General features: G+C 31.8%; 13 protein-coding genes and 1 pseudogene across 13 annotated transcripts; 7 read left to right on the top strand and 7 right to left on the bottom strand.

Moving 5' to 3' along the window:
- Positions 1-13,043: 13,043 nt before the first annotated feature.
- Positions 13,044-13,826, bottom strand: LOC126669289 (calcium-binding protein KRP1-like). Its single transcript, XM_050362729.2, has one exon. The coding sequence runs from the start codon at positions 13,548-13,550 to the stop codon at positions 13,212-13,214; it is 339 nt and encodes a 112-aa protein (XP_050218686.1). The 5' UTR covers positions 13,551-13,826; the 3' UTR covers positions 13,044-13,211.
- A 9,467-nt stretch (positions 13,827-23,293) lies between these two features.
- On the top strand, positions 23,294-24,003 carry LOC126669699 (calcium-binding protein KRP1-like). The gene has a single exon (XM_050363236.2). The coding sequence runs from the start codon at positions 23,546-23,548 to the stop codon at positions 23,882-23,884; it is 339 nt and encodes a 112-aa protein (XP_050219193.1). The 5' UTR covers positions 23,294-23,545; the 3' UTR covers positions 23,885-24,003.
- A 16,006-nt stretch (positions 24,004-40,009) lies between these two features.
- LOC126668170 (uncharacterized) lies at positions 40,010-43,444 on the top strand. Its single transcript, XM_050361382.1, has 6 exons — positions 40,010-40,029; positions 40,114-41,341; positions 41,434-41,665; positions 41,759-42,813; positions 42,889-43,352; positions 43,420-43,444. Exons 1-6 carry the CDS (start codon positions 40,010-40,012, stop codon positions 43,442-43,444), a joined length of 3,024 nt encoding a protein of 1,007 aa, XP_050217339.1.
- Positions 43,445-71,476: 28,032 nt separating this feature from the next.
- LOC126668057 (G-type lectin S-receptor-like serine/threonine-protein kinase At4g27290) lies at positions 71,477-75,492 on the top strand. Its single transcript, XM_050361273.2, has 7 exons — positions 71,477-73,051; positions 73,145-73,279; positions 73,389-73,546; positions 73,699-73,909; positions 73,998-74,235; positions 74,503-74,653; positions 75,010-75,492. The coding sequence occupies exons 1-7, from the start codon at positions 71,761-71,763 to the stop codon at positions 75,316-75,318; spliced, it is 2,493 nt and encodes an 830-aa protein (XP_050217230.1). The 5' UTR covers positions 71,477-71,760; the 3' UTR covers positions 75,319-75,492.
- A 280-nt stretch (positions 75,493-75,772) lies between these two features.
- LOC126668062 (NAC transcription factor 32-like) lies at positions 75,773-77,375 on the bottom strand. Its single transcript, XM_050361278.2, has 3 exons — positions 77,063-77,375; positions 76,291-76,574; positions 75,773-76,198 (listed from the first exon to the last, which is right to left on the bottom strand). The coding sequence occupies exons 1-3, from the start codon at positions 77,310-77,312 to the stop codon at positions 75,941-75,943; spliced, it is 792 nt and encodes a 263-aa protein (XP_050217235.1). The 5' UTR covers positions 77,313-77,375; the 3' UTR covers positions 75,773-75,940.
- Positions 77,376-85,520: 8,145 nt separating this feature from the next.
- LOC126668063 (G-type lectin S-receptor-like serine/threonine-protein kinase SD1-1) lies at positions 85,521-86,870 on the top strand. The gene is given in 5 exon segments (XM_050361279.2): positions 85,521-85,709; positions 85,783-85,993; positions 86,072-86,163; positions 86,165-86,310; positions 86,556-86,870. Coding segments are annotated over 5 exon segments (738 nt in total). The 5' UTR covers positions 85,521-85,607; the 3' UTR covers positions 86,743-86,870.
- A 124-nt stretch (positions 86,871-86,994) lies between these two features.
- On the top strand, positions 86,995-88,790 carry LOC126668059 (putative F-box/FBD/LRR-repeat protein At5g22670). The gene is made up of 3 exons (XM_050361274.2): positions 86,995-88,101; positions 88,179-88,328; positions 88,409-88,790. The coding sequence occupies exons 1-3, from the start codon at positions 87,163-87,165 to the stop codon at positions 88,691-88,693; spliced, it is 1,374 nt and encodes a 457-aa protein (XP_050217231.1). The 5' UTR covers positions 86,995-87,162; the 3' UTR covers positions 88,694-88,790.
- Positions 88,791-89,070: 280 nt separating this feature from the next.
- On the bottom strand, positions 89,071-91,190 carry LOC126668061 (uncharacterized). Its single transcript, XM_050361276.2, has 6 exons — positions 90,974-91,190; positions 90,361-90,447; positions 90,172-90,279; positions 89,907-90,099; positions 89,705-89,832; positions 89,071-89,625 (listed from the first exon to the last, which is right to left on the bottom strand). The coding sequence occupies exons 1-6, from the start codon at positions 91,103-91,105 to the stop codon at positions 89,266-89,268; spliced, it is 1,008 nt and encodes a 335-aa protein (XP_050217233.1). The 5' UTR covers positions 91,106-91,190; the 3' UTR covers positions 89,071-89,265.
- Positions 91,191-93,221: 2,031 nt separating this feature from the next.
- On the top strand, positions 93,222-94,933 carry LOC126668060 (uncharacterized). Its single transcript, XM_050361275.2, has 2 exons — positions 93,222-94,475; positions 94,787-94,933. The coding sequence occupies exons 1-2, from the start codon at positions 93,323-93,325 to the stop codon at positions 94,822-94,824; spliced, it is 1,191 nt and encodes a 396-aa protein (XP_050217232.1). The 5' UTR covers positions 93,222-93,322; the 3' UTR covers positions 94,825-94,933.
- A 3,277-nt stretch (positions 94,934-98,210) lies between these two features.
- Positions 98,211-100,411, top strand: LOC126669285 (uncharacterized). Its single transcript, XM_050362720.2, has 6 exons — positions 98,211-98,422; positions 99,016-99,102; positions 99,184-99,291; positions 99,364-99,556; positions 99,620-99,747; positions 99,827-100,411. The coding sequence occupies exons 1-6, from the start codon at positions 98,291-98,293 to the stop codon at positions 100,307-100,309; spliced, it is 1,131 nt and encodes a 376-aa protein (XP_050218677.1). The 5' UTR covers positions 98,211-98,290; the 3' UTR covers positions 100,310-100,411.
- A 3,380-nt stretch (positions 100,412-103,791) lies between these two features.
- Positions 103,792-107,011, bottom strand: LOC126669281 (G-type lectin S-receptor-like serine/threonine-protein kinase At4g27290). Its single transcript, XM_050362716.2, has 7 exons — positions 105,743-107,011; positions 105,461-105,589; positions 105,257-105,375; positions 104,913-105,123; positions 104,517-104,754; positions 104,284-104,434; positions 103,792-104,156 (listed from the first exon to the last, which is right to left on the bottom strand). The coding sequence occupies exons 1-7, from the start codon at positions 107,001-107,003 to the stop codon at positions 103,872-103,874; spliced, it is 2,394 nt and encodes a 797-aa protein (XP_050218673.1). The 5' UTR covers positions 107,004-107,011; the 3' UTR covers positions 103,792-103,871.
- A 2,452-nt stretch (positions 107,012-109,463) lies between these two features.
- On the bottom strand, positions 109,464-112,232 carry LOC126668169 (uncharacterized). Its single transcript, XM_050361381.2, has 2 exons — positions 112,199-112,232; positions 109,464-111,958 (listed from the first exon to the last, which is right to left on the bottom strand). The coding sequence occupies exons 1-2, from the start codon at positions 112,230-112,232 to the stop codon at positions 109,560-109,562; spliced, it is 2,433 nt and encodes an 810-aa protein (XP_050217338.1). The 3' UTR covers positions 109,464-109,559.
- Positions 112,233-119,259: 7,027 nt separating this feature from the next.
- LOC126669280 (G-type lectin S-receptor-like serine/threonine-protein kinase At4g27290) lies at positions 119,260-123,492 on the bottom strand. Its single transcript, XM_056104624.1, has 8 exons — positions 122,094-123,492; positions 121,806-121,880; positions 121,293-121,361; positions 121,048-121,214; positions 120,762-120,972; positions 120,340-120,577; positions 120,013-120,163; positions 119,260-119,757 (listed from the first exon to the last, which is right to left on the bottom strand). The coding sequence occupies exons 1-8, from the start codon at positions 123,352-123,354 to the stop codon at positions 119,452-119,454; spliced, it is 2,478 nt and encodes an 825-aa protein (XP_055960599.1). The 5' UTR covers positions 123,355-123,492; the 3' UTR covers positions 119,260-119,451.
- A 6,743-nt stretch (positions 123,493-130,235) lies between these two features.
- Positions 130,236-141,322, bottom strand: LOC126669234 (uncharacterized; annotated as a pseudogene).
- Between the last annotated feature and the right edge of the window lie 2,857 nt (positions 141,323-144,179).

Below are 144,179 nucleotides of genomic sequence, written 5' to 3'. Positions count from 1 at the left end.
TTTAACACCTTTATCAAAAACGCGATCGCAATTCAAGATCATATATCACATATGATCTGTTTTCAGAAAGTATCGTTAAAACCTTTCTCTTGTTTAATGTAAACACATTTCTGAAAACTGAGTCTTAAGACCCTGATTGTATTTAAAGAAATCAGAGCGCAAACATCAATCTCAGTTGACGCACCTGCTCTATTTCCAATACAATCTTAAAATGCTAAACACATGAAACCAGTGTGTCACTCAAACACCTGGTCCTAGCATTTTAGAAAACACGCAGCTTTTCAATCATATACATATACAGTAGTTCAAATCAGAGTATATTAAAATAAGTTTGAACTGCTGTAAATAAAAAGACAGACTTCCCAGTACCCGACTACTTGCAGCTCTAGAGGTATGACTGACGACTTCCAAAATTATTGTGGAAGTCCGACCTCGTACTTGATTACCTGAAAGATGAATATTGGGGAGGGTCAGAAATATAAATATTTCTGAGTGAGTCTACAATTTACAATTGAATATTGGGTTAATTACATATAAAATCACCACCTTTACACGAAATTGCAAAAATAACTCGACCTTTAAAACATAGCAATTCAGGGCACCACCTTTCATTTTTTTTCAAAAATAACATGAACACATTTTTAGTGGCGTTTTTGCTGACGTGGCATGACACGTGGCACTCCCATTGGGTGTCCAAGTCAGCAAAATTTTATCTAAAAACATGCTCATGTTGTTTTTGAAAATAAATGAAAGGTGGTGCCCTGAATTGACACGTTTTAAAGGTCGTGTTATTTTTGAAAATTCGTGTAAAGGTGGTGATTTTATATGTAATTAACCCTTGAATATTTAAATCGCAAATACATAAAACATTTGTGTATGTAAAATATTACCAATTAGTCGATCCAGATGAAACCCTACAAGATAGACTATTGTATGGGTCTCAACCTACACAATATAGACCTTAGACCGTGAACTGAATCACTGCCGTCTAAGCCGGGTGTCTGGACCGTAACCGTGAAACTGCCATCACAGTACTGCCTGTGACCGTAACCGTTACTGCCGCCTCAGACTGTTAAGTCAGGGTCGCTAGCACTTCCAACGCCCAATGACATTAACCGACCTCTATGTCAGACACAGGCTCGTATCTAGCGTACTACTGGTGATCACACAGTCCTATTGAAAACCAATAGGAAGTTTGTTCCAATGGATCTTTCATGGTTAATTATACTAGTGCGATTTGTTATTTAAAAACAGTTTAAATATAAATATTCAAAAGTAAAAACCACAAAGTAAAACTCACAGTACTGTCGTCCCCATTTTTTTTTTAAAACGTAAGCTCCAAGCAAGCTTGTCAGTCAAACACGTTGGTGTTTGGCTCACTAGATCGACCACTCGTCGGATCTAATTAAAATTCAAATGTCAAAACACATTAGACATTGAATTTTAACTCTAGTCCTATCGTATAAACGATAGACTCAATTAACAAATTCTGACACTATAAATATCGCATATAAACTAATCTCAATATTGAACTTCTCGTTCAATATATAATACCACTCTTGGCATGGACTTATGATCCTTTTAATATTAATCACTTTGATTAATGTAAAGCCTAGTTAAAACGTCGTATCGTTTTAACGTATAGACTTATATCATTTTAAAATGTTCACCTTTAAACATTTATTGACTGACGGTAAACACACCGTCCTACTAGGCGAAGTCCCCTCAGATTCGCCGCCTGAAAAGACCCCTTCGGAGTTGGACTACGCGTCCGTGTAGGGCATGTACACGTTTGTGCACTGCCTGTGCACGTTCGTGCACAACCCTTGGCCAATGCACGTTCGTGCACATGGTACACGTTCGTGCACCTTGTGCACGTTCGTGCACTTTTGTGTACGTTCGTGTACACCGTCAGGCCACCCTCGGAACTTCGTTCCCGGGCCGATTCCCGACGTGCTTCCTACGTTTATAATATTTTAATTTATTTTCTATTTAATCGATTATTACCTCGTACTACCGGACTACCGAAGAAATCGAAGTCGGAATCGCGAAATCGGATCACGCCGCGCCGGCACCGTCTCACCTCTGCTTGCTAAGCCTAGCAAGCAGGTCCCTCCTTCCCTGCGCAAGGAAGTGAGGCTGCCCCTCTTCTCTATTTATAGAGAAATGATTTGGCTAAAGTACCATTAGGTACTAGCTCAATCATGCACTTTAACTCTGATTTTAATTAGTCGTCCGTAGCCCAAACGGAGACTAATTTCAAATTTTACGAAACTTTACCCAAAAATCCAATAAAATATAAAACGAATAAAAATATAATTTTTATTCGCATCCGACTTATATTTTATTTTTAATAAATCTCCAAAGATTTATTAGGTCCAAATCAGTCCCACTTAAATAAAATTACTACGTCCAAATTTAATAAAAATTGGACCGTAGCTTCTTCGAATTATTTCGCGAGTAATGACACCAAAATTATTCGCTCGGGACTTATATATGATTTTATATTTAATTTAGACCAACTAATAACATTTAATTAGTTTATAACTGAAACTAATTAAAGTTAAAAGTTCAGGGATCAAAGTGGACATTTTTCCAACTTGGCGCCCACTTCTCCACCGCCTCATTCTTTTTATTTTCTTTTTCTTTTATTTTTTTAATATATATATTTATATATATATCTTAATTTATATTCGTCCATAACTCGTCAAGCTTTCCGAGTTTCGACATTCTAATTTCGGGGTTTTGTCCGAAATCTTAAACTCTCCATTTAGAGTGGTACATTGATATTTTAATTATCAATATATCAATTTATACGACACTAAAAAGTATTTTCAAATTTATTACTCCCGTTCACACTCGTTTATTAAAATTTAAATTCCCAATTTAAATTTTAAACTCATATTATTACGATACTCTTTTACGGATTCGTATAAATTAAATTTACGTTTAAATTTAATTTACGTATTCCGAATCTATTAAATCACTTCCCGTGATTTAATAATCTTAAATAATCAAACCTACTATTATCTTTTGACTATTAAATTTAGTCTTTCCGAATATTTTTCTTAATATTCGAACCCACAAAATATTATTTTTAATATTTTGATTACTCCAATTTGACCTCGTGGCATATTCTAATTACTTAAAATTACGGGGCATTACACACCATTTTTCTATACCGGAGTGGTTTCCAAAGCCAGCTCGAAACTCATCTATTACAAAATCCTCATTATCATACATGGTTAAGCGTTAAGCTCAACTATAGCTCTACAACTCCAAACTCTTTTGCCTCAAACAAAACAATAACATTGCAATATAGTTGATAAAATCTATCATTCCTAAACCCTTACTTCCTTTTACTTATAGCATCTCTACTTCAAAATGACCGATAACAAAACCCAATAATTTCAGAAAATATTTCGGTTCCAAAACAAACATGATAATAATCATCTAATCCTAACGATTGGTACCAGCTCGATAATACTATTAACTTGTGAATCCACAACACAAAAACTCGTAACGCAATTCAAAGAAAAGCGAACATCTCTCATGAATACAAAAAAAATTTCTATATCAATTATAAACAATATCCATCATAATGATTCTTCCAATCACTCAGAAACATAACGCCATGACTACTCTGCACATTGACTGCATCTGACAACATAAAATTTGTCACCCTTACCAAGGGTTCAACAAATGACCCAACGATATTCATTATTACGATAATACCCTCTATAACAAAATCAATCAACCTATTTTAGTTGTCGAAACCTATTAACCGCGATTTCGATTTTTAAATCAACTACCTCATATAACAAAATCGAATTCAAATCCTCAAAATTATTCAATCAATTGACTACAGCCTCGTATACAACGAGAGATCAATACGATCAGATTGTTAGTTATGCTCAAAACCAACTCCTGTGGGTATAAAATCTTTTAATATCAAATATTTTATACACAAAAAGAAGTTCCACTTTGATTAAAAGACTCTACGTCTTACACCTCCTTTTCGTTCGAAATCAAAATACCCTTACCGTTGAAAAACCATCGGTTTTGCAAACCCTTGAAAAATTTCAAGACCTCCACATTTAAATCCGAAATTTCCTCTTACTTTCCAATACATTTGCAAATCTATAAAACAGTTCAATTGACAAAAATTTATGTTTTTTTTTTTTTTATTTCAAACTTGCTAATACACTTTTTAATAATTTATACTAAAAAAAAACCACGGTGGCCGAATTTTCCGTATTCAAAATACACATTGATGTTTCAAGCATCCCAAAATTTTTAAGTCGCTTCAAATTTTTTTTTTTTTTTTTTCAAACAAAAACAAAATTGAAAAAATCGCTCAAGCGAAAAAATTTATTATCCCTTTTGAATCAATTTTGACAAAATTTCTCCCTCTCATCAGAAAGGTAAAATCAGCAATGTAAATCTCCGGTTTATAAACATACCTTATATCGATACAAAATTATTTGGACTAATTACATTTTGAAAAGATAAGGTCTCTTTTTTTTTAAAAAAAAAAGAAATACAGTGTATACATACACATGAGCATAACCAACATCCTTAATCCACAAATCTCTAAAATCACAAATCAAAAGTTATCACGAACACTTTCTAATCTGAATCTAACCATATTCCGCACTTGGTGCAACTATACCTCGAGCGCAACCTCAAAATCATTCTTTCTTATAACTACAAGATTCTGATTCTACAGACCAATCGCTCACAACGTAAACGTCCAATAATCATCACTATCATCACAGAGTATTTGTCTAGCTACCTTTCGGTATCGGTTTTAAAATCATTTGAAATTCCACAACTTTATAAATATATTTACCCCAAAGGGACTCGCGAGATTATTTCAAAACATTTTTTTTTTCCAAATCACTTTATTGATAAAATCCATTTTACATAATTGTGCGCCAGGGTGATGACATCTCTCATCCCCAAAGAGTTGCATCCAACCCTAATCATTTCTATGCACGTGATGCATGTACTATTATGCATGTATTAATTATTAATTTATCTTTATTTAGTGAACATACTTTATGCTCAATGCAATCCTATTCGTGACATTTAAAATGCATGTTCATGATATGTCTGGGCACAATTACGTGTTGAAAATATTTCAAATATTTTAACGAATCAACCTTTGAAATCCATTTCCCAATAAATCATGTGCTAGACGTTACACTCTGTGAGGTGTGCACTCGAATCCTCAAAAATATTCCTCAAATTTCGTACTTGCAATCTATCATCATTCAATGTTATATAACAATTTAACTTGATAACTTGCTAAAACTTAACACATTAAGTGTCCAACCAACCTCAACCCTACTGAAACTTATTTCCAAAGAAAAAGCACATCAAATATGTCCCTATAAAATTTACCGCCAGCTCCCGCATCGCATCATCAGACTTGATGGAAACACCAGTGTATTAATACATCGATCTATCTTTTCGGTTCAGAGTTTGCAATACCCATCCTAGGATAATCAGAAATCATCAACCAATCCAAAGGAAGTACCTCCCTTGTATTCCTCGTTATCGAAACCCAAGGGTTTCGATCCACAAAACAGAAATAGTAAAGCCCCGCGCAACCCAAAACCGAAACAAAAGGGAAACAAGATTTAAAAGAAGATCTAACTCAAAGGTCAAAACTATACATCAAGGTAAGCCAACCATAACCACATGATTAGATCATCTCACGTGCTACACCGCACGAAGAGACAAAACTAAAACATTCAACTTAGTCCAACAGACAAGCGAGTTATAAAAACACAAATTCTGATCACAAGATAACAAATCTGTAAATCGCAAACCACGTAACCATGCCATTGAACACAATTAACTCAAGCATACTTAAAACAAATCAGGATATGCCACAACATTTCCTTGAAATCTCTTTACAAATTTACCATGTAATTATATCGTCCTTTAATAGTACGCTTTAAAATTCGTTTTAAAATTAAAATTAAATACGAAAATTTTCAAATTTTGCTGAGCCCCAAGGTTATAACAAAATCACAGTTCGTAAAAATCTCTTCTTATTAATCAGTTGTTTTAGAACGTATACTCAAGTATCTCAGACAATAAAATTATCGAGCTAACCGAGTCATTACAACTACCAAGCTCAACTCCTAAATTTTTTTGGTGACCCAAGTCGAACCCAAAACAATCGTTTATAAAACGTATTTAAAATATTTGTAAATCCGGAAAAGTATTTTAAATAAATTTCCACCCTTTCAATTTTTTTTTTTTTTTTTTTTGGAGCTCAATTTAAACCAACTGCTAAACGGTAATTTAAACTCAATTGAGAAATCTTTAATTTCAAACATCTATTCTGTAAATCTCAAAAATTAAAATGCTGGCATACTACAACATGATAAAATAACTTCAACGTTGAATTCTTAAAACAATGACTTATCTCATAAAACATCATTTGAAACCATCGCTTGTTAACACCAGACCAAACATAATATTTCAAAATATTTACTGGCAACTCAACCAAAAACCATCTTTTTAAGAATTTAAAAATTAAACTTCTCTTATAACTCTATGTCGAAATACAAATCGGATAAAACAATATTCTCGATAAGAATCTCTAAATCAACATGTGGTCAAACAATGCATGACCATCAAACACGTTTTAAGGTTTAACCCAAAATCTCTTTAATTGAAAAATAAGGCTAGCGTCCAACATACGATCACATTTAACATCAACAATTGAGGCCAAAGCCAAGATGTACTTTATTAACAAGGCAAAAGCAGTTCAACGCATCACGTAAAATAACTGTAACATTACCATATATTCTAAATCGTTTTAGGCATAAACGACAAGTTTTGTCAAACATCATACCCAAGTATGAGTCTTTAGGGAAAATTTACCAACCAATGATTTCCCGAGAAATCAAAAGCAATAATACTCACCCTAGTGAAATAATCTCAACATGGTAAAACACAGCAATTAACATCCAAGTGAAATAAATTGTCAATCAAAGCATCAATACCAAATAAGGACTGACAGACATCACCTATAGAATGTAGGCTGAAGGTTTGAAAACAAATGATGACGTTTAAAAGACAAGACACGAATCCTAATTCCGCAGTAGTTCCTAAGACACAACGATACTTAACAGAGTAAACACATAGCAAGCAATGGCCTTGGTTTGGAACCAAAGCTCTGATACCAAGTTTGTCACGACCCATTTTCATGAATCGTGACCGGCGCTAGGGCATGGGTAATGTAGTACCAACACCCGTAGCTAGCCTTACTTATAACATACAAATTAATTAAACCTGCAGAAAACCAATGCTCGGGGGCAACCGAGACTTCAGCATAAATCTAGTAGTTATAATATTCATTAATTAACATAACATGCTTATCCAATTCTGAGTCTAAAAATAGGCATAACATAAATAATCTGAATAAATCATATAATATGTCAGAGCAATATAACTAGTCAGACCAATCCGACAAACAACTGTAATAATAATAAAGACGTCTAGTCAACTACTGCAGTCTAAGAATAAAATAGTTTGATAGTTCTACTAAAATAAATGGAACCTCCGAGGAAAAGTAAATGCGGAGATCACCAGACTCTCTCAGATCATAACCCTGGGAAAAATTGGGAAAAGCAACGGGGTCAGATATACTGAGATGAGTTTATACCACTATCTACATTTATTACGTGGAAAACCTTTAAAATCGTTTAAAACACTTCACAACGATATTACGAATAATAGTTGGAACCCTGATCCACAATTCTAAATAATAAACATAATCTAACAGGTCTGGTCCCGAGAGCTGAGCTACACCGAGTTACCACTGACCACACTTATACCAGAGTCCCGAGAGCTGAGCTACACCGAGTTACTCTACTTGGTCCCGAGAGCTATGCTCACACCGAGTTACCATATTACCATAATTACCTTTCCCAGATCATTACCGGTGCGCACGCAGTCCTAATGACGCCCATTAGGTAGCATGTTCCAACTAGAAGCCATAATATAAAAACAGTTCGAAATATACGTACAGTATATATATTTAATATCAAAATAACAATTTACTTAATAAAGCGGTAAATAGTAAGTACAAACTCACTGCTTGCTAATCCACGTGAAATACCGGCAAGCAACTAACTCTGATTCGCCTCTGAAGCACGAACAGTAGACGAGTCTAGACAATAAAATAATTATTAAAATCAGACCCTAACTCTAGAGAGTACTAGACACCACATAAGACTGGCACAATTAACACGTAGTAATAAACAATCCAAAGTAACACAAATATATCAAAAAGGTAATAAAGACCAATTAATATAAGTCTATTGAGTTCTCGCTTAAAATCCAATTTATAAATATTATTTAATAACTTTAAATAATAAATAATTTACAAATAGTGGGTTTGCCGAGTTACCAATAACTACCAAGCTAACCTCACTTGTCGGATGACCCAAGTCTAATCCGACTCAAAACGTTTATCAAATATAAACCCGAGTTTATATTTATAAAACAATTTAACAAAATATTAATCCATTTTAAAAGCGGAACTCAATAACTTCAATTCTAGGTAACCCAAGTTACAATCAAAAACTTAATCAGACAAATTTTAAAAACGTTTAAGAGCTAAATTATAATTTAGCCAAAATGACATACCAAAAAGATATTTAAAATCAAATATAATTACCCCAGTAATTATATTAATTTAAATTATAAAATAATCGTCGATTTCAATTTGTCAAATTTTATATAACGAAATCCAAAGTTTAAAAATATAAACTCAATCACATTGGCACGCTAAGCCCGAAATCTCTAATTAACCATTAAATAATAATTAATAATAATTGTTAATTGAATTTTTAATAACTCAAATATTATTTTGTAGATTTAAAAATAATATTACCAAACTGTCAACTTATTAATTTAACATGAATTCCCCAAATTAAAATCAAAATCAATTAATCAGTAGATAAAATTTAACTTAAAAATTTTATTGATTTAAACCAAAAAAACCTAAATACCACTTTAGTCACTTACCCATCTCTTTCATTTAACAAACAGATTCAACTCCCTATTGAATATAGTCCAAATAAATAATTTAATTAAAAATTATTTAAATTATAATAAGATTAATATTAATTCTAGAATTAAAATAATGGTACCCAAAGTAATTTAAAATCATAATTAACAATTAAATCGTCGAAGTAATAGTCGAAACTAAATTTGTAACTTAAATTAAAAATCAATTATAAAACAGTTAATAAATAAGAAAAGGAATCAATATGTTAAAAGCAAAATAAATCAATGACCTAAAAAAACCTTTAACCAAAAAAAAAAAATCAAAGCAGCCAATAAGCCAAAGACACCTCGTCATCTTCAACATAAGAGCAAACCTAACATTAACAATACAGTAAACAAAAGCCGCAACCAAGATTTCAAAAGATAAAAATGATGGAATTTACCAAATTAATAAATAATATAATAATGATTAATTCTTCAAAAAAAAAGCATAAGAAATAGATTATTTTTCCATTAACCCATGGCATCACAAAAAGACGAAACAATGATGGACAAGAATTATACAAATGGAAAAGTTACGTTGATGACATGGACTAATACATGGGTGGTGAAATTTTTTCCTAACAAATGTATTAGAATAAAATAATGAAAAATAATAGATTACCTCTTTTCAAATTGCAGAGGAAGGAAATAATAATCGCATAAAGACAATGCCACTTTCCGCCGAAAAATAAAAAGGAGGAGTCTGAGTTTTGTTATTGAATTAGGGCAATGAGATGAATGGTAAAACACGTGTGTGTGTATTTATATATAAGTAAATTGGAGTTAAAATATTTTAAATGCACTCAAAAAAATATTCATCTATAAAATTTTATCCAAAAATTCAAATTTAAAATATAATACGTCATAAAATTTAAATTAAATAAAATAAGATAATAAAAAAAATATGGGATATTAAATTAATCCCTAAAATTTATATTTTTTAATAAAAAAAATTACAATTTTTTACAAATTAAATCAGACCCATGGGTCAAAAAATTGACCCATGGGTCTTGAAGAACAGACCTGAGTCTGTTCTTGCCGTCTGTTCTCTCAAGAACAGACTTCCGGCGAGGAGGAAGTCCTCCTCGCCGGAAAGTAAAAAAAAATTAAATTTTTTTTGGATAAAAGTTCAAAAAGGCCCCTAGATTTATTAGAGTTTAATTGTTATTAATTAGTGTTTGAGTGTGATTAATTAGAGTAAATTAGGTTTAATTAGAAATCCACTCTCCAATTAAGTGCCACGCCAGCATAAGGGGTGTTTTTGTATCGGTTTTAACAAGTTCAAGGTAAAAGTGATCCGGTTTTCTCAATTTGGACGTTTTTAATACTTTGTGCCAAAATGAGGGGGTAAAGTGATCCTTTGTTCAAAAACAAATTAACCTAACAGGACTCACATTAATTTGGGAAATTGCCCACAACAAAGTAAGAAAATAATATCTATATATATATAATAGTTAACTTATTGTTATTTCTAATACAACTTTTACTTAAAAAAATTAGGGTAAATATCAAAAAAAAAAAATCACGAACTTTCACGTTTTTTCATTTTAATTACGAAGTTTAATTTTTTCATTTTCATGTACGAACTACCACTTTTTCTAAAATTCATGCACGGTGCTGAGGTGGCATTCATCCATTGGTGTAAAATGACCTCCACCTCAGCGAATTACACTAATGGATCCGTGACAAGTTAACACCGTGCATGAATTTGAAAAAAATGGTAGTTCGTGCATGAAAATAGCTTCGTGATTAAAATGAAAAAACGTGTAAACTTGGTGAACTTTTATGATATTGATCCAAAAATTATCATCTATTAATCTATACTTAACTTTCATTTAAGAAAAAAATATTTTTATATATCTGCATATGTGGTCCATTTGTTTAATTGTGCCAGTTAACATAAAATAAATTGTATTTTGATTAGTAATTTAATTTTTTAATTTAATTTTTAATTAAACGTTTGTTATGATGTATGATATTATGAGCCACATAATTATTAATATAATTAATCAATATACAATTAAATTTATTAAAAAAAGAATCATATTATTTTAGCTTATAAGATATTTTATAATCTATAAAAACTCGAAATTTACATTTTGTTTATAATAAATTTAGTTAATATATAGATTGACGAGTCATATTACGAGCTACGTGCGTAGCACGTACTGTAAAACTAGTTAATTTTAAAGTTATATAATTTACTTATGTAATTATTATACTAATTTTTAATTCTAATTCAAAGTTATTATTGTTAAAATATACTACTATTATATGAGGGTATTACTCAAAGTATACTAGAAGTATACAAACGGTATATTAAGAAAGCAACAGCAGCTGTAGCAGCAGAAAACAGCAGCAGGAGCAGGGAAAAACAACAACAAAGCTGAAAACAACAACATCAACAGAAAATAAAAACAACAGCAACATCCCAATAAAAATCAAAAAAGAGAAACCTACTATATTCAGAATATAGAATGAGATTATAAGAGGAGATCCGAACTTGTCTATATCCCACTTTGATTAAAATTTATGTAAATTGTCTGTGTTTTAATTTAGATTTCAAGCTGAAATCGATTTTAATTGATTTCAAACTAAAATCGACTTGGATCAAAACTGAAGACTAGAAGAAAAATATGAACTCACTGTTGATTTGAAGCTCAGATTTGGTTTCTTATGAATTGAGAAGAAGACGCCGCCTTCTTCGTTTGGCAGAGACGAGAATTTTGAAAAATCACAATTCATGTGTTTGATGTAAAGGATTTTTTAATCACGTAATGAAACAATTCTTAATTTTTTGAAAGTATTGATCCCAAAAAACTGGAAGTGTCCGTATCTTTGGTATTATTTTATGCAAATTGCATAGTTCTTAACATAACCCATAATTAATTCCTTAAAAGTTTTTTTTTTCAATATAAACTGTTTATCATATAAACAAGTGTAAGGCATTCAACTAAATTTTATTTTCATCAATTAAATTTTTCATTGTTTATTTCATGCTCGGATATAATCGACACAAATTATAAAACTATTGTATCAAATATTCAATTTTGTTTCTTAAGAGATTCATCAATTTTGAATATATAAATTCATTTTTTCTATTTAAACATGCATCAATTATCTAACAATTGTATATAGATTTGGTTTAACTAACTTTTTTAATTTCATTTGTGTTGGATTTGGAATCAAATACTATGATATGATTAATATTGTATAAGCATGATATTCTAATGCAAAAAGTAGAATTATATATATTCATGCAACTTTTTATTAATGATGATTTTAAAGAGATCTTCATCGTTTTTTTTTTTTTTGGTAAGCCCATCCGGTTTCCAAGGCTTCGCCCTGACTAATCCGGATTCGACCCGTGTCGCGCACCTGGCATGGTGGGTGAGTCTTCCAGTGGGAATTTTCTGCATTCACAAGGACTCGAACCCGAGACCTTGCTTAAGCGATATCAAGCCGCTTACCGCTTACCTATTATGAAAGAAAAAGAAAACAAAATTTCCTTAAATTGTTAAAATACATCATTAAAGCTAGAGCTACAATGAATGAGCTATATTTGTTTATTATTTTTTTCTAAATTCGGAGAATCAATGATGGAGGGAGGGGAGGTATGGGTGTGTCAAGGCCCCCTCCAAATTTTTAAAATTGTTAAAATTAGCATCAATTTTTTTAAATTTTTACAATTTAACCCCCCTAATTATTAAGATTGTCTACTATATATATATTATATATTACAATTTGGCCCTTTTTATGTTGAAATCCTAGCTCCTCCACTGCTGAGAATTCATATGAAGTGATTTTGTACCCACCAAAACTGTACTAAGGTGGTTACCGTAGTTTCCCAGAACCTGCATATCCTAACATATCTACCAGACACATGCAAACACAAAATAAACAAAATACAAAATAAGCTCATGGGTGTATTATTGAGGCACAGTCACATAAAATAACAAAAACACTGAAATTGCAAATGATTGATGATTCATTTTAGGTAATTTCATAAATACATTATAAGTTGGTTTATTACTGAAACAAGATAAAAGACAACATGAAATTACAAGAAGATGATAATCATAATTAGTAAGCATTACAATTAATTTAACATGAGCTAGTAATAGAACTTCAATTCAACATCCATAATCCATCCATTGTTTTGGAGCGATCATCAAACCAGAACTAAGTCTAATCATGAGAATACAAAATTCCATCTGATTAATAGCACCATCTCCATCCAAATCACCTTCCATTAACATGCAAACAAGTTCATCATCTCTCATATTTTGCAGACCCAACAAACTACTGTTTCTTTTCAAGCTTTCAAAAGTAATCAAACCTTTTTCGCCATCCATCAGCATTCGAAACCCGTTGCATAACTCCATAATGAATCCCTCAGCTCCCATTCGCTCCATCATGGACGGAAAGTGGTCGTCGAATTCGACCCCCGCATGTTGCTCTAGCGCCGCCATGTCGGATGATTCGGGTCGAGAAACTTAAAATATAACGAAAAGACGAGGAAGAAGAAGAAGAAGAATTAATTAAGTTGGTTGGAATGGGAGAAATGAAGAGAGAATTATTATATAAGAAAATGGAATCAGATTAAGACAGAAACAGTTGTTCGAGGAAAGAGTGAGCATTGAAGGTATGCCATAACTAGGGAACAAAATATATAATGGGATGAGTTTCCTGTAGATTTCTTGATTATACGTGAAACTCCCCTTCTTCCTGGAAGTTGCATGAGATTTCTCAAGAACTTTGTGAGTGTGGCTAGGTTTTAAATCTAAGTTTTTAGTTTGTTAGTGTTAGAAAACATTATCATTTTATTTAATTAACTAATGTTCTTTGTCTTTTGAAGAAAATGACTAGATTCCAATTCAACATATTCTTTAATTATCAGGAGGATCAACTATGAGATTCTGAATTTGAACCTCTTGTTAATTTGAACCTCTTGTTAATTAGACATGATTACTGAAAAAATGTATTTAAGAAGTTTATAATATAGGCAAAATGCTTTTTTATATCTATAGTTTTGATAGTTTTGTTTAATAAATCTCTAAAATATAATTTGAATATTCTGGTCCGTCAATTTTACGAATTGAGACAAATATATTAAACCCTCGATCTAAATCTATTTTTAGGCACAAAATTTCCAGTTTAAATCCAAATAATCCTTTTTCGAGAATTCTAATATGAAATTATGATCAGTTGTTTAAAATAGTCATTTATGGAATCAAAAATATATAAAAATAAATTATAAAAATAGATATAATTTGAGAGTTGGATATGCTCATCCCAATTTGCAAAATTAACGGATCAGAAAATTCAAATTAGATGTTAGAGATATATTGACAAAATGATGAAAGTTATGGTATAAAAATTCATTTCGTCTTAATATAAGGTGTATCAGCTTATAATCATGTTGCTCAGCTGATTATTCATCCTGATATTAGGTTGATATTTTTTCTCCCTAAAGTTTAAAAATTTTATTGTTTTTCTATTTAGTTAAAGAGAAATAAAATGATAGGAAAAAATGCAAAATAAATTTATCTAACCACAATTATAACTTCTTTTACTAAGTACATTATAATTTTTGAATTTTATTAATTTAGTCTGTCATTTATTTGATATTTGCTAAATATACCCAAGGCTTATTTGAATTTTGCCAAATATATCCAATACACCCAAGCTTTGGGTATTTATGACAAAGATCGAATAAATGACGAACCAAATTGGCAAAGTTCAAAAATCCTGACATATTTGGCAAACAAACTACAGTTATAAATAGATAAGTTCATTTTACGTAAAAAATGATTAAAAGATACCTCATTTTTTGGCTTTTTTGTTTATAGTCTCGTCTTTTAAAATCTTTAATTTTTTTTCCATTTTTTATTTTTCAGTTGCAATTATAGTCATTTGTTTAAATTGGAGTGAAAAACAATTCAAATATACTCTTCATATTATTTTATATTTAAAATGTTTTATGATAAAAATGAAAATTGGAATTATATGAAGTAATATAAAAAGAATATTTAATTTTTTTCATTTCAATTTTAATAAATGGCTATAATTAATTGAAAACTAAAAAAATAGACTTAAATTGCAAATTTTTAAAGATAAGACCATAAATAAAAAAATCAAAAAAGATAAGAGTATTTTGTATTAAAAAAATATACTATATGGTTTCAAATTCAAGAGAAAAATAGTAGTTTAACTAATCACCAACAATCATTTAAGGGAAGAATAAAATAAAAAGCTGCAATAGCTATAAGCTATATATATAGGACTCTCGCAGCTAGATAGTTAGTGCCAAAAACACATGTGAAAAACTAATTTCAAGTTAATATAAATGAAATTATCAGATTTCTCTATTGAAAACATTGACATGAAAGAACTAAATCATTTCTTATATGTGGCCAATGATAATTTACCAAAATCTTATCTTTACACAAAATGTACCACTTTTTTAAAGCGAAAGGCTGCAGTTGAGAAATCAAATTTCTCGCAGCCAAATATTATTAAAAAACAAAAATATAAAAATCTGAGTATAAAAATTAAACAATCTAACAATAAATAAAAATAAAGAAAATCTCAACATCAGATCATCTTATTTGAAAATTGCTTATTCTCGCTCTTCACAAATTTACCATTATTGATTTTTTGAAATTGTTTATAGAAAGATTTACCTGATTTTTTTTGATGCGTCTGATTTTACTTTTGAACTATAGTCCATTATTCTTCTTTTTGCATATTATTTGACAAACTCTAAAAATCAACTATTTTAAAACCTTTGTCAATATTTGCATTTATGTTACCTGAAGTATCTTTTGAAGAATCTGATCAACCACAATGGGGAGTTCTTAAAGCTCAATAACCTATTGGTATTAAACACTTCCCATTGTGAGAGTTCAATATTTATTGAATGGTTGATATGCACCAACTACTCAATAAGGGACTCACTCTTCTCTTTTATTTTTTGTTGTCTTTTAAATTGTATTCAATGTAATAAATAAAAATGTGGGACCCTTATTAGTTTAATTTTTAAAGTCTAACTATTGTGGAGATTGTATAATAAATATGGGTTTTATGAAAAGATGTCGTGGCATGGCTATCAGACTCAAAAACAGTCTAACGACTGTGGATGCTCTAAGGAACCAATGCAACAGTTCCTGCATTAAACTTATTTATATCGGTATCCAATAAATGTATTTGGTTCTCATCCATACCTTTATTTTGAGCAATATTACTGTTTGCTTCTCCTTCATTTTTATCTCCCAAAGCAACTCTAACCGAATCCACATTATTGGATTCATTGTAATTGTATGAAGATCATGATTTTGATTGATATCCTTCCCAATACTTTTAAAGATATGCTTAACTGGACCTCAGATACTGATGTTTTCCTTCTCCAAACTCGACAGTTGAGAGACCTCCATCGAGATTTATAGCGCGTGCCTGTTTGATCTTCAGCAAAATCATCCGCCTTATTCTTCTGCTTTTCCACAAACTCATTTGCATTATCATGTTTATTTCTTCGACAATTTACTGCCGAATGACAAATCGCACCACAAGTTGAACATAAATCCGGTAGATTTTATTAGTCCAAGTTTGCCCAAATTTTTAAGTCATCTGTATCCACAAACATAAACAAAATCTTCTTTTTTAGATCAATATCAACCAAAACTCGAGAAAAATGCCTAAATTTTCCATCAATAGTATTCTTGTCAATTCGTAAAGGCACTACTATACCCCTTGGAATGTCAGAAAAAATTTGAATATCCTAAAATTCCCAAGGGAGATTATAAATATGCACCCAAACTTGCACCGTAGATAATTTGTGTGTTGTTGCATCGAATCCGAGAGTCAAAGCCATCAACCGAATAACCCCCTGGATTAAGATTAAAAAAACCTTTACTCTAAATCCTATTCAAGTCTTCAATTATTTTCTAGATGATATGATAAAATCCTTTACCTATTGAAATCAATTTCCAATTCATAGAAAATTCTCAGATAACTTTTAATTTTTGCTTTAGGTCATTATGTCTCCAAGGAGTCTCACTTTTATTCAAGGAGATATGCGCCGCCATGTCGGATAATTCTTACATATTTCTAATCTTATGTTAAAAGCTTGATGTGGAACTTTTACAGTAAAAAAACCACCAACATCTGTTATTATCGAAGGAGGTGAGGACATAATCTTTGAGAGTTGATTAACCATATTGGCATATGTCTGTTTCGGTTTATCATCAATCTCTACAGCGTAATGATTGTTAATAGCAATTACTCTATTTTTGTCAATGTTATTAGAGTTTATATGTGCTACTTTGAGCCTGGAAAGAATTCTATTTTTAGCGCTATTGTGGACCGTTGCACTTGTCTTTGTAAAATTTGCAATTGTTGTTTTGGTTATTGTGGTAGAGACAACTTTTGGGCATCAAACAAAACCATGGCTGAAGTGACAAGCCACCATCCCTGCCGAATGAGGTCGGAAAGAGACTCACACACTTTGAACGGCCATCTCTGCATAGTTGATAGGCGGCTAGGGTTTTCTCCTTCCAATTCTTATTATGGCATCACTACCAGATTAGTTGAAAATTCATTATACTTTTATGAAAAGCTATAACATCATCCCATATAAAAATTGAAAATTTATCCACCATAGGTTGGCTCAATTGGTCACAAGTATTGACAGTAAGCATGAAACTTAAAAGAACCAAGGTTTAATTCCTATATCCCACAAATGAGACTTATTGAAATCACTTGTGAATGAGTAATGGGAGGTCCGGACGGTGGAATGCCGAGACTAGCCTCCCCGAAGGTTTACCCAGGTGGTCGGGTTCCGCCCTAAAGGATGATCGGGTTCCGCCAGAGGTTCCCTCGTCACAAAAAAATTGAAAATTTATCACCTGAATGTTCTAAGAAGAAGAACAAATAAATCCATTGCACTAATAGTACTAACAAGTTTATTAGCTAATAATAAGAAGGAAAAATATGACACAGAAGGAAAAATGTGACACACAATGATTTTTATGTAGGCTAATGTGCTGAAAAAACCCTGACTTTTGTTTTGATTTTCAATTCCACCCCGACGTAGCAATTGTTTCAATTTTACCCTATTTCTAATTTTTGGTTTTCAATTGCACCTTAAATTAGAAAAATTAAATGAATTTATTATTATAAGGATTAAAAATATATAAAACAACTATATTTGAGGATTATTTCATACTTTTTTTCATTTGCACAAATTCAAATAAATCCTTAAACTAAAATAAATTTCAAATAAATTTTAAAATTAATTTTTTAAAATTTTTTTAATTTCCATAAGAGGAGCAGCTGTTCCTCCTCCGGCAGCTCCTGACCTAAGGAGCTGCTGCTCTTCAACGTGAGCTGCTGCTCCTCGGTTAGGAGAAGATGCTCCTCGCCCGAGGAGTAATGCTCCTCAGGCCAAGAGCTGCCGGAGGAGGAGCAGCTCCTCCTTTTCCGACAATTTTTAAAAAAACTAATTTTTATTATGGAAAAAATGGGTATTTTATATTATTTATAACATTAAATAATATTTAGATTATTTGATAAATATGAAGGATCTATTTTGAATATTATCCAAATGAAAAAGAGTCAATTTAATGTTTCATGGTGCAATTGAAAAGTAAAAACCCGAAATAGGGTAAAATTGAAAAAATTACTATGTCGGGGTGGAATTAAAAACCAAACAAAGGTCAAATTTTTTTCAGCCTATTAGCCTTTTATTTATCATAGAACAACTGTTTGCATCGAGAAAACATTTTTAAAAAAGCGACCTAATCCTTAACTCAACCAGCAATATTGATCAGCATTTTCATTCTTTTCATTAACTGTTACAACACACTCAACAAGAGATATTTTTTTCCCTAAAATCATATTTCGATGAAGTTTGTATAAACAATTCCAAAGGCATTAAATATATGTTTAGAAAGAAGAGTTTTCAAAATCTAAACATTTTATTTATTTATAATAAATATGATAAACATTCATATAAATATATATAAAGATATTTTATTATATAATCTATTTTAATTTTTTAAACTAAAAATATTAATTACAACACTCTTTAATTTATTACTTATACATATATAATTAGGTACGGTGCCACAATTTTCTAAACAAGAATCTCTATGAAGATCTTCAATTCAATGTTTGAAATAAAAAAGAAAAGGACAAAAATGAATAATTAGATACATTGTGGAAAGCTCATTATCATTAGCATAATGGTGAAGTGAAATTATAAGAGATTTATCATAATAGTTCTTTGATATGCCAACAAAAAGAGGGAAAGTTTTATGTATCAACTTATGAATTATGAAAACCGAGACAAATTCATGATTCCAAATATTAGTAGCAACTTATGTAGCAAACTATGGGTGAAAGCAGGAAAAAACACTGTTACGTACTAATGCCTCTCCTATTCATCGTTGTCTCTTCTGGATTAATGACACTTTTAATTATAATTTGTTAACTATTTTTTATTTTAGCCCCCATTTTTTAAAATTTCTTATTTTGTGCCTTACAACTCGTAGAATTGTTCCGCGAATTATGCAACTCGCGGAACAGTTCTGCGAGTTACAATACGTGGCTCCAAGCTGGCCAGTCAGCAAGGAGCCACATGGACAAAGTAACTCACGGAACACTTCCGCGAGTTACTTTATCCGACGTGGTAACTCGCGGAAGCTTTCGGCGAGTTACTTTAAGTGAAGCGAGGAATCAACTTATTCCCGGACTGCATTGATTGGGAGAAAATTCTCCCTATCATTTGAGAAATTTAAAAATCAATTTTTTATTTATTTAAAAATTAAAAAATTTCATGGACTGAGAAATTTAATTGTTGAACACTTCCACGTTTTAATTGTTGATTTTTTTTGAATTAAAAACGTTTGAAATAGTTAATTTTTTTAACATTCTGTAAAAATAAATTTATGAAATATTACAAAATAATTATATAAACAAGTATGCAAATATAATCTATACTTCATAAAAAAAATAACATATTTAATAAACAAAATATTACAAATAAAAATAATATTACTACATGAGATAATAATATTCAAAGTACAAATAAAATCACCGAAGGGTCTTATCGTCATATCTGGTAGTGACCGGGAGGTTCGGGCGTAATCTGTTTCTGTTACGGTTCGCCTGACGGCCTGTACTGGTGGTGAGGTAACGTCGATGTGGGCGATCATCACCATCTCCCCCTCCTGCATCGGCATTCTCGTCCTCGTCCCCGTTGTCACCTTGCTAAATATTGCTTCCAACATAGCTGTGATAGGGAGCCCCCGAATGTTATTTAACATTGCATTAACCGACTCGGCGTATTTTGTTGTCATCACACCATGCTGTATTCCAGTCGTGTCGCTGCTCATGCTCTATTTTGTAACGTCAAGGCGGTTAAGATACGCATAACCCTCAGGTGAATCCGCCTCTATGAATGACATATATCGAACTCTTTTCTTCTCTTGGTACGCGCGTCCTACACGTCGATAAAACCGTCAGTATTTTCCCATCTACCAAAACGTTATTTATTATATTTAATGATAAGAAAATTACCGGCCTTTTCAGCAAGCTTTTTTAGATATTTCCTTTTGAAGGCTGTATGAAAGTTGCTCACTAGGTATCTAATACACCACTTGTGGGTATCACTCGCCCACTCAGGCCTCTCCAATACTCTCAAAATACCGGAGCCGCAATCAGATACGATAATTCATTTTATTTTCTAATTTAGATGTCTAAATTAATATTATAGTTTATTAAATAAATTTTGTTTTTATTAACATTTAAATATTTAAATTCTAATTTACTAGATATTTTTTTAATAATTTAACATCTTTTTTACAAAGTAATAATTAAAATAAATTTCTATTTTAAATAATATTAGATTTTAAAAAATATCAATTCTAACACACAATTTTTTAATTTATAATTTTCCAAAATCAATCATACTAAATTTATCAAATAATTAAAAAGATCATTAATCCCATTTAAAATGTAATTCAAATATTTTACATGTCAAATACGTCATTAGCCAATTGAAATTGTAATTCAAATTTTTCATATTAATTGTTTTACAAAGTTACAATTATAAAAAATTTATATTTTCTCTAATAATGTTAAAATTTTAAAAATATCTACTTTTAAAATTAATTTCATAGTGTTTATTTAACGAATCTATGCGTATCATATTGTTTCAAATTTTAACATTTTCACTAATTGGAACCTAATTTAAGAATTTTTCTAAAATTTCACAAAAATAACAAATATTCGATTTTCAAATTTTAATATACTCTAGTTTACATTTCTCTAAAATTTAAACAATAATCTATTTTTTTATGAATAATCTAATTTATTTTATAATATATATTTTCAAAAATCTCACTAAATCTAACTATATTTATTTATCTAACTACATTTCGAACATCATTTAAATCTAACTACATTTAATAATTAAAAATAATATGTTTATAAATTTTAAAATCTCACATGATGTACTCCTTGTTTAAATTTCATTTCATCCGATAATTCCGCAAAAAAAATATTCTGCGCGAAAACCGACTCCGTAAAATCTTCTTCACAATAATTAATTTCGACTGAGTGATTGCTGCCGAGTGAAACCAAATTAATTATCATTCACTAAATTTTTTTCCCAAACCATTTCAACCATATATTGCAAACACTCCATCACATTTTTTTTTACTTATCGGATGGTTCTGCCGAATGAAAGGGGGAACGAATTCCCCCTTTTATAGGGGTTGTGCTCGAGCCACGTATGTAGATCGCAGAACACTTCTGCGATTTACAGCAACTCGCAGAAGTGTTCTGCGGTCTGTATGGCTCAAATTGAGAAAAACCTCTAATTAGGGGCTAATTTAAAAAATATTTCTAATTTTTGAGTGAAACATGTCATTAACCCATCTCTTCTTGCCCCGACTGTTTATGGGCTTAATATATTATTTGAACTTTAATAATGGCAATGCAAAACCATGTGGACATTAGATTCATTTTTCATTGCAATTCGAGGGAAGTTCTTACCTAAACCCGGCTCATGAAAAATTCATGAACCTATCCAATGAGATATAGAGAAATGAGAAGAAAAAGGAAATAATAAGTAAAGAGAGAAAATTGTGTTAGATTTCCTAACATCTCATTGGATGGGTGCATGAAAAATTCATGAATCGGGATTAGATAAAAAAATTCCGCAATTCGAGGACCCAATTAGATTTTCATAGTTACAAAATATAACTCTTAATAAAAAGAAAAACAACAAAACTTAGTTTCAAATTTATTTTCTATCTTTCTGTAATTTAAGCCAATAAAAAGAAAATTTGAAATGAACAAATTAGATAATGAGGTAAAAGATTGACACAATTAAATTTATTAAAAAGATAGACAAAATTATAATAAAAATGTCAAATTGGAATAAATTGGTGACTTTTAAATGCTTTGAATAAATCTGCAATAAGTCAAAAATATTTGGTTTTTACTACTAGTAGACCTTTTAAAAAAAGAGAAATTCTTAGGTAGACTCGGTCTACCACGTCATCCGTAAACCAAACCTATCACATTATAACACATCATTAAAATGATGGCAATCTTGTAATATTACTATTCAAAGTGTAAATAAGTAAAAAACGAATTTACAAGATTGCCATCATTTTAATGACGTGTCATAATGTGATAGGTTAGTCTACGGATGACGTGGTAGACCGAGTCTACATAAGAATTTCTCTTAAAAAAAACCACACATCGTTTTTTTTCATGACATTTTAATTATTTTAAATGAAATCTCCTTAAATATAAAAATTATGAATAGCAATAATTTTAATAAAGTAAAAGGAGAAAAAAATATTCAACCTAATTATCAGGATGATAACTACTGCTACCTTTTATAGTTTTATGTATAATTAGCAGACCAACATGATTAGAAGCTTTACACTTTACATTAAAAGGCATTTAAGGAAACTTCACATTTTTTACTTTTTTTTGTCTTTGTCAAACTTTTAAATTATCAACTTTAGTCCATTTTCCAGTTGTTCAAATTCAGAATGTCATAGAGTGATGATAGTCCCATTTAATATAATAAGTAATTAAAAAATGTTTTGAATATAGGAATCTAGAGTCATTTAATTTCTTCAAAAAATAGAAAACATTAGTTAATTAAATCAGATTTTAATTGTTTCTTACACTAACAAACTAAAAACTTTGATATAAAACCTAGCTACACTCACAAAGTTTTTGAGAAATCTCATGCAGCTTTCACAAAGAAGAGAGGTTTCGAAGTATAATTAAGAACTGTTTCTGTCTTAATCTGATTCCATTTTCTTATATAATAATTCTCTCTTCATTTCTCCCATTCCAACCAACTTAATTAATTCTTCTTCTTCTTCTTCTTCCTCGTCTTTTCGTTATATTTTAAGTTTCTCGACCCGAATTATCCGACATGGCGGCGCTAGAGCAACATTCCGGGGTTGAATTCGACGACCACTTTCCGTCCATGATGGAGCGAATGGGAGCTGAGGGATTCATTATGGAGTTATGCAACGGTTTTCGAATGCTGATGGATGGTGAGAAAGGTTTGATCACTTTTGAAAGCTTGAAAAGAAACAGTAGTTTGTTGGGTCTGAATAATATGAGAGATGATGAACTTGTTTGCATGTTAATGGAAGGTGATTTGGATGGAGATGGTGCTATTAAACAGATGGAATTTTGTATTCTCATGATTAGACTTAGTTCTGGGTTGATGATCGCACCAAAACAATGGATGGATTATGGATGCTGAATTGAAGTATTAATAGTTTATGTTAAATTAATTAGCATCATCATTATCTTGTAATGAATATTTCATGTTCTCTTTTATCTTGTTTCAGCATTAAAATAAGTAACATGTTTATAAATTAATCCAAGTGAATATTTCATGTTTATGTTATAGTTAACAAAATCAAAATTTAGGTATCAATTTTCAAATAAAGAGTATCAAACTGTAAATTATAACGCACGTGAGTCTTAAAGTAATTTGCTCAAAATTATATGCCATCGGAAATAAATTAATATATATATGCTTTTAAGAGGACATCAAACACTTCAAATCACTGAACTTACTTGTTATTACAGAAAGGGTATTAAACTTCATTTTGTTACAAAAGGGTCACTAAGCTATACATTTTGTTACAACGGGATGTCACTCATGTAATGCACCGTTTTGACACTAAAACACACCGTTTTTGCTTATATGGCAAGCCTGAATTACAAATAGGAATATAACTTAGTAACCATTTTGTAATTCATGATAAATTCAGTGATCTTTTTATAACAAAATTTGACCGAATCCGCCATAATGATCTCCCGTTGTAATAAAAGGTAAAGTTCAGTGACCTTTTTGTAATAAAATGAAATTTAGTACCTTTTCTGTAATAACAGATAAGTTCAGTAACCTAGGGTGTTTAATATCCGCTTTTAAACATTCATGTTAGACATAAAATAGTTGACAATAAAATAATTATATTTTCGAGGAGGTTAGATGGGTAAGAGTTAAAAGTTTAAATGTGCAGTGGGAAAATAAAACAGTGCAAACGTCAAATACAACAAAATAGTATAGTTCAGGGATTAAATAAAACAATTTGTGCATTTCAATTGTCCTTCACGCATTTTAAAGCGTTTAAAAAACACGCGCTTTTACCGCGCTGGATAAAAAGGGTCAGATCAGCAAAAAACTTGAAGTTAAAGAGTGAAATAGGACAAAAAAAAATTAATAGAACAAAAATTAATTTAAAGTTTCACGCACTTAGAAGTTTTGGTGCCATATTGGATTAGTGTGATATCTTTCGACCCTCATTTTTCATATTCTGAAAACGATGTATTTAGATGTATTGATTGAAGACCGATTAATTTATCTTTTTTATCAGACAATTTTTATTTTCCACTCTTCGTGGTTGTGCTTGTTAATTCCATTATTTATTCAAAAATTAGTTTAATAAAATCAACTGATATTTGAGACAATAAATTGATCCAAAAAAATTGAATAATATTACAATGAAACTATTAATTTGAGATAGATTAACACATTTTTAAAATTTTAAACAAAATTATAAAGAGTCGAAAAAAATTTACTTTTTGGCACCATTAAATACCTTTTCAATTTATGAGGAAAATATTAATTTTGACTAAAATTTAAGAGATAATGACCCTGTAACTAATCTTTGACAAGAGAAAAACTAATCACCAACAATCATTTAATTCCCTGAATTATTTAATTGAATAAGAAGCTGTAAAACAATATTATTGACTATATGACTCTCACAGGTAGGTAGTTAGTGCCAAGATACATGTGAAAAAATAATTTCGTAACATATGAAATTTGAGATTTGTCTATTGAAACATTGACATGAAAGAACTGAATTATTTCTTACTTGTGGCACGTAATAATGTATCAAATTCAAATTCATTCGACAAAAATAAAAGTTCTTATCTTTAGGGAACATGATAGTTTGATTTTGGAAGTTACTATATTTTTTCAAAGTTTCAAAATGATCACTAAATAAATTCCGACAATTATATAATTTTATTCATATGACGCCTACGTGCCGCTGAATTGGCATGCCACATCAGCGCCAAATAAATAAAATTATGCAGTTAGACATAATTAAAACGAAATCATGCATTTCAGGACAAATTGTATAAAATTTAAAGTATTGGACTTTTGCGAAATTTTCATAAAAGATTTAGTCTTCTTTAGTCATTTGGCTATTATATAATAGACGCAACGGGACTTTACATTAATATAAATGTTGCTGCTCTTAGACCACCATTGTACAGCTAGCATTTCCGGTGCATTCTCTAAATGTGTCAAATTTTTTAAATTAGAAAAATAAATTAAAAAATTGAAAGTTTAATAGACTCATTATAATTTAAATTTAAAGATGAAAGTAAGTTTTGCCTATTCACATGTAAAGAACCAAATTCAGTCTTTATCTCATATCTTATCCATAAAAATTCTAATTTAATATGATTTCAATCATTTTATCTCTTAAAAATATAATATTATTTTTTTTCCAATATAAAAATCAGTAAAAAATTAATCGATAAATTGATATTATTCAATATTTATAAATTATAAACATAAAAAGTTTTATATTGGAGAGTTCATTGGACAAAAACTAAAAATTTTACTCTTTATTTTTGAGATGCTCTCTATTTTACCAATGAGTTATAGTTCAAACAATATAAGCGTTGGATAGTAAATTTTTATATAAACGCTTCCGCCTCCTCAATTATCGAAGAAAAGATTAGAGATGCTCTAATTATTTTTAAAGAGGATTTCAAATTCTTACAACAAACGTTTCATATGTTGAGTCGTAATTATCTGTAGTTCAGTTTTTTGATTTGTAAAAATTAAGTTTGAGTCATTATATTTTAGGTATAATTGGGTGACATATCTGGTGAATAAAAAATTCCGTCTGGATAACTATTTTAAAATTCAACAGAAAATATGAGATCTATCAAATTGTTTTCTAAATAAAATTAAAATATTAGTAATAATCTTTTTCTTCTCATCGTAAATGATGACCAATAATTGCCAAGATCGATGAATATCAATATTCCACGGCCCCCACACCTACCGCCGTCTACTACTGCCACCTTTCTCACATAATATTTCACTCCATCTCACCTCAACGCAGAGCATCATCACCACTAACTCCGTTATTAATTAACGCCGTCTACCATCGGCATTTCATCAAGCAACCATAATGCAATAAAAAATTACCACCTACATATTTTTCTCTTATAGATTTCATTCATATATTAACAGGCTTAAATATTTTTGGAGTGTTATTGAGTTTTAATTGTTGTGTATTCATAGATTTGAGTTTTGAATTATAACTGAATTATTCGATTATTATTTTTGAATGCTGCTAATCACACCATCTCAATGCTATTAGTTGCAGAAGACCACCATCATCAATATCTTTAATAATCCGTCCGTTTTATAAAAATAGGCCATTTAGACAAACACAAAAGTTAAAAATATATATACCAATGAGTTATAACTCAAATGGTATAATCGCTTAGCAGCAAACTGCTAGGTCGTGGGTCGGTTCCTCCCACAAGCGCTCCCCTCTTCCCCAAAATTATCAAAAAAAGAAGAAGTTAAAAGTATATATAGTTATATTTGATAAATTAATTTTTTATTTATTTTATTTATAATTTTTCAATATATCAATAGTATATTAGTAACTAATTTGTTTATTGGTGAATTTTATATTGCAATATAAAACCGTTAATTCATTTAAAAATAACTAGACCTATTTATTAAGATATGAGATTTTGAGTCTTTAAATTGTTTACTAAATATAGAAAGTGTTCTGTAATTTAGAATATCAAAAGTAGAAAGATGACCTATCATTTTAAGACGGATGGAGTATATAACACCACTATTCTTCATTCTTCTTCTTCGTTTTAGTTTTTTTATCTCTCTCTCACAATTTACTTTTTTTTAAAGAAATTTTAGAAAATGTTATGTTTTGTGGTTTATCTTTAAGTTTAATAGTGGCAAAAACTAAATTCTTTTTACTTTTTAAGAATATGTACAAACTTTTTCGAAAGAAAATTGGTTAAATTTAGATAAATTTATTATATTTAAAAAGTTTAAATAAATAAAAAAAAAGAATTTTTTTTACATTTTGGTACTATATTAGACTTATCTTCAATAAATTAACTATTAGAAAATAATATTTTAACAACGGATTTTTTTTATCACTAAAAGGTCAAAATTCATCGCTTAATTAATTTTCCGTCAGTAAAAATTTAAAATTCGTTGCTAAATTAGAATTTTTCTGTTAGTAGTTTGTTATTTTTCAGTTGTGATATTGTTTGATTTGCTTGATGCATATTGGCGCCGTATTGGGCAATTAAGTTGGTCTTAGTTGCAAATTGCAATACTTGTATTAACGATTGTGGTGGTGATATTTGTTGAAATTACTGTAGGAAAATGCAATTTAACCATTTATTTTAATTTATTTTGTTACACTGTTTTATATGGTACTTCTTCTAGTTCATAATATTTGTTGCATTTAAAAAATATTTTTTGTCTATAATATTTGTTATTTTAATTTATAAAAAGAATATTAATTGCTATTTTTTATGTTTGTCTTCCATTATTTTTTTTAAAATACAATAAACAAATAAAATAATAGTAATAAATGTAATAACTTTTAATGTAAGGTTAACTAATAAGTAAAAGTGTTTACAAATTAAGATATATTAATTGTTCTTTTAGTTCTCATGTGAAAATCAAATGCGACAATATTATGAACCTGATGGAGTATATTTTTATTTATTTAATTTCAATTAAAAAATATATTTCTCACTTTCTCTTTTTAAATTTTTGTTGTCACATCAGGTAGTATAATAAGATTGGTTAATTAAGCGAGAAATAACATTTACTCATGACTATAAGACAAAATAATTTCACATATGTGGATAAGATAATTTTTACCGCAAAATGATTTCACATATATAGATAAGATAATTTTTACCATTTGGCGCGTCAGTTTTAAGATTTTTAATAACTTTATTTAAAAAATAAATTAAACAGATGTAATTCAGAATTTTTTTTTAATCAAATATAGACCTACTTTAATTGTTAGCGGGGATTAAAAAGGATTAATTATCATTGTTAGTCATTTTTTAAACAGACAACATAGTCTGAGAGAGTTCGGGGTCGAATCTCCAACTTCATACACAATTCTTAGAGCGTGGCCACTAGGCGAAACCTTTATGTGTATATAATCCAGAATTTCAAGTTATGTTAAATTGGCTGGTAGTGTGACACTTAATAATTAATAAAAATAAGATATAGTTCGGAATTCCAAGTTATCTAAAATTGGCGGGTAGTGTGACACTTAAAATGAATAAAAATAAAATAAAATTTAAAAACTATATTATTTGATTTTGAAACAGAAATATAAATTATGTCATATGAGACGTACTGTGGTTGTTTTGATGGGTTAATGGAGATGGTTTGGCCACATTTAAGTGTGAGAGAAGAGTTATAACGGTGGTGAACATGATAAGGGCCATATTGAGCTTTTGTTCTTAGTTCATATATCAAATTTATAATCATTACAAATCATAGTTGGAGCCCTACTGCGCAGAAAAGAAATGCTAAACGTCAGTAAATTATTAAGAACAATAAAATAATGGCTTAAAAGCAAAAACAAATCCAAACATTTACGACTTGTTACAATTATATCCAAATTTTTTAATTTTTGCAATAATATCCAAATTGCATTTTTTTGTTGCAATAATATCCAAATTTTTGCACTTTTTATGTGATTTTTTTTGATTTTTTTACCATTTTTTGGGAATTTTACTATATTATTAGACATCAAAACATAATAATAGCCTAATATCTTAATTGAAAACAACAAGTTTAGCCATCAATTTGACTATTATTGCTACAAAAAATGCAATTTGGATATTATTGCAATAAAAAATATAATTTGGATATTTTTACAAAAATTAAAAAATTTGAATATAATTGCAACAAGTTGTGAAGGTTTGGTTTTTTTTACCATTAGACCTAAAATAATAGTTGAAGTTCAATAATTATACGAAAGTCTTTTTGATCATTTTTTATAAGTCTTATTTAATTAATCAGATACTTATTTACATATCAAAGTTAATGTACATGTGCATGTAATTGTATATTAAAATTAATAATAAAGTTAAAATTGAACTTTTATTTAATAATTTAAATTATTAAATTGTTTTTTTGACAATCTATTAAATTGTTTTGTTACTTAAAAATATGTAAAGGACAATAATTAGTTGGTATTATAGCGTTCTTTATTTAGACAATGTCCTTTTGCGTCCGCTATTGTACCATCAAGATAGTGAAATGGAAGAGATGGAAGATAATTGTTGATTCATGCCCACTTATTAAGTTTGATTAAGACCCAGTAATTCAAAATGTTTTTAAGACGGGGAAAAAATATTAAAAATTTGTTAGATAACATCGATTATGATATCTAATTATTTGTATCTATTATTAAATTTGAACCAATGACTCCCACCGTATGAAAAATTAATTTAGTTTAATTGTAAAAATGATAATCATTGGATAACTCCAATGGGAAGGAAATATCATTGCAGTTTCGTTTTATCATAATACTATGGGTACACATGTTTTTTTTTTGAGACTAAGTACACATGCTATTATAAAGAATCTCCAACTTTTATCTTTTCCAATTATTAACGTACTATTAATCATATATTAATAATGTGCACTTCATTAATTTGGAACAAATTTAGGTTTGATTATAAACCTTAATCGTCCAATTTAGCCCCTATCATTGAATATGCCAAGCTATTATACCAACATATATAGTGATAGGCGTGATACACATGGAAGAATCTTTAGAGGGTACACTACCACATAAGTTACTTTCTGCAACACTAGGTAAGTGTTGCTGTATGTATAAAAACCATTGCCTTAGGTCTATTGCAACACTTTTCAATCAGCTACATTTGCGGCCGCTGCAGTAGGTTTTGATAGCTATTGCAACAATTTTATTATACTACTATAACAGTAATAAAATCGCTGCAATTAGTAACAAAAGCAACGGTTTCAAACATCTACTGTAACAGTTTTGTAATGCATTTTAGGCAACATTTATTTTTATAAGGCAACGATTTGTATAGTACTTTAAGCAACATTTATTTTTATAAGGCAACGGTTTGAATAGTACTTTAGGCAACAATTATATATACTGATGCAATGGTTTGGCTAAACTTTAAACAACGGTTTATATAGAAAACGCAACAGTTTATATTTGAAGAACAAGAATTAAAAACGAAAACTAAAATTATTCGCTAAATTTAAAAACGGAAAACATTCACTAAAATGGGATATCATAAAATATTCACTAAAATAATTAGAAGACGGAAAATATTCATAAAATTCAAAGTCTAAATATATTTCATCCATCCATTACATCACAAAAAGAAAACATTCACCAAAATATTCATCAAATGTAACGATTATACTACATAACATTGAAAGCTTTTTCTGCTACGGAATCATTTCCACAAATATCTTCATGAAATCCTGCAAAACCACATAAACAATTATACTTATAATATGCAAACATAATAAATAATAAGATAAATGTGCAGAAGAACGAGTACTTAGCTAGAGGAGCTTTCGCTCAAAATTGAGCGCTTTTAGAGTCCGATTTTTCACTTAGTTCATTTACCATCTGAAGGGCCTAAAATCAATTCAAGACTGTGTTTGATCATTCATCATAAAAATATTTGTTTGGTGATTTATTATAGTAATACAGATTCTACCAAATTCAATAAACGCAATAAGTTGAGACCATAACTACCAAAATATACATATATTGGCCACTTAATAATAGTAAGGGAGTTACCTTCCCGATAATGCCATGAGTATCATAAGCCAATTGTCCACTTCAGTTGAAACTCGTCCAGACACTAATTTTGCTAAATCACCTCCAACATTCACTAGAGCCTACAACAATGTCAGATGAGTAAATTACAATTCTTTCTGAATAAACCTAACAAAAAAGAGAACATCATATTTAGCTAAATAGAATCACAGGAAAATAGGAATGAGCATACTTTTGAAAATCATCAAAGATGACAGATCAGGAACCATCTCGCTGAAGGTAGAAACAACATCCAATAAGAAAAGAAAACCAAAATATTAATGAAGTACAAATTATAGTGATATAAAAACATTACTACCATATCTGCCATCATCTTCTCTTATCCGATACCAACGCAACAATAAATATGTTTGGATAAATCACCAGTTTACAAAAGGAAATGAAACTTACCCCTCCACGAGAATTATAGGCTTTCACCTCTTCAAAAAGAAAAATTAACAAGTACATTGAGAAAGTCAATAATTATCTTGAATAATGAAAGCTAGAAATCAACAGTTGCAGCAAAGATCCTTACTTGAATCATATTTTCTCCAGGCAATATCAATGTTGTCAAAGTTGATTACTGCACAAAAAAAAAGATAGGTAGAGATGGAAAAATGAGTGAGCAGATTTCACAAAAAGGATTTATAAAAGTGACCTTGAGAAATTCGAAACATTTAACTAAGAAATTGACGAACTCATTGTGTTTTATCGACAAATAATTGAATGCCAAACATCATTTGCTTAAGTATGTGTATTATCCAAACATAAATGACGGAGGAGACAATTCAGAATTAATTAAGTAGATTTTGACTTTCTGAAAACCCTTCAACCAATCCCTATGATTTTCTTTCTCACAATTGCCAATAGAATTAAAATTACTAGCTGTTTGTAAACAATTAATATCCTCAAGCAAACAATTAATATCTGCAACAAAACATATTTAGCAGAAAAAACATGCAGAAAGACTTGAATATTCTTTAAGCTAAGGAAATGAAACTTACCCCTCTGCGAGAATCCCAATCTTTTGCCTCTTTTAAAAGCCGCAATCCTGAAAAGAATCATAAGATTTTTGTTACAAACAAGTATTGCAATTAAACTTGAAACATAAATTTAAGTAGCACGAACATCCACACAATTTCTCTCGAAATTTTAACTTCATTGCAAAATTCTGGAATAAAAAAAACAAGCAAAATTCCATACACTTGCCTTGCATGTTAAATAGCTTTGATCTGCCATCAAAATATTCTTATTCTCATATACTATCATACACACAAAACTATCAGATAAGCCATATTATCATGAAGAAACTAATATTACTTTTGCTACAATCTATTACTTATTTAGAAATACGAAATCTATTAACATTAGTTTTAATGCAATCAATGACTTAACGTAAGAAAAGGAGCAGCATAATTAAATCACGAAGTAAATAGAAATTGCAGGCCATTGACTTAGGTTTTGTTTAGCATTTCAATGACAAAATTAACAAAATAGGTATACATGGAAGAAACATTACGAACAAGTATCGACGAAGTACTAGAAGAAAATCTAGATTTCTGGATAAGATTAAGTTCAACATTTCATTGGATTCAGAAATTCAAAAACAGAATCAGAGACTTACAATCTGAACTCGTAAAACTCAAAGACAAGACAAAGAAATAAGTTAACAGCACTAACCATACATATTTTGTGAAATCGGATGCGAAGCGATTGTACAATCATCTCCGAGAGACCTACACAGAATTAGGAGCCTGGTTACAGAAAAACGCGCATCTAAAAGACAAAGTCAAGAGTCGATTCTCATTGTTATGCGACATTCAAATCGAAAATTAATAAACAACTAAAATAAACCCTAACATATATACAAAATATAATTGAAGTTATATTTATTTTACATGTGAAGACATTGAACAGATCTTCAAATTATCAGTAAACCCTAAGAGTTTAAGATATGACAATTGTGCACTGAAAAACTCACGCAAAGAGCGCAACAAAAATGAGAGTTCATGAAAATGAAATTGAAAATTAAAATAACGAAGAGAGATGACAATTACCTTTAATCGATGGAAAAGAGAGTCGGCGAAGAGAGATTATGGCGATGGCGAATAGGAGTTTTGAGAGAAACTTTCACAGCTCTGAAAATGAAACTGGAAAACATAACGAAGAGAAACTTTTGGCCCATTTACTAATTTGAGTCTGTTGAAGTTTTTCTTTTTTGAAAGTATTCAGAAAATTAAAATAAAAAACATATTCACTTTCACAATTAAAATAAGAATTAATAACCTGCAATTGCATTTCAAATATATTCACTTTCACAATTAAAATAAAAGATAAAAGAAAAATTCAACTGTTGATTATTGATTGTTGAGATTTGCATCGGTTTAATTTTTTTATGTTCTCATCAAATTATTTACTGATTTTAAATTTGTATTACAATTTTGAGTGGTTTATTGTTTATTAGGACTTATAATATAGTTAAAAATATAATTTGATATGAGGTAATAAAAGACAACAGTTTAAAAGTGTTGCTAGATTCAGTCTAATTGTTGCATATTCTTAAACTAATACAACAGTTTTCTATATCTGCTGCCTTATGTTGTAAATTTCTGGATTTTATTAATTTCTTTGCAACGATTTTTATATGTTACATTTTTGTTGCCTTATATACACTATTGCAACAGTATCGAAAGTGTTGCTATGTTAGTGTTGCTGAAAGTGATTTATGTTGTAGTGGTAATACTACCATATAGAAGCACTTGCCCCTCATTTATTTAAATTTTAAGTATTTTACTTATAGAATTAAATGAGCAAAACTTGAATGTGTGAATCTCATTTAACTCAGACTTAATCTATTTTGACAATTTTACTCATAACTTTCCATATTTAGGTTAATTATATCATCTTCTGTGTTTGATTTCACTGTCTATATATAAGTATTTTTTATACGTGTTCAAAATTATATAAAAATAGTAATTTCTTAAAATACATGTTATGCTAACTTATTTACATTTTAACCTGTTAAGCTTTGATTTTCTTTTCTGACTTTTTTATTTACGAAAAATACCTTTATTTTTAATTTCACAAATACCTTTTTCGGTTTTCAATTTTGGTTTTTGGTTTTTTCAGTTCGGTCGACCGAACTGACTGATTGCACAACCCTATTTTTCAGTTTTTAATAATTTTTTTATAGATTTTTTCATGAATTTTTTCTATTTTTTTATAGTGTAACAATAGTATATATAGTGTTTTTATAATGTAAGATTGGTGTATATATAGTGTTACTTTTTTATTTATATATTTTTTTCCTGGAATTTTTTTTTATAGTGCAACAGTAGTGTATATATAGTGTTTTTATAATGTAAGATTAGTGTATATATAGTGTATATATAATGTATATATAGTGTATTTATGGCATTTTGTAGTGTTTTTTGTGGTCTACACTATGAAACACTGCAAATACACCATAAACACTGTAAATGCACCATAGATATACTAAACACGGCAGAAATACACTACAAATACACCAAAAATACACTAAAACGTAAATATATTATAAAATTACTACAAATGCACCATAAATCAATTTGTTCTTTGCAAAATCAGTAGTAATAAACAAATCTATGAATAAAAGAAAGACAAAATAAATAATTATATGAATAATAGAACAATTTTATAAACAAAAAGTTATATATCTACAATAATTTATTTACAAAATATTTAAATCATTACAAGAAATCTAAAAAATTATACAAATATAAAAACGAGTCGAGAAATTCATAGCGCGAACGAAAGAGACGAACGGACTAGGGCGAACGGAAAAGACGAACGAAAAAACGAACGCAAAAGACGAACAGAAAACCGGAGGAGACAAATTGAAAATCAAACGAAAAAAAAAGAAGAAAAAAAGAGAGAATCTTGAGAGAGAAGAGGGAGAAGAGAGAGAAAAAAGAGTGGTGATATAAAAATTTAACCTAAAATGAGATAAATTTTTTTTATATAGTGAGTATTTTTGGTAAATAAGTTAGCTTATTAGGTAGCGTAGGAAATAAGGAAAAATGGGACAAAATAGTGTAAATACTTTGTTAAAAATGGGTGTTTGGAAAATAATTCCTATATAAAATTGATGATAGTTTATATTCTAAATGGAAAAAAATTAAAAAATTTTATTACTAGGGTTAGCTACAAACCAGTTAGTGACGGATTTAATCTGTCAGCAATCTTCTAGCGACGGATTTGTGCCATTTAACGATAGAAAAATCCATCGCTAAATGGCAAATTTCTATGAGTGAATTGGACCATAAATTACTTTAAATTATACCAGTATGCCCTCTAACAAGTTATTTTGATTTTATTTAGTTCTAGTTGAGGTGTCTTTCAATTAAATGCAACTAGTTTCAGAGACAAGTGTGGGTATCTCACATTCTAATAGAATGATGTTAGCTTTAATTCAAAATTGTTTTAAAGCGTTATGATGCTAAAAATACCAAACCTTTTTAACTTTTTGGAAATCCATCCAGATCTTTTAAAAGTTGTAAATATATCATAATTCAGTTGATTTGTTTGAAATTTATTCAATTTTTCAAAATCAATGTAATATATTTTAAAAGTATAATTAAGTGCACCAAAAATCACAAAATTTTACATGTTTTGCATATTTAACATAAATTTTAATTTTGGCAAAAAAGTACACTAATTTTCCATTTTTATAATTAAAACACTGGAGCCATTTGATGTATAACGACACTGTTTTTAATGTAAAACGACACCGTTTTGGATATAAAACGACACCATTTTGCAAAGAAAACGCAAATGTGATCTTAATTGCAAAAACTGAAAAGTTAGTGTACTTTTGTTGGCAAAATTAAAAGTTTATAATAAATATGCAAAACACACGAAAGTTGTTGATTTTTGATGCAATTAAGCCTGTTTTAAAATAAAATTATCTGAAACATGTGACATCCCAATTGGAAATCATTCTAGTTTATTTTTTTTTAATTACACATTCAATTTTGACGTAGAAATAATTAAATTAATTTTAGAAAATTGAATAGGTCTCCAGCGAATTTATCAAATTGAGATAGAATTATAAAAATTTAAGAATTTGGATGATTTTTTAGAAATATGAAAAAAAATGAATTTTTGATATATTAATTAAAAATTCCGTTTCCCAATCTTATTAGTTAATATATTCAAAATTATAACCAATCAATGAATGTCATGCGTCAATTATTTATTGAAATTAATAGTAACTAAATTAAAATTAACTAAAAGAAAACTAAAATTAAACATTCATCACTAATAAAAACCCAAAGCCAGGTAACTTTAAAGTTTAAAGGATGTCTTTGTGATGATCTGAAACGCTAATTTAAAAGAAAAGGTCAGAAAGAAATAAGTGGAGTCGGACACATAGTTGAAAGCTCCTTATCATTAGCATAATTGTTAACTTTTTGATATGCCAACAAAAATAAGGAAAATGGTAGAACCATATGTCATATTTATCAGTAACATTGATGCTGATAGACATGTCTAATTCAGAAGAATAAAATCCTGCAAAATTTCATGCACATGCAGATTACGACTCGTGAATTATGAAAATCCACAGACATCCATGATTTGATCATTAATATTAGGCTAAATATTTTGAAAAAAAATCCATGTTTTAGCCCTTTTACAATTACTAGTTTCGCATTACGTGCTATGCACAGGGACGAAGTCAGGATTTTTTTTTGGAGGGGCAAAAAATATTATAACTATCATTATTAAACTATCATAAAAAAAATAAAAAAATTAATTTAACTTTACTAATAAAACAAATTGAGTCTAATTTCATATAAAATATTAAATATTAGTCACGAAATTTCACACGTTTTTTATATCATAAAATTCATGAATAAGAATCAATATTGTACCGGTGTAATAGGTAGTCGAAACCAATTTATATATTGAATTATTAATTAACTACATATAGAAACATAATAAATAATCCATAAAAAAACTCTAAAAAAAATAAAAATAACATATAAAATCTTAAATTATAATGTAAGTTAAAGTACTCACCTTAAAATTTGAAGTTCAATATCAACAAATTAAATTGAGAAACTAAATCAATTTAGAAATTAATTAGAATAGTCAGCGTCGGTGGAACAAATTGACGAGTAAAAGACAAAAGAAAAATAGAATGACGAAAAGACTCTGCTTGCAAATTAAATTAGTGTTTTTTTTTTGTTTTAATAAAAAATTTAAATAAATAAATAAGAGTTAGATTAATTACTAATTAATTTTATAATATTGAAAATATAAGTCTTAATGGAATATTAGACTTAATAAAGTTTCTAAATAGATTTGTACCACCACTACTTGACTTAACTATTTCTATAGACTTAATAATTTTGTTTTTTTAGATTTCCTGGAGGGGCATGTGCAACTGCATGCCCCTATGTATTTCCGTCATTGGCTATGCACGTGGCTCGTAACGTAATTCGTCAATGTACATATTAGTAAATTAATTATTATTATATCAATTTTTTATTTATAATTAATATTAAAGTAGTTAAGGATTTTTATAAAAGTAAGTATAATATATTCGGTTATTAAATTTTTTTTCCATACTGAATTTATTCTTTTTTTGGTTTTATAGTAACCATAATTAATTAATTAACTTAATTTTATTAATAATATCTTTAAAAATAATAAAATAGAAATTTATATAATAATAGATTAACCAAATACAGTATTTTAATTTTGTAGTTAAATCAAACTAAAAGATAGGTATTCCTACTAATTTGAAGACAATTTAGCTATTTTTTACATATTAAAAAATAAATTGGAGATAATTTAGCTACCTTTTCTAATTAGGACTTTAATTACAATAGTGATTAATTAAATAAATAATTAGTTAATGACTATAAAACCTTTATTTAGTAATAAATTTAAAAGGATTATTCAGTAAATTTGCCTGTCCCCCCGTCTATCCGTGCTTTTATGTATAGTATAGATAACATGACTTTGTAAAATAATCAATTTTATTCAAATTTGCATCCCTTTTTACTTTATTTTTACCGGCAAATACTGAATTGATTTTTTTTTTTCATCCGAGAAAAATTCAAAAAAGTCATTCACTTTGAAATTTTCGAGCAAAAAGGAGTTCAAAGAAATTATTAATAAGGGTTTTTTTGAATGAAAAAGAGTTCAATTTATAAAACTGGATACAGTTGAAAATGAAAAGTACGTACAGATTTAAATAAAATTGACGATTTTATAAGGTCATAGTGTAGGTGGATGTTTTTTGAGACATTTTATCTTAATATTACAGATATAAATAGGAATTATTATGTCGGAAACCGTTGGTAAAAGCAGAAGAACGCAATGGCTCTCATATTCATCTGTGTCTCTTCTTGCCCCACTTGTTTATCCATCTACTAGCAAGAAGAATACGGTAGAAGATACTAGTATAGGTCGTTATCTTGAAATTTTACTAGTCTGATTTAGTATTTTTTCTGATATTAACATATACATCTTTAACTCATTTGAAATGTATCCTCTATGTCATGGCGAGATCACGTATATGTTGGACTTCAATAGAAAACCGAATTTCTATTTTTGTGATCTTAATGATGAAAGATTACAGGGATATCACTTATTATAGTGGAAGTTCTAGGAAATAAAAAAAACTAACGTTATGTTTGGTTCATGTAATAGGTGCGGAATGGAATAGATATTCTGTGTATAATGACAATTCTTTGCTTTTATTTATGAAATAGCTATTATAAAGAATTGTTATTCTATAATTTTATGGAATAAGTACTCCTTTCAAAAACTAAAGTGTATGTTGTCTTGAGTTATTGATGAGTGAGTTTCTTGAGCTTGAAGATAACTGCCAAGATGCAAGTTGATTAGTAGAACTGACCGGAAGCAGAATAATAAGACCTCGAGAAAGCTTTTCCCATATCAAGTGATGAGAATCAATGTCAATGTGTTTAGAACGCTCATGGTAAATAATATTATGAGCCAACCGCATGGGTGACTCGTTATCATTGAGCAATTGGGCATGTTGTATATGAGGAAGTGCAAAGTCAGGAAAACAGATACAAAAATTCATTGTAATTCACATGAAAATTAGTTTTGAGTCAGTAAAATAATTAAAATTGCAGAGTATGTAATCAGTAGCACCGGCATCAAGAATCGAAACATTTTTGTAAGACTTTAAAATATGTTGACTAGGACAAACGATACCTTTTTTTTTGAACAGAGACAAACGATACCTTGATTAGTTGATTGTACATAGAGTAATGCTATATAACCCAATACCTTGATTAGTTGATTGTACATAGAGTAATGCTATATAACCCAACACTTTTAACCCACCTTTTTGTACCGCCTAACGTGGCAATCAAAGAGTAGATTGATTAAATTATATTTTTTGAGATATACACTTTTGGATGGGGATTAGACGAATGAAACTTTGCCACGTAAGGTGGGTTAAAAGAGTTGGTACAAAGTGTTGGGTTATAAATTTTACGATGAACAGCTAAAACCCCTACCCAAACCCTAATCCTAGCCAACAAATTTCGAACACCAAATCCCTTCCCCGCAATCACCAACCCCTCGGAAACGTGGTTTACTTTGAAGATTATCCTGATCACTGGTTCTACTCTGATCTTCAACGTGCTTTTGAGAAGTTTGGAGTTTTTGGTAAGGTGATTATCACGAGACGAAGGAACAGAAGCAACAAGAGGTTCGGATTTTTGCACATAGATGGAAAGTCTTCTATCATGGAGACTGTTAACAGATTGAATACGGTCAATATTGGTTCTCATAAGATTAGGGCTTTCGTTTCCAAATTTCCGAAACCCTTTTTCCCTGGAGCTTCTTCTAGGGCTGATACGAATAGACATGTTCATGTTCCAAAACCTATCCCGTCTGCTATAGATTCCATCAGAGATTCACGTTCTTATGCCAATGTTGTTTTAAACAAACCTATTCATTACAATACACCAGTTGTAACAGATGAGGTTTTCAGTTTGATTGCTTCTGTGAAACGGTTGTCAGATGTGTTATCTGTGGATTCATTCCTTTTGAGTCAAGGAATTAATTTTACCTCAAGTTCTTTGTTGGGAGGTTCGTTTGTTCTTTTGAATTTTGAAAACCCGGTCCACCTTGACAGCTTTCGTTTAAAATCATCGATTTTATTCCCAGAATTCTTTGATAAATTGTTGCCCTGGGATAAAACGTTTGTTGCAAAAGAACGTTTTGCATGGGTCACTTTTAGGGGTATTCCTTTACAAGCATGGAATGATGATTTCTTTATGATCATGGGAAATCAATTTGGAAAGGCTGTTTACCCCCTTAATCTGAAGGAACGAATGGATGTCGGATCAGTCTTGATTTCAACTTCCTTATCCTCAATTGATTGCACGTTGCTTGTTTTTATTAATGGAAAAGAATTCTTTATTCAGGCAAAGGAAACAGATATGCCCATGATTTTCTCGAACAATCAGATGGAGTCATCATCTGTCCACAACTCTTCAGAATCTGAGCCAGATATTTCAGCAAGTCATCGCAAATTGACAGCAGAATCAGCAGAAAAATTGACTACTCAACCTCATCTGAAATCTGCTCCGTCCAGCCCTGTTTTTATTTTGCACAAGTCAAAGGATACCCAGCAATCTTATTCCCACATGGATAACATTCAGAATCAGGTTGATATCACATCTCCTCCACCAGTTTTAGTCGATAACGCTGTGTTATCCAAGGATTTGTTAACTCATTCTTCAAGTCGGGATCCAGTTGATTCACCAATTTTTGAAAACTCAGCAGCTCCAAGCGACAGTTCGCAAAGTTTTTCTGATAATCAGATTACTTCCTTTGTCACTCACAGGAAGAAATAAATCATATTGTTAACACAGGCAGTCTTATCTCAGCTGAACAGGATACCAAGACAACAAATACGATTTCGGATGGAGTGATCAGAGGCTGTAATCGTTTAATTAACGGAGCTAATCTCGCAGAACGATTTGATTCAGAAGCTAAAAAGACATGGGCAGCAGGACTTGAATTGGGATTATTTGATCCACAGAATGAGGAGCAAATCGTATCCTTATTTTCTCAAGGCATCAAGAATATCTTTTAAAGGTATTCCTCTCATCCAGGTTAATCATTTTCTATGATTTGCATTTTTAATTGCATTTTTTGGAATTGTCGAGGCGGTTTATCTTATTCTAGGAAGCAGAGATTTATTCGTGCATTAGTTTCTAAGAATAATCTGTCGATCATGGGATTATTAGAAACCAAAAAGGAATTTTTTGATGAATTCAACATTAGACGTTTATGGCCTGACATGGATTTCGACTTTTGTTATTCCCCTTCTCGTGGAGCTTCGGGAGGTATTCTCTGTATTTGGAATAAAAAGTTGCTTTCTCCTGCTAATATTTTTATTTCAGATAGGTGGTTGTATATGGATTTCGCTTGGGGCTCTCTTAATGTCAGAATCTTTCTTGTTTATGCTAGTAATTGTCCTAGGCAAAGGCTTTTGCTTTGGAATGATATTCTTCCTCATACTGCTACAGATAGATTATGCATTATGGCAGGAGACTTTAATGAAATCCTGGACCCTTCAGAAAGGGTTAATTGCGAGGGATTTTCGAATTCTATGCGAGAATATGCTGATTTTGTAGCTCGATCCAATCTCATAGAGACTGCTCTTCATGGTCGATATTTTACCTGGAATAACAGTATCTCGAGATCCAAGATTGATAGGTGTTTTATATCTTCGAATGCTTTTATCTCTTGGCCTAATCTTTTTCTGAAAGCTTTGCCGAAAACATTTTCAGATCATGTTCCTCTTCTCTTCAGCTCTGAGGTTGCTATGGATTGGGGTCCAAAACCATTTAAATCTATAAATGCTTGGTGTGAGCATTCAGAATTTTATTCTTTTATAGAGCTTTCGTGGTGCGACTTGTTTGCTAATCCTCAGAATAGTTTGGTGTTTAAACTGAAAGAGCTGCGCAAACGCATAAGATCTTGGAATAAGTCGGTCTTTGGTGACTTAAACCTCAAAAGTTCAAATATTCAGCGGGATATAGAGGCTCTTGAGATTACAGCCGATTCGCGTGTTCTCTTGGAGGATGAAACAATCCGGCTTTCTAGCCTTCACGCTGAATTCAATTCGGTTTCATCACATCTTGAATCATTGTGGTTACAAAAATCAAGAATGAACTGGAATTTATTTGGTGACAGGAATTCTAAGTATTTTCATTCGGTGGCTTCGATAAGATCTCGGAATAATTCTATCTCTGAAATTCAGGTTGACGGTGTTTGTTATAGCACCCCATAGGCTATCAAGCAAAATGTGCATCTGTTCTACAAAAAGTTGTTCAAGAAGAAGTATAGTCCTCCGCATTATCTTGATTGTTTGCCTATCAAGAAGCTCTCCAACGTTCATTCTTCTTCTCTGACAGCTATCTTCACAGAGGAGGAGGTCTATTCTGCGCTTTCTAGTTGTGATAGCAATAAGGCCCCGGGACCGGACGGGTTTAATTTCTTCTTTTATAAAAAAGCTTGGAATATCTTAATGGAGGACATAATAAAATTTTTTCACAATTTTCATCAAAAGGGAGACTTTCCAACTGGATTGAATACAGCATTTATGGTTCTTTTGCCGAAATTTGCAGGAGCTTCAGATGTCTCAGATTTTCGACCAATAAGCTTGATTAATGGTATTTTGAAACTGTTATCAAAGGTCTTGGCTATAAGACTAGCTCCTGTTCTTCCTAACATCATTTCAGAGAACCAATTCGGGTTTGTTAGAGGTAGAAATATTCATGATTGTCATATGATTGCTTCAGAGCTTATTCACCTTTTGCAGAGACGCAGAGAACAAGCATTCATGATCAAGCTCGATTTTAAAAAGGCGTTTGATTTAATATCTTGGGAGTTTATTCTTAAGATGCTATCTCAGATGAATTTTGATAATTCCTGGTCTAGTTGGATCTCTTCTATTTTTAATTCCTCTCAGGTTTCGGTTCTTATTAATGGGAGTCATTCGGATAACTTTTACATGGGTAAGGGAGTCAGGCAAGGCGACCCTCTTTCTCCAATGTTATTTGTTATTGCGGTAGAAGGTTTGCGAGCTATCATCTCTAGTGCAACTTCCAAAGGGATGCTCAATGGTATTTCAGTGGATGGCTATGACGCTCCAGTCTCTTTACTTCAATTTGCAGACGATACTCTTCTCTTCGTTCCTAATGACTTGGAACAAATAAGAAATCTTCTGCGAATTCTTCGATGCTTTGAGATGATTTCGGGACTGTAAATCAATTTCAATAAATCTTCATTAATTGGCATTAATGTGGATACTCCTTCTCGGAATTCAGCTGCTGCAATTCTAAACTGTAAAATTGAATCTCTCCCAATTACTTACTTGGGCCTTCCTTTGTCTTTGAGAAGAGTGCAAGCAAAATTGTGGGATCCGGTGGTTCAGAATTTTTCGTCTCGTTTATCAACTTGGCGATGGAATCTTCTTTCCCCTGCGGGTAGACTTGTTCTGATCAAGTCAGTTCTTAGTAGCTTGCCTATTTATTTCATGTGTTCGTTCAAGATGCCCCAATCTGTTGTCAATAACTTGGAAAGAATTATGCGTCGTTTTCTATGGGGAGGTAATTTGGATGGGAATTACTTTAGCAAGGTATCTTGGTCTGTTGTTTGCTTGCCCTTTAGAGATGGGGGTCTGAATATTTCTTCCTTCAGACTGAAAAACACCTGCCTGCTTCTCAAATGGGTGTGGAAGCTTATGAGCTCGGATCCTAGTTCTTTATGGTATTCGGTTATATCAAACAGCCTGGGTATAGATCTTTGGTTTGATATTTTAAATGGAAATCGTTCTCGTTTTTCACATATTTGGAGGAATATAGCCACAAATTGTATTGATAATTCTTCAATTTGGGATACTTTCAAGACAAATATTTCTTTCAAAGTGGGGAATGGTTGCAGCACAAGGTTCTGGATTGATAAATGGACAGGTAATTCTGCATTAAAGGACCAGTTTGGAGTTCTTTTCAGGCTTAGTAATCAGAAACAAGAACAGGTCTCAAATTTTTATGATTGGCAGAATTTTACGTTCAGCTGCTTTAAGTGGAGACGGCGTCCTCGTTTGGGTGAAGCGGCAGATCTCATTTGCCTTCAGCAGTTAACGGCAGCAACTCATATGCAGGTGCACATGTCCGATCAAGCTATCTGGATGGGAAACAACGCCTATACCTCAGTTTCAATGATGAAGCTGCTTAAGGATAATTTGGTTAGTTCAGTGGGCTCGGGTGGAGGTAATGATTTTATTCGTTTAATCTGGGCAATTAAATTACCACCTAGAATTCAATTTTTTCATTGGCTTTTAGCTAGAGATAGAATTTCTTACTATGCTACTTTGGCTAGAAGGGTGATCGGTCAATTCTGCAAGTATACAGAATCAATTGTAGCAAGTAATACTCGGAGTATCCGAGGTCGAATCCACAAGGACGAACTCTTTAAACTGTTATTTGAATTAACTTTTTTTAAGTAACCGTTCTGTTAATTTGAGTTGGGTTTGAAAACAACTATGTAATAGACGAAAATTAAAAGAATATTTTAGAATAAAATATCAAGAGTTGTAATAACTAGGATTTCGGGTTTCACCGTAGTTTGAGGGGAAACTCTATCATATCTCATGTTACATCTCAAAAGCTTTTTCATGACAATTGTTTCTAAAATATGTTTGTTCCCTCTCGAGACACAAACTTGTGTTTAAATGACTCTGGATATTTCTCAATTACCATGTAAATCATTTAAACCCATTAAGTAAAACAATTAGCGTCATCACAATTTCTTAGATATATCTCTATTCTTAAGTAAATTGTGTTTAAATCTCTAGATCCAAATTCATGTTTCACCGCTAAGTACTTCACATAAATTCTAGAATAAAAACATTAAGGTAGCTAAATTTAACATTCAAGATCATAACAAGAGATTTAAAGAAAAAACCTTGTTTAAAACATTAATGAGATATATTACAAAATAATCAAGAATTTCCCCCAAACTAGGCTACATCCCTAATCCTAGTTTGAGGCTTAGCAATCCATTGTCATATTGATAATAACAATAGAATTGTTATACCTTAAGAACATAAAATACAAGAAGAGAAAAGAGAGAATGGTTGAGAGAATTTGTGGATACAAAGAAGTGTGTAAAATGTCTATCTAAAAGGTATCCCCCTTCTTCTCCAAATGAAGCCTATTTATAGTGGAGTTAGGAGTGTTCATCAAGGCATGCATTTACTTCGTCTCATAAAGAGGTGGAGTAAGGACCAAGTTTTGAGATCATTTGTTTCCATATGTAGCTTTTGTGATGCCCAAGTTAAGCCTTCCTTCCATAATTAGCTTAATTTTGAGATCTTTTCTTGAGTGTTGGCCAAGAAAAATCTCTCTTGAGTGTGGTTCAAGGCTATACTGATATGGAAGGTATTTGAGTGCTCATCAAGACTTCCGGATTCCCCAAAACGTGCCAAATATCATCGGGACAGAGTTTGGCCGGCTCCGGGCCGGTTTGGAGTCATAGACCGGATAAGCGCCGGCCAAGACTTTTCAAATTCTTGGTTTGTTAAGCTGGGCCGGCTTGTAGCCGGCTCAATGTCTAGGACCGGCCTAGAGCCGGCCTAGGCTCTGCCTGGGTTATTTTGTTTGGTTTTGGCTTTCGTTCGACCGGTTTGGTTCAGAATTTGGTCGGTTGACTTCAAACTTGATTCAATATACTTTGCCTTTGATTATATCTGCAATTTATTCAAGAACAAATACAAAATTGTTAAGTATTTTATAATTTTTTATTATAAACTACAACAAAGGTAAAAGAAATGAAAACCCTTCTATTTTACAAATAAAGTACTAAAAAATACTAAACAAATGGTATAAAAACTACGTAAAATAGAAGGTTATCAAAGGGGTATTATTTTGCAAGAAAATAGTGGTTGCTTATTATGTTTAGAGGAGGAGACTTCACCTCACATCATGCTTCATTGCCGTTATGCTTGGAGTACTTGGATGTATGTTCTTGGTTTGAGTAATCAGATTTGTGTTATTCCGTTCTCCATCGAAGATTTCTTCAAACAATGGACAAGCCTCTGCAAGAAAAAATATAGAACCTTATGGAATTTGATTTGGTTCTACATCATATGGTCCTTATGGAAAGCGAGAAATAAAAGGGTGTTCAAGTTTCGGACTACGAAGATTGAGAATCTTATTTTTGATAGCATAAATTTGGCGATTTTGTTTTATAAGTCTTTTCATCCTAGTTTTCCTTATTCTAGTTCGGACGTCTTTCGGAGTTTGGATTTATTTTGTATCCATCTTTAGTTGTATTAGTTTCTTTGCCATTCGCTTTTTATGAATGAGCTAATACAAATATCATTTATAAAAAAAAAGTGTTGGGTTATAAAGCATTTTCCTTGGGGCTTTTTATATAAAATACTGATTTTGGCAGCCCATTTACTTTTATACAGGACAAGTTAAATCTTTATTTTACCTACCTCATTTTTTTATTTTGATAACTTGTACTTTAAATTTTTTTCTTTTATACGATTTTTCTTATTTCTCTCAATCATTCTTCTTCTCCACGATTTCTTTTGAGCTGTGAAAGAAAATTTTCACGATTTCTGCTCCTTCGCTTCCGCCGTTCCGCCTCCTCCGTTCCGCCGTTCTGCCTTCGCCGTTCCGCCTCCGCCGTTTGGCCTCCATCGTTCCGCCTTTGTCTCGCCGCATCATCTTTCTTTTATCTTTTTAATTTTAGATCTGAAATTTTTTGTTCTTTTTTTATTTTCAGATCTGTAATTTGTTTATCTTTTACTGTTGATTCACCATTAAACATGTATAAAGAGTATCTTTAAAGAATCTAATACTTATTTCATGTTATATAGAATAATTTTGTGATTTTATATAATAAAATTTTGTTATTTCTGCATTTTTTTATGTTTTGTTGTATTTCTGCGTTTTTTTTATTCTGCAGAATGATTTGTTGATGATGATTGATTGCTGAATTATTGTAATGTTACAGTGTTGTTGATTTTATGTTGACTTTATGTTGATATCTACTGATTCTTTTTATTTTAACATTGACAAATAAGATAATATTGTCTGTGAAATAAACTTTCGTTAGATGAAATGAAGCTGTATCATAACCGTCTTTGTCGAAATTTAGTTAGGTATGAGAGGTGGAACGCAAAATAGTTATACAAGTGATTTTGAAGAAACTGTACAGCTGCAAAGAGAATTGAGGAAAAAAAATATTTTGAAATAAATTTCTTTAATTTGTGAACTGTTGTGTTGGTGTATATTTAATATATTTTTATTTTTATATGTAAGAATAATTTTATTTTTTCATTTGAATTATTGTTGTTGTTTTTTCATATTGTTTTGATTACTTACTATGCTAATATCTTTATCTGATTCATTTATTTTAAACATTTTGTACCTTTGTTGTTATTTAGTAGAATTACTACTATCATATTAACAAATGATCAACATAATGTCAACATGATATCAACAATTAATGCTAATTTAGTTGTAAAATGAGAACATCGATTGATTTAAGCAAAAAAACAATCAACATATTATCAAAAACATGTTAACAGGTCATCAATATAGCAATTTAACACTAACTTTACTTTTCTTTTAATGATTGAAAAATCAACATGTTATCAACAGTATATCAACAACATGTCAACATAAAATTGAAAATAAAAAAAAGTAGAAATACTTATCAACATAATGTCAACAATTAATCAACAATTAATGCTAATTTAGTCAAGATGTTTGTAAAATGAGAATATTGATTGATTTAAGTCAAAAACAATCAACATATTATTAAAAACATATCAATAGTTCATTAATACATCAATTTAAGACTAACTTTATTTTTCTTTCAATGATTGAAAAATCAACAAGTTATCAACAACATGTCAACATAAAATTAAAAATCAAAAAAAATTGAAATACATATCAACATAATGTCAACAATAAATCAACAACGAATCAACATAAGGAATAAAATAAAACATAATTTTTTGAAAAATTGTGACAATCTATAAAATATCAACAAGAAATCAACAACATGTCAACATGATAATGCTAACATATCCTTATCTAATATCATTTAAATTTTGTTTTTTTAATTTATTTCACGCACAAAATTATCTAATTTGCTAATGTTTTTTTTAGAATAAATTTTTTCAATGTTAAAATTAAGGAAATACCAACTGATTATCACACAAAATCAACATAAAATCAACAACACTGTACTATTAGAATATTTCAGCAATCAACCATCATCAATAAATCGAACTGCAGAATAAAAAAACGCAGAAATACAACCAAACACAAAAAATGCAGAAATAACAAAAAATTATTCCATATAACCATAAATTTATATTACATAACATGAAATTAGCATTATATTCTTAAAATATAATCTCTATACATGTTTAATGGTGAAATAACAGTAAAAAATTGTAGATCTGAAAATAAAAAAGAAGAAGAAGAAGAGCAATGAATAAATTATAGATCTGAAATCAAATAGATGACGACGATGAGCAGAGGAGATGATGGCGTTAACAAAGATGACAACGGAGGCGATGATGAGAACGATGACGGAGGAGCGGAGGAACAGAGGACGGCTCAGCAGAAGACGGCGAACGGTAAAAAAAGAGAAAGATGAACTGAGAGGAAGAAAGAATTGAATGATGAGGAGAGAGAAAATAAATAAAATTATGATTTATATGATGTTAGGGTTTAATATATAGAGTCCGTATAAAAGTAATAAAATAGGCCGCACATGGTAGTTTAGAAAAGGCAAATTTGGACCCGTATAAAAGATAAGAAATTGGTAAAATAGGTTGTTTGTGTAAAAAGCCCTTTTCCTTGTACATATGTAATGGAAAATATGGGTAAAGGCTTCAGTTTTAATTACTGGATCAAACTCCTTTTTAATCCTGGGCTTATTAGGAGCTACTTACTTGGTCTTCTTTTGGGCCACTACTAATTATCAAGCCATCCAGAAAGAGATTCATTTCAAGCATAATCTTAAGTAAATTACACTATATAAGTTTTCTCAATAAGCAATTATATTATAAAAATATTTTTTTAATATTTATTTTTACAATTTTTTTCAAAAACAAATGTACTAAATATATATCAAAAACTACTAAAAAATTAATAGAGCATAGATAAATATATTTTCATTTATCAGTTAAAATTAAATTGCTATAATTCAAAATTATTTTTCAATATTTTCCAAGAATTTATGGAAGAATAAAAAGAATCATTAAGCATACTTATAATCAATATGAATATGCTGAAAACTATACACAAAATCACCATCACCATCACCATCTCAATTTTATTTTTAATTATTTACCAATTCATTTTGTACATGAAAATTAATTGGATTTAGTATTTTACTTTTTAATATTAATATTTCTAATGGAGTCCACTAATCAATAAATATATATTATATTTTTTTGCTTACCTAAATTTTATTTGCATGAATAAATTCTTAATATTGTTTGTAGTTTTTTGTAAGATCTGATTTTTGGAATCAGTCTAATTTTTTTAATTTATTTATAATTACTTATATATACGGGAAAATACATTAATTTCTTAAAATATTAAATAACTACAAAATTTTATGAAAAATAATAAAAATATATCATATTGGCACTTATATTAATTGGTCTGGAAGAAGTCAAATATTTTTATAAAACCATTTCTATTGAATTGTTACTTTTTTAAAATTAAAAATATTATTTTTAAAATAAATGGATAATTAAGATAAAAAATATATATGAAAAAAGAAAGAAATACAATTATTTGCAATGATAGGTTTGATACAATTTATAAGAGAATGAAAACTCCATTAATGAGGAGAAGAAAAGAAATTTCAATAATGAGCTAGAGGATTACAGGAAGCTCTATTTATAGAGCTGATCTCTGAGCTAAGAAATCTGAAAACACACTATATGCATGTTGCTTAGCTGTCAAGGTACACACGCAGAAAGCATGTGTATTAGCTGGCAAATGACAGCTCAGCAGAAAGCATCCAAAGCTTGCAACAGAATGGAGAAACTTGCAACAGAAGCTTCATCAAGACCTTCATTCTTGATTCAGCTTATTACCCCCACTCAAGTTGGAGCATATATATCAATTATGCCCAACTTGAAAACTGCAGAATGGAAAGAAGCTGGAGGAAGTGCCTTAGTGAGACAGTCTGCAAGTTGACCAGATGATGCAACTGGCAACAAATGAATTAATCCTGAAGTGATTTTTTCCCTAACCACATGACAGTCAATCTCTATGTGTTTAGAGCGTTCATGAAAGACAGGATTGTGGGCCAACTGTATTGCTGAGTTACTATCACAGTAAATAGTGACAGGAAGAAGAGCAGACTGACCAAGATCATGAAGAAGATAGACCAACCACTGAACTTCACATGTAAGAGCTGCTAAAGCTCTATACTCAGCCTCAGAGCTGGATCTGGAAACAGTTGTTTGTTTCTTGGACCTCCATGAGATAAGAGAACCACCCAAGAAGACACAAAAACCTGAAATGGACTTCCTTGAATCAGGACATGTAGCCCAGTCTGCATCTGTGAAAGCTTTTAGTTTACAGTCTGTAGAAACAGGATAAAAGATACCCTTTCCAGGAGCACCTTTGAGATATCTCAAAATACGATGAACAACCTGCAAGTGAGCATTTGTAGGACAATCCAGGAACTGAGAAAGTTGCTGAACAGCATAGGAAATATCAGGCCTTGTGGTGCACAAATACAAAAGTTTACCAACCAAAGTTCTGTATTCAGAATTGTCAGCTAACAAATCATCTGGATCCTTGACTAACTTCTTTGAATTGAGCATGGGAGTAGGAACTGGTTTGGAGTCCAAAAAATCAGAAGAAGTTAACAAGTCTAGAGTGTACTTTCTTTGAGAAAGATTTGTGCCTGCAGAAGATCTGGCAATCTCTATGCCCAGAAAATACTTCAAAAGACCTAAGTCTTTAATGCTGAATTCATCATGAAGAAATTGCTTAATATCTTGAATGGCAACCAGAGAATTACTGGCAAGGATGACATCATCAACATAGATGATAAGAGCAATAAAATGATTGTCTGATGATTTGGTGAACAAAGAAGGATCAGAGTGTGCAGCAACAAAACCTCTGGAAATAAGAGCACCAGTTAACTTGGCATGCCACTGCCTACTGGCTTGTTTAAGTCCATACAAGGACTTTTGCAGTTTACAAACTTTAGAGGGATGAGGAGATTCAAACCCAGGAGGAAGCTGCATATAGACATCCTCTGTCAAATCACCATGGAGAAAGGCATTGTTGATGTCAAGCTGGTGCATATGCCATTTCTGACTAGTTGCTAAAGCAATTAATGTTCTGATAGTGCTCATTTTGGCCACTGGAGAGTAAGTGTCAAAATAATCAAGGCCTTCTTGCTGTGTATACCCTTTTGCCACAAGTCTGGCTTTATATCTCTCTATACTGCCAGAAGAGTTATATTTAATCTTGTAAACCCACTTACATCCTATAGGATGTTTGCCTGCAGGTAGATCTGTTAAATACCATGTGTGATTCTTATCAAGAGCAATCAGTTCAGCCTGCATGGCATCTCTCCAGTGCTGTGACTTAATAGCAGAATTATAAGTTTTTGGTTCTATGACAACTTGAATGTTGAAAACAAATGACCTGTGAGCAGGGGAAAGTCTGTCATAGGAAACCACTGCAGACAGAGAATGAGGTGTGGTAGTTGTTTTAGTAAGGGATGAAGGTAAATTACATTGATAATCCTGTAAATGAGATGGCAGATGAGATGACCTGGTTGACCTTCTCAGAAGAGGAAAATCTTGTTCTGTAAACAAGTGAGGGGATGATAAAGGTGCAGGAGATGGAGAATTCCATGGTGTAGGAGATAAAGGAATGGATTGATTAGTTTCAGAAGAAGAAGAATTTGGAAAAGAAGAAATACAATCCAAGTCAAGAAAGGGTTGATCAGATGGTGATGGTTTAGAATTGTGGGAATAAGGAAAAAGGGTCTCATAGAAGTGAACATTTCTAGAGACTATAATTTTCTTATCAGCAAGACTATACAAAATGAAGCCTTTAGTGTCTGCAGGATAGCCTAAAAAGGCACATTTAATTGCTCTTGAATCAAATTTAGTTCTGTGCTCAGCAATAGTGCCAGCAAATGCCAAACAACCAAATATCCTTAGATGACTTAAGATAGGTGGTTTCTGGTATAACTTTTCAAAAGGAGTTAGATTTGATAAAACAGGTGATGGTGTCCTATTAATCAAATAAACAGCATGTCTAACACAGTAACTCCAGAAATGTAAGGGCAAAGAAGATTGAAACCTGATTGCCCTTGCCACATTAAGTATATGCTGATGCTTCCTTTCTACAATGCTGTTTTGTTGTGGAGTATAAACACAACTGGTCTGATGAATAATACCTTTCTGTAGATAATAATCTGAACAAGCAAACTCAGTTCCATTGTCTGACCTTATCACTTTAATGACCTTAGAAAATTGAGTTTCCACAAAGTTAACAAACTGCTGTAAATGTGTTCTTGCTTCAGATTTATTTTTCATCAAAAACAGCCAAGTATATCTAGAATGATCTTCAACAATTGTCAAGAAATACTTGTTTCCATTAATAGAAGGGGTTGACACAGGGCCCCAAATATCAACATGAATCATATCAAAAATATTGTCTGTAACAGAACTGCTGACAGGAAATGACAATTTCCTTTGTTTGGCAAAATGACAAGTGTCACAAACACTGTGTACAGGCAATTGTATAGAAGAATCTATCTTCTGTAAGTGTCTTATTCTATCATTGGCTAAATGCCCTAATCTGTTGTGCCAGATATCCATGGGAACATCTGTTTTAGCTTTTGAAGTAGAAAGAACAGAATGACAACTAATATCTTTAGGAGTAGCTGTTAAGAAATAAAGGCCTGACTTTTTCTCAGCTGATCCAATCATCTTCCAAGTACTCATGTCCTGAATAAAACAGGAATCATTGTAAAGGATTAAGCACAATTGTTTATCATCAGTCAATTTGCTGGCAGAAACCAAATTGAAGTTGAAAGTAGGAACATATAGCACATTTTGAAGAATTAAATCAGTTGTTAACTGAATTGATCCTATTTGAGTCACTGGAATAAGTTGACCATTTGGTAGTTTAACATGAACATTCTTGACTGGCTCAGAATGTTTGAAAAACTCTTCTCTGCATACTATATGATCAGTGGCACCTGTATCCAATATCCATGTGTCTTTATACTCCTTAGAAGTGAAGTAGCAAGAATGAATTATACCTGACTCCTCTTCTTTGGTATTTTTGAATGTAGCTGAGAGAGAATTAACATGTGCAGTATTGTCAATCTCTTGATGTCCTTCTGGTTGTATTAAGGCCATTATCTTGTGATATTGCTCAGGAGAAAACAAGAAATTCTTTCCATCATAGGAAGAATTAGATGTCTCAGCTTTTGAAATACTGGATGTGCTTCTGTTACCATTGGTTCTGTCTTCCTGGAAATTCTGATGATAATCAGCTTCAGCAAAGTTAGCCTGATTAGCATAACTGCTCTCTCCTCTGAATTTTGGCTGAAAGTTAAAAGAATTAGCACCATAACCAGGGGGAAAACCATGTTTCCTGTAACAAATATCTACTGTGTGACCAGAATTCCCACAGTAAGAGCAAAGTTTTTGTTTATAACTTTGAAATGATGAATATCCTCCTCTTTTGTAACCTTGATTTCTGAAATTACTCATGCCTCTTCCTCTAGCATAGTTGACAGATGACTCATATCCAGAATCATTTTCCTCATCAAATGTTCCTCTTGCCATAAACACATTTGGATCCGTAGCAGATCTAACAACACCACCAGCTAATTGTCTTTCATGTTGTATCACCATAGAGAAAACTTTATTAATTGAAGGTAAAGGCTCAGTCATGAAGATCTGAGTTCTCACTGTTGCAAAATTTTCGTTTAAGCCTTTCAAGAACTTGATTGCATGATCATTCGAGTAGATTGTTTTAACAGCATCAACAACTCCACAAGCACATTTAGGATTACAGATACAAGTAGGCAAAACTCTTAACTTCTTCAGTTCATCCCAAGAGGTTTTGAGATGAGTATAATACTCAGTGACAGACAAATTGTTTTGTTTAAAAGTATAAATCTCTTCTTGCAATTCTCCAATTCTAACTGCATCTCCCTGTGCAAATCTATCTTTTAAATCATTCCAAATCTCTAAAGCACTATCCATAGAAGATATGCTATCAGCAATCGTACTTGTAACTGCTCTATATAACCAAGACATCACAAGTGTATTACATCGTTCCCAAACAGGAAAAATAACATCATCAATACCTGGAATCTGAATTGATCCATCAACAAACTTGTATTTGTTCTTAGAAATTAGCGCCATTCTTATAGATTTGTACCACGAATGATAGTTACTCCCATCAAGAAGATTAGTAACAAGAACTAACGAAGGATTTTCTCCTGGATGCATAAAAAATGGACTAGAAAGTGACTCTTCTGGTCTGATAAATTGGTTCGCCATTGATGATCAAGCAAAGAAGATGATAACTCTGGTTTTCTTTTAAGAGGAGAGAGCTTCAAGCTCTGATACCATGATACAATTTATAAGAGAATGAAAACTCCATTAATGAGGAGAAGAAAAGAAATTTCAATAATGAGCTAGAGGATTACAGGGAAGCTCTATTTATAGAGCTGATCTCTGAGCTAAGAAATCTGAAAACACACTATATGCATGTTGCTTAGCTGTCAAGGTACACACGCAGAAAGCATGTGTATTAGCTGGCAAATGACAGCTCAGCAGAAAGCATCCAAAGCTTGCAACAGAATGGAGAAACTTGCAACAGAAGCTTCATCAAGACCTTCATTCTTGATTCAGCTTATTAAGGTTAGCCATCAAAACAATTATGCAAAATTACCATCATAAAAATATAATATGATAGTTTTAAAAAAAAGAATTATGGAACATTCAAAGATGAAAAAATAGATGATTTTAAATAAGGATAACAAAATCATTTACAATTTGTATTATTTTTGTCAGAAGATAGTTTTATTTACAAATTAGAGATGGACTATGAAAACTCTAAATCTAGCCATTAAATCTGGCTAGAAAATTACAATGCATGAGACTATTTAACAAGGCAAAAATAAAACACTAAACTACATTCTAAAAATACATCTACAGATCTTCTCAAAAAAAAAAAACATCTACAGAAAATTTACAAATCTAAACATTATAACAAAAAATGTTTAAATCTGTAACAATCTTGTGGAATAAAAATACAACCTGTAAAAATTAAATTTACAAACTAAATTTACAAACGGAAGCATAAAAAAATCTAAAATTTGACGGCACACTTTGTTCTGATCGACTCTTAAATGAAGGATCACCATACGGAAATCCAAAACGTCGATTTCATATCGGAATCATTAAGAAGTATCTTGTAAAACTCTCTATTTGAAAAAGGAACCAAATATCTAGAGTGAATAAAAAGTATATCAGGTAGATGAAACTATAAAAGAAAAGAGAAATAAAAATAAAAATATAGATATGGATATACGGCAAAGACCATTCCCAACCTGGAATTTACTCTTCAAGCAATTCAAAACTTTCTCAAACTTAATTGAATTAATTTTAATTACAGTAATCTCCATGAATTATAACTTATAGGGGTGTCAAAATGGGTAATGACACGATAACACGATTCACCTAACCCGTAAATTTGGCGAATCCGGGTTGAAGCTTAACGGGTTCGTGTCGAAAACGTGTCAACCCGTTTATGACACGAAATAAATGGGTCGTGTCACGGGTTGACTTGCAAACCCATCTAATCCACCTAACCCTTTTTCAAATTTTATTATTTATAATAATATAAAAGTAAAATAGTTATAATTATAAAAAATATAAAATAAAATTACTAAATTAATTATATTAATATAAAAATAAAATTAATTATATTGAAATTTTACAATTTGAATATTAATAGATAAATTTAAGGTTAAAATTATATTTATATGGTTTAAAAAAAATTTAAATGTTAAGTGGGTCGTGTTAGTCGTGTCGTGTTAGCCGTGTAATTGTGTTAATCGTGTTACCCATTTATTTTAACGTGTTAATCGTGTCGTGTCGTGTTACTCGTCTAAAATTCGTGTCGTGTTAGGGTTGAAAATTTTGACACGATTAGTTAAATGGGTCGTGTTCGTGTTGACCCTAATCATGTTAACAGAGTTGGTCGACACGATACGAACATGACCCGCCAACCCATTTTGACACCCCTAATAATTTATTCTTACTAATCAGAGAAGTCATCTATAATTGCTTATTGGGATTGTTAATCCCTCTAATATTCCAAATACCTATCACCTGTCTATATCCATCGTTCTGGAGTTTATCCTAGCCTTACTCCCAAATTTGCCAAAAACAACACCCCAACTGCTATTCTTGTTCATAGTGTTCTTACCAATAGTATCACCAACAAACATTTCATCAATATTACTATTGTCTAAACAATTGAAAGAGTTATAAGCTTTAGTACTTACAACATTCTTGTGGCCATTATGACTTTTTCATCAAAGTATTATATCTTGTTTGCTCCTTCTCAATCATGTCTAAGCTAGCCTCTGCATTAATCTCAGAGATAACTGAATTAATCTACTGCTCTTCTTTCTGAATTTTCTTAGTATCCTGAGTAACTCTACAATTATTTTGGAATGGTCCATTCTACAACATTTTTCACAGATAAGGGGTATCCATTCATAAACTATTTTCTGCCTAAAGATATTCCCAAACTCATCTAACATCTCCACTACTTTAGGAAAGGGCATGTAGCACAAATCTAATTTGGTCTTGCTCATGGTGCACTGGTCACAGTACGGAGGTGTGCCACAAAACTACCAATTTTACTCAAGATTTAAGTAATACCAAAACTCCCTAGGCAATCCAGGCATCTGAATTCAAATAGGCATATATTTGATTTCATTTGGATCTATTGCCATTCTAAGATGCCATTTCTTCAACATCAAAGATTTTTGATCAAAGGTGTAAGGATCAGATCACAGAACCTTGTTACTTTCCTCCTCTAAACTGAACTCAGAAAGGAACATTGAGATATAGAAACGAATAACATTCAATAGACCATATTTGGTCCATCTATTTCTCACGAACAAATTGATTCTCTCAAATTTAGGAAAAGAATTATACACACAACCCACCACTGTAAATTTTCACTTATTTTCTTCCTGGATAGTATCTTTAGAGTTGAAGTTAGGGATGGAAATGGGGAGGGGATTCCCCGTTCCCCATGGAGCCCGCCCCTAATGGGACGGGGAATCCCCACCAATTACCCCCATAGGTACGGGGATGGGGAAAAATCATTCCCCAACCACGGGGATGGGGAGTATAGTCCCCACCCCATGGGGATCCTCATCCCCGTCTCCATGGGGACCCGATTTATATTTATGTATATTTATATTATATTATATGTTTAAGTATGTTATTTATAATTTTAAATAATTTAATTTAATTTTTTTTATTAATTTCTATTTAGTTATAAATATATAATATTATAAAAAATAATAGTATTTTCTATAATTAATTTTTTTTAAATATCTTATGAAAATAATGAAATTATTTATAAATTATATTTAGAATGGGGAATTCATGAGGATAGGGACGAGGATGATTTTATCCCCATTAATTAAATGGGGATGGGGACTCCCCATATATAGACGCGGGGATGGGGATGGCTTCCCTGTCCCCACCCCGCCCCATTGCTATCCCTAATTAAAGCTCACAAATCTAATCCCATCTTTTACTGCTGGAGGGATAAATCTTAGCTCACTTGAATCACATCGAGATCTTTTATCAAACAGGGAACTTCATTTTTTTGTTTGGCCAGTAGGAACCTTCATCTCTTCCTTGCTTCCTTCATTAATAATCTCATTAGGTTTAGACTCTTCTTCTTCTTCTAGATCTGCAGTAACTACAATAATTTCTATCACTGACTGAGGAAGGCACATCATTCTCGGTATCGGGAACCAATTGGAGAGATTCTTCTTCATGATCTTTGGTCTTAGTCACCAGAGTAACAGTCAGATTTTTAGCTCTTTTCCTCGCCATACCAGCAACAACGTAAGACAACACTGGTGCTAACTCGTGTTGAGAGAAAAAAAGGGAAGAGAAAAAACCGGCTTAATTATTTTTTGCTTTCAATCACATTTTTCTAAAATGAGAGTTAACCATCATCTTACTATTTTAAATTATTTATATTGATATTTAATTTTTGAATCAATAAAATTAATAAGGGTATTGAAGTAAACCTTTTCAAAATTAGATCAATTCAAATTGCTGGATGGGATTAGAATTTGCCACTTCTATAATGCGGAATCTTGGAAACATGGGAAGCAATTTCAGCAGTACATACATATAATAAGAAAATTCTAATTAAATACATATATTTGTCATATATAATTTAAAATTTAAATGGTTAAGTTCTTATTATATGACAATGAGAATGACATTCCCAACGTACATATAGATGACAATGCCATTGCCTCCTGCGAACGTAAATGGAAAAATACGTTCATTATAATTTGTGGTCACAACTCCATTTTCTATTAATTCCCAACAATTAATTTTGGAGCAGATGGCAGTATTTCTCTGGCGCCTCAAATCACAGTAATTTATTTCTTTCAATTATTGATAACTAGTCGCATCTCCGCACAGTATCCCGACATCTTAATAATATTTTTTGCTTTAATTTTTACACATAATCTAATTTCAATTTAAGCAATTTTAAAAATAATTAATTGATTATATAATTGTTAATAATTTTAAATTAGATTAAATTTTAAAATTATAATTTAGTAGTAAAACATAAATTTTTATACATTAAAAATTCATAAAATTCAGAATTGTGATATTCATGAATAATTATCATATTTTAGAAATAATAAATTTTATAATTGTAAACAGATAAAAGTTTATGAGAATAATTTGGAAATAACAGTATTTTTAGATAAACAAAATTAAATAAAAAAAGTATATATGAATTGAAAAGAAATTAAAATGATTTATCAATAATAAATTTTACAACAACAAAATTAAATATTAATTTATATAAATTTAGAAATAATGAAAAGGTTTAATGAATAACACATAAAAAAAAAACTCTAGTAACAATAATATTACACTAAAATAAAGAAGTTAAAAAAAATACAAATCTAATATTCCATCGTCCTACAAAAATAGGCCAAATTTTTATTTTGTGCGTTCGGAAATATAAACCAAATATCCATTTTAATAAATTGAGATGTCAACTTTATTCCTTTATCAATTCAACTACTTACATTATATTATCATAATCATTATTAATAATCATATAATCCAATAAAAAACTAATAACAAACTTAGTTTTTAATAATTTATTTATAATCTCAATAAGCAATCGGTATTTTCAAAATATAGAATTAAAACTATTTAAAATATCTAGATAATTAATTTAAGGGTATAATATGAAGTTAATTAAAACTAACTAATTTAACTTATATTTCTTAATAATTTTTAAATTTTGCCTTTTTTTAAAATTAAAAAGAATACTCTCAACAGCTCCCCCTGCGACAGCATGCAGCCTGAACCTTAGCAATACCGTGAAGACTTCATTAGCAGCAGCTCAGACGTCCAGAATAAGCTCGGGACTCAGACCTTCTCTAGCTCAAGTCCTTTACTTTGAAAATTACCCAGGACAATAGTTTTATTCAGATTTATAAAGGGGCTTCGCAAAATATCATATTAGACGAAGGGTTACAATTGCTCGCAAAACGAATCGATTGAACAAGCGTTTTGGGTTTCTTCATCTTGAGAATGATCATGATTTACAAGATTCCCTATATAGATTAAACAATGTTTTTATTAGATCAAAGAGAATTAAGGCTTATGTCTCAAAATACCCTAACCATAACGCTACTCTCAAGCAACGTCCCAAACAACAGGTTACTAATCAATCAACTCAGCCTACGAATCACGACTTCCTACCGTCCTTGAGAGACTCCCGCTCTTATTCCCAAGTTGTTAATAAGACTCCAAATGTGTTTGAACCATCTTCGGACTCAGTTCATCCTTGTTCCTCCATTGTCACTGTTAAGTGTCTTCCAAACCTGTTTAATGTTGCATCTTACCTCAAAAATCATGGTATTCTATATGAATCATTCTCTTTACTGAATTTTAACTGGGGGGAGGGGGGGAGGGGGGAGATTTATGTGGATCAATATTTCTGGCGTTCCTTTGATCGCATGGGAAGAATGTTTCTTCACATTTATGGGCGATAAGGTTGGGAAAACAGTTTCAGTCAATCCTTTGCTTGCTTGTAAAAATCGTATGGACTCGGGATCGATTCTCATATCGTATGGACTCGGGATCGATTCCACAATATGTAAATCTCCGACGACTAACGACGAGATAAGTCTCGAATCTTATTCAGCATCGAAGACATTTTGTTAAACTGAGCGTTCTTATTAGAAGGAGAATTAACCCAGGGGGACAAACGGGTCCGGTCATCTTTTAAACGACGCACACCATCCAATAAACGAAGAGCATCAACATATAGGGAAGGCACGCCATAACCGGGAACTTCCCCAGAAACAGACAAAAGGCATTGGCTCTGAAGGCACGCTGCCAGCGAGTTATGATTATTACAAGAATCCAAAGGAGAACCCTTGTGAAGAATGAAGCAATCCATATCGACAACCCACCTTTTGCAATAAAGGTAGAACGAGGAACATCTCAACGTGGGTGATAGGAGTATTTTACTCCTATCTAGAGTGTCGTTTCCGCATGCTTTTATTATGTTTTATCACGGTTTTATGGTATTCCGAATGCCTTATTACGTGTTTTAGTATTTCAGGTACTTAAGAGCATTGCGGAAGCATTTTGGTGAAAAAGTTGGAAAAGACGACAAAAGAGATGCGGAAGCTCATTTGCAAATCTGAAAAGCTGACCCCCGTGCACTATTTGACCAATTTGGACCAGTTAGAAGCCTCAAATGAACTCGTGTTCTTCATGAAAGTTAAAGTAGACGCCCTAAAATTTCCAACGGTTCACGAATCGACTCAATCGGACATTTCTACACCGAGTTACGAAGGTTTGAAGATTGCGATCTAGAGTAGAAAATGGTAGCTCGAATCGAGCTCCTCATTTAACCCAAGGAGCTCGATTCGAGCTTGGACTTGCTGGAGAGGGGAATTCTGATTTAAAAATGCAAAAAAGGCTTGATTAATTTGTCATTTTGGGCCCAACACTTGTGTAATGAATGTTTGTCTTTTTCCCTCTTTTGTAGGTACTATAAAAACATCCTTATCTCTATTTTAGGTTAAGAAGATTTCCCTAGACTTTATTCTATTTGTGTACTTTTGAATCTTCTCCTAATTTTAGAAATTCCTAGGGCTTAGCCATCTTCTTCAATACAATTTCCAACATTTTATATTTTCTACCATTGTTGAGATCTTTGAAGCTCTATTGGATGAACGCCATTTATTTTCTATTGCAACTTATTATTGTGGGTTTTTCATCTTATTGTGAGTACTCCTTAACCATGTCTTTTATTTATAATATTGTTGATTTATCTCTTAGTATGTGTAGCTAATCCCCCATGTTTGGGGGTTGAGATGATTTCCTTCATGTTGTGTTAATTAGTGTGCTTGAGTGGTTAAATGCTTGTTCTAATTCTAGTTTCTAATGCTTATGTTAGATTAGCTACCTAATGCATGATTTAGTGTTTGCTTGACTCATTGAGAAATGGTTAGGTGAATAGACTTTGGAATTAGAAGTCTAGATTATAATACCACGAGAGTGGGTTAGGATTTCGGTGACCATGAGTTTGTTGATTAATTGATGTTGGGTAATTGGTTGTGTTTAGTATCACGAGAGTGAGTTAGGCATTAATTGATTATTTGATTATTGGTTTTGTCGTTCTTAGAGGCTCGAGAGAGCGGGAACGGTGCTTTAGGCACAACTCGGCCCTAGCTATATACCAACTCATCCATGACTATGAACGCATGACCTAGGAATAATTTCAACCCCTAGACACCTTTCCTTATTGATTAAACTCGTTATTAATATAGTTGTTTGAATTGCTAGTTTAATTGTTTAGTTGATTAGTGCCATATTTAGTTGATAATCGTGTTTGAACCATTGCATCATTGTGTTGCGCTAAGCGAATTGAATAGCAACTAGATTCATTCTCGTCAATTACTCGAATATTCACTCCTCGTGGGATCGATATCCGACTTCCGGATTATTACAAGTTGTGCTTTTAGCCAACAGTGGGCGAGAAGTCGGTTCAAAGGACGAGTCACGAGGGTGGCAGCACGACACTTTTTACCTCCCCCTAACGAAAGTAATGTGAGATAAGCGAATGAGACATGTGTTTGAGACGAAACAATCACAACCGACACAATATCAGTGGCGATAGACGATAATGCTCTGTGTGAAGAAACAACATGCATAATCATCGAAAGAAAGGCCAAAGAAGTAACATCAGTAGGGACGGGATGACCTTCAAATGCAGTAGAACTACCGTCCTCATTATCAGACAAAAGAGAGATAAAGGAGTGGAAGGATGTTCTAGAAGAGGAAGGCTAGACATGGCAGTCACCTCGTCATCACTTAATATGCCCGCAACCATAGCATGAAAAATGCTCTTTGCAATTTCTACGAAAAGGAACTGAAACAAATGGAACGATGAGAAGAGAGAAAGAAAGTTCAATGAGAGAATGCCAAAGGAAGTAAAAGAAAAAAATAAAGGAGAAAGACCTATTTATAATCTTTCCTTGAGAGGCAAAGAAGGGAAACCAAAGGGCAAACACGACAAAAGAAATTACAATGAATAGCAATAAAGTAACTGCAGCTACTGCCAGCACATGAAATAAGGAGACGTGAATAGCTCAACCATCAATACGCAACTAATGACAAGAGCACGACATGCGTTGTAAGAGTAGAATCAAGAAAGAAAAGGCAGTTGTAACCCACCACCTAGCGTACTATAAATATGGAGGGAAAGAAAAGGAAACAAAAGTACAAACATAAAAAATTGAAAAAAAGAATGCAGGAACGCATGATTGGGAGAACCTCTACCAAAGACACACGAAATCACCAGATTTACTTTCATTATTCTCAGAGGCAACACAAGTAAGGCCAATGTTCTTGCACTGCAGCTACCTCTAAGGACAGGGTTTGTTGACCGAATATCATAAAAAAGTGAAATGAGGAAGGAAGAACGCAAAAGAAAAGCGGCAAAATCAGCTAAAACCTAGCAAACGTCCCAAGACTCAAATTATAAGCTGTTGGACATGCTAAAATTAAGCTAGCCAACGCAAACTGGGGGGGGGGGATTAATGATGGAATAGCATAAAAACCGTATAGTGGACATCAAGAGAAGAATCCCACCAGGAAAAGGCAGTCACGCTAAGACGCTTAGAAATAGAACACAAAGAGGTACGATTATGCTTATCTAACATATACAAACTCCTTCTTAAAAGCAGAACCTATTACTAGCTTACGCATCAGAGCGGACACGGGACCCAAAGCCCGTTCCTGGATATTGCTCTTCATGTTGTTTACTCTCAACAGGAGTCAAGGACTCACTTCTGGCATCCCAGATCCATCATGACTTTTGCAATCATATCAGCCTCGACATTATCTTCCCTTGCGATCTTGTTGATTTTCCATCGCCCTATGTTGTTCTAAATTTCTTTCAGTAATTCTTTTGCCCTTTTGTGGTACCTGTCTAGGTTTTCTTCTTTTGTGGCGAAAGTTCCTCCCACTTGTCCCACCGCAAATTGAGAATTGCAATATATTTTTAAGTTTTATGTTTTTCTTTTCTACCGCTAACGCCAATCCGATCAAGAGCGCTTCATACTTTGTAAAATTTAAAATGATTAATATTTTATGTGGTCCTTTCAAGACTACCTCTAGTGCTGCCCCTTCGTTCTTTACTCCATCTGTGTATAGCTCCCATAGAGCATATGAGTTTACCTCTATTTATGAATAACTGGTGAGTTCCGCTACAAAGTCTGCCAAGGCTTGTGCCTTCATTTCTTATCTTGATTCGTACTAGATGTCATGTTCTTCTTATTGTATGGACCATTTCACTAGCCTTCTGGATAACTCTAGTCGTTGGAGCGCTTTCCTTAATGGTTGATCCGTTCGTACCACCACCGGGTGTGCTTCAAAATACGGCTTCAGTTTCTTGGCCATTGATGTTAAGGCTACGACCATTTTTCAATCTCCGAATATCTGTTCTCCTCGTCTTTTAACAAGTCACTAGATAGCTATAAATCTTTGCCGACAATATCCTAATATTTTTTATAATAATCATTAGAGAAACCATCTAGCCCCAGAGCACTATATCCATCCATAGCAGAAAGAATTACTTTAATATCTTCATCAAAAGAACATCTAACTAAATCAAGGTTTTCCTCATTTATAACCATGTTAGGAATAATTTGTTTAATCATCTTTAATAATTTACTAAACAAAGTGGTAACGTGATTACCAATTTGCTATGTATCATCAATAAGAAACCCATTAACAAGCATTGGATGGCTACCTTATTTTGCCTTTGAATATTCCAAGAATGATGAAAGAATTCTAAATTTTGAACCCCCTCATTTAACCAATAAATTCTGCTTTTGTCTTTTAAATAAGTCTATTTTTCTCTCAAACCAAGCCAAGGTAAGCATGAGCATTGATTTCTTGATTAAGCTGGTATATTAGACACTACTAGAAAACATGCAATTTGCGACGGATATTAGCGAGGGACACAAATTCTGTCGCTAATATCTCCATTACGCGACGGGATTAGCGACGAAATTGTATTCCGTCGCTAAAAGTAATTAGCGACGGACTTTCCGTCGCTATTCCGTCACCAAGTTGGCGGGAGCTTGGCGCCAAGCCCTACGGCCTCTTTTTTTGGGCGAAGACACTTTTTTGGAACGCGTGGGCCCAAACACTTTTTTGGAATTAAATTCCAAAGAGACACTAAACCGGAAATTTGAATGCCTTATAGGCACACAAAAATCAAAAATCCCCAATTCCGTCTCTAAATTGGGCAGTTAGCAAAACGCATTGATTTTGGCAAACAAATGGTGACGGAACTGAATATCCGTCACTAACTTTAGCGACAGATATTCAGTTCCGTCGCCATTTGTTTGCCAGAAACGATGCGTTTCATTTAAGTTAAATTTTAGCGACGGAATACATGATCCGTCGCTAAAATTTAACCTAAATAAATACAACGCTGTCCCTTCCCCTTATTCTAGCAGTAGTTTTAATTGAAAAAAATGGCTTCTCCTCTCCTTTTCCTCCACCGGGCATTCTCCCTTTTCCTCCACCGGGCATTCCTCTCTTTTCCTCCACCGGCATCCCCTCTTTTCCTCTCCGGCAGCATCCCCTCTTTTCCTCTCCGGCGGCATCGCCTCTTTTCCTCCATTTCCGGGCTTCTCCTCTGCTCAGCACCCACTGCCACCGCCTGCCGCCGCCTGCCGCTGTCGCCGCCGTCAATCAGCCGCCTCCGCCATTCCACTGATAAATTAGATTAATTGTATAATAGGCTAATAAATTATTTAAATATGTTAATTTTTTATTTTATGTTAATTTTTTATTAAATTGTTTAATTTCAATTGTGATTTTATTAGATTAATTAATTGCTTAATTAGGTTAAGTAAATGGTTATTTAATTTAGATTATTTAATCTAGTAGTGAGAGAAATCCAATATAAATATTTCATTTTGAATGGACAATAACATATTTTATGCAGCCCAGATGTTGAGGTCCAGATGCCCAAACACGTTTTCATTCCGAGGACGCATGCAGCTACAATCTAAGATGTTTAAGCTTCTCCGAAAAAATAAATAAAAGGACAAGCTTCATTAAAGTTACCCCAATTATTGCGAATAAAATTCATAAATTTCAGAAGAGCAAGCCACATTGTCTGAATATGAGCCTAAGGAAAGCCCTAAACGAATTATAAACATGGAACAAAATTGAGTTATATACGGTCTGAGTTATGTCTAGGAAGCATGTAGGAAGAAATGAAATGTCAATTACAAACAATTTTTCTGAAATCAGCAGTCCATCCAAGAGGCATTCTACACGGTGACAACTATTACTCCAAATATACGCAGCACTCTGAAGGGAGATATTCTGAAGATCAGAAGCATCAATAAATATTCTAAAATTGGCCGTATAGCACGATCCGTTGAAGGCTGGCCATACTTCTCTGGAATGTTTCTAATAGTGTTGAAATCACCAATAATAATTTAATCTTCCAGAAAATTGTTACGAGTAAGAGGGAGTTCAGTCCTAAATTCTTTTCTTTTACTATTACAATTATTTTCATTAACATAAAAGATTTAAAACAATTTAAATTTATTTTTTGAAGTCTAATTATTTTTTTAAAAAAATTGTATAATAAAAATGAGTTTAATAAAAAGATGATATGACATATTCATCATACTGAAAAAACATTATAACGACTATAAATGCTCAAATAAAAGTGAATGGAGGAGTGTGATAATCAATATTTGGAATGCGAAAATTCCCACCCTCACATAAACTGTCAGCAACTTTTATAAATCCAGTTTTGTTTTTGGTTGGCCAGTTGTTAGATATGAGTTTAAACACATCCTTTTGTAATGTGACAGGAATAAATGCAACTACAGGTCAACAAATAATTCACCATAGAGTATTAATGACAAAACCTAAAATGTAAAGATAGCGTTGAGCTTTAAATTGGACGAACCATGGTAAAAATTAATAAAATGCAATATTTTTTCTCTTCTATTTGAAAAATTATTGTGTCAACCTAATTCAACAAATAAAATTATTAACCATTCATTTATCGTGTGATATAGAGATGACCACAGTTCATAACCTGACGGTTACGGTTGTTGAGCAAAAAGCACAACTTGTAATAATCCGGAAGTCGGAATCGATCCCACGAGGAGTGAATCTAGAGCGATTGATGAGAATGAATTTTAGTTGCGATTCAATTCGTTTAGCGAAACTCGAATGGTGAAGTTCAAGTAAGATTAACACTAAATAGGCACTAAACAATTAAACTAACAATTCAAGTAACTAAAATAAGAACAAGTTTAATCAATAAGTAAAAGATGTCTAGGGGTTGAAATCATTCCTAGGTCATGCATACATGGTAATGGATAAATTGGTATATAGCAAGGGCCGAGTTGTGCCTAGCGCACCGTTCCCGCTCTCTCGAGCCTCTAAGAACGACAAAATCAATCATCAAGTAATCAATTAATGCCTAACTCACTCTCGTGATACTAAACAAAACCAATTACCCAACGTCAATTAATCAACAAACTCAAGGTCACCTAAATCCTAATCCACTCTCGTGGTATTACAATCTAGGCTTATAATTCCAAAGTCTATTCACCTAACCATTTCTCAATGAGTCAAGCAAACACTAAATCATGCATTAGATAGCTAGGCTAACACAAGCATTAGGAACTAGAATTAGAACAAGCATTTAACCAATCACCATACCATTTAACATAACAAGAAGGAAATCATCTCAACCCCCAAACATGGGGGATTAGTTACACATTTCAAGAGCTAAATCAACAAAATGATAAATGGAAGACATGGGTAAAGAGTACTTATAATAAGATGAAAAACCCACAACTAATAATTGTAATAGAAAATAAAACTTGTTCATTCAATGAAGCTTCAAAGATCTCAACAATGGAGGAAATAAAAATCTGGAAATTCTATTGAAGAAGAAGACTAAAATTAGGAGAAGATTCAAAAGTACAATAATAGAATAAAGTCTAGCAAAATCTTCTATACCTAAAATAAAGATAAGGCCCCATATATATAGTACTTACAAAAGAAGGAAAAAGACAAACATTCAATTACACATGTGTTGGGCCCAAAATAGCAAATTAATAAAGCCTTAATGCATCTTGAATTAAGATTTCCCCATTCCAGCAAGCCCAAGTTCGAATAGAGCTCCTTGGGCTAAATGAGAAACCCGATTCGAGCTGCCATTTTCTGCTCCAAATCTCGATCTTCAAACCTTCGTAACTCGGTGTAGAAATGTCCGATTAAGTCGATTCTTGAACCGTTGGAAAGCTCAGGACGTCTACCTTAACTTTCATGAAGATCACGAGTTCATTTGAGGCTTCGAGCTAGTCCAAATTGGTCAATTAGTGCCCCGGGTCAGCTTTTCAGATTTGCAAATGAGCTTCCGCATCGCTTTTGTCGTCTTTTCCAACTTTTGCACCAAAATGCTTCCGCAATGCTCCTAAGTACCTGAAATACTAAAACACGTAATAAGGCATACGAAATACCATAAAACCGTGATAAAACGTTAATAAAGCATGCGGAAACGACGCTAAAGATAGGAGTAAAAATACTCCTATCAACGGTTCGAAACCACCGGATCACAGTTCAAGAAAAAATAGAGCCGGCCCGAAACCGCCTAAGAGACGGTTTCATGACGGTTCGGAACAGGATGGTTACGGTTCCGGTTCCGATTTAGGACGGTTCAGAAAATAAATTAAAAATACAATTAAAATTTAATTAATAAAAAAATACAATTTAACAATAAAATAACTCATGGAGATAGTATTACAAGAATATAAAGATTTTTTTTTTTAAATAAAATATTAACCAAAAATTTAATTAAAACAAATATAACATATATTTTATTGCAAAAATAAATATGTTATATGATAATGATATAATATTATTTTAAATATATAATATATATTTTCTTATCAACGGGTTCGACCTTTAAACCTCCGGTTCCGACCCAGAACCGACGGTTCAAGATTCAGCAAATCTGGAACTGGTCCGGAATCGCTCTTTGTGCGGTTCCGGGCCGGTTTTAGTCCGGTTCCGAATTTGACCGGTTCCGGGCCTGATTTGACCGGGCCGGTTCACGGGCTGACACGGCCCATGGCCAGGTCTAGTGTGATACGTGGCGTAATTAATATGAACAACCAATCATTTAATGACTTTATGTTTTAAATAAAAGAATCTCTAATTAATAAACCATTAAATGATTGGTTGTTCATATTAATTACGCCACGTGTCACACGGTAAATGGATGATTCACAATCCTACATGGCGAACTTGGTTTACAAATTTAAAAAATGTTTTCCATTATTTCTGTTACATATTTAAATAAATTAAACATAATTTTTAAGGCATTCTTAAAAAAAATGTATAGTTTTTAAAATATGTTTAAAACACAATAATCCTTCTAAAAAGGAATAAAATAAATATATGTAATAAATATAACTCAATATTAGCATTTAAAGATTTTTTGTTTAAATATGAAATCTTAGTTTGCCTTTCAATCAGAGTCAATTTGTAATTAGACAAAATTTGGATCTAATTTATCTTCATTTGTTAGAATTTAAAATATCACAAATTTAAATTATTTTTTGCCATTTTAATAGCTATCACGAAATCGCAATTTTTGTGTGGTGATGAACTAGGTAACTTACTAACTAGGTTTACTAAACAACTTTTGAGAACTGAGCCTTAAATGAAAGAAAAAGATAAAATTGACTACACGGTTGTACGGTAAATGTCAACCTTATGAAAAATTAGTACACCACATGCGATGATTATAATATATTCATAAAAAATATACCCTCTCCGTTTTATAATATTTACGAATTCAAAATTTTTTCAGACTATAATATTTATCACTTTAAAATATTTTAAGAGAATTTATTACAATTATTCCATACTTGCTCTCCATTAATTTATTAAAAGAATATAATAAAAAAATAAAAATAGTAGTCATAAATATAAATAAATTTCAGTGTAAGATTAATTTAGTAAAAGTATTTATAAATTAAGACATATTAATTATTTTTTTAGTTCTCGTGTCAAAGTAAAATGCGACAAATATTATGAACCGGAGAGAGTACTATTTTTTTTATAATTGTTCTTTTTATAATTTTTTTATTTCGAAATATTTGTCTATACAAATTTCAGTGATGAAATTTAATTATTTTTTTCATCGTTATCTTTTAAGTTAGTAGAGTAGAAAGAGGATCTATTAATATAGAAACTTTTAGTATATTAATGTGAAGTTATTTGTTACATGAAATTTTAATAATTTTCTAATATATGTGTTTTATTAAAAATGGAAAATTAAAGCGAAACAAGGAAATAACATGTGTAGTGTAATTAAATGGAACTACTCGATCATTAATTAACATTTAATTATCAAAGAGCTACAACTTAAAGGACGATAAACTTCATTCTAAAAGTAATCATCTTTCCCAATTATCATAAAAAACACTCCATGTGTTTCATAATATTTATCGCGTTTTAGAATTCTTTTTGGTTCATAATATTTGTCAAATAAGAGTTTTAAGAAAATAATTTAGTAAAAGTATAAACAAATCAAAACATATTTATTAGTTTTTTAATCTATTTAAAATAGTCAAATGCGACAAATATTATGGACCGGAGTAGCATTTAAAATAATTAAAAATCTATCAATTGAGGTATTTAAAAGTTGATTATTTTTATTCAATTACACCACCTGTCATATTTTTCATGATCTTTTTTTTCCGGTATGAACAGTTTATCTGGACATTATACTCTCCGGTAATAAAAATGCAAGAGAATAATTATCTTGTTGTATTGTATATATGTATGCATTTATTGATCGATTAGTTTTATTCAATAGCGTTATATGTCACATAATTAATGGAAAGTTATAATTGTATGTAGTAAATTGAAAAATAAATTAAAAAATAATAAGACCAGACCACTGCAGGGGTCAATATGTCAACCTCAGTTCCACAAGATTTTGATGCATGCCATCATCTTCTTGCTTGAAATTCATGGCAATCCAAACCATACATACTCATGAATATGAAACCAAAGATACTGAAATCTTGGCAGCATTCCGAGTAACTCCCCAACCTGGAGTTCCGCCTGAGGAAGCAGGAGCTGCGGTAGCTGAGCGAATCTCTTCGCCCTACGCTGAGTCGTAGTTCTATTTCGCTATTGTCCGTCAAATTTTACCAACTAAAGATGTCCTTAAATGCTGTTAAAATGGATGGCTATGTAAAGCAAATGTTCATCTACTTTTTTCTGCTCTCAACCATCAGCCCATCCCATGCAGCAGACGCCATTACTCCCGGTCAGTCCATAACAGACGGTAGGACAATAATCTCAAGCGGCCAAACTTATGAACTTGGATTCTTCAGCCCGGGTAGTTCATCAGCAAGATACTTAGGAATTTGGTTAAACAAAATCTCAACCGGAACTGTAATTTGGGTGGCCAACAGAGAATCTCCAATTCTTGATCGCTCAGGAACTCTCAACTTCACTCACCAAGGTACTCTTCTTCTTCAAAATCGCACAAAAAATGTTATCTGGTCGTCAAACAACACAAAAAATGGAAGAAATCCAGTTGCTCAGCTTTTGGATTCAGGAAATTTTGTTGTCAGAGAAAATAATGACGAGAATCCAGAAAATTATCTCTATCAAAGCTTTGATTATCCCGGTGACACCAATTTACCTGGTATGAAACTCGGCAGGAGCTTTCGTACCGGTCTTGACTGGACTATTACTTCTTGGAAAACCTTGGATGATCCTGCTAAAGGTGAGTATAGTTTTGGGATAGATCCTAGAGGGTATCCACAAATGATGTATAAGAAAGGAGATCTAATAAAGTTCCGAGCCGGATCGTGGAACGGTATTCGTTTTACGGGAGCTGCAAGACTGAGACCGAATCCTGTGTATAGATATGAATTTGTGTTGAATGAAAATGAAGTTTACTACAAAATCTATCTTTTAAACAGTTCAGTTCTGTCGAGATTGGTGGTGAACGCGTCGGGGGTGACCGAGAGACTGACATGGATAGAGCAAACACATAGTTGGGCAAGATTCTTTGCTGTAGGTGAAGATCAGTGCGATGATTATAATCTCTGCGGTGCTAATGCTAAATGTAACATCAATAACGTACCGATGTGTGCTTGTTTGGAAGGGTTTGAACCGAAATCAGCTCGAGATTGGAGCTATCAGGACTGGTCCAGTGGGTGTGTGAGAAAATCTGCTTTGGCGTGTGCTAAAGGAGAAGGGTTTGAGAAGCATATCGAAATGAAAATGCCCGACACGTCTAGATCTTGGTATAATCGGAGCATGAGCCTAAAAGAATGTGAAGATGTGTGCTCGAGGAATTGTTCGTGTGTAGCGTTTGCAAATACGGATATTATAAAAGGAAGTGGGTGCTTGCTTTGGTTTAGTGACTTGATCGATTTAAGAGAATTCCCTGGTGCCGGTCAAGAACTCTATGTACGAATGCCTGCTTCGTATCTCGGTAATATGATCGTTTGTTTTCATTTACATTGCATTCACTTGAGCGTTTTCGCTATATTTTTCGTGCATACTGACTCTGCAATCAAAATTTAAGATGGCATCAACAAGAAGAAGGAATCGAAGAGGCGGAAGCGAATAGGAATTTTTCTCTGCACTATTCTTTTAGGCATAGGAGTTCTTTCATTGGGATTGGTCCTCTACATAAGGAGAACAAAACAAAAATCCCAAGGTACAATTATTAGTACTGCAAAACAAGCCTTTTTCAGCTGTTCTGTTCTGTTTTGCATTACATTCAATATTTTATTAACAAATGAATTGAAGTTATATTTTTATTCCAGCAAAAATGAGAAGCATAACTGAAAAAAATTGCAACATTCAAAGCAGAAATGAAGACCTGGATCTACCATTAATTGATTTGATGACTATAATGAAGGTGACTGATAACTTTTCAAACAAAAACAAGCTAGGAGAAGGCGGATTTGGACCTGTTTACAAGGTAACATATGACGAACTCTATTGTCTGATAAAATGATTATATGCTAAATTTAACGCGGAACAATAATGTTTGACTGACCATAACATTTTATTTCTCAAATTACTATTTTATTTGCTATTTCGCTGCATCAAAACATAATCGAGAAATTCCAGGGCGTACTAGTTGACGGGCAAGAAATTGCAGTGAAGAGGCTTTCTGTGAGTTCAGGACAAGGAGTGGAAGAGTTCAAAAACGAAGTAGTACTCATTGCAAAACTTCAGCACCGCAATCTTGTGAAACTTCTTGGTTGTTGCATTGAAGGAGATGAAAGAATGTTAATCTATGAATACATGCCCAATAAGAGCCTCGACTTTTTCATTTTCGGTTTGTATTATATCAGTTTCTGCAAAATTCTTTGTCTGTTTTTTATGTATTATGTTTATCAGTACTAATATTACTCAGGATTTGTTAGATCAATCAAGAAGCAAGCTGTTGGATTGGAATAAGCGGATTAATATTATTGATGGTATTGCTAGAGGGCTTTTATATCTTCATCAGGACTCTAGACTCAGGATAATTCATAGAGATCTCAAAGCTAGTAATGTTTTACTCGACCAAGATATGAACCCGAAAATTTCAGATTTCGGCATGGCGCGAATATTTGGCGGTGATCAAATTGAGGCAAATACAACTAGAGTTGTGGGAACATTGTAAGTGTAGATATAACAGTCCTTTAGTTAATTGGCTCCTATGTTGCATGGTAATTGAAACGTCAGAACGAGAAACGGTATAATAAAAACCGAAAAACAGTTTTCTTAGTAGGAATAAACATAAATTTTTGGAGTTTCAGTAGTTTTTCTTGGAAACAAATATGAAATATCGAAATATATTTAAGGTCTCGACAAATTCTCGTGCAACATAGGTCTCACTGTATTTCTTTGTGAACAAATATTTAACGATATAATACTTGTTTGCAGTGGCTATATGGCTCCTGAGTATGCCGTGGATGGACTGTTTTCAATGAAATCTGACATATTTAGCTTTGGGGTGTTAGTATTGGAGGTTGTGAGTGGCAGGAAAAACAGAGGATTTTACAGCCATGATCATCTCCATAACCTTCTTGGACATGTAAGTAGTATATATATATATATATATATATATATATATATATATATATATATATATATATATATATATATATATATATAAAACAATGATATAGTCGTCATCTATGTTGCACAGAAACATAAATACTGAAACGGAAAATAACAAAATGACCCTAGTCTGTTGTAAGTTCCTGATAACGTAGCAGTCGTCATCATGTGTTACTACTACGTTATCAGTTACAAATATAAAATTTCATATTTTTAACAAAATGTACGTAGCACTTGACAAGTTTCTGTGCGACATAGACTGTCATTCTAGCACGTATTGTGTAAATTAGTAGCTATTGTTAACATATTTTCTATTCGGATGTGTTTAAGGCATGGAGACTGTGGATGGAGCAGAGGCCATTGGACTTAATCGAGGATATGTTAGGCGAATCAGGTGCACTTTCTGAAATCGTTCGACGCGTTCATGTAGGTTTGCTATGCGTTCAACAACGACCTGAGGATAGGCCGAACATGTCAACTGTAGTACTAATGTTGGGTGGGGAAAGTTCATTACCACAGCCTAAGCAGCCTGGATTTTTCACTGAAAGGAATTTGCCTGAAGCTGAATCGTCTTCGAGCTGTTACAAATCGACGACGTCAATCAACGAAATCACCATCACTATGCTTGACCCTAGGTAGAATCACAGAATAACTATTTGCTATATTAGTAGTAATTAGTTAATACTGAAATAAAGAAATTTTGTTAGAATGTTCAATCTGCACTAGAATTACTGTTAGCCTACCTCTATTAGTTTACTATTGATTTTGGGAGAAAATATATCTTCAATGTGATAATTTTTTCTTTGTTTTGTATATAGTTTTTATATAGTTCTTAAAAGGCAAAATGGTCAATATCTATCCACAATTTCTGCCATTTTGCCAAATACACTATTTTAAAATTGTTCCATATATATACCATTATTTTTTCAATTTTTTCAAATATAACATCAATCGGTCAATTTGGAACTGCAATGTTATATAGACTACCTAAGATTAATTTTATACACACAAACAAACATGCAACACGTGCTATATCAGATCTAAACTGATTATAGGTAAATATGACACGATTTTAAAAATATGATAAATTTGAGGAACATGCACATATAGCAATCCAAAAAACCATTTTGTACAAATTATTAGAAGTCCCACAAATCCAAATAAAAACATCCACAAATCCAAAAAAAGTCCACACAAACCTGATGGAAAGTAAAAAAAAAAGCTAGGAATAAGCCTAACTAAACCTAAAACTAACTAAAGACTATTGTTTAGGATAGTACGGAAAAGAGTCATGGTCATTGTAGTCACTAAATTGACCATGATATGGATGATCCAAAAATCCAGAATATTGATAATCCTGATACCCATCAAGGGGCAAAATATCACCACAATAGGACACAACAGGCTCCTCGTCCAATTCCCCAGGTTCCGGTTCTTTTTCGGCTTCAGGTTCCGCATCTCGTGCAGCTTTGGATCTATCAGACTTCTTGTAGATCCTACATAAGACCCAATCATCAAGCTGCCATGAAAGACATGAAAAATAATCAGAACTTAAATAACTAGAAGAAAAAGAATTAAAAATATTGAAAACATTGGATATTTCCATTTTACCTTCATATCCTCAGGTCCAGCTCTCTTCCTTTTTGGAGGATCACTGACTCTAAATTCATGCATTATCCAGTCAGTTTTATCACCCTTTGGAGCCTTTCCTACGTAGAAAACTAACGCCTTCCTGAATCCGACTTTAATTCCGCCATACACGACCTCTTTATCAGCTCCCGTCGCCTTCCAGTAGCCGTTTCCCGCCGCTCTGCTCGGCCTATCCCCATTCGGGTACTTACGATGTCTCGGAGTGAAGAAGAACCATTGCTTCTCGCCATTAGGAGCATATATCGCTAATTATATATGAAAACATGTTAGTTTTATAAATTTCAAATTTATTCAACAAAATTAATATTAATCTGAAAAGAAAACGTATATACATATATATATTTACTTAGGTTAGATGGTAAAGAATCTGCATAAGTAATACAAATACACTTCAGTTAGATCCAAAGATAATCTATTAGCATAGGTTCAACTAATAGTTGTTAGAGATTTAAATTTTCAATATATTTAACAACAAAAAAGATTAATCTGAAACCAAACCCTTTGAAAATTGAATTAGAATTTTAATATATAGATGGCAAATACACTAGTTAGATCAAAATATAATCTATAAACATCTAACTATCATCAAATTTTATTTTACAATAATAAACAAGTTCAGATGAACAACTATACGTAGTTAGATGCAAAAATAATCTAAATCCATGCATACAACTAAATATTACTAATATACTAATACATTCGCAAAATTTGTTAAAAAATTTAGTGCACAAACCTGTAAGATCGTCAGGGTTAAAGGCATACAATTCAACGTCTCTGATTCTGTTTGGAGGCAATGGTTCATTCAGAATTTTCTTTTTGAGATAACAAACAACAAGTTCTTCATCAAAGGGTTGGAACTTGTAACCAGGAGGAAACGATTTAAAATACTCATCTTCTGAAACCGTAGGATCATACATAGAAACAACGTTGTAATCCTCGTCAGGAGTTTTTATGACAACTTCCAGCATTTGCTGGTTTGCCATAATACAGCTGTGAAAAACGAAACCGAGTTCAAAGAGATTTAAAAGTTTAAGCAACCTAAGGAATGGATTAATTATTTATATATAAGGGAATTCTACACTTAGTTTAGCTTATTTAGCTTACTTTGTTCGATTAACCATTGGATCAAAGTTATAGAAATCCATCCAACGGTGACCAGCGAATGAAATAAGGTTTAGTAACTTTAAATTTAAATTTGAAATCCGACATCTAGAAACACAATCTTAGAGAAAATTTATCTAGTAGATAAAATAAAGATTCTGTTATAAAATTTGAATTTTAATCTTACTAAAAGTCTACTTCTCCGGGTAGATGTTAGAGTATTTCGTTTTTTTATTGTTATCTCTTATATATGATGTATATCTCTAAAACAACAATCTGATTTATGAATTTTTCTTTTTTTATAAATCTTTATGAATTATTATATAAGAAATACTTTCTCAATTTATCTGGGTTTGTTTCCTTTTTTGGCTATTATATAATAGTAAAATATAAAATAAATGTATTTTAAATTTTAATTTATAAAACAAAAAAAATATATTTTATTATCTTATTCTTTTAATATTTTAATATTATATAGTCAAGTAATTTTTCCTACTAAATAGGTGGATGAATAAAGATTCCAGGTAATCAGAAATTATTTTCTCAACTCTAAAGTTCTGTTTATTCATTATTAATTAAAAACTATTTTCCTGCTACAAAAGTTTCATAATAATGCGTTGGAGAATAACGACGATAACTATTTTTCACTGCAGTAATTCTAAATTTTAAGAGTTGATAGTAATTGAGGGTTATGATGAACGAACTGGCCAATACTCATCAAATTTGTGGTTATAAACATTCTACTTAATTAGGGTATTCACGTAAATGATAGTAAGACCCGTAAGAAATATTTTAGGCTTTTTACATTGCTGTTATTATCATTTGAGTTGTTACATTTTAATAACTGATTTTTTTTTTTTTTTACAAGTCTTAATATTTATTGTTACATAGACTAGTAACAAGAGGTCAGCAATTTAAATAAAACTCAAAAAAAGCTTACAGTTTTTTATCTTCATTGCTCTGTTCGTGTTGAAATGAAAATTTAATTATTAAAGTATAAACAAATAAAACAAGAATAATTGTATTGTAAAAAGCATATAAATCAGTAACCGTAAAACTTTTTAATCCAGAAAAATATAGGTAGGGATTTTTGCACTCCATATATTGATAATTGGACTCCACTTTCACCTTTTTAATTTATAAATGCCCATTTTGCTCTTAACAATCACTTATTCTTCATTTTAAATTATTCACTTTTAAATTTTTTAACACTGTTTACTTTTTAACTCTTTAATCTTATATAGTTATTTAATATAAAATTTTAAGTTTCAGCAACTTTATTTATTTTTTGATTTTTTTATTTATCCAACTATTTTAGAGTGTTATTTAAAAAAATATCGACATTACTTAAAAAACTTAAAAGATTTTCAATTTTGTATTTATGTACATATAATATATCGTACTATTTTGTATCATAGAATTTAATATTTTTAATGTTTTTAAGAAACACATATATTTTTATACATGTACTGGTATATTTATGACATTATTTTATATATATCTATATATTTATATTTATTAAAATCAACAGATCTAGTATAATTAACAGGGTCATAACTTTTCAATAAAAAAATTAAATAAATACATGTGATTTTTTTATTAAATTCAGCACACAAACTAATAAAACTAGATCGATGCCCGCGCGTTGCGCGGATAAAATTAACTTATATTAAAAATATTTAATAGTTTTATTTAATTTGGACATTAAACTGTATGTATTGTTAGATAATGCAAACAATTATACGAGTCACGTATTATGTCAGATAAAATTACAGTAGAAAAATTCCCAGGAAAGATTGGAGGGTCACGAGCGGACCACTTAAGTACCAACCTCCTTAGACAGAATTTTAACTATATGTAATTAACCGCATAATACGACTTGCTATGTTTTGCATTAACAAGACATCATTAACGTAAGCCCTAAGGATCTTTAAAACTAAATAATTTCATAATACCGTAAATAAATATTGATAGAAAACTTACTTGAATTTCCAAGAGAAATTCCACTTGAAGCCATTAACGAGAAGTTGATTTCTCTCCCTTAACCTTTTTAATTTCTTAATCACACTCTTTAGATGGAGTTAGAGATGTGTTTTTGGTGTGGTAGAGAGAGGACCAATTTCCATTCTATTTATAGACATTTTAATTCAATCCGGTACGTCCATCACATAACCAAATCAACGGATGAGATTAATCCACATAATATTAATTTTTATTAATTTAATTGGATCACAATTATGTGTCAAGATGTGGGTTAATTATATAACACCTATATACATTATGTGTCAAATATACATTGTATATTTGACACATTGATCATAATGTGTCAATAATACATTATATACTTGACACTTAATCAATGATGTGTCAAGTTATATAATGATGTTTGAATACCTTAATTAATATGTATATTTGTGTTAAATTAAGCACACTAACACTTAATTATTTTCTAACATTCTCCCACTTGATCCGATTAAAATTAATAAAAATCTTATCGTATTCATAATGATTAATCTCTTTATGATTTCATCATAATATATAATATGAAAGTCGTTCAGTGTGAGTTATGGCGGTTATGTCCTATTTAGTCGAACACTTCCTTCCATATACTACAACACTTATAATTTGTCATATCATATCGATACTTAAATACATTCAAAATGTCATAATGGTCCACGATAATGTCAATTAATGACTTTCCTGTTTATCGTTTAAATCATAAGCGTATACTAACATAAGAAACAGGAAATCGTAAATGTATATCAGAAACACATAATAGAGCTCAGAGTGTTATCACATAATCAATCATCATCATCATCATCATCATCATCATCATTATTACAACCAAAATTTATCCTTAGGATATGTTTCTCAAACAATTCTGGTTGTAAGCCTTTAAAGGATCCGCATTCATAAGTACAGTACTAATGTACTGAATAAACACTCTTTGTTTCTGAATCTTCTCTATAACAATAAAATACCTTAATTCCATATGATTGGTACCTTTCATATATTTGTCATTTTTTAGAGAAGAACATTATTGTGGAATCAATAATTTTCAGCGGCTTGGTAATGGCGTCGACAACCCCAAGTCCTGAAATAAAATTCCACATCCATAATGCATGATTTGTAACTTCAAAACATGCTATAAATTTTGCTTTCACAATGGATGAAGCAATGATAGTTTGTTTTACAATTTTCCACGATAGTGATGTTTCTGTTAACAGAAACACATAACCAAATGTGGACTTTCTACTATCAATGTATCTACCAAAATCTGAATCTTAATATCCAATCAGCTTTAGTTCATTGGATCTCTTACATGTGAGCATATAATTCTTTAGTTTTAGACAATATACCCAAATCATTATCAATTAACATACAAAATCAAAAATATAAACTTACTTTCACTAATCTTTTGATATATGCATCAATTAAGATCATTTTTTTAAATCAAAAGATGTACTAATGGTATTAAACTTAATATACCATTATTGTGAAACTTATTTAAGTTTATATATTGATTTTTAAACTTTTTGATTGATTTGATTCATTCCACACACTTTTTGACTTTCACATTCCATGGAAAAACCTTTGGGTTGATCAATGTAAACTTCCTCCTCTAAATGACCATTTATAAAGATTATTTTCACATTCATGATGTAAACTCCAAGTCATAAGGAGCTACTAGTGGAATAATCTTTCTTTGTGACGGAAGATAATCCTCTTTATAATCAATGCTAATTTTTAAGTATAATCTTTAGCAACAAGTTTGACTTTATATCTTTTATTATTGCCTTCGAGTCGTGCTTTGTCTTAAAGACACATTTATATCCGACTCTTTTACAATTTGGTGGCAATTTTAAAAGATCCCAAACAATATTTGCTTCATAGATTTCAACCCATCTTTCATAGCATCGATCCATTTATCAGATTCAGCACTATTAATGGCTTGTGAATATGAAACCGGATCCTCATTAATTTCAAAATCTGACTCTTGCAAATATACCACATAATCATTTGAAATAGCTGATCTCCTTTCCCTTTGAGATCTTCTTACTACTATTTCTTGTGGTTCATTTGCAATAGTCATTTGTGAGTTAGTTATTTGATGGGATGGTTCTTCATTCGAATGTTGTTCAATGTTATTATTGTTTCTTTCAACATCAGAAACAACATTCGGCAAAGTAATAGATGAAGGAATATCCATATATAATGGGACATTTACTTTAACTTCCTTTATCTCCATACTTTGTTGTTCATTACTCCCACTAACATCATCATTCTCAATAAATTTTGCATTTCCGGTTTCAACAATCCTCGGACTATATTTTGGACAGTAAAATATATACCCTTTAGATTTCTCTGGGTAACCAATAAAGTAACCACTAACAGTTCGAGAATCTAATTTTCTTTCATGTGGATTATAAATTCTTACTTCCGCTGGACAACCCCAAACATGCAGGTGTCGAAAACTAGGTTTCCTTCCAGTCCACAATTCAAAAGGAGTCTTTTGAACTGCCTTACTAGGAACCCTATTTAATAAACATGTTGCGGTTTTAAGAGCATACATCCACAAAAATTTGGGTAAAGAGGAGTTACTCATCATACTCCTAACCATATCCATTTAAAATCTGATTATTTCCTTTCTGCAACACCATTTTATTGAGGTGTGCCTAACATAGTGTATTATGCACATATGTAATAACTTTCGAGGAATTTTAAAAATTGACCAAGACACTTTCCAGACTCATTTTATTTTCTATAATATTCACCACTTCTTTTATATCTTATATTTTTCACCTTTTTATCTAATTGTCTCTCAATCTTTCTTTATGTATGCCTAAAGAGCATTACTGATTGAGATTTTTCATGAAGCAAACAGATTTACCATAATGTACATCAATAAAAGTGATAAAATATATTTCTTCATTAATAGTCGGAGTGTCAGTATTAGTGTGTGTATAATTTTAAGAAGCTGAGTGCTTCTTGTGGCTCTTTTATTGAAATATTTGGTTTGCTTAACTTTAATGCAACCCACACATATTTCAAGATCAATAAAATTCAAATTTGAATATATGATCCAAACGTTTATGCCACAAATACGCAGAATTCTTCATTCATTATGCTACTTGTAAGTCTAATACTGCTGTTTATAATGAGCAAGGATTCATCAACAATACAATCAAATTTTAGTTTGTATAGATTATTAATAAGAAAATTAGATTTAATAAATCTAAAATTCTTGAACAAACTAAAATTATTAGATCGAAATTTGCCATTAAAACTACAAACGTCTAATGTAGAAACAAAATTAGGTTTCCACTGATTGAATGTACATAATTGGTCTCCGATAAGTCTAATTGATAGTCATTATTCAAGATTAGACAATGAGTCCCAATTTATTCAATCGATGTCTTTATGCAACTTTTTATAAATAGAAAGTCACTAATTGAGTTTGTAGTTTGGATTGTAATAAATCCTTACATCATATTAGCCATATGAGTAGTAGCACCAGAATCAAGCCAGCAAGTATTATTAGGAACTTTAGTTAAGTTTGATTCGAAAATCGGAGAAGCATAATGAAAGATACCTTTCTTTTCGAACCAAGCTTTGCGTTTTAAGCAATCTTTCTGATAGTGTCATTCTTTCTTGCAGAAATGACATCTATCATTCTTTCGTTCCTTTTCTTCGGCCTGAGAAACATTAGACGGCCTTTTGATTTTCTTAAACTCTTTGGCTTTGACTTTCATTCTTTTTTTTTTAGCTCCTTGAACCACAAGATTGACCATGTGATTCCTTTAAGTTTTTAATCTCGTTTCCTCCTGAACAAGTCTTCCGGCCAATTTATTAATATCCCACTTATCTTTTATAATGTTATAATTAATTTGAAATGGCCCATATTCAGGAGAAAGTGAGTTTAACATAAATTGTCATTTAAAAAAGAATTTTCACGGTCAATCTCAAGGACTTAAGTCTTACAGCAATACTAATTATCTCGATGGTGTGATCTTTCATGCTCTTTGACCCATCATACTTTATGATCATGAACTTTTCTATTAATGTACCATCGAGAAACTTAAAAGCAGAACGAAAACATTCTTGCACTAATGCTAGAAATTGTTTAGCATTTTTTGTTTGTGGAATAGTAGACTTAACGTTGTTGGCAATTGTCATTCAAAAAAAACTTTAAACATAATCTATTACTGCGTTCTCATGCCTTAAGGTATAACTTCTTAACCTTACTACTTAAATCAATAATAGTAGCGGGTTTAACTTCCAATAATGCTAAGTTGAGATCCATGGAGTTTAAACGGAAATCAACTTGCTTAAGTAATTATCCAGAGAAGTTTGTACCATTAATGACAGTAATAGATGATGCATGTGAATGAATTGCAACAATCGAATTTCTAACATAAAGCTCACAATTAATATAGATTCAGTAAAAAAATTCATAAAGTAGTTCTTCTTTGGGTAGATACTACAACATACTTTAAATTATATATATTCATAAAATAGGTCTCCTTTGGGTAGACACTACAACATACATTAAATACCATATATATAAACATAATGGATATTTATCACATTTTAATTAAATATATTTACCATCTTTGGATAATTAAATATATTTAACCACAATAATAATATATCCCAATATTGTTCAACAATCATAAAATAATAATTTATCTTTGGATAAATTCTTAACTTTTATCGATTATCAAACATTATACATTATTATGGTATTTTCATCATTATAATACATTATAGTTTAAGTTACTTTGGTAACTTTAAACTATACATGTAAAGTTCATTCTAGTTTAAATTACTTTGGTAACTTTAAACTATATATGTAAAATTCATTCTAGTTTAAGTTACTTTGGTAACTTTAAACTATATACGTAAAATTCATTCTAGTTTAAGTTACTTTGGTAACTTTAAACTATATACGTAAAATTCATTCTAGTTTAAGTTACTTTGGTAACTACTATATACGTAAAATTCATTCTAGTTTAAGTTACTTTGGTAACTTTAAACTATAACAATTAATATATTTATTTACATATAAAACGCATGTAAATTATAATTCATTATTCTCATCATAAACCAAAAATTAAATTAAATTACTATCATGAACTTTATGTTTTATATGTAAATTCAACCATAAATTCATAAACCTATCAATTATATATAAATCTATTATGTACATAAATTATTTAGTTTTTCAACCATGCGCTCCGATACCACTTGTTAGATAATGCAAACAATTATACGAGTCACGTATTATGTCAGATAAAATTACAGTAGAAAAATTCCCAGGAAAGATTGGAGGGTCACGAGCGGACCACTTAAGTACCAACCTCCTTAGACAGAATTTTAACTATATGTAATTAACCGCATAATACGACTTGCTATGTTTTGCATTAACAAGACATCATTAACGTAAGCCCTAAGGATCTTTAAAACTAAATAATTTCATAATACCGTAAATAAATATTGATAGAAAACTTACTTGAATTTCCAAGAGAAATTCCACTTGAAGCCATTAACGAGAAGTTGATTTCTCTCCCTTAACCTTTTTAATTTCTTAATCACACTCTTTAGATGGAGTTAGAGATGTGTTTTTGGTGTGGTAGAGAGAGGACCAATTTCCATTCTATTTATAGACATTTTAATTCAATCCGGTACGTCCATCACATAACCAAATCAACGGATGAGATTAATCCACATAATATTAATTTTTATTAATTTAATTGGATCACAATTATGTGTCAAGATGTGGGTTAATTATATAACACCTATATACATTATGTGTCAAATATACATTGTATATTTGACACATTGATCATAATGTGTCAATAATACATTATATACTTGACACTTAATCAATGATGTGTCAAGTTATATAATGATGTTTGAATACCTTAATTAATATGTATATTTGTGTTAAATTAAGCACACTAACACTTAATTATTTTCTAACATGTATATGATTCTGAAATTTTATATTTATAGCCTATTCTTATAGAAAATATCGTTCCTGCCATTTTCTGTTTCAGCATTTTTTGTTTCAACATTTATTTTCGTAATGGCTAGCTATAAGTCATGCTGACATTTCAGGATTGACAATAAGCCACTATATAAACGATCACGAAAACAAAGAAACTAAGGAAGACATGGAGTTACCAATATTTGATTTGAGCACACTAATGAAAGCCACAGATAACTTTTCAAGTCTAAACAAGCTTGGACAAGGCGGATTTGGACGTGTTTATAAGGTAATATACAAGTTATGCAACCAAGTGACATATAGATGATCTTAATTAATTGTGTACACCAATGGTTTTACAGGGTATATTGATAGATGGGAGAGAAATTGCCGTTAAAAGGCTTTCGGAAAGTTCCGGACAAGGACCGACGGAATTCAAAAATGAAGTCATCATGATCTCTAAACTTCAACACAGAAATCTTGTTAGACTTTTGGGTTGCTGCATTCAGAGAGATGAGAAGATGTTGGTCTATGAATTCATGCCAAACAAGAGCTTAGACTTTTTCATATTTGGTTCGATCCTTTTCTCATTTAAGCAAAATCTTTATTCTCTTTCTGTTGTAATTCAAATTTATGCATAAAATTGTGCAGATGAAATGAGAATCAAATTTCTGGATTGGGATAAACGCGCCCACATTATCGATGGAATAGCAAGAGGACTTCTGTATCTTCATCAAGACTCAGAGACTGAGAATTATTCATAGAGATCTCAAAGCCAGTAATGTTTTGTTAGATAAGGATATGAACCCAAATATTTCAGATTTCGGTATGGCAAGAATATTCGGTGGAGACCAGACAGAAGCAAATACAAATAAAGTGGCAGGAACATTGTAAGTATATATACCTCAAATTTTATGTCAAATTCCGGGGATTTATGTGGCACGAAATTTTTTTTGAGTCCAACATTTCAGCATTTCATTTATGTTTCCACAAACCTTCTAAAACTCTGTAACTATATATGTATTTTTAACTTATTTTTATAAACAAAAGTAGATTAGCCTGTTTTCTATTTTGGCGTTTTTTTGTTTCAGCATTCTTGTTTACGAGTTGCATAGCTGACAATGATATTTGACAGTGGCTATATGTCTCCGGAGTATGCAGTCGATGGGCTTTTCTCGATGAAATCCGACGTCTTTAGCTTCGGCGTATTAGTACTAGAAATAGTAAGTGGGAAGAAAAACAGAGGATGCTTTGCCGAACCCGAAACAGCCCGGATTTTTCACAGAAAGGAATATGCCCGAATCAGATTGTTCATCGAGTAGGAATGAATCACAATCAGTAAATGAAATGAGTAATACATGTCTGGAAGCACGGTAGAAGGTTACTTAAAACCCAATGTTTGAAATATTAAAGCATGCTCATAGACTAATATCTTCTTGATTTGATTTTATTTTTAAACGATAGTTAAAAGTATGTAATAGTATACTTGATATATTATACTAGAAATCATCTGAATGATTTTAAAAAATTAATAATTTGTGGGTTGCTAATTAGAAATTTGGAAAAAGAGTGAGTACTGGAACATAATTATCTCATAATTATATTATCTTACAAAAAGAGTTGTATTTAGACTTGTTCTCTAAGTAAGTTGTTCGAGTTAGATCCAAAGAGTTCTATTCAGAGACTTTCACTAACGTATTCAAGTCGACAGGGCTGCCCTAATTACTCATTTTACAACTCTAATGGCGAAATTTTCCATTACACGTTCAACGACAACACCAATACAACCAAATAGAGACATAATAAGCAGCTTGCCAGATGATATTGTTCGTCATATATTGTCACATCTGGAAACAAAACATGCTGTGAGAACAAGTATTCTGTCCAAAAGATGGCGTAAGGCTTGGTCGATGTGTCTTTCCAGTTTCAGTTTGGACGATAGTTTAGTCCGTGTTGATCGCCTAGATTGCTTCGGAAAATTCGTAGAGAGTGTCTTGCTTCATCGTCGTGGCCCCCTTAAAAGTTTAAAAGTTCGCTTCGAGAAACTACCTCATGAAGACGTAAAACAATATATTTGCGCTGCGATTAGGCGAAATGTTGAGGAGCTTGATTTAAGCATAAAGAATGGTCCTTTTACGTTACCATTATTTAAATTACCCCAAATTCTTTTTAGTTGTAAGACCATCAAGATTCTAAGGCTTCGTTCTAAAATTAATTTCATGGTTAATATTGACGATTCTGTGCCGTTTCCAAATCTCAAAGTTCTTCATATTGTTTGTCTAATAATTTTTGATGATCTTACTATAGAAAAAATGTTAGCCAAGGCTCCACTTCTTGAAGAATTATTAATGCAGACAGAAATGCCAGTTTTTTATGGAGAGACTTTGCGTATTCAGTCATCATCTCTCAAACGTTTGGTCATTCGAAGCAAGCATACGCTGACTAGTTGCTGTGGCTTGCTAATTAAAGCTCCCAAACTCGAGTATCTTCGTCTCAACGATTTCCTGAGCGAAGAGTTTGAGGTGGAGCGGTTATCATCGCTTGTTAAAGCAGCTATCGATGTTGGACAATGCAAAATTAGTCCTAGAACAGATCCAGTTTTCTATCGGAGTCATGTACTTGGTCTTTTGAGAGAAATTGACAATGTCAAGGTTTTGAGCTTATCAGCATCAACGCTGCAGGTTCTATTTTACAAACTTTTATCTTTAAATTTATACTTTGTTTTGCTATTTAAAATATTCATAATTGTTTTTCTCAGATTCTTGCTGAGGCATCAGAAGAAGATAATTTTCCAACTTTTCCTAATTTGACACAATTAAAGCTGGCAGTTGTGGGAAACGGATGGCTGATCCTACCTAAGCTACTCGATTCCTCTCCCAAATTGAAAGCATTTACCATCACTAGAAAGGTCAATCCGGATTTCGTTTGGAAGACTAATCTTTTTGTAGTATTATTAAGTATCAGAAACTAAATTTATTTTGTGAACAGGTTAAAGATTATTTGAAATCAACCAGTGTTACCGTTCCTGGTGACGCAATTTTTAAAGAAGAATCGGTGGCCAAGTGCTTATTGCGCTCCCTGGAGAAATTTGAACTGAAAGGATTCGACGGGAATAAAGCAGAGAAGGAAGTGTTGGAATATTTTATCAAGAATGCAAGTTTCTTGAAACTATTAAAACTCTCATTTTCTGCTACAATGAGTTCTGACAACAAGGCACTCACTCTCAGAAAGCTTATCTTTTTTCCAACCACATGCCAAATCTTAATCGCGTAGTCCGTAGCTTAAGTATTATGTTTACTTTCTCGCAGTGATAGCAATATTAATTTTGCATTCATTTATTTTCTAATGAGATGCATATGGTACATTAACAGTTTTATTAATGTTATTTTGATGTCTAATTGTACAAGAAAATTGAATCTCTTCATCTGTTCGATTTTCTATACTTTTTCTGGACACATGTATACCTTTTTGGAAAGGCTCGTTTAATTGCTGAAAACTACACTTGTCAGATTCGAGGGAAGTAGGACTATACGGAAGGAAAATGTTTCCTGTGGAAATAGAGTTTTGAGACAGCAGCATACACAGTAAACTCTTTGTCATATTGAAATCTGAAAACAAAATCCTACGGAAATTGAGTTTTAAAACTACAGAATGCGGTGCTATAGAGATAACAAAATGCGTTTCAGAAATTTGGAGACAGAGTAAAGTAACCAACTTCTAATAACATGATACTCAAAGTCACATTTAATCAGAGTTTGTTATTGGCTATGAATGTGTGTGTATCTAGAATATCGATGATAGTTCAGCTAATAAACGCAAAAACTAAACAGTTTCCCTCATTAGGTTCAATCAATCTTGCTGCAGCAAGTAAATAGTTTTTGAACTGAAGCTTTAATCTTGTTTTTTGCAACTGGAAACACAGGATTCAGATCCTCATCTTCTTCCATCATCCATGTCAGGTCAATATCCTCTTCCACATCGGTTTCAACAAATGCTTGCTTGCCAAGCTTTTTCTCAGATTGCATATAATTTGATCTCGATTGTTCTGCCTTGGAGCTCAGATTTTCTGCCTTGGAACTCGATGCTTCTCCCTTCGAACTTGATGCTTCATTTCCAGAAATTCTCTTCTTCTTCGGATTTGGGAGTATAAATCCACCGTAAGAATCTTTGATCACTACTGTACAATTAGTTATTTTGTTCATCATCTGCAAAACAAAAAACAGAATTACATCTTGTAAATGATAAAGAGGAGCTCAAATCAATGCTTAATATTTATAGTTTTACCATTCCGGTATCTGTGCCAGTAAATGTCACCCTAGAATCCTCCATCTTTGCTTTACTGATGGTGCTGACAGTCATAAGAACAGCTGCTGCTGCTATTGTTGAAGGTGGATATTGTGTAATTTTTAACTCTGCAATATACAAGGGACTCACTCTCAGGAAATTAAAAACGAAACCATTTGAGATTTTTTTTAGAGACTGTTACCTTTTTCTGAATTCATTATCAGCCTGATGACATTTAATTTGTTACTGATGTCTAGTTCTCCTACTAAAGACAGCAAGCTCGTCACGAAAAATAGTGGATTTACACAATCTGTAGGCGGTCCGATAACCTTGAGAATCCGACTCCCGACCATGTTGATATCATTCACATTCAGATACAAATTAGCGCGTTTTTGCTGTTCAAGAAAACACAGTAAGCAACGGAACTGAACGTATGAGTGAATGGAAGATGCTAAGTAAGAAGATACCATAAAAGCTTTGATGTCCAAGGTTTTATCTCTCATTTTCAGAGCGATAAAAAGGCAACTGATTCCCACCAAGCGAATGTTGTAAACGTCAAGTCCGTTTTTGAAACTCTAAGCCAACAAGTTTGTATCAGTAGGCAGTAATATTATCAGTAGAGATCATAAATTCTGGTAAGAAGAGTTTGTCAATACCGGCATTGTATCTCTTGAAATGAATCTGTCGAAGAACCCCAAAGCAACATACCGAATGAAGGATTTATACGGATCATAATTTCGATTCTGCATCATGTTTAACGTAATAAATTACTCGAACTGAGCAACTAAAACGCATACATTTTTTTAAAAAGAACTTAACCAATTAAAGAATCATATATGTCTTTATATGTTAAAGAACCATTCAATTAAAGACTGAATAAAGAATAACTATGCAAATTCAAGAACCAATCATGTATAAATTAGAAGAACTATCCAATTCAATAAAGAATCCAAACATAGGCACAGAAGAAACTAAGAACAAAAGAAACTACATTTCTTGGAAACCAAACAGAAAGATGAGCAAGAAAGTAAAATGCAAGCATGTATAAAGAAGAGCTATTCAATTCAAGAACCATTAATAAAAGCGATTAACAAAGAAGTTTATTCTTTTTACTAAGAATTCAAAAGGAGGCACAAGATTAGCATTCTTATGAGAAAATAAAAACAAACAACATTCTCGGAAACCAAACAGAGAAAAGATTGTAGTAAACCAAACAAGATTCTCGGAAACCAAACAGAAAGACAATAAAGAAAAGTAAAAAATATTTACTTGTTGAGTGATGAATTCAGCAACTCTTGTTCTAATCTTCAAAACTTCCGGGTTAGTAAAGGCTTGAACACTCAAAGCCTGAGACTCCGCCGCCATCCATTTTCTCAGCGCTGCTCTCTGATCAGAAGACATTTTAAGTTTTCTTGGAAGAAAAGAAAATGAAGGAGAAAAGAAAAGAAAATTAAGGAGATTAGTGTTAGGTATCTCAGTTAGTTATATATACAGATTCGTTGGAGCCAAGTTAGTTAAGCATAACGGTTCTAAATTTCTTTTGCAAATCACTTTTTGCCACGTAGGAAATTAATCAGCGCATTCTTCTAGGCCCTGTGCATAGGTGGGCTGGGTTGAATTTTTTTAAGGGACGATGACAAAAGTACCTAAAATTTTAAAAATATTTACAAAAGTACCTGTAAACTTTTTTTATTTACAAAAATATGACTGATTTAAAATTAATTACAAAAGTATCAAAAAATAAAAATTAATTACAAAAGTACGATTTGTATAATGTCGGTATAACTATGGTATAATTTTGGAATATTAAAACTATATATCAGATAATTTAAAAATAATATTTGGTTTATTATTGGTATAATTTCAGTATATTTTTGGCATATTGATTATAAATTTTTATATATATTTTCTAGTTGATACATGTATTTTTTTTATGTGTATTTTTCACTATAGTTGGTAATGAACTAGAAAATTTGTATACTCTTGGTATACTGATGGTATAATTTTGATATATTATTACTTTAATTTTCAGTATACAATTTGATGTAATTTTGGTAAATTTTTATTTAATATTAATAAAATCTCAGTATGTATAATGTTGGTATAATTTTGGTAGAATGTTGATATAATGTTAGTTTATTAGTATACTAACATTATACCCACAGTATACACCGTATGTTTGATATTATTTTTTATTTTTTTATACTTTTGTAAATATTATTAATATTTTTGTAAATAAAAAAAATCAACATATACTTTTATAATTATTTTCATTTTTTTTAGTAAATGGTGTAATTTCCTCTTTTTTTAAACCGAACCAAATCAAACCTTTCCCTTTTGCCATATCATCGTGCACGTCACTGATAAGGCTCCACATCATCATCTTCTTTCTTTAATTTTTTTCATTAAACATTAAAAATATTTAAATTTCATTAAATATCAATTTTTTACGAAATTAATTTTTACAAAATCAATATTTGCGGAATAATTTTATTTTAACATTTCTCCAATAAATACAAAAATTAAAAAAATGATTTTTTTTAATTTTTTGAACCCAGACGAAGAACTTTCGCCTGGGTTTGAACCCGGATGATTTATTTGTATGGGTGCAAAAAATTGGAAAAAAAAATGATTTTTGATTTTTTTTTTATTATTAGAATTTATTTTTCTTTTTTAATATTTGTTGGAAAATATTGAAAGAAATTAAGAAAGAAGATGATGAAGTGGAAGCATGAGAGTGACATGGACAGTGACATGTCAAAAATGAAGGCGTGAGTCAGGTTCGACAAGCCACGTAGGACAAAAGTCGCCGAATTTCATTTAGAAACCGCCAGAAGTTCATTAATGCTAAGTTCAGTAACCATTTTGAAACAAAATTAATTGAGTAACCATTTTAAAACTTTGGAAAAGTAGAGTGACCCCGGAATCAATTACCCGCTAAACGAATGAATGACGTAAATGGAGATCGGTGTATTGAGTCGTTTGTCCTCGTGGGTTCGACAATTCAAACTTTATAATCTCTTTACTACTTGAGGCAATCTATATGATTCGGTTTTCACCATTTAATATCAGTCTAGTTGAGATACTCGAATGCATTCGTGATTTCTCGTCTCCAAATTTTGTTTAAAAAGGGCAAGAATTTCCCATTGCCTATTGGAACTAGGAGTAGTGGAAAGGGTGAATCGAATCGCAAAATTAAATTAACCCGAACGGAAATTATAATTATGCTTTGGTTATTCAATGAACATAGTTTGATTAATTGATTTGGTTTGTATTCATATAAACTTTTGATTTCAGGTTGGGTTTGAGCGTCGGAAATAACCGAAACTATTGGAGTTATTCTAGCCTCTGATTATTACGTTTCTTCCTAAAATGGTTATTATGTATTTCCTTAATACAAATATCTTCTTTCCTTGTGTAGTTGTTTAGGAAATAGCTAGTTTATAGGCTTAATCTTCTCCTTTTGTTCATTACCGTTGTAATTTCTCTTTATAAGGCTAATGCCTAATTCATTTTGTAATTAAGTTTTTACAGAAATATAATCAACCTTTTCAGGTTTTTTTATGGTATCAGATTCTTATTAACTGAACAATAAATCAAACTTTCTCCATATCGGACATGTCTACATCCGAGCCATGGAAGGATTCCAATCACCCCTTATTTCTCCACCACTCCGATCAACCAGGTGCCATCTTGGTTTCGCAACAATTAGTGGAAGATAACTTTACTACTTGGCAAGAATCTATGTTGATGGCTCTAACCATCAAAAACAAAGTTGGCTTTGTCACCGGCTCTCTGCCACGCCCAACTGACAACCCAACCGAGGAGCTTCAATGGGAACGATGCACTGTTCTCGTCAAAACTTGGCTGCTCGGATCTATGTCGAAGGAGATATCTAAAAGCGTCATCCATTTCAAGGATGCCCGAGGTATTTGGATCGAACTTATCGAAAGGTTTTCTCAATCTAACATTGTTTCTCTCTTTAATGTTGAAAAGGCAATTCATGACTGCACTCAAGGAAGCGACTCTGTCAGTACATATTTCACCAAGTTAAAATCTTTATGGGATGAAAAAGATGCTCTGACTGGCTTTCTTCCCTGCCCCTGCACCACCACAGACAAAATCAAGGTATACTTTGAAAATCAAAAGACTATGCAATTTTTAATGGGTCTTAATTCAGATTTTGAGCAAGTCCGCAGCAGCATTATTGGCTTGGATCCCTTTCCTGCGCCAAACAAAGCATACTCGATGGTTCTCCGTCAAGAACAACAAGCAAAGATCCCTTCTAAGTCTCTACCACCAAGTGACACTTCAGCTTTTGCTATCCACGGAGGTAAGGAGGACCTCAACAGCTCGGCTTTTGCTATTAAACGAAGCAAAGAGTCGCTGCTCCCTGGTGCCTCTAAATCATGTGACAAATGCAACATGTCCAACCACTCTACAAGGCAGTGTCGCTCTCACCTCACGTGCTCTTTTTGCAACAATAAAGGCCACACTGTTGATTATTGTAGGAAAAAGAAGAGGACCATTGCTGCAGAAAATGCAGGCAGCAATATCAACCTTGCCGATACAGGGGCAAACGACACTAATCTTGCCTTGGTGAACAATCATGGAAATCTTTCACTCTCGAATGCAGAATACCAGCAAGTCATGGCTCTCCTTAATCGACTTCAGTCCCCTTCCTCCAGCCAACAGCAGCAGCCTAACAGGTCCATATATAACTCCACTGCTCACCATGTCGGTAATCCCTCGGCTTTCACTCACTTCTCAGGTAATCTACATACACACTCGAGCACTTTAATTCGTACTTCATGGATACTTGATAGCGGTGCTAGTGACCACATTACTTACAATACAAATTTTTTGGATTCTTATAAAATTGCACCTAATCATTTTGTGCATCTTCCAGATGGTAAATCATACAAAGTTTCTCACATAGGATCTATATCTTTCATGCCTAATATCCATCTTACTCATGTGCTGTGTGTTCCTGAATTTGCTGTGAATTTAATCTCTATAAGTAAACTGCTTCATGACACTTTCTATGCTACCATCTTCTTGAAAAATTTATGTATCATTCAGGACCTACACATGGGGAAGACGATTGGGACGGGGTATGAGAAAGATGGCTTGTTCTTCTTACACACTAGACCGCCAACAATTCTTTGCAACACATCCACATCGGATACTTTATGGCATCAACGAGTCGGTCATCCATCTCAGCAAATAGCTTCCTTAATTCCCGTTTTTAAGAATAAAAATGTTGTTGACAGTACTTGTTTAATTTGCCCTTTAGCAAAACAAACTCGGAATTCATTTCCAATTCATACTACAACCAGTTTATCTTGTTTTGATCTTATTCACATGGATATTTGGGGAGGTTACCACGTTCCTTGTTTGAATGGAGCTCGTTATTTCCTCACCATTGTGGATGATCACTCTAAATTTACTTGGATTTATCTTATGAAAAACAAAGCGGAGGCACGCCCTCTTATTATTCATTTTGTGCAACTTATTGAAAACCAATTTTCTAAACGTATAAAAATTGTCCGTAGTGATAATGGTCCCGAATTTAAATGTATTGATTTTTACTCTTCGGAAGGTATTTTACATCAAACTAGCTGTATTAATACACCTCAACAAAACGGTGTTGCCGAACGCAAACATCGCCATTTATTGAATGTAGCTCGCGCACTCCTTTTTCAATCGCACTTACCTAAGATTTTTTGGGGTGATGCCATTCTTACTGCTACCTATTTAATAAACCGTTTACCTAGTCGTCATTTACAAAACAAAACACCTTTTGAAAAAAATTTTCATAAACCACCTCTTTATACTCATTTACGTGTTTTTGGTTGTCGTTGTTTTGTATCTACACACCCTCTACGGCCGAGCAAATTCGATGCTCGTTCTGTTGAATGTGTTTTTATTGGGTACCCACCTGGTACTAAGGGTTATAAGGTTTACAATCTTGAAAACAAGAAAATTTTAATCTCTCGAGACATTATTTTTCATGAAAAAGAATTCCCATTTACAAATCAAAATTTTGACACCACACCCACCACCGACTTTCCTCTGCCAACTTCCCAACCCACCACGACCATTTATGATGATCTGCTGCCACTACCACACTCACCCATACAGCCTCCAATACCAACAGTTCCTACTACTACCCAACCACTCCAAACATACCAACGACGACCAACACAACCACCCCGACAACCGCCAATAACACCAGCCCCTACCACCACACAACTAGATCAAACATATCCACTACCAACAACGCCTACCACCACCATCCCTCGACGCATCTCTCGCAAAACCCAACCATCCAAACTTCTGCACGACTTTCATGTTGAGATTGCTCTACCTTCCCGTTCCTCGACCACATCGTCTTCCTCTCATCATATCGCCTCAGGTAAACCTTCTCCTCTAGCTCATGTATTATCTTACGATAAACTTTCTCATCCTTATAAACATTTTGTTTCTAACATTATGCTTGAGACGGAACCAAGAACTTTTACGCAGGCCAATCGTTCCCAAATATGGAGGGACGCCATGGCTAAAGAACTTAAAGCCCTCGAGGACAACAAAACATGGAGTCTTGTTCCGCTACCACCCGACAAACATCCCATTGGTTGTAAATGGGTATACAAAATCAAATATAATCCCGACGGGTCTATCGAGCGACACAAGGCCCGACTTGTTGCCAAAGGATACAATCAAATTGAGGGCATAGACTATCGTGAGACTTTTGCTCCTGTGGCCAAATTAACAACTGTTCGTGTTCTTATAAGTATGGCTGCCATCCATGGTTGGCCTTTGCACCAACTTGACGTCAACAATGCCTTTCTCAATGGGGACTTAATGGAGGACGTCTATATGCGGCTGCCCCCAGGTTTCCATGGTAAAGGTGAGACTCGAGTATGCAAACTTCACAAATCCTTATACGGACTTAAACAAGCATCTCGTCAATGGTTCGTCAAACTCATCGGTGCCCTAACACAAGCCGGTTTTCATCACTCTTGGGCTGACTATTCCTTGTTTGTTCGGCAACATAAAGGTACGTTCACTGCTCTACTTATTTATGTTGATGATGTCATTATTACGGGGACTAACTTGCAGGTTATTGAAGATATCAAACTTTTTCTTGCATCCCAATTCAAGTTAAAAGACATGGGACCCCTCAAATATTTTCTTGGACTCGAAGTTGCTCGATCCAAAAACGGCATTGCCCTATGCCAACGCAAATACGCTCTTGAGATACTCGATGACACCGGTTTTCTTGGAGCCAAACCGGCCACTGTTCCTCTAGACCAAAATTTGGCACTTGGAGCTGCCGATGGAAAGGCTCTTCCTGACCCTTCCATTTATCGACGATTAGTGGGTCGCCTTATTTACCTCACCATCACACGCCCAGACCTCGTCTACGCTGTGCACATCCTTAGTCAATTCATGGCTGCCCCACGACAGCCACACCTAGACGCTGCTCACCAAGTTCTCCGATACATCAAAGGGTCCCCGGGACAAGGTATTTTCTTACCCTCAACTGGTCGCCTTCACTTAACTGCCTATTGTGATGCAGATTGGGCACGATGTCGAGACACACGGAGATCTACTACTGGTTATATTATTTTTCTTGGAGGGGCTCCCATCTCATGGAAAACAAAGAAGCAGGACACTGTCTCGCGCTCTAGTGCGGAAGCTGAGTATCGCTCCATGGCATCTACCTGTTGTGAACTCACTTGGCTACGCACCCTTCTCAACGATCTTCAAGTTCCACATTCACAAGCTGCCACCTTATTTTGTGACAACAAGTCCGCAATACACATAGCTGCCAATCCCGTCTTCCATGAACGCACTAAACACATCGAAATTGATTGTCATATCGTCCGAGAAAAAGTTCAACAAGGCCATATCCTGACCTCCCATGTTAGATCCAAGGAGCAGCCTGCTGACCTCTTTACCAAGCCTCTTGGTCCAAGTCTCTTCAAGTCACTGTTATCCAAGTTGAGTGTCATTAACATACACTCCACTTGAAGGGGGAGTATTGGAGTTATTCTAGCCTCTGATTATTACGTTTCTTCCTAAAATGGTTATTATGTATTTCCTTAATACAAATATCTTCTTTCCTTGTGTAGTTGTTTAGGAAATAGCTAGTTTATAGGCTTAATCTTCTCCTTTTGTTCATTACCGCTGTAATTTCTCTTTATAAGGCTAATGCCTAATTCATTTTGTAATTAAGTTTTTACAGAAATATAATCAACCTTTTCAGGTTTCTTCAGAAACACCAAACAAAAAATTCCGGTTTTTAACTGGATGGGTAATCTGAGCTTAATTATCGTTTGGTTTGGTTCGGTTTAAAAATTTTCGACCCAGCCCACCGATGCACAGGGCCTAGAAGTATGCGCTGATTAATTTCTTACGTGGCAAAAAGTGATTTGCAAAATAAATTTAGAACCGTTATGCTTAACTAACTTGGCTCCAACGAATCTGTATATATAACTAACTGAGATAACTAACACTTTTCTCCTTCATTTTCTTTTCTTTTCTCCTTCGTTTTCTTTTCTTTCAAGAAAACTTAAAATGTCTTCTGATCAGAGAGCAGCGCTGAGAAAATGGATGACGGCAGAGTCTCAGGCTTTGAATGTTCAAGCCTTTACTAACCCGGATGTTTTGAAGATTAGAGCAAGAGTTGCTGAATTCATTACTCAACAAGTAAATATTTTGCTTTTCTTTATTGTCTTTCTGTTTGGTTTCCGAGAATCTTGTTTGGTTTACTACAATCTTGTTTTGTTTTACTTTTACCCTTTCTTTTGTCTTTAATCTTTGAAAAACTTTTCTCTGTTTGGCTCCTGAGAAAAATTTCATTAACTGCTGATTGGTTTTGCTTTTATTTTCTCATAAGAATGCTAATCTTGTGCCTCTCTTTGAATTCTGATTAAAAAGAATAAACTTCTTTGTTAATTGCTTTCATTAATGGTTCTTGAATTGAATAGCTCTTCTTTATACATGCTTGCATTTTACTTTCTTGCTCATCTTTCTGTTTGGTTTCCAAGAAATGTAGTTTCTTTTGTTCTTAGTTTCTTCTGTGCCTATGTTTGGATTCTTTATTGAATTGGATAGTTCTTCTAATTTATATATGATTGGTTCTTGAATTTGCGTAGTTATTCTTTATTCAGTCTTTAATTGAATGGTTCTTTAACATATAAAGACATATATGATTCTTTAATTGGTTAAGTTCTTTTTAAAAAAATGTACGAGTTTTAGTTGCTGAGTTCGAGTAATTTATCACGTTAAACATGATGCAGAATCGAAATAATGATCCGTATAAAGCCTTCATTCGGTATGTTGCTTTGGGGTTCTTCGACAGATTCATTTCAAGAGATACAATGCCGGTATTGACAAACTCTTCTTACCAGAATTTATGGTCTCTACTAATAATATTACTGCCTACTGATACAAACTTGTTGGCTTAGAATTTCAAAAATGGACTTGACGTTTACAATATTCGCTTGGTGGGAATCTGTTGCCTTTTTATCGCTCTGAAAATGAGAGATAAAACCTTGGACATCAAAGCTTTTATGGTATCTTCTTACTTAGCATCTTCCATTCTCTCATACGTTCAATTCCGTTGCTTACTGTGTTTTCTTGAACAGCAAAAACGCGCTAATTTGTATCTGAATGCCAATGATATCAACATGGTTGGGAGTCGGATTCTCAAGGTTATCGGACCGCCTACGGATTGTGCAAATCCACTATTCTACATCACGAGCTTGCTGTCTTTAGTAGGAGAACTAGACATCAGTAACAAATTAAATGCCATCAGGCTGATAATGAATTCAGAAAAAGGTAACAGAATCTTGACTTCAATTTCAAATTTCAGAGATAATGAGTAGAATTGTAATTTTGCAGAGATAGACATTACACAATTTGCTCCTTCAACAATAGCAGCAGCAGCTATTATTATGACTGTGAGCTCCATCTCTAGTGAAAAGTTTGAGAAATCGATGAGCATATTTACAGGCAGAGATATCGGAATGGTAAATTATAGTATACATTAAGAATTGATTTGAGTTCCTGTGTATGATTTAAGAGATCTAATGCTGATTTGTTTTTCAGACTTTAAGTATTATAGGTGAATGTACAATGGCCATCAGAGCGTCTTACGGTGGAATGATAATCCCGAGTCCGAAGAGGAAGAGAATATCTGGAAATGAAGAATCAAGCTCCAAGGGAGAAGCATCAAAATTCACGGCAGAAGAATCAAGCTCCATGGAAGCAGAATCGAGCTCCAAAACAGAAGAATCGAGGGCAGAAGCATCAGAAGTATCATCTTTATCTCGGAAGCAAGCAATCGTCAAAACGGAAGTATCAAGCTCCATGGAAGAAGCATCAGAAGCATCAAGTTCAAAAGCATCATCTTTATTTGAGATAAGACTTGGGAAGCAAGCAATTGTCGGAACAGAAGCGGAGGATATTGACCTGACATGGATGATGGAGGAAGATGAGGAGCAGAATACTCTATTTCCAGCTGCAGAAGACAGGATAAAAGCTATAGCAACAAAATTCTTCATTTGCTGCAACAAGATTGATTCAACCTAATGAGGGAAACTGTATAGTCTTTGCATATAATACCTCAACCATCATTAAAATTCTTATTGCCTATAACAAATTTTGATTATATATGACATTTTACGGTTTTGACTCTGACTCCGAATTTCTGAAATGCATCCTCTTATTTTCATAATACTTAATTTCCTGTCTGCAAACAGTATAATTAATAGTTAAGCTAATTCATTGGAGAAATTAAAAAGGGATTATTAAACTTTTGGTGTCTGAACTTTTTAAAATATGACAATTTGGTGTCTAAATTAAAATTTATAACAAAAAGGTAAGTGAACTTGTTTAATAATTACAAGTTAGTGGTTTTTACCGGTTTTGTTTCGGTAGCCATTAAAGACATGGGGTATGGGGCAGTTATCAATTTACACATAGGCAATATTAATTAAAACGTAAATGACTTGAATTTTAGGGGTTTGAATAATTTGAAATGGACAAAATTAACTTTAAAATAAAAATTAAAGAACCTTTCTTAATTTTTTTTCATTCTGTAACATAAACCTAAAATACCTAACGTAGTGTTTGACAGATTTTGTTTGAGCTTGCCACAATCCACCGCCGCCCCTCATCCCAAGATTCCCAACCCATCTCTGTTTCGCCCAAACCCACCGCTCGTCCTCATCTTCTTCTTGTTGTCACAATCGAAGTCCCCATTCTCTTATTCGCTGTTGTTCGTTGCTGTTGTTACTGCGATGAAGACGCTGCTGCGGTGACGCTGTTGCGATGAAGACACTGCTGCGGTGACACTGTTGCGATCAAGACACTGCTGCGGTGATGCTGTTGCGATGAAGACGTTGCTGCGGTGAAGATGTAGCTGTGAATGGACATTTGTATCGTCAAAACAGTATTCCCTTCAATTTCTTACTAACCCTAAACTAAATCCCGTTTTAATTGTCCAAATGACTTCATAAAATTATAATAATAATTATAATGCCATGTCAATAAATGTCCCCTGTAAATTAGAGCCACGTCGTGTTCCATGTCACCTTTTATGTCAGAAACCGGTAATAAACACTAACTTGTAATTATCAAACAAGTTAACTTACCTCTTTGTAATAAAATTTTGTTTAGACACCAAATTGTCATATTTTAAAAAGTTGGTACACCAAATGTTTAGTTATCCCAAATAAACAAATGTATGCACAAGCGATTGCTTCTTTGTATGGAAAAAAAGACTTTAGAAATCGCAAGTGTTGAGTGATTCAATACTAAAAATTGGATTGTAATTGTAAAAAACAGGTACAGCTTTTTCAACCAAATAACCTGGACTGTATATGTGTAAAGCATATATAGTTGCCTTCAACATGTTCAAAGCTCCTCACACAATTTAGGCTGGGAAGTTTTGAGGTCAATTTGTAGTTTGTTACAGCTTACAGCGATAAAGCATCAAACACTAGGTGAGCATTAGCAGCAAGGCCATTGTCGTTTTCGGAATTCACTGAATGTTACATGAACTCTTAAAGAATTTCTGGTGTCCTTATAATGCCGAAATGATCAAGAACATTGAAACCAACTCAGATCAATTTCCTTGTTCTTTTGTTAAAATACTCCTATATCAATCTTATCTTTTACAATTGTGCAGAGTGCAGACTATGTTTGATAATGACACAATTGTTTTTCTGAAACAGTCATCTGATACCATAATGTATAACATGTCATTATGTGTTTAAGCTTGGGTTTTAATCGAGGTAGAACAGACACATACACGGGAAATGGAACACTTGGACGCGGATACCACGAGATGGGGCTACTTTAAGGTTTCTTATGTCAAGAATGAAGTTTTGTGTCCGAAACGCCAAGTGTTCATTGATAGGAGTATTTTACTCCTATATTTAGGGTCGATTTTAGTCGGTTTTTATTATGTGTAGTATTGTTTTTATACATTATTTGGCGTTTTTACGTTTAATAGTGTTTGTTAGTATTTCAGTGGAAATTAGGTGAAAACCGACTATTTGGGGCAAAATTATGGTGGATTGCGTGTACGAGTGAAAAGCGTAGCTTGCGGACGAAGGAATTGAAGTTACGAACGAGATTGAGGATTGTTCCGTTCGAAAAAGATGAGTTCCGAACGGAAGACATGCAGAATGAGCATGAGTCCCGAACGGAAAAGCCTTGTCCCGTTCGGGACTCAAGAAGGAATCTGATATCAAAAGCTTTCGGCCAACGAGTTTTTCGAACGTGAAGGGGTTGTTCCGTTCGGAAAAGAGGAAAATTAGGCATGTCACGAACGGAACCAAAGGCTTCCCGAACGGAACAAGAGTAAAACACGCGTGCTTCAGGATTTGATTTGGACTGAAATTCTTCTTCAACTCACAATTCCAACTCCTATTACAAATCAATTTGCAATACGAATTAGAAGACTCCGGAACTTCTCCTACTATATAAAGACCTTGTACTAGACTCAATTTAATACGTAGAATAATTTAGATTACATTAGTTTTAGTTTCATTCTCTTAAAATAGCGTTTTAGCTTCTATTTCTCAGCAGTTTATAAGTAGTTTATTATTAGTTTCTGCAAAGAACGATTGTGAAGATTTCAAGTTTAATCTAGACGATTCTTCCGAAATTGACAACTCCGGTATTTATTGTTCTAATTATGTTTAATTCTTCATCTTCTTCTTTGTTTAATTTAAGCTTAAGCATGTGTAACTAAATCCTTTGTTCGGGGATTGATATGAACACTTAGACTAGTTTTCGAATTGGATTAGGATTTATTAAGTGAGTAAAATTGTGTTTTAATTACTAAGATTAATGCTTGAATTAATTTGATCACTTAGTTCATGATTTTGTGTTTAATTAACTAATTGAGAGATTGTTAATTAGATAGACATAGGTAATTAAAAACTTAGAGGAAAACACCGTGAGAGCGGGTTGGAATTTAGGTAGTCGTTGAGTTTGCTTCATAATTACAATTTAGTTATTTAATTCAGTTTTAATATTGTGAGAGCAAGTTAATAATTGATTAGCTAATTAGGTTGTGATTTTATTTGAATCTTTGAGGCTTGAGAGAGCGGGATTCGGTGCATTAGAATAGCTCGATTCACAATAAAATCACTAGATAAATTTTGATCCATTCTTCTACTAGTTTATTTGGAATTATCAATTCTTGAGCTTTTTACCATTATTGTTTATTCTTCAATTTATTTGTTTGATTTCAGATTTTTAGTCTAATTACTTGAGTTAAATTCACTTAGATTATAATTAGTTTACACAAATCCATTTATTTTCCTACTAGCCAATTAAAGAATATTAGAACTTAGTTGTTTAGTTCATTGTTCCTTGTGGGATCGATACTTGGTCTTCCAAGTTATATTACTTGCGCGATATCGTACACTTGCGATTATTTGCCAACATTCATACTACCTCACTAGCAACAAAAAGGCTGAGGTTAGAGAGTCATAAATCAAGAACGAGCAATAAGAGCATCCATAATGCAGTGTTAAATTATAATTCTATTGTATTAAACAGAAATCCTCTGCCTTGTAACAAATGAATTTTAATATTAATTGAATCACTGAAGGGGTTATGAACATAAATACAACTTTCATCTTACATCAATTGCTGAAATTGTGAGTCCATTCACAGAACATGATTTTTGTTCAGACAATTTTCTTTCAGTGAAAAATCCGGGTTCTTTAGGCTCAGGCAATGGACCTTCACTGCTCAACATTAAAACCACAGATGACATGCTTGGTCTATCATCTGGATCGTGTTGAACACATAATAGACCAACATGAATTGTTCTTAGTACTTGTGATAAATTGCAAGATTCCGCAATTAATTCATCTATAAACTTTGTATATCTCCCTTCCATGAACACCCTCCATGCCTGCAGATTAATCGATACGGATAAGTATAGTTTATTTCTATTGTATTAATAAAAATAGTTTAATTTATTTTTAAGATGGCAATATAATTAGTAGAATGAAGATTTCAAGTAGTTATATAAAGCATACATGTCCAAGAAGGTTAAGTTGATGGTCTGAATGAGTAAATCCTCTGTTTCTCTCCCCACTGATGATCTCCAACAGCAACACGCCAAAGCTAAATACATCAGATTTTACGGAGAATAATCCGTCAATAATATACTCTGGTGACATGTAACCACTGCAAATAAAACAATAACATGAATAAATATTATTTTTCAAAAAATATAAGTTCTAGTTTTTGGAAAGCAGAATAAACTTACTATGTTCCAACTACTCGTTTTGTATTTGCTGCAGTTTCATTATCCCAAAAACTTCTAGCCATGCCGAAATCCGAGATTTTTGGGTTCATCTCATTATCTAGTAAAATGTTGCTTAATTTAAGATCTCTATGAATAATTCTTAATCTAGAATCTTGATGAAGATATAGAAGTCCCCGTGAAATGCCATTGATAATTTGTAACCTCATTTTCCAATCCAGTAGCTTTCTTCGGTCTTCATCTGTCAAATTTACACGAAAAAATTAATTCGCCATAGGACTAAAAAAAAGTAGTGGTACCAAAGTTTTATTCTACAGCTCAACAGGGAGCCAAAAATCTACAATTTCCTTATGATAATTGGTAGCACTTTAACATAAATTTAGGTTTAGAGACTCTGACCAAAAATGTAGCAGTCAAGGCTTTTATGAGGCATGTATTCATAGATCAACAACTTTTCATCAAGGTCAACGCAGTATCCGATTAGCTTGACCAGGTTTCTATGCTGAAGTTTGGCAATGCATTTAACTTCGTTCATGAACTCGTCAAGCCCTTGTCTAGATTCTGTCGACAGCCTCTTAACAGCAACTTCTTGCCCATCTTCAAGCGTGCCCTGCAATTAGAGAGAGTGGCAATTAAGTACTACATTTCAGGTTTTTGTTTCAATTTTGGAAATGTGCATTTCCCTTAAAACCTTTTTTTGTTTTCGTGCAACATTATTAGAAACATATATCGAAATCTATTACCTTGTAGACGGGCCCAAAGCCGCCCTCTCCGAGCCTATTGTCGAATGAGAAGTTATTGGTAGCTTTTGATATTATGCTTATATCAAAATGGGGAAGGTCTAGATCATTTTCCCATTTTCCTGTAAAATTGTGAGGAGAATTAGAAATAAAATTATAGGTTGATCTTTATCATAAATCATGTGTATCAGTAATCGGCATGCATACCATGTGCATTTTGCTTCTGTTTTCTCTTTTTATTCCTTATGCGTAAACCTATACACAAAATAGCGATAAGTAGAACTGATGCCAAGCCTGCTACGGTCCCTGCAATAATCCTACGCCTGGATCTCGTATCTACAACCAGAAATGCCTCAAGTCAATCAAGTAACAGAAGCTTCAGAAGCGTTTTTAGAGATAGAAATAAAACGCCCAAATATAGGACTCGTTAAATTTCTTGACAAAAAAGAATCTAATAATGCAATCTTCATTGTAAATTTGTAAGTTTACCTAATTCTGAAGAAGCCAACCTAATGTAAAGATCTTGCCCGCCATCTTCGTTGAATTGTTTGATGTCGATAAGTTGTCCGAACCAAAAGAAGCAGCCTCTTCCATTTCTGAGGTCCGAACTGGCATAAGCCATACAAGAACAATTTTTCAAGCACATCACCTCACATTCCTTCAACGTCAAGCTTGAAACAATTGAGTAAAAATCAGGCAATTTAACATTCGGATACTTAACAAACCCGTCACCTTTCTCGCAATCCAATGGCGTCCTTCGAACACATCCGCCTGTCCAATCTGCTGCATTCCAAGTATTTTTTAATTTTGGCACAAATTTATTCAAGCACGAACACACAGGCGTTTTGGTTATGTCACAACTGCCATGAGCACCACACAGATCATAGGTGTCACAATTATCTGCCGGTGCAGACGAGATATGCTGCCACTGCTGGGTCCGATCTATCCATGCATACCGATTCAATATACCATTCTCTGTCAGAATATTTCTTGTAAAAACAGATTTGTCGATAAGCTCGAAAGTATAGTAACTTCCGTTTTCACCGACAATAAACGAAAAATTGAAAATTGGATTTGGTCTTATGAATGGTAACCCACTCTGGCCGATACCATTCCAAGGTCCTGACCGAGCCGTGGTAACTGAATTCTTGTCGATCACAGTCTGAACACGGGAGGAATCCAGATGAAAAGTGAATTCACCTTTAGAAGGATCATCTTCGCTCTTCCATGACGATAAACGAACATCACGGCCTCCTGCCAGTCTTCCGATTTTCATTCCAGGCATAAATGTTTTGTCAGGATGATGAAAACTTTGCCACAAGTAATTTTCCGGGTTGACATCGTTTTCGTTTCGAATAACGAAATTTCCTGAATCAAGAAGCTGCGCGACCGGATTCTGCACAGTTCTTGATGTATTAGTAGACCATATGGTCAAGTTTTCTTGATTCAGAAGAATAAGATTTCCTCTGCTATTAAATTCCAAAATTCCTGATGAATTGGAGAGTGGAGTTTCTCTATTAGCAACCCAGATTACAGTTCCATGAGATATTTTCTTGAACCAAACAGCCAAATATGTATTAGAATTAATGCTGATAAATCCCAACTCAAAGGCGCCACCAGCTGAAACTATAGTCTCACCACCATTTCTAATAGATTGAGTTGCAGAGATTGTGTCAATGGCTTTTGATGTTATGAAGATGGAGATGAGTGAGAAGAGGAAGAGAAGAAAAGATGAGATTTCCATTTTCATGAAGTTCCATTTCTCATTTAGTCAACGTATTTATTGCATAATTATTTAGTTGCATATTTATAATTTACCTTTGAACATGCTGCACGATGAACGCACATTTTTCAAACTATTTCAGAATTACTTTAGCTTTTTTTTTTTTGAAATGAGAATTACTTTAGCTTAACATATCGTATAAAGTTTCTATACTTTCCATTTTTTTTAATTTTATCCCTATGCGTTTTTGTTTCTTTACTTAATCTTTGTACTTTCAAAAACAAAAACAGTTTTATAAAATCCTTCTATTCTTTTACTCCCTCCGTCCCACTCTAATTGGCAAAATATGGAATTTTTGGTGTCCCATTCTAATTGACAAAACTAACATAACTATAATTTTATTCTTTAATTTTCCATCTTTACCCTCATTTAAAACCATGTCTTTTATGGAAAATGGTGAGTATTTAATGAAAATTTGACTAATATATACTAATAGCATTAATTAGCTCCATTATCAATAAAAGGGTATATAAATAATTTTCTATGTCATTTATTAACTTGTCTTGGTTATTGAAATATAGTTATTTTGTCAATTAGAGTGGGACGGAGGGAGTACTTAATACTTGTAATTTCAAAAACAGTTTTACTTGATCCTTCCGAGTGCACCACACTTCCGCACTTTCATTAACATAGAAATTTCATAAAATTGTATTTGAAAATAAAAAGCGCAAAGTAAAATATTCTTTGCCTTAATTTTTGAGCAGATATTTTTCAAGCCCTATATATATTAGTATAATTTAGGGTTAATTCCTAAAAAAATCACGAACTTTACACGAAGTTTCATTTTAATCATGACCTTTAAAAGTTGCCATTTAAAGACACGAACTTTCATTTTGTTTCAAATCTATCATTTCAGTGTATTTTTGTTGACTAAATTCTTCAATAAACCATTAATGAAAGACTCAAATTATAAATCGACATTAAATCTTATTATGTTTTAGTTAGAGTATATAGGATTAGAAATTTTTGGTTCGATAAAATACACCGAATTTTACTTTGGCGATAGATTTGAAACAAAATGAAAGTTCGTGCCTTTAAATGACAACTTTTAAAGTTCATGATTAAAATGAAATTTCGTGTAAAGTTCGTGATTTTTTTAGGAATTAACCCTATAATTTATAATCTCTCTTATTTGAAAATCAAACGATATAGTTTTGCTTTTGTTTTCATTAATATTTTAGTCTATTTGTTTATTATTGTTGTTAGTAAACCAGGGGTGAGCAAAATAACTGGTTGACCGAATTAACTGACCGAACAGATGAATTACAGTCGGTTCGGTTTGGTTAAAAAGATTAGTTCGGTTTTTGCATATAAAAGTTTGGTTATTCGGTTATCGGTTCGGTTTGAATTTTATATTATCTAAATTAATCAAACAGGCCGAATTAACCAAATTTGTTTTAGAATTTTTTCACATAATTTTGTCGGTTTTAACCGAACCGACCAAATTAACTGATCTATTTAGCCGATTTGGTTTTGAAATTATTTTCCTATCTTATTCGGTTGGTTTGGTTTTCAGGTAAAAATTCTTATCCGGCTGGTTCGATGCTTGCTATTCGGTGAATGGTTAATTTGGTTAAGGGGGTGTTGGTTCGGTTTTGACTGAACAAATGCTCAGCCCTGTTAAGTCAACTAAGTCAAAAACTTTTCAAGTTGGTTAGAAATATTGCCGGCCTTTCAAATTGTACTAAATTAAGTTACGAAAATAATTGTCTATATAATTTGCAATTATTACAAACACAATATTTTATATTTTTATTTAATTTGTTTATGTTCTCAATAACCAAACATAAAGAGTATTAAAGAAATTTTTGTTTAAAATTAACTTATAAATAAAAGTACTGTTAGAGGATAATTCAAACATACTGGAGGAAGACTTTTGATGGACAAAAACATGAAGATCTCAGATTTGAGATTTTCCATACTTATTTAAGGATGAGTACGAAGCTGGCCCAACAATACACTAATTAAAAAACAAATTGGCAGCCATCTTTAGTAAAACTATACACATATTAATCAAACATTAAATTTTTTTAATTATGTACCGTTGTATATCATATAGTTTTATGTGTTAAGGATGTGGATTGGGTAGGGGATTAAACAACTTAATAATCCACATCTAGATACTTTAGGTATGTGGAAGGCAATCTAGTTGTTATGGTTTAAGATTTTTTTAAGGATTTAGGAATTAATTAATAGGCAATCTAGTTGTTATGTTTTGATGATTTCAGATTAAAAAATTCCCATGAACATGTTCAAGTTAATCATTATTTCATCAAGGAGAAGTTAGCTCATACATTTCCCGTTTGTTAAGTTAGAAAAAACAAAATAAACTATTTCATGACCGACATGAGTTGACATAGTTGTACAGTAATTATAGGCAGTGGCGGAACCAGGAGGGTAAATTAGGGGGGTCGGAATTTCACATTTAAATATAGAAGTACATTAAATAAAAAATTTAATTAAACAAAAGTATTAATTTAGAGTTGATAAATAATAAATAACATAAAAAAAACAAAAAAAACACTAAGAATTAGAAAGGGCAAGAGGTGGAAGTTGAATTCGCCGGTTTTCTTTGTTTTGAAAATGCTGTAAAATATCTTCATTATCGATGGTAGCAAATATCGTCCTCTCAATGAAGCATATCATCAAATCATTCAACCACTCATCTGCCATGCTGTTCCGTAAATCTGACTTGATGTGGTTCATTGCAGAAAAAGCTCTCTCGACAGATGCCGTAGCTACCGGTAAGATCAAAGCCAACTCAATCAAACGATAAACCAATGGGAACACTAAATGTCTACCAGTTTGAACCATCTTGATTGCAAGGATAGAAAGATCTTCACAACTAGTAAAATCAGAACTTTGCCTTACTTCAGAAATGTATGTATCTAGATCATTTCTCAAAAATTGCAAGTCAATAGCAGAGAAATCATCAGAATAGAGTTCAGCAAGACAAATCAAACTATGTTGATCAAATTTCGAAAACGAGTCTCTTGGATCAAGACATGAGATGTACCTTAATAATGCAGTGCTAGATTCAGAAAACCTATTATTCATCTCAACAGTAAGTAAATCAATCACAGGAAGAAAAACTTCATTATGATGATGATGATAACAAGTTACCAAGTGCCTAGCACGCCGAGACCGTCCTGGAATAAGAAACTGATCTTCCATATCAGGCACCACAATGCCATGCTTGTTACAAAACATGGTGACTTCATGTAACAAAGCATCCCATCCACTGTCTCTCAAGTTTTGTAGCTTTACTTTCAAAACTTCTATCAAGTTCATCGCAGTAATAATATTCTGATCTTTCTGTTGCAAGGCAAGCGACAATGCATTTGTTATACCCAATAATTTAAGCATAAGATGTAGAATAAATACAAAGTGGAAGTCTTCCATCAGTTTAATCAAGGCACTTGCTTTGCCCCTCGGCTCTGGTTCAGTTCCATCTTCATAAACTCTTTCAAGCACATATAAGGCTGAATTCCACATAGATAACAAACGGGCTAAAGTGACATGATGTGAGCCCCAACGAGTATCACCCGGTCTTGCAAGATTAGTCTGTTGATTAAGCCCTTTTCCTGTAGTAAGCTCACCGCTCTCTAATTTCTCAAAAATATCAGCATCACTATGTTTGTTTAATTCATCTCTTCTTTTGCAAGAAGCACCAGCAGTATTAACAATCATACTGATGTTAGTAAAAAACTCAGCAACAACTGGAATATGTTTTGCAATAGCAACAACCACCAACTGCAGTTGATGGGCAAAACAATGGACATAGAAAGCAAAAGGATTTTCTCGTTGAATAAGTGCCTTCAGCCCATTAAACTCTCCCCTCATGTTGGATGCTCCATCATATGCTTGACCTCGCAATCTAGAAATAGATAAATTATGTCGAGCAAATAACATATCCACAGCCGCTTTTAAAGAACGTGATGAAGTGTCACTAACATGCTCAATGGCAAGAAACCTTTCGATTATTTCACCCTTCTTATTCACAAACCTTAACATAACTGCCATTTGTTCTTTTACAGAACAATCCCGAGCCTCGTCCACTAGTAAGGAGAATTTTCTATCTCCAAGTTCACTAAGAATAGCTAATGTTACTTGTGAGGCACAAGAACTAACTAATTCTTTTTGAATTTTGGGAGATGTCATTTGGTTATTCCCAGGAGCATTACCACCGATGACATTCCTAACTTTTTCATCCATCTTGGCATACCATGACACTATCTCAAGAAAATTCCCCCTTTGTAAAGAGTCAAGAGTCTCATCATGACCACGAAATGCTAAACCTTGCCAAAGAAGAATGCGAACAACTTCTAACACTGCTGTCAAACGAGTTCGGTAAGCATTTTCTGTTTCACGACCTTGAGTAGTCAAAACATGGGAAATGCTTTGACGTTGATTCTGAAAAACCTCACAGTGACGTCTTGCGTCATTATGAACACTGCTTACTGCACCAACATGGTCATTAAAATTTTCCGTTGCCTTTTTCCAATTGTTAAATCCTTTCCTTGTAAAAGCGTCATGACTCTTTGAACCTGGACTTGCAAACAGGTAACAATACAAACAAAATGCAGCATCTTTCTCTACACTATACTCCAACCAAGGAAACTTTTTGAACCATGCCTCTAAAAAGCTTCTCATTTCTGTCGCTTGTTTTTTTTTTGGAAAATTATGACCATATGGTTGACACGGACCCTTTAATAAATATTCTCTTCTAACTTGATCTCTAATTCCCACATCATAATCATTAATACACAGTCGAAGTCCAGGATCAACAATAAGTTCATTGGGATTAAATTCCACACGACTTCTCTTTAGTGGAATACTAGTCGCCTCAGAAGATGAAGGGGTACTCGAATCAAGATTTCTAGGCTTGAAAAAATTCAATATGTTTGTATTTCTTGATTTACCTTATAAAATTAACAAAAAAATCTATCAATTTTATTGTCTAATTCATCAAGTTAACTATGTAATCAATTTTGATTCATCAATTCACTAATACAAAATATAAACACAAAAAGGCAACCAAATTAATCCATTTATATAACAATTAACATACAAAAAATTAATTTATCCACAATTCATCATCAACACACCAATTTAAATAAACAATTAATACTAAAAATAAATAATAATTACAAAGAACTTACTTGTTGAAGTTTTGTCAAAACCACTACTTGACATTGCTAGATCAATTTATATAACCTAAAAAGATATAATTTAAGATTAATGTTAGATAATATAAAAAATTAAATTAATTATAAAGAATATAAAAAATTAGGTTAAAATCACAATACCTTTGATTGTTGGGTAAAATTAATGATGGGTTTCAAGAATTAAGTGGTATAGAGTGATTAATTGGGTGAAAGAGATTCAATTTAATAATTAGGGTTTATAAAAAAAGAGAAGAAGTGAAGAAAAGAAGGGGTTGATTATGAAATTTGTGCAAATATTGGTGTAATTTCGAAACAGAAACAGACCGCACCTCTGTCTGTTTCTGTTTCAGTGTTTAATCCAAACGACGTCGTTTGGATTTGTACCAAACGACATGTCGTTTGGATTTAAAAAAAATTAAAAAAAAATGGGCCGAACGACATGTCGTTCGGCCCATTAAAAACCTAAAAAAAAATCTAGTTGCAGCGCCGCTGCAACTGGTTTGAAGGAGGAACCAGCAGATCTTCGATCTGCTGGTGAGGGTCGAAGATGAAGGGGACCGGTGATGGAATAGCACCGGTCCCTTGTATTCTCCGGCGAGGGAGGGTCGGCCGACCCTCTTCGACCCTCCCTCGTTCCGCCACTGATTATAGGAATCCAACCAGTTGACTAAACTTGTACATTAATTTAGGAATACTTTATAGTTTTATTAGAATATAATTATTCTGTTACTTTTTTCATAATTGGAAATGGGAGCGCCTGTGAAAAAATAAAACTAGCGATCTTGACATAATGGTATTCATCACTTATACAGTTTGAATTATAATTTGTTGGTTATTACTTTGTTATTTAAAATTGTGATTATGCCTATGAAATTTTTAAGAATCAGACTAATATGTTCAACTGATTCGATCATAACCAAATCAGTTCGATTTGATTTTTCTCAAAAAATTGGATTTCGACCTCAATTATTTTGGACCAGAAAAAATTGTAAGAATTAAAAATTATTTAATAAATTAAAGGGTAATTATCACAAAATATTCTCACTTTTATTTTTTTACCAAACGTGGTATCACGCATGCCAATCTTTTATTTTTTTGATTAATCGCAAATTAAATAATAAATTTTATCCTGATTTGCAATTAAAAACACAAATTTTGAAATTTGGCAATTTCAGTAATCAACTTATATTTTTTGGCAACTTTAATTTAATTTTTTAAATTAAATCGTAAAAACTATTCATTTGATTTATTATTTAAACGTTGATCACCAGATATGTCACTCACTGTCACTCACCCGCAATTTTCACAAATTTCTCAATAGGTCCCCCTTTCTGCCATTGCCCCAATTCAAACCTCTTTAACCTTGAAATTGTTTCACACTTAACTCCATTTTAACCAACTCAAATTATTGTTATCTATCTATGTATATTATATTTAACTTACAAATAAAAAAAGGAAATTTTTACTTCGCATTTTATTCAGAATTCTAAGAATAATTCTTTTTTTCAAAATAATTCTTTTTTAATAATCTTTTAATTAATTAAATTTTAGCGAACCCTACTCTTACTATATAGAAAAAACACACATTTCAAAAGCATGGCTGATTTCTTTGTGGTCCTCCTATAGCAAGACCACGGCTTGCTATAGAAAGAGGCCGAGCTGAAAGGAAAAAATGTTGAAATATCTCCTTTTTGGGGTTATTCCTCAGATTGTGTTTTATTGGGAGTGTATTTCACATTTTGTACCGTATTTTTTTACAATTTCCATTTTGTGCTAATTTTGACCTGCTCGCTGAAGGACTTGGCGAGCATGTGCAAAATTTAATTATACTCGCCAACTCAATAGTTAATCAGCACAATTGTGCTGATTAATAGATAATTAAGGCTGCTCGCCAAATGCTTTGGCCAGCAGCCTTAATTAAAGAACAAAGCCAATGATTGGAAATCATCAAACCAATCATAAATATTTTATTATTTATATAATATATTATAACAGCTAAAACTTTAACTCCTAAAACTTTAACCCCTAAAAATTCTAACATTTAAAAATTTAACTTAAAAATTTAACCATTAATTTGTAACTTCTAAATTTTAGTTCAGTCACAAATATTAATTAAAAAGATATATCTTGTAAAAAATACAGAATATTTCAAGACCTGTAGTATAACGTGAAGGCCTCCTAATATGCACGCGCCCTCCAAATTCCTGCCGTTGTTGCCGCCGTGCAGTGTTAATGGTATGAAATGCCGAATTATGTCCCGCCTGAGCACCAGTAGTAGGGTCGACATCCTCATTCTCATTATATAGATAATAAAATTATAAACACCCAAATCTAACATTTAATCCAAAATAAAAATAAATTTACACTAAAAATATAACATGCAAAAATACTCCGACTAAATTGTATCGATATTTACTCATCTAAATACACTAATCTATCGATATTTACTTATCTAAATGCACTAATAAAAACTGTAAAATTAAATTAAAAATTATAACTTACCTCTTGAAAATTACGTGCTTTCCGATAAATATTAATAATAAAAATTCCAAACGCTTCAACAACTTCCACCGTTAAAACAATATTTCAACTTCTTTCCGCTACAACAATATGTAAGGCCCTGTTAAAAAAATTTAAATTAGTAAAAAGTTAAATTAACAATTATTAAATAATATTATAAATATTAATAAAATTTATCTTTATATATATAATTTAGCAAGGAATTGTAGGGAGGGAGGGACATTTTTTTTATGCTGATGGGGTGAATTCAGATGGGTGAAAATTCGAATTCTCACCCCATTTATAGGGGAGGTGCTCGCCATCTTATTTGGCGAGCAGCAGCAGCATAGATTCCCTGCCACTTTTGGCAGGGAATGTTGACCAGCTTTAATGCTGGATCAACAACCAGCATCAAAGCTGGTCAACATAATTAAAGCTGCTCGCCATCTAAGATGGCGAGCAGCCTTAATTGCACTTAATCAGCCTTTAATCAGCCTTTAAGGCTGATTAAGTGAGTTGGCGAGCAGATTAAATTTTGTACCTGCTCGCCAAGTGATTTGGCGAGCAGGTCCAAATACAGCACAAAACGGGGATTATCAAAAAATACGGTACAAAATGGGAAATACTTCTCCAATAAAACACAATCTGAGGAGAACTAACCCCTCCTTTTTGTCTCAAGAATGCATCCAAGACCGAAGGACAATATAGTAATTAACCAAGAAAGCCCTTATTTTTAGACACAAAGTCTAAAAGAGCTCTGGTTTTAAGGAGCTACCACTTCACCACCTACCTCTAGAATATTCTCTCTATATCATTTTAGAACTCCATTTTCTTAGCTTATTTTAGTTGAGTTTTCGATTGTACTCAATATTTTAGAATTTAAATTAATCATTTAGGTACTTTATAGCCTTGGGTTAACCGAGAATTCAACCACTGCAGCTATTTTATAACCGGTGATTCTCACTATGCTGTAAACCAAATAGATCGGGGATGCAAACCACTGCCGTCCCATGGGACCGGGGCATACAACCACTGCTATTTGACTTTTACTTGTATTTATTACAACTTGTATCCACTTGGACATTGATAGCACAACCGATCGATGTAAATTCCGGTCAAATCTATCCAATATGGCAACCGGAAATTATTTACACCACATGTCACAAGCCACATCACTTGAAAAAAATCAAATTGCACCCTTCAATTTCACCATCTCTCAATTCTTCTCATCTTCTCCATCTCAGAGGACATAACATAAACACAATACCTGCAAAAATCTATAACGATGGCTTCTTCACTATCTCTAGACGTATTCACAACTCTGTTATCATTCACCTCTCGCCGCCAAGCCCCACTCTCCAGAATCCCAACTATTGTCCTCCCTCTTTTAACTAAAACCCCAAACAAAAATTATATCTTAAAGCAACGCCGCAATTCCGATTTGGGTATTGTAATTCTGAGTTGGTTACTGCAATTCCTCCTGATAATCGAATTCCTGCCATTATTGTTACTGGGTTTTCAGGTACAGAACAAGAAAAACATTAACAACTTAAGGAGATGACGACGTCGACGATGATAAGGAGTCCAGATCCGAGATTCTGGGTCATCGTGTCGGGCGGAGTCAGTTAAAGAACGAGGAAACACGACGAAATTTGATGAGGCTGGTTCGTCTACGAGTTCTAAAACGGGAGAGATCTTTGATATGAAGACGATGGTTACTAGTTAGGCATAGGGATTTGAAAGAAATTGTTGAAGAGTGGGGCTTCATGACGGCGAGTAGAGGTTGCGGCTGCTGGTGGAGGTGGAGATGGTGATTGTTGAAGGTGCTAATTAATTCTAATTGAGTTAGAAGGGTAAAAAGAAAGAAAAGGTCCTTAGTTTTTTCTTTTATTAAAATTTGATATATTATTAAAAATTGGGAGTTGATTTTAATAGAAAAGATGACTTGGCGGTAATGAGGTGGAGGAAAGAGAGATACGATTTGAGAATTCAGATGTCCACCTAAGCAAATATATACCGGAATACATCGAGTGACTTTCCTGTGATACAAAAACGAAAGTTTAAGGAGTACTTTGTAACGTTTTTGAATTCAGTGATCTTTTTGTTAGATTGGGTAAGTTGGGTGACTTCCAGAATCAACTACCCCATATTCATCTATTTCTTCCATCCCTTCATGATCCAACTTTTATCTGTGTTTTTTTTATGTTCTTATTTCCATCAAAACTTCCAAACGTTCTTCACTTGCTGTCATCAAATCCACTCGCTTACCGAGTGCCGCTGTTTGTGTCTCGGCGGCGACAATAGGAACAGCGGCAGCAGGAGCTTCTTCACTGTATAAATTTTTGTGCGTACGGATGTTACTCATTTAAACCCATAAAAAATTATAAAACTATGAATACAAGAAAAATAGGAAACCAAATCAGATTTTTTTTTCAATTTAAATAACAAAGATTATAGCTTTATGAAGATGAGTGTTTACCCAGACATTCAGTTGATTTTTTATTTGACAGAGAGAAAATATTAGTTGAGATACGTGAACGGAAACTAGGAGAAGGAGGAGATGAAGATTGAGTGCATTTTTTGGGACTAAAATTATTGATAGAGACGATGATAACATCAGAATCTTACAATTAAAGTTTCTGGAACCTTATTTTCTTTTAAATCCTACTTTACATTTCTATTTATAAATTCTTTGAATCAAAAAAGAAAAAGAAAAATCTGATTTTATTTATGAAACCATCTGCACCTGTTTCTGTTTTTGCTTTTGAATTAGTTAATTTGCTTTGAAATTTTAGAGAGTCCGATGCACACAAATAAACTTTTTACTCTTTATTATTGTAGATGTTCTTTATTTCTTTAAAAATGCTCTTTAAAATAGAGAGAACTATTGAAAATCCTCCTAAAAAATCTAGTTTCGAAGGTTTGTATTTTGTAGAGAGAGGCTAGAGAGAAGTGAAAGAAATAGAGAGAAATTAAGATTTTGAATCATATAGGGTCCTATTCATAGGCAAATATATTTTTTTCGGTTTAGATTATCATTTTTTTTCCGAAATTTACGATTCACGATTCACAATTCGAGAAATTATTATGTAAACTCAGTCTACCACGTCATCCGTGAAACAAGCCAATCATGTCATAACAGCTCATTAAAATGAGAGTATTCTTGTAATTTCATTTGTTATTTGCATACACTTTTGAATAATTATATTATAAGAATACCCTCATTTTAATGAAGTGTTATGATATGATTGACTTAGTCCACAAATGACGTGGTGGACCGAGTCTACCTAAGAATTTCTCCTCACAATTCAAACACTCTCACATCAATTCCCATATCCTAATATACATAATTAATATAAAGGCAGAAGTTACAAAAAAAAAATCTTTTTCTTAAAAATAAAAATCAACTCTTTTACTCTTTTTGGATACAATTAAGCCTTCATGTTTTTAAAATTGAATAATTAAACTTTCGTTGTTTTAAAATCGAACAAATAAATCTTTTAATTTACTTTTGGGACACTTATCCCCTTAAATTTTTGGAATATATTTTAAACATTAAAATTATTTTTGAACTTTTTTTGTATGTGATCATGAGAGACATGTCAGCCATTAACGAATATTTCTAATGGTGTTGGACGAAAGGAGTTATTTGTTCTATTCAAAAATAAAGAAAGCTTAATTATACCAAAAAAATGTAAAAGAGTTAATCTGTATTTTTATGAAAACTATGAGGATTCTTTTCTACCTTTTGCCTAATATAAATGTTTAATTCTCCTTAAACATTTCTGATATAATACGCTCATGGAAATTAATACCGCTATGACAGAAGTTTAATAAATCTTGCATCATTCGCCAAACTTTTCACATCATGTGACTACGGGGTATTACAAAACCGCAAGTAAACAATTGTGTTCTTAGCGCTTATTTTCTTCAATTTTTTGCACATCTTTACATTACATTTTAATTCTGATCCCGGTGACTTACAAATGGCTTTAAACTCGCAAAATATACATGCGTAGCGTTGTGTATGAAATGCTCAAACATGAAATGAGTATAAAGAAGTTCCAGAAAATATGAATGCAAGATAATTAAATTAGAATAATGGGATGGGAGTAATTTTCCTCCTATCCATGATCACATGTAAGTCTGAAGACAATTTATTACCTAGTTCAGATTGAGATTAGCTGCGTGAAAGAGTGTACCTGATTTTTTTTTCTTAGTACCAATATTTGTGCTGAACACGTCTCTAGTAGAGTCGCTAAAAAATGTTTGTGCTGAAATAATCTGACATGCGAATTTTTGAATTTATGGATGGATTTTTCTAGGTCCGATGCTTTTGTCAATTTTAATTAGAAAAGCAATTTGATTTCAGTTTGGTTAAATAACTATTTCAAATTATATAAGGATTAATTTAGACATTTAAAAACCCAAGTAAGATCAATATCAATAATATTTCTAAATTAAATATTGAGACATAAAAGTTTGAGTTTTAGTTTGTTTTTGATAAAATATCAAGATTAATAAAAATCTAGTTATTTATATAGAACAAACTCTAATAAAAAAATTATGATCAACTGATGTTGAACCTCTTATTTGGATAAATAATCAACTAAAAATGGCTTCCAGGATTTAATTCTAGTCGAGCTGATCATTGGCTCCTCTCGGTCGGTGTAAATAATTTGAAAATCGAACAAATTCACATGAAGTTTAGACTCTCAAATGTAAAATTTGATTTACATAAATAAGGTTCATCGACCATCCATCAATGTAATGGTAAGTTCATTAATGGAGCATGATTCCTGTTTACTTGTAGAAGATTCTCCTTCAAGCAATTTCCTTTCTGTGAAAAATCCGGGTTCTTTAGGTTCAGGCAATGCACCTTCACTACTCAACATTAGAACCACCGATGACATGTTTGGTCTATCTTCTGGGTCACGTTGCACACAAAGCAGTCCAACATGAATTGTTCTTAGCACTTCTGTCAAATTCCATGTTTCCGCTACTAATTCATCGATAAGCTCGAGTTGTTTTCCTTCTTTGAATAGCTTCCATGCCTGAAAAAACACACACTACTTTCTCAATTTCCCGTAGCCTATGTTGCGCGGAAATTTCTCATATTTCACGTTTTGGCATTTCATTTTTATTTCCGAAAATGCTTCTGAAACTCCAAAATTGTATATTCATAACCTATTTTAGTAAAATATACGTTTTCCATTTTGATATTTTTATCGACGTTTCTATTTCCGAGGTATATAAACATTAGCTCAAAAGACAATCTAGTTATAAGTACTTCAACATAGCTAGCTTACATGTCCAAGAAGGTTAAGTTGGTGGTCTGAATGAATAAATCCTCTGTTTCTCTTCCCACTGATTATCTCCAACACGAGCACACCAAAGCTAAATACATCAGATTTTACTGACATAATTCCGTCAATAGCATACTCTGGCGACATATAACCACTGCACGAAAATTTTTTATTAATTGAGTTAGTCGTTTTTTTATAGATTTTTGAGAATTTGTAAAGATTCCGAGTTCGAGCCTGGATTTGACCATATCCATTTACTTTTGGGGGAATGTAAAAGAATAAGTTAATTTCTACAGCAAAATAAAAATTTCTACAGCAAAATAAACTTACTATGTTCCAACGACTCGTTTTGTGTTTGCTGCGGTTTCATTACCCTGGAAAATTCTCGCCATGCCAAAATCCGAGATTTTCGGATTCATCTCATTATCTAGTAATATGTTGCTCAATTTCAGATCTCTATGAATAATTCTTAATCTAGAGTCTTGATGAAGATACAGCAATCCCCTCGATATGCCATTGATAATTCGAAACCTCATATTCCAATCCAGTAACTTGCTTCGGTTTTCATCTGTCAAAATTATATTAAAAAATTAGTCCACTGCTAATAGAAAATGATCTTAAGCTATGTTGTACGGGAATAGTGAAGTAAAATATTCCCAAAAGACTTTTTTTTTTTGTAAGAATGAGTTATAAATATAAAGTTTCTGAGTTCCAGAAGCATTCGCAAAAATAGAACTCGACAAGATTCTGACCAAAAATATAGAAGTCTAGGCTTTTGTTAGGCATGTATTCATAGATCAACATCTTCTCATCTAGTTGAACGCAGTATCCGAGTAGCTTCACCAAGTTCCGATGCTGAAGTTTAGCAACGGAATTAACTTCATTCTTGAATTCATGGAGCCCTTGTCTCGATTCCTTAGAAAGTCTCTTCACAGCTATTTCTTGTCCATCTTTAAGCGTGCCCTGAAATGACAGATTGTGCAAATTATTACGCAGAGATCCTTTAAATGCCTATGTCTAAATCAGTTAGACTGTTACCTTGTGGACTGGTCCAAATCCGCCCTCTCCGAGCATATTGTTGAACGAGAAGTAATTGGTAGCTCGAGCGACTATGCTAAATTCAAAATGAGGTAGCTCTAAATCTTTCTCATGGTTATCAATAGCATAGTCGAAACTGGGAAGTTCTAGATTCTTTTTCCAGATTTCTGTAAAGTACTGAACTTAATCAAAAATAAATTACAGCTTAAGTAACATAGATAATGTGTGTTTTTATGTAGTTCTACCTTGAAGAATTTTCCTCTGCTTCTTCTTTCTATTCCTTATAAACAAGCTTATACAAAAAGGCTTAAGGTCTGAAAAACTACCGACCTTTCAATTTTTTTTCAATTGCACCCTCACCTTGTAATTTCTTCAATAACACCCTATTTCGTATTTTTGACTTTCAATAGCACCCCGACCTTGCAAAACAATCAATTTTACCCTATTTTGTATTTTTGACTTTCAATAGCACCCTAAATCATCAAATTAAACTCATTTTTCAAAAACTTATTTGAATTTTTTTAAATTAAAGGACTTGTTTAAAAGTGTCCAAGTAGAAAAAAGTATGATTTCACCTTTAAATTTAATTTTTTTGAAAATTTTCATCCTTATAATAATCAAATCATCTAACTTTTTTAATTTAGAGTGCTATTGAAAGTCAAAAATACAAAATAGGGTGCTATTGAAAAAATTACAAGGTGAGGGTGCTATTGAAAAAAAATTGAAAGGTCGGTAGTTTTTCAGACCTTAAGCCATACAAAAAAAAAGGATAAGCAGAAATGATACTGAGCCTGCTATGATCCCGACCCGTTTCCTACGCCTCGCGCTCACATCTACAAGCGGAAATTCCATGAGCTAAAGAAAACTAATTTCCATTCTAATAATGCGTACATAATCTAATCTATGCTCCACGAAAAATAAAATCGTTCACACGAGAAACTTGAAATAGAATGAGTTATATATATAAAGTTTCACAGTTAGAAGCGTTTTTGGAAATAGAAACGAAACGTCCAAATATAGTACCTGATAAGTTTCTCTATACTTACCTAATTCTGAAGAAGCCAGCCTAATGTAAAGATCTTGCCCGCCATCTTTGTTAAATTGTTTGATATCGATAAGATCTCCGAACCAGAAGTAGCATCCGCTTCCAGTTTTGATGTCTGAACTCGCATAAGCCATACAAGAACAATTTTTCAAACACACAACCTCGCATTCCTTCATGGTCAAGCTCGAATTGATTGAGTAATTCAACATATCAGGCAATTTAACATTCGAATACTTGGTGAAGCCATCGCCTTTCTCGCAATCCAGTGGGGTGCTTCGAACACATCCGCCAGTCCAATCTGCTGCATTCCAATTATTTTTTAATTTCGGCACAAACTTATTCAAACACGAACAGACAGGAGTATTGCTTATGTCACAACTGCCATGAGCACCACATAGATCATAGGTATCACAATTATCTGCCGGTGCAGACGATATATGCTGCCACAGCTGAGTACGATCAATCCACGCGTACCGTTCCAATACACCGCTATCACTCAGAAAAACCCTGGTAAAAACTGATTGGTTAACAAGCTCAAAAGTATAGTAACTTCCATTTTCACTGATAACAAAAGAAAAGCTAAAAATTGGATTTTGTTTTATGAATGGCAAACCACTCTGCCCAATACCATTCCACGGTCCTGATCGAGCTGTGAAAACCGAATTCTTCTCAATAACCATCTGTAAACCAGAAGGATCAAGCTCAAAAGTAAAATCACCTTCCGAAGGATCATCCGCGCTCTTCCATGATGATAAACGAACATCAACGCCTCGAGACAATCTTCCAACTTTCATTCCAGGCATAAATGTTTTGTCAGGATAATGAAAACTTTCCCACAAGTAATTTTCCGGGTCAACATCAGTTTCGTCTCGTAAAACGAAATTTCCCGAATCGAGAAGCTGCGCGACAGGGTTCTGCAGAGCTCTCGACGTATTAGCAGACCATATGGTCAAGTTTTCTTGATTCAGAAGAATAAGACCTCCTCTGTTATCAAATTGTAGTAATCCTGATGAATTTGTGAGTGGACTGTCTCTATTAGCAACCCAGATGACAGTTCCATCAGAAATATTTTTGAACCATATACCCAAATATGTATTAGAATTGGTGGTGAAAAATCCTAACTCAAAGGAGCCACCAGCTGAAACTATGGTCTGACCACCATCTCTAATAGACTGAGTTGCAGAAATTGTGTCAATGGCTTTGGTTGTTGTGAAGATAGAGATTAAAGAGAAGGACCAGAGGAGAATGAGTAAGATTTCCATCAATGTATTCTGATGATCATCTTGTTGAATTTCTTATTTGATTGAAAAATGTGTGTTATACAATTGCAATTTTACTTTGACCATCAACTTATATTTTATTATTATTTGAAAATAATTCATCTTCTTCTCCAATTTTCCATATTGCTGAAATTACTTAGCACATCAAAATTAATGTTATGAGAATAGCGTCATCCTTGAATCTAATAACTTATACTGAGACCATAAAAATGATGCTTAATGACTAAAATAAATATCTCACATTTTCAATTCTTTCCCATTTATGTACATCCAGCTTTTCAAAACCGTGAATTTGACATAATTTTGATAAAAATATTTCAATTATTGCCAACTGTGCATATTTATAAAAAAAGCAAATTTGTTTTTTTTTATCAATTTATGACCCGTCTTTTCCCTTTTCAATATAAGTAAACTTACTAAAATTATATTATAATTGATGACATTGAAAATTTGATCATAAATAAAAAGAATTAATAATATTTTCAATTAGTTACTATATTGAAAATAATTAAATAGTTACTATATTGAAATGTACTTATCAAAAATATGATAAAATTGATGTTTTGAACTAGCTTTGCCATTTTTTATGGCTTAATTTACATATTATTTATAAAAAAATAGGGTTGCCTTTCCATTAGTATTTTGACAATTTAATGAGAAACATTCTTTTGAAATAAATGATTAAAGTTATAATTTTTTAATTTTTTTTTCATAAAGATCATATAAGTCTTTTTAGTTAAAAGGGTTTGTTTGCTCTTTTTAATAACTTGAAATTTTTTTATATCTTCTGTCATTAATTGATATTTTTTTTTGAAAATTAATTGATATTTAAATCTAACAAAAGAAACCCCAAGGCGTAGATGAGTTGGTAAGGCGTTCTTCTAGCTTAAGTGAGGTCGCGGGTTCGAACCGTACTCATGTATGCAGCCGTTTAAAACTTGGGGCCAGCGCTTTGCCTCCCACAAGGGACCTACCCGGCTCGAGTGGGGATTAGTCTGAATGTGGAAGGTTTAAAGGTGCCGTTTAATAGTTGGAACCCGTTCAGGACACCTCATGATCAGATAAAAAAAAAATCTAACAAAAGAAATACCAAAATTATACCTTCAACAATGTAGAATAACCTTACGAGCTACCATAATAGGCTCAAAAGATTTCATTTGTCGTGTGGTAGAGCATTTTCTTCGAGAAGTCGGTGAAGTTAGAGTATTAAAAAATAATTATTCTTTTGAAACCGTCAAAAACTATACATATATGAAAACACATTTTAGTAGTCAACGGTTGTTTTTGACTGTCGTTAGTATAATACAAATGCCTTGGAGTAGAGGTCTCACATGAAGTGGAACTAATTTAGGTTGGATTATCAAGTGGCGAAGCCACATGAAGCAATAGGTGGTCAATTGACCACCTTTTGCAACAACAAAACCACACTAATATTTTATGTTAATTAGTCTTAATCATATAATTACATTTATTTTAATACAAATTCACCAGCTTAATCTTTTATTTTATATCAAATTATAAAATTTGATCCCCTTACGAATAATTTCTGGCTTCGTCCCATTTATCTGAATTTAAATCTAGATACAATATTAAATTAATTATTCTAAATTTAGATTGTAAGATATTTGATAAATCACCAAGAGCACCAGGATGATGTATGCCACAAAAACCACATGCAAACAAGCAGTAGAGGCCAGAAAAAACACCCAACAGAGAGAGTCTCTAGAAGTTTTTTCCGACACTCAAGTCAGTGTTTTTAATAAAAAAAACAATGCAAAAATGGAATGAAAAAAAAGTATCTTAGGATTTTCATGTGAAATGCCTTATATAGGCAGACATGTAACCATTAGCTAAGTCATCTTTTTTTCTCTCTACGAAATTTATTGATCTGTACTTATCAGTTATTCTTTTGAGTTGTATTAGGCGTATAGGGATACACTTTTTATATCGGGAAATCTTCTGTGGTCCCGAACACCTTGTCAAAGGCGTATCCCTCTAGAGGTTGTACGTACAGACAACCTGACAAAATAGTAATCATTTGGTCGATAGATTATCCATGATATCGATATCTCTAGGATCCTGGGTGGGTTCAATACTTATCGGTGTATTCCTATGGGTGGTATCTCGCCTATACGTATCTCAGTAACCCTTGTCTATCAATGTGTTACTATTGATGATAGCTCGTCCGTCAGAATTTCGGTAATCAGTCTCGCATAGCATCAAATATGTTTTTGTTGAATTTAGTGCATTACATGCCATCAAGATTGCTTCGCCGTATGATACATTATCAATAGTGTATTTTGAATAAAATTGCATGATGAATTTTTCAAATAATAAAAATATGATAAGTATTTAATTTTTGTTAATAATCAACAATTATTTTTATAAAAATTATTTTAGGTTAAATTCTGAAAACTATGAAGAAGTTAGTTTATAAGATTATTATAATTTTTAGTTTTAAATATAATTTATATAGAATAACTTTATTCTTTATCATACTCATCCATCTATCTGCTTATTCTATTTTACTCTTTATGTATACTAGGTCGATGCCCGCGCGTTGCGCGGGTGTGATTGAATAGTTTTATAATTTTTGAAATATTTATTTTTTATTTATAAATTTCTCTAAATTTTTAATTTGTATTAAATTAAATAATTTAACATTTTAAATTAATTAAATTCTTATAATTTTTAATATATAATTTAGTTAATTTTAGTGACTAACCATTAAAAATCGTATTTATTAAATAATAAATATTATTTAATAATATAATTCTTCAAATTTCTAGCCATAGATTGTTTTAAATTATATAAATTAAATTTTAATTGGTTTAAATTTAAATTAAATTTAAAAAATACATTTTGTTTTGTAAAATATAAATATCAATTACATATTAAAACTCTTTAAATTTTATAACTTATTATTATAAGTTTAAATAAAACTTTTTAGATTTATAATATAAATTAATAATTAATTAATAGTTTTCATATTTTTATCATATAATAATATAAAATTATTTCATATCTCATAATTAAATTTCTAATTTTTATAGTATTATGTTTTATTGTTTTTTTTGTAATAAAGTTATTTTTATGTATTCTTAATTTATTTATTAATTTAATATAATTATACAATAAAATTTATTAATTGGTTTTAAAAAAAATCATTTGTATAACTTAAAACAAATTAAATTATTAAACTTATTAATACTAATTAAATATTTAATTTATAAATATGATATAATATTAATATTAATTATTGATTAAATTCTACAAAAATTATACATATAAAATAACTAATAATTATTATTATTAGATTAAAACTATAAACTTTGTCGTTACGTTTTTTAAAACTTATTACTAAATTTTTTGTAAAAGCTCTTTATAAATTAATAATGGTATGTATAACACATTATAATTTCTATATTTAATTTTTATGTTTAATCTTTAATATTTTTTAAAAAATTGTATTTTGATAAAATCAAATATTCAGACTTTATCTCTTTAATTTGGATGTGTTTGTATTTTCTTATAATATTAGTTGGTTTTGACATTTTAACTATTACATCGAACACTCCTAGTAATCTATACTATCAGCTATTATTGTAGTACAACTACAAACAGAAACATAGTGTATACTCTTAATATATTTATATTTAAGATAAATTATTGTCATATATAATGTTAATAATATTTAATAAATTAATATAAAATTTATTTTTATACTATTTTAGAGATAATGTTAGTATATTAATTTTTTATTTATAAAGACATCAAAAATTACATTCATATAAAATTTAATTATTCCTATACCTTTTATAGTTTATGATGAACATATATATTATTTAATCATTCTTAATAAAAAAAATTAAGGATCAATTTATATTCATACATTTATAAATGGACATATTTTTATCTTCTTCTTTTTTAAGATCTAACACACGAATATTGGCCTCAATTCACATGATCTCTCTATATATTCAATTTCTATAAAAATGATAAATACAAAAAAAAATAAGAAAATGTATTAAAAATATGAGAATTAATGACATAACTTTTTACCACTATAATATATCAAATTCTATAAAAAAAAGTTATATCCATTTTGTATAGATATTAACGATCTTAATATAATAAAAAAATTTGAACAATAGAGGATTACCGGAAACACATACCATGATGGTAGTCAACAAATCGCATCTTTCCGAAATAAAAATTCATATATGGCGTGGTCTATTACGTGAGCAAAGAGTAAGAGACACACATTACTTATCATTTATTCAATGTGAAAACTTTTAAAATTTTATAACTTATAAACATAAATAATTTTTTTTAAATTTCATAATCATTAAATTGTAATTAATTAAATTTAATTTTAATAACTTTTTCGTATTCTTAACATATAATAACATATTAACAAAATAAAATTCAAAATTTAAGTTTTAGTTTAAATAACATTATATTAGATAAATGTAATGTTCAGTAAAATGTATTCTAAAATTATTTATTAATTTAATATATTGATTGATTTAAAAGAAACTATTTCTATAACATGCAATATTAATATTTTATGGATTAGAATATGTAAAAACAACATCTAAACAATATAAATATATTAAAACTTTTAAAAAATTCAAATCATAAATTTTTAAATATGGTTGGTTAATGTTTTCACAAAATTCTTTATATAATATTAATTAAAAAAATTAATTAGACATTTAAACTTTTCAATTCATAACTATTAGACTTTTAGAATTCTATAAGTTTTAACTTTTAATATTTTATAACTTCTAATGAATGAAATAATAAATAAACTTTAAATAAAAAATTATCACTTGGCAATTTAAAGCCAATCCACTTTTTAAAATATACTTAATTTTTAAATTGAAGCTCAAAATTATAGTTTTTGATGATTAAATTTTACAAAATTCTTTATATTAAATTAATTATATATTAAAACTTTTCAATTCATAACCATTAAACTTTTAAAATTCTATAAGTTTTAACTTTTCATATTTTGTAACTTCTATATATTAATAAAACTTTGGCTTATCCCCTTAAAAACCCCTCACCTTTTACCCTCAATTCGTTTGCACCCTTACATTGCAAAACCACCAAATATACCCAAATTACGACCGTTCACTTTTAATTGCACCCTCAAGCATTAAATTGATCTCTTTTCACTTGAAAAAATAGGTTTATTTTTGTTTTAAATAAAATATTAAGTCCTATTTTAAAATATATGCTAAAATTTAAAGTATTGATTTGAACATTTTTTAAGTGAAAAGATGTCAATTTAATGTTTGAGGGTGCAATTGAAAATGAAAGGTCGTAATTTGAGTATATTTGGTGGTTTTACAACGTGGGTTCAAACGAATTGGGGGTAAAAAGTGGGGGTATTTTAAGGGGATAAGCCTAAAAGTTTTCAATTTATAACCATTAAACTTTTAAAATTCTATAAGTTTTAACTTTTCATATTTTTTAACTTCTATATATTAATATTAGTTAATGGAATAATTAAAATATTTAAATAAAAAATTGCCACTTGGCAAATTGTAGTTAATCCACTTGTCAAAATATGCTTAATGCTAATTTGAAGTTCAAGATTATAATATAGTATAGATTAAATTAATTATATATTAAAATTTTCAATTCATAACCATTAAACTTTTAAAATTCTATAAGTTTTAACTTTTCATATTTTGTAACTTCTATATATTGATAAAAAATTTCAATTTATAACCATTAAACTTTTAAAATTCTATAAGTTTTAACTTTTTATATTTTATAACTTCTATATATTAATATTAATTAATGGAATATTAATGGAATAATTAAAATATTTAAATAAAAAATTGCCACTTGGCAAATTGTAGTTAATCTACTTGTCAAAATATGCTTAATACTAATTTGAAGTTCAAGATTATAATATAGTATAGATAATATTGGATTTTGACCTGAAAGTAGGGATTTGTACATTGGGATAGTTGGAAAATATAATCTGAAAGGTGGAGTATAAAAAAAAGGTTCTAATTGATAATGCTTTTATACCAATTAGGCAGCGTTTATAATAAAAAATAATGAAAAATATATGTCTTCAACCAATTCTGACCAGAACGGAGGCACGACCCTGCTTGACAGTTCCTCAGCAACTAACTCCGCAAAAAATCGAACTAAAATAAACTAAAAACTCAAACCGAATCAAAGTTATATAAAAATAGAATATATATATAACCAAATATTCAATTTAATTTGATTAAGTTATTTAATAAATTTCGGTTAATTCAGTTTTAGGCGGATTCTAAACTGAACCGAACCGAACCAAACCGAATAGTCCTACTTGATATAGTGGACTTATGTATTTCTATATTCTTTCAGGACAAAAAGATGTTGACTTTGTGGCGTCTATTCCTCCTGACACGAAATCCGCAGTTGAGAACCAGATTTGCATTTCCATTACGACACATCTGTTGCTGTTGAGGTTAGTCCTCAGAACTCTAACTTTGTTATTGAAATTAAATATTGCAGCTCAACTATTTGTTAAATTGCCTATGTCAATGTGAACCAATAACAAACCTAAGTAGCACGGACACGGACACGGGGAAACGGGACACTTGGACACGGCGAAACGGCATAATTTTAAAGTTTCCTATGTATAAAATGAAGTTTCGTGTCCGAAACGTCAAGTGTCCGAAACGTTTCCGAAACGAGAAACGTCGATTGAATGAAGTGTCCGTGCTACCTAGATAACAACATTTGCCTTGAAAAGTTTGTTCAGAAATTCTACAATATCCAATATTTAGTAGAATTGGTGCATGATTTTAAAAAAATGGGCCGCCTCTAATCTTAAATTTCCACACAATTTCATTATTCATACAGGATTTTACCTTGCAGCTTTCATCGAACATCAATCAAAGTAATTGTGAGTTCATTAACAGAACATAAATTTTGTTTGCTGGAGGTTGATTCTCCTTCAAACAATCTCCTTTCTGTGAAAAATCCCGGTTCATTAGGTTCAGGCAATGGACCTTCACTGCTCAACATTAGAACCACTGATGCCATGTTTGGTCTATCCTCTGGATTATGTTGTACACATAATAGACCAACATGCATTGCTCTTACTACTTCTGATAGATTGCAAGTTTCCGTCGCTGAATCGTCAATAAGCTCTAGATATCTTCCTTCTTTGAACAGCTTCCATGCCTGTAAAATCGTTGATCATTTATGTATAAATATATAATGAAGATTTAAGTAGCCGTATAAAGCTTACGTGTCCAACAAGGTTAAGTTGGTGGTCTGCATGAGTAAATCCTCTGTTTCTCTGTCCACTGATTATCTCCAACACCATAACACCATAGCTAAATACATCGGATTTCATTGAGAATAGGCCATCAATAGCATACTCTGGCGACATATACCCGCTGCACAATTCAATCAAATTAATTAGTGTCAAGTTTCTTGCATTATCCTTCTTTTATTTTGAAAGAAAAAAAACAACACTTACTATGTTCCGACTACTCGTTTTGTGTTTGCAGAAGTTTCGTTACCCCCAAAAATTCTAGCCATGCCAAAATCTGAGATTTTGGGGTTCAACTCTTTATCTAGTAGGATATTACTTAATTTGAGGTCTCTATGAATAATTCTCAGTCTAGAGTCTTGATGAAGATAGAGAAGTCCTCTCGATATCCCGATGATGATATGGAACCTCACATTCAAGTCTAGAAGCTTGCTTTGATTATCATCTGTTAAAATACATTCAAAGATTAATATTGGTGACTAATTAACTATAATAAATTTGTTAGTTTATATACGTCGGAAATTTTTTGTAAAAAAAGTATTGAGGTTTATGTATTCTAACCAAATATATAGCAGTCGAGGCTTTTATTAGGCATATATTCATAAATCAACATTCTTTCATCTAGATAAATGCAATAGCCGAGTAGCTTGACTAGGTTTCGATGCTGAAGTTTGGAAATGCATTTAAGTTCATTCTTGAATTCATCAGGCCCTTGTCTAGATTCCTTTGACAGCCGCTTCACAGCAATTTCTTGTCCATCTCTAAGCTTGCCCTGTAAGTATAATAACCCTTTTATCAAAATAAGAAAGTACACTAACCCTAAGGACAATATAAAATTTAGGAAATAAAATCTGATATCAAAATATAGAAGAAAAAATCACAAATTAATGAAATAAAAATACGGTGCGTTAAAGATTACTGTTCCATATTATTATATGTATAGTTAAGTTACCTTGTAGACAGGTCCGAAGCCACCCTCTCCAAGCATATCATGCAATGAGAAGTTATTGGTAGCTTTAGCCACTACGATGAAGTCAAAATGAGGTAGCTCTAGATCCTCGTCATGGTTGTCAATAGAGTAGTTTTCTTGTGCATTTTTATTCTGCTTTCTCCTTTTATTCCTAATGAACAAGGATATACACAAAATAAGTAGAAAAATCCCTGCTGATGGTACTAGAGTTGCCATGAGTAATCTACGTTTTTTTGAACTCGAGATCTCATCTGAAAGTAGAAACGCTGCCAATCAATAAAGTGAAGAAATTCTTCGATGAAATAGTTAAATTTTGCAATCATGATAGTTTTATTACCTAATTCAGAAAAAGCCATCCTAATGAAAAGATCTTGCCCGCTATCTTCATTAAATTGTTCGATATCAATAAGGTCTCCGAACCAAAAGAAGCATCCCCTTCTAGTTACAATATTCGAATTGGCATAGGCCATACAGGAACAATTTTTCAAGCAGACCATCTCACATTCTTCCATGGCCAAGCTTGAATTTGTTGAATAATTTAGCATATCAGGCAATTTAACATTTGAATACTTTATGAATCCATCTCTTTTCTGGCAATCTAATGGCGTCCGTCGAACACATCCGCCAGACCAATCTGTTGCATTCCAGTTACTTTCTAATTTCGGCATGAATCTATTCAAACACGAGCATATAGGTGTATTTGTGATGTCACAACTGCCATGAGCACCACATAGACCATAATTGTCACAATTATCCGCTGGTGTAGATGAGATATGCTGCCACTCTTGGGTCCGATCTAACCACGCATAACGGTCATTGACACCGTTCTCATTCAAAACAATTCTTGTGAAAACTGATTTGTTAACAAGGTCAAAAGTATAATAGCTCTCATTTTCACGGATAACCATTGCATAGTTATAGATTGGATTTGGTTTTAAGAAAGGCAATCCACTCTGTCCAATACCATTCCATGGTCCTGATCGAGCTATGACGACAGAATTCCTTACAAGAACCATCTGTAAACCAGAGGCATCAGGCTGACATGTAACATCACCTTTAGAAGGATCATCTTTGTTCTTCCACGAAGTTGTATAAACTTCAAGGCCTCCAGCCAGTCTTCCGATTTTCATTCCTGGCATAAATGTTTTATCAGGATGATGAAAACTTTGCCACAAGTAGTTTTCCGGGTCGATGTCTTTTTCATCTCTGATAACGAAATTTCCTGAATCAAGAAGCTGAGCAACAGGATTCTGCACAGCTCTTGATAAATTAGCAGACCATATGGTCAAGTTTTGTTGATTCAAAAGAACAAGACCTCCTCTGCTATCGAATTGTAGCAATCCTGATGAATTCGTAAGCGGAATTTCTCTATTGGCAACCCAGACAACAGTTCCCTCTGAAATCTTTTTGAACCGTATCCCCAAGTATCTATTAGAATTGATGCTGAAAAATCCTAATTCAAAGAAGCCACCAGCTGAAACTATAGTCGGACCACCATCTCTAATAAACTCAGTTGCAGATATTGTGTCAATGGCTTTGGCTTTGATTAAAGAGGAACACAAGAGGAGAAAAATTAAGATTTTCATTGATGAATTAAGATTGTCTTGGTGTTGCATTGCTTATTTTATTGCATTTCTTGAAAGTGGTTGAAGGCTTGACTAACGGACATATATAACATATAATGATGAAGATTTCCATCTATGTATTCTGATTATCATCTTGTTCCATTTCTTATTAATTTGATTGAAGACTTGGTGTGTTAAGGATATATTAATTTAGTTTCATTGACTATCAACTTCTATTCGAAAATAATTAAACTTGCTCTACGACTTAATAATCATAGCACAAACTTCATAAATTAATATTCTGAGATTGAGAATATAAAAATTATAAGGTTATTGTAAAAAAAAATGCCACCTTCCAGTTGTTTAGCGATTTAAGCAATTTTATTAAACTCTAACATAAAATGGTGAATCTATTACTTGATTTTCTACTATGATTTATAACATGAATCAATAATTAGCGACAACATACATATATTCCTTTCATTTCAACAGAGTTGTCCATTTTTTCTAAAAAAACTCCAAAACTTCGCATTTCTAGTAAATAATAATACTTAAAATTAATTTGTTTATATCATTTAAAATTTATTAATGAGCTAGTATTTATTACTATCAATTGAAATATATAAGGAAATGAGACATAAAATAAGGGTGCAGAAGAAAAAATAGAGAAAACAAGGAGAAATTCTTAGGTAGACCGAGTCTACCACGTCATCCGTAGACTAAGCCACTCATAATGCAACACCTCATTAAAATAATGGCAATATCGTAATATCACCATTAAAACAATCATTTGTACCCAATTTTAGGTTTTTAGATTTCATCTCTACCCAATACAAGAATATAATTGACAATTTAATTAATTAAAGGATTAAAAAACTAAAAATAAATAAATAAAAGATTATATCATACGTCTAATTAGTATATAAATATAAATTAAAGAATTATTTTAAATTTTTTTTCAAGTGAAAAGAGATAATATTAATACTTTTGAATAGGGACCCAACATAAAAATATAATATTGGGTACAAATGACTGTTTTTTAAGTTTAGAGTATAGACAAAAAAAATTAAGATGAATTTTTTTTAAGTAATTAAGGCTAATTTGAAGTCTTCTTTTATAACTTCTCCTATAAAATAAAGGCTTATCCCCTTAAAATCCCCCCACCTTTTACCCCCAATTCATTTGCATTCTCACGTTGTAAAACCACCAAATATATCCAAATTATGACCTTTCACTTTCAATTGCACCCCCAAGCATTAAATTGATCTCTTTTCACTTAAAAAATGTTCAAATCAATACTTTAAATTTTAACATATATTTTAAAATATGACTTAATATTTTATTTAAAAAAAAAATAAACCTATTTTTTCAAGTGAAAAGAGATCAATTTAATGCTTGAGGGTACAATTGAAAGTGAAAGGTCGTAATTTGGGTATATTTGGTGGTTTTGCAACGTGAGGATGCAAACGAATTGAGATTAAAAGGTGAGGCGTTTTTAAGGGGATAAACCTAAAATAAAACCAAATATCGATGTGTCTCGTTCTTGCATGGTAAACTTAATTCTTTACTGTAGCACTCTTACAATGAGAATGTATTTCTACACGATTATGTTCAATTTTCAATTAATTAGGCAAGTTTTATGGCAAAATTGCTTTATTAACATCTTTTGTCACTTATATGCACTCTGTATATGTGGTAGACTAACCAATTATTGACAGCGATGCAGATTTCTAACGAATCGGTGCCTTTGCGAGAGTAAATCACTGTCTAGCCAAATCATTATACTCAACTACGTATTTTTTTTTTAATATAATTTGGAAAGAGGGAGCGCTTATAGGAGGAATTGAACCCACGACCTAACAGTTTTCTGCTTAGAGCTTATACCATTTGAGTTAAAGCTCATTGGTAACTACGTATTCAACTTGGTATAATTTGAATGGAAATCTCTGAATTAGTCGGATCAGACATCTGGTTAGTTTTAAATTCACCTAATTGAGTTGGCCGGTTCGATCCTTTTTTTCTTCTTATTGTTACTAAAGCAATAAAAATATTATGGAAAGGAAATACATAAATTTTGTAGCTTCGGAAGATAATTTTATATAGGAAATAATTCATTAATTTTAGAAAAAAAAATTTCAGGAGAAAAAATTTATAAAATTTTAAAGAGAAAATTTTTTTAAATAAAATTTTAGAGAGAAAACATTTATATATTTTTGAGAGAATTTTAGAAAAAAACAAGATTCTTAAAAAAAATTAAAATATTCTAAAAATTATTTAAATTTTTATTGATAATTTTCTAAGAAATGATATGAATTTTTTGTTTAAAAAAAAATATGTAAATAAAAGTTCACCAACTATCTCGTGGTATCTACTTATGAGACAAAGTGTTCCGGAGGTAAGCATCCAGTTAGTTTGCTCCAAACCGAACTAATAACTCTTTAACCGACGAATTGTTAAAACCGAACCGACCATATTAGAATTTTAACAAAAAAAACGAACCTACCGATTAGTAAAGGAAAAAAAATTAAAACCCAACTAAGGGAATAGGTCGGTTATTTAGGCCGGTATGATTAAAAATGAAAAAATATAAGAAAAAAATAAAAAAAAATCAAAATTTTAGTTTATTAGGTCGGTTCGGTTAATTTAAATAATTTAAAATTCAAATCAAATCAATAACCGAAAAACACGAATTTTTTATTGTCACGCCCGATTTTCGGCATCGAGACAGGCGCTAGGAAATGAGAGTGGTTGCTCCGAAACCCGTAGCAAGCCTTACAACACTTTATAACCACTTTAAATTTTTCGCGGAAATCAAAACACTTTTCGAACATTTTAAAAACTCTGTTTAAAACGTTCTGATAAAAATCATAATGAAATTTTGCAAATAATCTTCTCTTTAATTATTGGATTCTAGTTTCACAACCATCTCATTATAGTTTAAACTGCATCTCATTATGCATACACAATCGTTAAATCAAAACCGTTTCTTTTCCATCATTGGTTATCGTTTCTTTTCCACCCACATATAAAATAGTTATAGATAGATAGTATAGATAGATAAAAGTGATACACCACTATTATTTAAAAATTAATTTTATTTAAATATATCATAATTTTTCAATCAATTAAAATTATATTTTACATATTTAATATTTAATTTTATTTGAATATATTAAATTTTTATTTATAAATTTTAATTATATAATTTTAATTTAATAATTATTATTTATTAAAATAATTTTTTTTTCTTTCATACAAATAATTTTTTTATACTCTTACAAAGTGTTCATTTGTAATTATATTTTACAAATAAAAATTAAAAAATAATATTGATTTAAATAATTTATTAAAATTAAAATTAAAAAATTCGATCCAACTAGGTTGAACTATAAATCCTCAATGAAACCGTTTGTTTTCCGGTCCGGTTTAAAAAACATTAGCTTAAAGGATATAATATTATACAATGACTAAGATTTCCATCAATATATTCTTTTTTAGAAGAAATAAGATCTTTATTCATCAACAATTGGGTTGACAAGCTAATTTACCGGAAAAGGCACTTCTCTGAAAAATTACAATCCTTTTTTATCACCGAATTTTTATTTTTTTTCATTTTGGTATTTCAGGTCAAAAATGCTTAGGTGACAGCCGGAAATTGACATGTGACAACCAAATTTTACTAGTTTTACTTTGAAAATTTATTAAACATACATAATTTCACTTTAAAATGAGTTCTAGGTCAAATTATGCATATATTGTAATTTTTTATGTTAAAAAAAATTAATTCCGGCTGCCACCTAAGTATTTTTAGCTGGAAAATACCAAAATGAAAAAAAATAAAAGCTTGGTGATCAAAAAGAAAAGAAAAATAGTTTAGTGACTGAAATGAAAAAAATTCGAAAGTTCAGTGACCATCAGGATCAATAATCCAAAAAAACATTCTCCACTTAACTAGAGCGTGAGCAACTTGGTTACTCGACAGCCTGATTCAAAGAGCTGGCTATGCAATCATCGGCTTGGGGTTAACAAGTATGTTAACGATTGTGGCTGCATCAGACTCAACTATTAGAGAGCGATTGCATTTCTAATTCTCAAATTTGGTCCATTTTTAACCAGGGTATTTTGGTGGTTATTGGTAACGGTGCTACTATGAGGTTTCGGCTTATGGGTATATTGGGTTATATGATTTGTTTAGGCCAAAGATCAATGCTTCGGTTCTAGACCGGCTTCTTCTCAGTCTTCTTCTTCAACCTTCAGCCGGACCAGGCGACTTTGTTTGAGGGAACAGAATCAGCTCGCCTGTCTTGTGTAGGGATTTCAGCTAAATGTCAACATCATGGATTCAGTTGGAGAGGGAAAAGCTTATCAGTTCCTTACTAGAGACATTAGAGCCTTTATTTAGCAACAACTCCAATTTAATGATGATCTCATTACAGGTAAACTTCTTATTCCGACTATTCGGAAAGAATTCAATTGTTTTAGTTAGAGATAGAATTTCCTTAAATCCCTCTTTGGTAGATAGAGTCCGGACCTCATCGGTTGTTTAGTTTGCAATTGCAATGAATCAATTTCAAGGTCGGTTAAGGTTAGTGTTAAATATTTGTTAAAATGCCTGAATGGAACAATGACAAAATTTGTCTCAAAAACAGTAGAAATTCGACATTTAGCATAATATAGCTGCACACTTTTATTTTAATGATCAATAATTCTACAAGGCTTTTAGGTGAACCAGATTCTAATCTTAAATTTCTACAGAGCTATATCCATTTTGCATACACTTACTCAGCACCTCCCATAGACAACTTTCATCGAACATCAATCAATGTAATTGTGAGTTCATTCACAGAATTTAGATTTTGTTTGCTGGAGGGTGATTCTCCTTCTAACAATTTCCTGTCAGTGAAAAATCCCGGTTCTTTAGGTTCAGGCAATGGACCTTCACTGCTCAACATTAGAACCACTGATGCCATGTTTGGTCTGTCTTTTGGATTATGTTGTACGCATAATAGACCAACATGCATCGCTCTTACGACTTACGATAGATTCCAAGTTTCCCTTGCTGAATCGCCAATAAGCTCTAGATTTCTGCCTTCTTTGAACAGCTTCCATGCCTGCATAATTATTTACCATTTTCTTATTTTCTAGGAACAGTGAGCTTCAATATAAAGAAAACTAAGATTTAAGTACCCTCGTAAAGCTTACGTGTCCAAGAAGGTTAAGTTCATGGTCTGGATGAGTAAATCCTCTGTTTCTCAGTCCGCTTATTATCTCCAGCACCAGAACACCATAGCTAAATACATCGGATTTCATTGAGAATAGGCCATCAATAGCATATTCTGGTGACATATAACCACTGCACAATTCAATCAAATGAATTAGTGTATTTTCAAGATTTATATGGCATTTCTTGAAAGAAAGCAAATGAAACTTACTAAGTTCCGACTACTCGTTTTGTGTTTGCAGCAGTTTCATTACCCCCAAAAATTCTAGCCATGCCGAAATCTGAGATTTTGGGGTTCAACTCTTTATCTAGTAGGATATTACTTAATTTTAGGTCTCTATGAATAATTCTCAGTCTAGAGTCTTGATGAAGATAGAGAAGTCCCCTCGATATCCCGATGATAATACAGAACCTGACATTCCAGTCTCGAAGCTTGCCTCGGTTATCATCTGATAAAATACATTCAAAGATTAGTATCGGTGGTGACTGCTGAGTGCTGATCATATACTTCACTATTACTATGACCTTAAGTAATAGAACAGATGTAACTATATATAATATATTTGTTAGTCTATATACTTTGGAAAACTTCTGTGTAAAATATATCGAGGTATACCAAATATGTAGCAGTCGAGGCTTTTATTAGGCATGTATTCATAGATCAACATCCTTTCATCTAAATAAATGCAGTATCCGAGTAGCTTGACTAGGTTCCGATGCTGAAGTTTGGCAATGCATTTAACTTCATTCTTGAATTCATCAAACCCTTGTCTAGATTCCTTGGACAGTCTCTTTACAGCAACTTCTTGTCCATCTCCAAGCTTGCCCTGAAAAAACATATGGCGAAGCCAAATAACAAATAAAAAGTATTGTAAGTTTTTATGAAAATAAAATAAAAAATTCTAAGCCTTTTATATAAAAAAAAGAAAGTATACTAACCCTAAAGATAATTTGAAGTTTAGGAAATAAAATCTGAAATTAAAATATAGAAGAAAAATCACTAACTAATGTAATAAATCTTTAACAGTTCGAAAGTGCCTTAACTCGATAAAAAGTTACTGTCCGTACAAGATTATTGTTCTGCATGATTATATGTCTAGTTATGTTACCTTGTAGACAGGGCCAAAGCCGCCCTTTCCAAGCATATTATTGAAGTTATTGGTAGCGGTAGCCACTAGGAAGAAGTCAAAATGAGGTAGCTCTAGATCCTCGTCATGGTTGTCAATAGAGTAGTTTTCGTTCAGATTGTTTTCCCAGTTTCCTGTAAAATACAGAATAGAATCAGTATATAAGAAGATGCTGCACGAAGTTGAATATGCAACTTCTACCTTGTGCACTTCTCTTCTGCTTTCTCCTTTTACTCCTTATGAACAACCATACACTCAGGATAAGCAGAAAAATTCCTGCTAATGATACTAGGGTTGCCATGAGCACCCTACGTTTTTTCGAACTCGAGATCTCATCTGAAAATAGAAACGCCATGAATCAATCAATTTAAGCAAATTTTGATGAAATAGTTAAATTTTGCTATTTTGATAGTTTGATTACCTAATTCAGAAAATGCCAATCTAACAAAAAGATCTTGTCCACCATGTTCATTAATTTGTTTGATATCGATGAGTTCTCCGAACCAAAAGTAGCATCCTCTTCTAGTTATGATATTCGAACTGGCGTAGGCCATACAGGAACAATTTTTCAAGCAGAACACCTCACATTCCTTTATGGTCAAGCTTGAATTGGTTGAATAATTTAGCATATCAGGCAATTTAACTTTTGGATACTTTATGAACCCATCTCCTCTCTGGCAATCTAGTGGTGTCCGTCGAACACATCCACCAGACCAATCTATTGCATTCCAATTAATTTCTAATTTCGGCACAAATCCATTCAAACACGAACAAATAGGGGTATTGCTAATGTCGCAGCTGCCATGAGCACCACATCGATCATAAGTGTCACAATTATCTCCTGCTGCAGTTGAGATAAGCTGCCACTGATGGGTCCGATCTATCCACGCATACCGATTGACATTCCCATTTAAAACAATTCTTGAAAAAACTGATTTGTTAACAAGGTCAAAAGTATAATAGCTCTCATTTCCACTGATTACCATTGTATAGTTATAAATTGAATTTGGTTTCAAGAATGGCAAACCACTCTGTCCAACACCATTCCATGGTCCTGATCTAGATATCATTACTGAATTTTTTACAAGAACCATCTGTAAACCAGAGGAATCTGGCTGAAATGAAAGATCACCTTTAGAAGGATCATCTATGTTCTTCCATGAAGTTGTATAAACTTCAACCCCTCCAGCCAGTCTTCCGATTTTCATTCCAGGCAAAATTGTTTTGTCAGGATGACGAAAACTTTGCCACAAGTAATTTTCCGGGTCGACGTCTTTTTCCTCTCTAATAACAAAATTTCCAGAATCCAGAAGCTGTGCAATAGGGTTCTGCACAGCTCTTGATGTATTTGCAGACCATATGGTCAAGTTTTCGTGATTCAGAAGAACAAGACTTCCCCTGTCATCAAATTGAAGTAATCCAGATGAATTCGAAAGCGGTATTTCTCTGTTGGCAACCCAGACAACAGTACCCTCAGAGAATTTTTTGAACCATACACCCAAATATCTATTAGATTTGATGCTGAAAAATCCCAATTCAAATGAACCATCAGCAGAAACTATAGTTTGACCACCATCTCTAATAGACTGAGTTGTGTCAATGGCTTTTGCTGATGTTAGTGAGAATGAGAAGAGAAGAATGATTAAGATTTCCATGGATGCATTCTGATCGTCATGGTGGCGTTGCACTTGTTATTTTATTGCATTTTGGTAATGTGGCTGAAGACTTCACTCACTCTAAAGTCAGCTTCGAATGCGATGTGTATGAAGGACTTCTATCTTTTTGCATTTATTAAATGATTGAAAAACTTGGTGTTTATATTATTAGTTTCATTGACCATCAATTTGTACTCGAAAATAATTAATTTTGCTCTCCAATTTAATAGGAAAATGCTTTATAAATCATTTTTTTAATCCAATTTTTTTAATCCATCTTACGCGGTAGAATTTCATTCGTCAAATTTCCATTCTAAAGTATATATCTCAAAAAAGAATTTAATTAATCCACTCTTTAATTGTCATGTCAGATGGTACAAAAATGTGGGTTAAAAGTGTTGGGTTATATAACATTACTCAATTTAATAAGTATAAACTTCATAAATTAATATTTTGATAAGACCCTGATTGAATCTCTTACTTTAAGTTAAGGCTATGAAAATTATAAGGCTAATTATAAATAATTTTACCTTTTATTTTTTTAGCTATTTAAGTATGCTTTTTAAAAATTAGCAAAAAGGATCAACTTTTAATTTTTTTCGCGTTTTACAGTCCAACATCATTATTCGAAGTTCTTTTAATCATACGGCTACTAACAACGACAGTGTATGATGAAAATAAAAAATCTTAGAAAAAAGTCGTCATTCTTTTAATGCATGTCTATATCTCCTTCTTCTTCTTTTCAATAAGAGATGTGTAATCGTATTGAAATAAATTTTTATACTATTCCGATTAATTTTTTGTGTTTGAAAAAATTGGAAACTAAAAATCAGTTTACACATCCACATATCTCAACTAGACGAGCATCATACTTTTAAAGACACTAGTTTCATATTACATGCTAGCACGTGGCTCGTAACGTAACTCGTCAATATACATATTAGTAAATTTATTATAATTATATCAATTTTTTATTTATAATTAATATTATATTAGTTAAGAATTTTTGTAAAAATAAATTTAATATATTCGGTTATTAAATTTTTTTTCATACTGAATTTATTTTTCTTTTGGTTTTATAATAACCATAATTAAATAATTAACTTAATTTAATTAATAATATCTTTAAAAATAGTAAGATAGAAATTTAAATAATATATTGACTAAATATAGTATTTTAATTTTATAGTTAAATCAAACTAAAAGATAGGTATTCCTACTAATTTGGAGATAATTTAGTTATTTTTTACATACTAAAAACTAAATTGGAGATAATTTAGCTACCTATTCTAGTTAGGACTTTAATTACAATAGTGATTAATTAAATAACTAATTAGTTAATGACTATAAAACCTTTATTTAGTAATAAACCGAAAAGGATTGTTCAGTAAATTTGCATGTCCACCCCCCCCATCCGTGCTTTTATATACTAGCGTTACGCCACGTACTACGCACGCGAGCGACATTTATATGACCCGTTGTGTATATTAAATATTAATTAGACTATTAAATATAATATTTAAATTTTAAATAAATTATAATAAATTATTTTTTATTTAAATTGTCTGTCCCCACCCCCACATATAAAATAGTTATAGATAGTATAGATATATGTATAGGCATTGCATAAAACATCAAAGAAATATCGACAATAAATCTTGTAATTATCTTCTTATTTTAATAGATCTCCCCTCCATCAATGAAGGAAATTTAGTGTCTAAGGCTTCATTCTCCCATTTCAGAAAAACTATTGAAATAAAATAGTGGTAACCACGTGCTACACACGTGAGCGACATTTATATGATCTGATATATATATATATATATATATATATATATATATATATATATATATATATATATATATATAAAAAAATATTTCTACATTTATTAAATTTAATATTTAAGTTTTTAATAAAAATATTAAAAATTATTTTTACTTAAATTAAAATTATATCTGAGCGATATTTACATGACCCGTTATATGTATTAAATATTATTGTTGAATGCCATGTTTTAGTTTTAATTAATTATTCACGTCCTTTTATATTAAGTTATGAATATAATATTAGTTTTTTATAAGTAATTATAAGTAATTTCTTATTTAATTTGAAACTATAACATGTGCGTAATATTTACATAACCCGATAAATATATTAAATGTTTATTAAATTATTAATATAATATTTTATGTTCCAATAAAAGAATTTATTTTTTTATTAAAACTGAAATTATTTATACAGAAGTTTGATTTGTTCAAAAATAATATTAAACAAAACAAATTCTATACACCATAATATTTTGATTTGCTCTTGGAATTTGTACCTAATTGGTAATTAGTTCAGTTTATAACAAAATTGTGCTCTTTTGATGATTTTGAGCGCATGAAAAAGTGGTTCTAATCAAGTTTCTCTCAAATAATTTTGCCCTAACTCTCCTCTTTATTGATTTTGCTCAACTCTAAAGCATTAGAGAACATAATTTTTGAAATAAAAAGGATCGTTTTATGCGAATAAATTCAATTAACGTTAGTATACAATTAAGAATCTTTATTAAAATAAAACTTTTAATTACTAATTTATATATTGATCTTATAATTGAAATTAAACTCCTACTAATTTGTTATTTTTTAGTATGAGTTGGAATTAAACTCTTCATTAACCTTTTATATCTTTATTTATATTATATTATTTAAATATAAATTATACCCTTAATAAAACCTATTATTGTAATTTTGCATGTCCCCCCCTTCCCACATATAAGATAGTCATAGATAGTATAGATAAACTAAAATTAAATAAATTAAAAAACTTATAAAGTCAAAGTATAAGTGGAAAACTCTAATGTCCTACGATTTATTATTAAAATTATGGGTTAATTACATAAAAAAATCACGACTTTTACACATAATTTCAATTTAATCACGATTTTTAAAAGTTGACATGTAAATACACGATTTTTTATTTTGTTTCA

Source organism: Mercurialis annua, linkage group LG2 (genome assembly GCF_937616625.2).
Source record: "Mercurialis annua linkage group LG2, ddMerAnnu1.2, whole genome shotgun sequence".
NCBI lineage: Eukaryota > Viridiplantae > Streptophyta > Magnoliopsida > Malpighiales > Euphorbiaceae > Mercurialis > Mercurialis annua.
This window is presented reverse-complemented; position numbering and strand designations above follow the sequence as displayed.

Excerpts from the sequence above, each read along its gene's own strand:
- LOC126668062 (XM_050361278.2), bottom strand. The coding sequence starts at position 77,312 with ATGGCAAACCAGCAAATGCTGGAAGTTGTCATAAAAACTCCTGACGAG. Across the intron at positions 76,575-77,062 it reads TAACCCTGACGATCTTACAG|CGATATATGCTCCTAATGGC; the intron begins GTTTGTGCACTA and ends ATATATAATTAG. Across the intron at positions 76,199-76,290 it reads CTGGACCTGAGGATATGAAG|CTTGATGATTGGGTCTTATG; the intron begins GTAAAATGGAAA and ends CTTTCATGGCAG.
- LOC126668060 (XM_050361275.2), top strand. The coding sequence starts at position 93,323 with ATGTCTACATCCGAGCCATGGAAGGATTCCAATCACCCCTTATTTCTC. Across the intron at positions 94,476-94,786 it reads GGCTTTCACTCACTTCTCAG|GACCTACACATGGGGAAGAC; the intron begins GTAATCTACATA and ends TGTATCATTCAG.
- LOC126668169 (XM_050361381.2), bottom strand. The coding sequence starts at position 112,232 with ATGTCAAGTAGTGGTTTTGACAAAACTTCAACAA. Across the intron at positions 111,959-112,198 it reads TTTTGACAAAACTTCAACAA|GTAAATCAAGAAATACAAAC; the intron begins GTAAGTTCTTTG and ends TAATTTTATAAG.
- LOC126668057 (XM_050361273.2), top strand. The coding sequence starts at position 71,761 with ATGTCCTTAAATGCTGTTAAAATGGATGGCTATGTAAAGCAAATGTTC. Across the intron at positions 73,547-73,698 it reads GATTTGGACCTGTTTACAAG|GGCGTACTAGTTGACGGGCA; the intron begins GTAACATATGAC and ends GAGAAATTCCAG. Across the intron at positions 74,236-74,502 it reads ACTAGAGTTGTGGGAACATT|TGGCTATATGGCTCCTGAGT; the intron begins GTAAGTGTAGAT and ends ACTTGTTTGCAG.
- LOC126669289 (XM_050362729.2), bottom strand. The coding sequence starts at position 13,550 with ATGGCGGCGCTAGAGCAACATGCGGGGGTCGAATTCGACGACCACTTT.
- LOC126668170 (XM_050361382.1), top strand. The coding sequence starts at position 40,010 with ATGAAACTTTGCCACGTAAG. Across the intron at positions 40,030-40,113 it reads ATGAAACTTTGCCACGTAAG|CCAACAAATTTCGAACACCA; the intron begins GTGGGTTAAAAG and ends CCCTAATCCTAG. Across the intron at positions 42,814-42,888 it reads ATTCTAAGTATTTTCATTCG|GCTATCAAGCAAAATGTGCA; the intron begins GTGGCTTCGATA and ends AGCACCCCATAG.
- LOC126669699 (XM_050363236.2), top strand. The coding sequence starts at position 23,546 with ATGGCGGCGCTAGAGCAACATTCCGGGGTTGAATTCGACGACCACTTT.
- LOC126669281 (XM_050362716.2), bottom strand. The coding sequence starts at position 107,003 with ATGAAAATGGAAATCTCATCTTTTCTTCTCTTCCTCTTCTCACTCATC. Across the intron at positions 105,590-105,742 it reads GTTGGCTTCTTCAGAATTAG|ATACGAGATCCAGGCGTAGG; the intron begins GTAAACTTACAA and ends TTCTGGTTGTAG. Across the intron at positions 104,435-104,516 it reads AAACGAGTAGTTGGAACATA|TGGTTACATGTCACCAGAGT; the intron begins GTAAGTTTATTC and ends TTTTATTTGCAG.
- LOC126668061 (XM_050361276.2), bottom strand. The coding sequence starts at position 91,105 with ATGTCTTCTGATCAGAGAGCAGCGCTGAGAAAATGGATGGCGGCGGAG. Across the intron at positions 90,448-90,973 it reads CTGAATTCATCACTCAACAA|AATCGAAATTATGATCCGTA; the intron begins GTAAATATTTTT and ends AACATGATGCAG. Across the intron at positions 90,280-90,360 it reads TTTCAAGAGATACAATGCCG|AGTTTCAAAAACGGACTTGA; the intron begins GTATTGACAAAC and ends TTGTTGGCTTAG.
- LOC126669280 (XM_056104624.1), bottom strand. The coding sequence starts at position 123,354 with ATGGAAATCTTACTCATTCTCCTCTGGTCCTTCTCTTTAATCTCTATC. Across the intron at positions 120,164-120,339 it reads AAACGAGTCGTTGGAACATA|TGGTTATATGTCGCCAGAGT; the intron begins GTAAGTTTATTT and ends ATTTTCGTGCAG. Across the intron at positions 119,758-120,012 it reads AACTTAACCTTCTTGGACAT|GCATGGAAGCTATTCAAAGA; the intron begins GTAAGCTAGCTA and ends GTGTTTTTTCAG.
- LOC126668059 (XM_050361274.2), top strand. The coding sequence starts at position 87,163 with ATGGCGAAATTTTCCATTACACGTTCAACGACAACACCAATACAACCA. Across the intron at positions 88,102-88,178 it reads TATCAGCATCAACGCTGCAG|ATTCTTGCTGAGGCATCAGA; the intron begins GTTCTATTTTAC and ends TGTTTTTCTCAG. Across the intron at positions 88,329-88,408 it reads CATTTACCATCACTAGAAAG|GTTAAAGATTATTTGAAATC; the intron begins GTCAATCCGGAT and ends TTTTGTGAACAG.
- LOC126669285 (XM_050362720.2), top strand. The coding sequence starts at position 98,291 with ATGTCTTCTGATCAGAGAGCAGCGCTGAGAAAATGGATGACGGCAGAG. Across the intron at positions 98,423-99,015 it reads CTGAATTCATTACTCAACAA|AATCGAAATAATGATCCGTA; the intron begins GTAAATATTTTG and ends AACATGATGCAG. Across the intron at positions 99,103-99,183 it reads TTTCAAGAGATACAATGCCG|AATTTCAAAAATGGACTTGA; the intron begins GTATTGACAAAC and ends TTGTTGGCTTAG.